General features: G+C 40.3%; 2 protein-coding genes across 2 annotated transcripts; both read left to right on the forward strand.

Moving 5' to 3' along the window:
- Positions 1-3,469: 3,469 nt before the first annotated feature.
- Positions 3,470-47,170, forward strand: TDP1 (tyrosyl-DNA phosphodiesterase 1). The gene is made up of 15 exons (XM_057413407.1): positions 3,470-4,028; positions 5,487-5,530; positions 6,190-6,245; positions 7,239-7,335; positions 9,411-9,445; positions 10,145-10,237; positions 11,789-11,959; positions 13,153-13,231; positions 14,641-14,823; positions 15,506-15,554; positions 18,859-18,925; positions 24,245-24,352; positions 25,853-25,955; positions 35,579-35,693; positions 46,702-47,170. Exons 1-15 carry the CDS (start codon positions 3,488-3,490, stop codon positions 46,773-46,775), a joined length of 1,815 nt encoding a protein of 604 aa, XP_057269390.1. The 5' UTR covers positions 3,470-3,487; the 3' UTR covers positions 46,776-47,170.
- A 6,864-nt stretch (positions 47,171-54,034) lies between these two features.
- On the forward strand, positions 54,035-117,372 carry KCNK13 (potassium two pore domain channel subfamily K member 13). The gene is made up of 2 exons (XM_057413418.1): positions 54,035-54,938; positions 115,851-117,372. The coding sequence occupies exons 1-2, from the start codon at positions 54,602-54,604 to the stop codon at positions 116,741-116,743; spliced, it is 1,230 nt and encodes a 409-aa protein (XP_057269401.1). The 5' UTR covers positions 54,035-54,601; the 3' UTR covers positions 116,744-117,372.
- The last annotated feature ends 26,807 nt before the right edge of the window (positions 117,373-144,179 follow it).

A 144,179-nucleotide genomic window follows, 5' to 3' on the forward strand; every position in this document is an offset into this window, starting at 1 on the left:
GTACTCCTACTGGAAGAAACATTCAGGGAATTTAACAGAACAGCTGTTTTTTTTTTTTTTCATGAAGGTAAAAATAGGAGAAGATAGATAAGGGGAAGCTGAGCATTTTTCAGATTCATAATTCAGCAGTTAAGACTCATTTCAGAAGTCTAAATTATTTTTAGACCTGGTGCCAGTTCATTGAGAAAATGTTTACTCACAGCTGAAGTGGATCAGAGATGACTACTTTCACATTTTAATAAAACATTTCTGTGGCTTTTACTTTAAATGATCATAGACAAAATTTTGTTTATGACCTTGTTAAGACTATTTTCCTAAAATAAGGATTTAAGTAAAAAAAAGGAAATAAAAAAGGTAGTCATAAGTGGTCTTTGGGGAAGGAGATTGCTCAAACTGGAGAAGATGAATAATAATTTTGATGCTAAATATACTTTTTAGTAAGTTGGTCAAGCTTGTAAGCTTGTGTTGACATGCCATGAGAAAGTCAAACTCGGATCGAGCTGTATTTACTCTGAAATCTTTCATGTTCTTCATACTCCATCACTTGGAGTACTAGAGTAGAAATGCAACTTCCAGAATTACATGAAGCCATACAATTTATTCTGTATATTCTTGTGAGTATGCAACATATTATTTCTCTCAACAAACCCTTCTTTTGTTAAGCTTTTCATACAGCTATAAATTTTTATTAGAGAATTAAAGACTAAAAATGCCCAACTGTTACTTGAAACCAAAAATGCCTAAATTTTTGAGAACAAATGTTTAATATTAGAACATGCAGTCGTTTCAAATCTCCTGACACCACTGAGTAAATAAATGGCATGTACCACTAACAGAAACCAAGAACTGATCAATAACAAGCTCAGTCACTTATTTCGTATTATCTTGTATAAAATACATTATGAAATACATCACATATGAAATACAATGCATCCTTCTGCTCATCACAGCAAAGGTAGGGGTTTGATTACTTTCTTTTGAAATAAATAACTCCAGGAATCTGCAGTTATTTCTGTTTGCCAAACCTACAGTAATCCACTCCAATTAGTGTGGATCAGTCAGTACACAGAGTCCATGACAGTAAGACATCTATATAAGCTGGATCTTGAGAACATAAATGAAAAAATGTGTACACCTTTAAGTGTTTATAACCAAAAATTACTACAATACCTTTCAAGTACTCTCTGATTAAACAGCCTTTGTTATCTTTGTCACATGCTTGAAAAACCTACAGAGTTGCATTAAAAAACAGTAAATTCAACCAAATGTTGTTTTACTTTGAATAACTGTACATTTACTTTGAATAATTGAAAAACTAAAACAGGCACTTGCTGAATAAACCATACTAGTTAAAAAAAAAAACCTACTGAAGATTAGTTGCATCTCTGTCAGAACTCTGTACATCTACTCTGTTGTAGTACCTGAATATAGTCTGAGTCCATTTAATTTTAATTTTTAAATGTTTAAGTTAAAATAAAATTTTCCTACTTCTACATTTTATGCTTATTATGAGAAAGCTTTTTGCAGACTTAGAATATATGGTACAGATTTCTAAAACAAAATTTACTTTAAATTTGTTTCTGCAAGGCATGTTTAATTCTCAGTTAAGTCTCTACATAGACAGGACCCGTGAGACTGGAATGTAAACACAGTCAGAAGCCATTAAATTTTCTGAAGTACTACTAGAAAACAAAGTGTTTCTAGAGTCTGTATTAGACAAGAGATTATGCGCATACAAAACGTTCCTAAAAGGTTTTCCCACAGAAAACCTTCAGCAACGGTTGTAATAAAACATTTAATCTTGTAGTCCCAAAGACTTTATCTACAGATTGTTTCAGGAAGAAGCATTAAGAGCAACTTTGCAAAAGGAACTAATACAATTCCACAAAAAAGCGTAAATTTCATGGATGTGTTCTTTGGCGTAGCTTGCCCATTTTATTGCATACTGATATAAGACATTATTTGTTAACTGCAGTCACGGGGTTGTAATAAATTATAGTAATGAGAAGCAAATGCTAAAACAGTTAATTTTGGTGGGTAGAGCAAGCTTTGATGCACTTCATGTTCTTGCTTGGATTAATTTTACACCTGTTTTCCTCCCACTTCCTTCTTGAGGTCACCACACAGTTATCTCATTAGCGGGACACTTCAGACACAGTAATTAACACCGAGCTGAATGACCAATTATGCAGATACTGCACCTGCCCTAAACTAATATTACGGTCAAATATCAATTTATTAGATTAATTCAGGTCACTAACAGATGACTGTTTTGCCGGCATAGCAGCATTGAGAAAGATACCACAACCGTCTGAGCGACACCCGACACCCGCTGACCCGTGGACGACCGGAAGAGCCCTTCAGGCCCCACGGGGCGGACCCGCCGCCCCTCAGGCCCCTCACCGGCTCCGCTACGGTAAGCGGAGGGGCGCCGCAGTCCTCCTCCGGCTCTGATCGCAGTCGCGGCCGCGTCAAACCCCGCGCTGCCTAGCAACCCGTGCGCCGCCGCTAACTCCCACGCTCAGCGCGGGCGGCGATTGGCTAAAATCGAACGCGCGCCATTGGCTCGGGAGAAGGAGAGGGGTGGGGCTCCGCGGGGTGAAGGCGGGACTCGGCCTCTTCATATCCTTTCCGGGTTTGGAGCGGGCTGTAGGCGGCTCGGGTAGGAGGTGAGGTGGGGACCGCCCGGTGGTGTGGGCAGGGCCGAGCACTGGCGGTTCAGCCGAGCCTCGGGGCTCGCCACGTCCCTGCTGCGGGGCGGAAGCGGCCCTTGGTGCTGTGGCTAGAGCGCTGGCTCGCTTTCCCTCAAGCGAGTGGCGGCCGCCGGCGGGTAGGGCGGTGTCAGCTGCTGGTCTCGCTGCTCTTCTTGACTGCAGGTTCTGACTTTGTGGGGCGATGTTGAGGCCGATGAGAGCAGTGGTGCCGTCCATACGGCTCTCGGCATTCGGGGAGACGGTGCTCGGGCCGCTTACGCCTTCGGAGCAAGGGAGAGGCGCGGCGGAGGGCCTTGTGGGGGGCTGCGGGCCCAGACTGCTGTCCCGCAGGGGTAGCTGGAAAGAGCGACCCTAACTCGGGCTCTTGTGCCTCTTCAGCAGAGCGCGCTGGACCGCCCGCCCCCTCCCCCCCGTCCCGAGCGTTAGGGTCGGTGTGAGAAATACCTGCATCGTGCAAATTGCTCTTTCGACTTTCGAAATGCTTTCCTGTACGTGCCCCTTTCCAGCCCGTTTTCCGTATGCGGGTTTCTGCATTAGCTGCTTCCCACTTGATGAGTGCTTCCACTGCACATGTTTCTTTGTTTCCTGTGCGCAAGTAAGGAACAAATAAACCTTGTACACTGTAAGTTTACCGAGTCAGAAGTTACATGGAGATTCTGCCATATACAAAAAGCACAGTTCCTCAGTAATAAGTGAAACAGACCTGAGCATAGCAAAACCACACAATTTTTGTTTGATGGTGGTGTTGTTTTTTTTTTTTAATCCCTAGGAACATGCTTCAGGAAGGTGCACATGGAAAATGGACAGTATCTAGCAGTGATGAAAGTCCTGAGGAAAATTCTGACAGTGAAAAGCCATCTACATCTTCAGTATTGGATGCTGCACATGACACAAGTGTGCCACAGTATCCATGCTCTGAAGCAAGAAAAGCTGCTCAAAAGAGAAAAACTTCTCCCCTGAAGTTCAGTGATAAAAGGTTTTCTGCAGAAGCACCTCCAGCAGGAAAACAGAGAACTAGCCAAGAAGGCTCAGGCTGGTGTCTTTCTAGTAGTGATGAAGAGCCTGAAGATCAGGAAAAGCATGCCCACAAAGAAACAGTGAAAGAAGAAAAAACTGATGCACCAAAACATCCTCTGAAACTTTGCAAAGATGATGAACTCTCAGAGAATCAGAAAGCAGAGGAGTATTATGAAGCACCCAGTGAAACCCAAGATACCTGGGATTTGTTGAATGGAGGGAACCCTTTCAGGTTTTTTCTCACTAAAGTCAGAGGAATTCATCAGAGTTATAATTCTGGAGCCCTGCATATAAAAGGTGAACAAATGAATTCTACAGAAGTGGGCTTTTGGGAGACTTGTTTGCAAGCAAATGTTTTTTTTACTTTAAGGGTATTTTTAAATGCATATATTCCTTGGTGTGGCTGAGGCTCCGTATCCTTAATGTCCAAGTTACAGAAATTGGTTGTTATCTTTGCCTTTCTTTTAGAAGTAGTGTATAAAGCATTAATTTGCTTATGCTGATTTTGTTGTAACTTCTGAGTTGCACTGCACAAATCTAATATGCATTTACTCAAGGCAAATAATATGGTGCTGCTTATTGCTGCTTTCCCTGTGAGCTACTCCGGGAAAAACTGCTTGCCTTTGTGGGTCTAAAAGGGGTGGTTTTCTTCGATGCCTAACTGTTGTCCCTGGGGAGTTGTTTGCACTTGCCTTCAAGCTGCTTAAGGGTTTGGACTTAGTAATTTACTATTACTTGATGCCAAAAAAAGTAGTATTTCAGAAGTCCTGCCCTTGTGACACATGGGACCATTTCAATTCAATTAGGAGTGTAAGTCATGATGGAGTGAAGTCTTTGGTGTACAATACTGATGTTTCCGGAATGCTGTGCAGTTGTAGCTTGATGTAAGGGGCAGCAGCTCTGTGCACCTGTAAACATCCCCTCATTCAGAAATGAAATGCCATACATCACAAGACAGAATCAGAAACAGGCATTCATAAGAGATTTATGCGCAGAAATACAGTAAAATGAGGCAGAAAAATTTTCTAGGCCTTTGAAGGACAATGACTGAATGAAGACCTGTACAATTAGGTTGTAGCTTTTCCTCAAGATCATGTGCTCCCTATGAAGATTGATTGATTGCATCCTGATGTCAGAGATCTCGGTTGCTTTGCTGCTGTATGTCTATCTGCTTTGGGAATATATTGTGGCTTTGTTTAACCTGCAAAACCAGATTTCTGTAGATGCAGGGCATGAAGTAGTTTGTCCCATAAGGTGTTTGTAGGTGATGTTTTCAAGTTGCTGCTGTGCTTCAGTTGTTGAGGTTATAAATCCTCAGTCAGATTAGTTTTGTGTTACTATGGGTGAGCTAAAGGTACACATGTCCTACAATCAGTCTGCAACAAGTAAGTCTTTAAGCATTAACTGTGCTGTTACTGCTTTTATGCACTTCAAGCCATCTCTGTAGGGAAGAGAATAGTTTGATGTTCCTTTCTCCATATGATCTTGGTCTTTCTCCTAATGAGTTTTTAAAGTTTGTTTCATACTTTTGAGAGGGTTAATGCTTTTTATAAACAGAAAACCATAAAGGTTTTCACAGGAGAATCAGTGACTTGAATATTCCGAGCAATAAACTTAATTGTGAATGTCTCTGTTAAGACTTCACCTAGTCTTTCAACAATCTGGCACTTGTGGTAGTTTGCAAAACTGTTCAAAATGCAAAATGTTTACTTGAACCTTTTCATTTACTGAATTGTATTTTGATATTTTTAATAGATATCTTGTCTCCTCTTTTTGGGACTCTGGTTTCTTCTGCTCAGGTGAGTTTACTGATTGCCAGATTGATTTCACTAGCTGATTTCACTTTTTTGACAATAAGCTTGATAATCCATGTTTGTGCTTTGTAGTTATTAGCAAGGAACCTCATTTAAAATAGAGAGGAAATTCTGTGTTTTCAACTGTACAACAGTTTATTGAAATACAAAAATCATCCCATGCTCTGCACAGAATTCAGACAATTGTAAGAGTGCTTTCTCTCCAGATTTTGGGGAATGTGCAACTGAAAATGTGTATTTATGTGCAGGTGAATGTTTTTTTTGTTTGTTTGTTTGGGCTTTTTTTTTGTTTTTTTTTAAAACCTTGCAATCTAGGAATATTTTTGTTATTTTATAGCAGGTTTTGCTATCATTCATGAAATAAGCACATGGCAAAGGGATGGTTCTTGAGCCAAAGCTTTTGCATTATGTGCGACTTTTTTTCTCTGCATGCTAAATTTTATGAACACTAATACTTAAATTCATTCTTTAATTGAGATATGGAAGAAAGCATGGGAAATTAAAATGATTTTAGAACATGCTGTGAATGATGTAAGTGGTATTGACTGACTTTTAAGTAGGGAGGTTTTTTGCTATAGTTAATTGTTCTGACAAACTATGCTTTTTCTTTGTAATGAATCTGTTTTCTTTTCCTTGTGAACAAGTTTAACTACTGCATAGATGTGGCCTGGCTTGTGAGACAGTATCCGCAGGAATTCAGGTATGTTTATTTTATGAAGATGAAATGATAATTTCCAAAACATTCTGTTAATGTAGTATGTTCATCATAAGTGAATGATAAATACTAGTTTGCAGTTGCAAATTGTGTATGTGTAGACTCTTTGTTTTCCTTGTGTGCTTATTTCATGGTCACAGTTCTCTAATAGGTTTCTTGCCTTTTTTCAAGCTGTTAAATGGTCAGAGTTCACTGTGGCTGGCTTCTGATTTTTAATTAACACTTAGGAGGCCTTATTGTGGGCTACAGTGTCAGTGCTGTAGATTACCTATAAAGACAGAACAAGCAGCTTTTTGCTATACGCTTTACTGAGCCAAGAGCAAGGTAATGCAAGAGAAGGGAGAGAATGTAGAAGGAGCACAAGAAAGCTATGCAGAAGTGATCAGGATGATGTCATGGGCAGGTATGGTTGGAGTTCCCAGATATTGGTCATGAAAGCAATTATGTTTGCTTTCTGACACTTGGAACCTGCCGCAGATGAAGTGAGTGTATGACATACGGTTTTCTCTCTTTTACTCGCATTTTACTAGAAATGCGGTAGAACCGGACTATTAGGAAGTGAACATGGCAGAAGAGACTTAGCCCCCTTCTTTTCCCTCCCATTCTTCCCATTTTCTCTGTAAGGTAACAGTGATTAAATTGTTCTAGTTACACATTGTGTATATTGGTATTTCCAAGAGTTTTATTTGCCTGTTTCCAGTTACACACATGACGGTTTTTTTTGTCATCCCGTCCACTCACCAAGTTTTCTAGTGTCTTTCTCTTAGAGGTTCTATTGTAGTTACTGCTTCTTGAGTTAATAAAGCACATAGGTGTTTGTGTTTTTTTTTTGGGGGGGGTGTTTTGTTTTGTTTTTGTTTTTGTTTTTTTTTTCTTCCGGCTGTGCTATCAGATTTAGAGGCCAGAAGTCATAGCTACATGGAGTGGTTTAGGCTGCTTACTAATTGACAAGTTAACAGTAATCTCCTTTTATTTAAGGAAGAAGCCATTATTGATAGTTCATGGTGAAAAGAGAGAATCTAAAGCTGAATTGCTTGCACAAGCACGCCCTTATGAGAACATCAGCTTTTGTCAGGTAATTAACAGTAGTATTGTCCTTTCATTGAAATTAAGCCTTCTATTGCACTTAAAATCTTGTAATGGATGAAGAGGCACACACCTTATATGGGAAATCAAGAACTTATTGTTATGCTTTAAGGAGTATACTTACTAGGACCATAGGAGCATGGTAGCTATGTTTCTGGTGTTATATGATTATGGTAGACTGTCACCCACAGAAGGCTTACACAGAACAGCTGCCTACAGAAATGTTATGGAGCTCACAGAAGAGCTGCAATCATTCTTCACTAACATGTTACACTCAAATTCTTGTAATCTCTGAAAAGGAAGCACTTTTTGTATGAAGTGTGGAAATTACTCCTAGTGTTACTGTAATCTTAAATCTCATCAAAGAACTATTATTGTCCAAATGTCATTCACAAAAGAAATGCTATTACAAGTAATTTCTTTAATGCTGTTAAAATTGCTATCAGCACACTTCCTGGCATGTAGCACTTTCTCTGATATTATGCTTACACTTTTGCTGTCCCCGAGTCATGAAGTTACTAGCTGTGGCCTCGAGGAGGGTTGTGGTTATGGCTTCTTGGCAGCAGTTCAGGATTTTGTTGTGTGAAGTATATTATTGATTATGAGGATGTCTTATTCTTTGTTCATAAGGAGAATGATCTTGGGATTTTCTTCCTTCCTTCTCAGGCAGTCTTGTAACTAAGCTTCCTAATGATCACTGTATTGATGCTGAACATAGTGAGTTTTCAAGGCCAGGATTTCTGGGCTGCTGTGTGCTATACTAGTCAGGTGTTTGCGCTAAGTTGTGGAGTAGCAATGATTTTGGATTAAGATTTCAAATGTGTGAACAATAAATTCATGTTTTTGCATATAACGTTTCCTTTTCACACAACAAGAATTTGAATGTGGTATGTCCCATATGATAAGCTTATCAGTGTATTTAGTAGCAAGTAGCAGGGAAAAATGGTGTTTGTGATGGTTTTCTTATCTGAGTATACTGCTTCAGATTCTTCTGGTAGTCTACATGCATTCCGTTATGTTGGTAACCCAATATGTAAGTATTTTACTCTTATCCTCCACACTCACACTAAGAATAATGGTGGAGCCATTACTGGCTAAAAGTACCTTCTTAACACCTGTAATTCATGTTTCATTCTTTACCTGGAAATTGTGCTGATTAAAAAATAAAAATAAAAAAATAGCCTGGTTTGGGGTTTTTTTGCAATGTTAGCCATTAAGCTGCTTGTAACAGTCATCTGTGCTTTTGAGTTGCAGGATAGTTGAGATTGGAAGGGAAGTTGGAGGTCAACTAGTCCAACTCTTCTGCTCAAGCAGGGTCACATAGATCCAGTTATCCAGGACAATGTCCAGATATGCTTTGAATATCCATAAGGATGGAGACTCAATAACCTCTCTGGGCAACCCACGGGAGTGACCAGTCACACCCTCACAGTAAAAGTGTATCTTGATGTTTAGAGGTGATCTCCTGTGTTTATGCCTGTTGTCTGTGGTCCCGTCACTGGGCACCACTGAAAAGAATCTGGCTCCCTCTTCTTTGTACCTTCCCTTTGGGTATTTATACCATTAAGGTACTTACACTTTCTGCAGTGTGGCCATGTTTTTTCTTTAGTGGAGCGTCCAGAGATTGGACCCAGTACTGCATGTGTGACCTCACCAATGCTGAAGAAAGAAGCAGGATCACCTTCCTTGAACTGCTGATAATGCTCCTAATGCAGCCCAGGACTTTGTTAGTCATCTTGGAGGCAAGGGCATATTGCTGAAGTTCCTGCTGGACACTATGTTGAACAGGAACCAGCAAAGCTGACTGTAAACATACTGCTTGTAAGAGACCAGAAATTCTGCTAGAGCAGTTCCAATAGAGTTGCATTGCCATTTAAAGACTTAGCCTCTAGAAATCAGAGTATATTTAAAGGTGTTAAGGGGAACAATAATGTATTTTGTGATCTGTCCACTAGAGAGCAGTGAAATGAAATAAAATGAAGCAGCACCTCTCCTTCTTTAACATTCTTGCATATAGGAATGCACAATAGGAATTTACAATGATCAGCTTTTTTATTTTTATAGGCCAAACTGGATATTGCATTTGGAACTCACCACACGTAAGTAACAGACAAGATGCAGAAATCATCCACTTCTAAAGATGACCACTGAGTTGGTACATGCAATTATTGTCACTGGACTAATAACTAATATCTTAATCTATCTTCCTATCCTATAAATACTTTATTACTGTTTATAAACATAAACTTATTCTGAAGGCCTAATACATATTCATGAAACTTTAAAATAGTATCTTTCATGTCCTCAGTGTATCTATTCCGTTTATGTGCAATTTATTTTCAAGCCATAAAACTGAGGCTCATAGAAATTTCAGAGTTTATGGTGGATAAACAGCTTCTTTTGCCGTCCCAGTGGTTAGTTATGTACATACTTTAAAGTAGAAGTTGGGAGTTTGAGAAAAGAATTAGGTTTTAATAAAATCAGCTGTAAGCGAGGGCCTTTTAGTCTTTATTTTTTTTTAACTTTCTGCAAAGGAATAAGTTTATCTGAAGAACACAGCAAATACAGAAAGTGTTCTGCAAGTGTTCATCTTTTGCTTTGGGAAACCAGTTGCATGAGATGTTAAGCCGTACTGTGGATAGTCTGCCTGCCATATGAGCTTGGCATGCACATGGATTGAAGTTTGAGTGTTTGCACTGTGTTTTGAAAATAATTATCTTGGAGCATTTTCATGAATTGTTAATTTCTCTGACTCTGTATACTTAAGATAGACAGTTTCCTGTATTTTTTCTTCAAAGGAAAATGATGTTGTTGTTGTATGAGGAAGGTCTTCGAGTTGTGATACATACATCTAATCTTATTGCTGACGACTGGCATCAGAAAACTCAGGGGTAAGCAACGATTTCTGACAGGTGTATGCTTACTTTAACAGTTTCTGTAGGTATCTGCTGCTGGAGATGGGACACCAGGTCAGATGATCCTAGTGCTACAAGTTTTATACTCCTAAAATAGAGCTATCCTCCAAAAAGAAAAATAAAATCAGACTCAGAATGGTGGTAGTTCTCTGAGCCTGAACTCTCCTTGCTTTCTACTGTAAACAAAATTGTCCTGACCAGCCTGCTACCTGATTTAAGATCTTTTATTATGCAGTGCTGTCTCTTTATGAACACAGCTGCCTAGCTGTAAACTATTATTTATCCAAATCTGAAGCAGCTATTTAAAAATTACCTTAATACTGCAAGAATAATGTGAGTGTACAGATGTCTGCTGTGACTGTATCCAGAATGTAACCTGTTAAATGGTGGGCACCACTGGTTCCTGTTCATATAGTATACTTTCTTCGGAAGGAATTTTCTTCCTGTTTTTATTTGGTAGAAGCTTTTAAACTTAGCAGCCAGCTTGGGATATAGTTTTGCTTAGACCACAAAAATAGGACCAAGTGACATGTTGATATAATGCCCATCAAACTCTTTTCTTGGCTGTTTTTACAGAGACTATTTTTTTGTTAATCTTCGCAGTAACTCGGGGTATAAGATTACTCCATTAAACTAACTGAAAATAGCTTTTCAGAAGTTACTGTTGCCTTGACATCCATTTTTACTGCCATTAAATGTAGCAAAGTTTTGAGGCTTGTTACTTGTCTGCAGCAAGCTCTCATAGGAGTTTGAGTGGCAAAATTATAACCACTGATTTTTTTTGTCTTTAAATCTTTTACTTAGGGATGCCTTTAGTGTCTTTCAGTTGTTAGCTTTTCAGAAAGCCAAGCAGGCATGAAAAAAATCTATTTGGATGCTTAACAAGTTGTCCTACTTGTCAAACATGAAAACGTTTTTCCTTTTAGCTTTCGCACACCGCCTGTTAATACACAGGCGGTATTACCAATATGATGGCTCACTGGCTTCTCTGTTTTACAGGCTTCTGAATTACAAAGGATAGTGTCAACACATTGTAAAGTTGGCAATGTGGAACCTTTGGTTTCCATGGCCTCAATAATGTGTGACTGGAAAGGACTGCTATATGCTTTCCCCTCTGTATTTTACCGATTTATCCCACCTGATTTTACTGAGATGGGATCTTTTTGAGAGGCAGGTTATCACTGTGGGCTACTCTTCAAGCTATGCAGAACTTGCAGTGTTTTAATCATGTAGAAAATCTTGGTGAAAGGACTACTGGTTGGTAAATCTAAGCCTGAGCTTTTTATCAGTGGTGACAGCTGTAATTCTATGCATGGATAAATGTGTTGAGATTGTTGATTTTATTTGAAAGTATTAGTTTTATGGTATTGAGTGTAGGACTTGACGACTCTAAAGGCAAGTTCATTTATAGTTACTATCGTAATAGATCTCTCTAGTATTCATTTAGGACCTTCAAATATGCTTTAATGACCCTACTAAAACTGTGTGTTAGTGTGGTATCCTTTGTTTTTGTGGGTTTGTTTTTAGAATATGGTTAAGCCCTTTATATCCAAGGCTACCTCAGGGAACAAGTGGTTCTGCTGGTGAATCTGAAACTAATTTTAAATCTGACCTAATAAGTTACTTGATGGCTTACAATTCTCCTACGCTCAAGGAATGGATAGATCTGATTCAAGAACATGATTTATCAGAGACAAGGTATGTTAGCTTATGCTTCTAATAACTTGCATGCTTTTTTTAACAGCTTACCCTGTTTCAGACTTAAATGTTCAAACATGATCTAATATTGAAAGCTTTTTGTAGCTATGTCATGCAGATTATGTTGAATTGCTGCACTCATTTTCTAAGCATACATTTTGAAGGAATAAAAAGAGGTGTCTCAGCAAGGTAGCTGAAAGTACACACACACACACAAACACATATATAACTTTGGCTGTTACAGGCATGAATTGTCTGGTAGGCAATGTTATGTTTAATAATATACTTTGTCCTGAAACAGTCTTCTTAGTATCACATTGCCTGTATTACTTGTAAATTAAGCATCCTTAATTATTTTCTCTAATAGATAAATCTTGCATTTCTACAGAAATGTTGTATTTACTTCAGAAAGTGTAAATCTTCTTGGTTGTTTAATAGCAGTTTTATAAGCTGGCAAAAATTAGTTGGAAAAAAAATGTTCATAAACTGTGGTGGAAAAAGACTGACACCTGATCTAGTTTAATACAGTAAAAAAGTGCTTTTTTTTTCTTGATATGGAGTCTTACAAGATAGGAGGGGGTAAAAAAGCATATACCCTATAGTTGGGTGAGCTAACAGCCTGAGCTGCTGTTCTTATTCATGCTGTCACTGCATGAGCTTGCACAGGTTGACTGAGCCCTAGCTGATGTGAGTTTATATATGGGTAGGGAAGTGTCACTTACTGGGTTAAAGATCAGTTCCTTGCCATATAGAATATGCAGGGGACATAATTTGTGGATAGAGCTGATGAGATGCAGTAAGGAAAGCTTCTTAAAGCATCTGTGTTTTTGTGACTCTGCAGGTCTATCCTCTGTTTTCAGGGCCAAGTCAAGCAGGTTACTAAAGCATTATTAGGAAGGCAGTTTAAAAAGCTGTACTTTGCATCTGAACTATTAGGTGCCCAAATGAAAACTTGTACCCAAATATGCCGATTTGGATGTAGCAATAGATTGGCTGTAACAAATCCACTTTTTGTTATACTGTAAATCTTAAGTGTGAAAGACTAAATATTTCTGGTTGTCTGTGTATATTCAGCATTGTTGATATGTTTCACTTGAATACCTTAAGCACTTTACAAATCAGAATACTCCAGAACTGCAAATAACCTGGTGTTGTGGTGTTTTGGGTTTGTTTTTTTTTCTTTTTGTTTCTAGAGTATATCTGCTTGGTTCTACCCCTGGACGATATCAAGGTAGTGACAAAGAAAAGTGGGGTCATCTTAGGCTGAGAAAGGTACCAAAACTGTAACCTGTTTTGCTAATATTTTAACTGTAAATGCAATTTTGGAGAGCGTTCTATAGTTCCTTCCAATTTTTCCAGCTATGATCATTTACAGTTTAAGTGAGCATTAACATAAGCTTACAACTTATGATGGTGTAGACTTTCCACATAATATTCCTGGGCAGTATTACCATGGTCAGCTTGTGGTCTGAATTGTCCTGTGCTTGTAGATATCTTAGGAGTCACCATCACTCAGATGACTTCCTACCTGCTCTTGGTGTTTCTAACAAATGTGACACTATCAAAATCCAGTCTTCTGTGGCTGGGAACCAAATATAGCTGCCTTCAAAGGCACTTGCAGAAGAAAGATACGTTGATATAAACTTGCCTGCACATAGGAAAAAGGCTTATTTCCTTTACTTTAATATTAAGGACTATTACAGTTCCTTCTTCCCTAATGACCTGGCAAAAAGCCATCAAATTAAAAGCCAGTTTGCACATGTCATCAATTCAGTCAGGTTTTAAGTTTTGTTCTATGGTTCTAAGTTGGGGCTTGTTTGATCATGACAGCAGGCCTGCTGATAACAGATGGGGTACACCTGTCTCAGATGGGAGAAAAAAGATCTCTGCACAGGAGTGAGCAGGGCTCATTGAAAGAGCTTAAACTAGATTTGAAATGGGGAAGAGAGAAAACCAGGCTGGCTAAACCTGGGGAGAGCATGCCAACATATTTTTGCCTAGTAAGACTGAAAACAAAATGAAACAGAAAAAGCTTGTAAAGGCAAATGTTTCTGAGATAAAAAGATTATTTGAGTGACAATGCAGATGGACCTGGTAATGCTACACTGATGACTGAAGCCATTTAATTATGTGCTCTCTCTAGAGGGGGGCAGGAAAGGTAAATCTGATATGTGTCTATATCCATCTGGTTTTAATATGACTTTAAATTATGTTCACAGCTAACAAACTCCTCTAAAAGCATTATTTCAATTTTCTCTTAAATTGTTCTTTTTTCCCTTCTTGATGCAGGCTTCTATTGTAGCTGGGGCTTTAGGATATGAGAGGAATTTTATGGCCAGCAGCCACCAATTATAAAAGGGTTGTTTAATTTATTGTGGCTTCTAAAGCTGATGTTTGTTTTTAGGAAGAGCTGCTAGCATTCTTTTTAGCCATCATTTAATGGCTGGCTTTGGTGCCTTTTGGATAAAACTTCTGATGTTTGATCTTTTCTTGAAGGAAGGTTTATTTGGACAGCCTGACTTTTTATTGCAAAGTTAAAATGATAGTGTGAATGTTAATCTCTGTCAGGAGTGAATTATCGATGATTTAATAGAGGATTAAATAACAAGTGATATTAAACCACTAATTAAAGTATTCTTTGCCTGTTGAAGCTTTAACAATGTTTTAATTTCCATCATTAGCTTTTGAAAGAGCATGCTTTGTCAATACCAGCACAGGAATCCTGGCCTGTTGTTGGACAGTTCTCAAGCATTGGTTCAATGGGAGCTGATGGGTCCAAATGGCTATGCTCAGAGTTCCAGGAGAGTCTGGTGGCTGCAGGCAGAAGTGTGATGAGTCTTAAATGTGATGTTCCAGTTCATTTGGTATGTCTTTTAGATGCTAGTGACCTTTATTTAACATTTGTTCATTTGTTGTTTAAGTCTTAGTTACTGGTTTTCTTTTAACTTTTGGAAGACATTAATGTAGTTTTCATCCTGAAATTGTAAGGATGCCACTTGTAGTATAAAATATACTGTATTTTCCATCTGCGTGACATTAGAGCATATATAATCAAAATTATACTCTAATTACATAGATTATCTGAGTTTTGTAGATGCAGCTGTTTCTGCTACTAAGACGTAACCGAACCCTGAGGGATTAATACCTAATCCAAATTATTTTCTAACCTGTTTATTTGGTTATTAACACAGTTCAGAGGAGGAGCAAGAGCTTGTTAAATCAAGGAGAAAATATTGTCAAACATTTGAGCTATGAGTCTAAAATCTCAAAATAACGTTGCCCACTGTGGAAGGGGTTGAAGCAAGACTGAGTCTTGCTAGCTAATTTTGGTAAGCTCTGCAAGAGAGTTAAAATATTAAAGACTTCTTGTTATTGGTACACAACTAGTTTTAAGTTGCAATGTAATTTTATTCGTTCCGGAAAATAAAGCTTATAAGGTTTTGGTCTCAGGTTTTCTTTTAAGGTGGTTTTTGTTTGAAAACTGGCAGCTTGTGTATTTAGAGCTGTGTTATTAAAGCTGCTTTTTTTCCTTTCTCCTCCATGAAGGTTTATCCTACTGTGAACAATGTGAGGCAAAGTCTGGAAGGCTATCCTGGTGAGCAAGTGGTCATAACGTTCTGCAAAATCATTTCTCTGATGTTGAATGAACCTGAAGTTCTCAGCAAAATGACAGCTTGGTGGAATAGATAGCAGTAGAATCTTTTTCTTAGTCTTAATGGGGCTCTGACTCCAGCTCTCTTATTTTGATTGAATTGAAAAAGCTTTGTGGGCATCGATACATAAGGTTTGCTGTACAGCCATGTTCATATGTCATTGTATAGAAAAAAGAGCTCATTGTCAGTGTTCTAACTACAGTCATACTTCTGTTTTGACAAAGTTCAGGTTTGAGTGTGCCATATTCTCCTTGTCTCTTCTTTGCAGTTTCATCCTACACATCAGATGCAGTGGAAAATAAGATGTTTCTCTAGTGTTAGTCACTTTGTTAATATTGTAACATGCCTTTGTTCTGTTCAGTCTTCCCATGTTTGTGCTCATGAAGTCAATATTTTGTATAGAAAGCATAGCCCCAGCCAACCTGAAGGAGGAGAGCAGCTGTAGTATTCTGGTGCAGTGAAGCTTGCCATTTCTCAAAAGCAAGCACTTACATGGGTTACACCCATGTATAATAAGGGAGCTGTCTGATACCAGTCATAGAATCTTAGAATGGTTAGGGTTGAAAGGGACCTTAAAGGTCAGAAAGTTTCAACCCTCTTCCACTAGACCAGGTTGCTCAAAGCCCTGTCCAACCTGGCCTTGAAAAATTCCAGGGATATGGCAGCTACAACTTCTCTGGGCAATCTGTTTCAGTGTGTCACCATTCTCACAGTAAAGAATTTCTTCCTAATATCTAATCTAAATCTACCGTCTTTCAGACATTCCCCCTTATCCTGTCCCTACGTATTGTTGGTAAAGTCTCTCTTCAGCTTTCTTGGAGACCCCCTTTAGGTGCTGGAAGGCTGCTTTAAGGTTCAGCCTGGAGAGGAGAAGGTTTGGGAGACAAGCCCAACTCTCAGCCTTTCCTCATAGGAGAGGTGCTCCAGCCTTCTGATCATCTTTGTGGTCTTCCTCTGGATTTGTTCCAACAGTTCCACATCCTTCTTATGTTGGGGGCCCCAGAGCTGAACATAGTACTGCAGGTGGGGTCTCACCAGAGCAGAGTTGAGGGGGAGAATCGCCTCCCTTGACCTACTGGTCACACTCCTTTTGATGCAGTCCAGGATACAGTTGGCTTTCTGGGCTGCAAGTGCACACTGCTGGCTCATATTGAGCTTCTTGTCAGTCAATGTCAGTAAGTCCCTCTCCTCAGGGCAGCTCTGAATCCATTTGCCACCCAACCTGTATCTGTGCTTGGGATTGCCCTGACCCAGGTGCAGGACCTCTGTTTAGCACTGGTGAGACTGCATCTGGAGTCCAGTTGCTGGCTTCCCAGTACAAGACAGACTAGAACATACTGAGTCAAGCAAAAGGCCACAAAGATAAGGAATTGGAACATTTGTCACACAAGAATAGGCTGAGAGCACTGGATAGTTCCTCAGCCTGGCAAAGAGAACTTTACCTTATCAAGAGACCTTATCAATGGGTATAAGTACCTGATAGGAGGATGCACAAAGTGAAAGAACAAGAGGTAACGGACACAAACTGAGATACAGGAGATTCCAGTGTACCTTTACAACAGAAACGTTTTCCAATGTTTAAATGGAACAGGTTGTTCAGAGTTTGTAACATCTCTTCTTGGAAATACTCAAAACCTGCCAGGACATTGAGCAATGTGCTCAGTTCAGCCCTGCTTTGGGCAGGGAGTTATTCTGTATGATCTCTGTTGGTTGCTTTCAACTTCAGCAATTCAGTCATTCTTTGGCATTGTTGAATCCATACATGTGTTGCTGTTCCAAGTTGGATACCTATGCTCCTGTGTAGTATGGAGTACCTGTTGAACTCTTCTAACAGCTGGTGTAATTTGAACACCCTGAAAAGCAATGCTTTAAATTCTCTTTCTTCTGAATTGAGCAGTGCTGGGACATAGCTAGAAACTGCAGTCAGTGAGTTTTTAGGTATCTATGGTTCACACAAGTGAGTGTCTTTTGAAATACTGGTTGTCTATACTATCTCTTTAGCAAAGATGATAACTCTTGAAAGTCAGAGAAGCAATCTGCATAATGGCTCCTTAATTTTGTTTCTTTCATATTGTGGAATAACTTGGTGAATTACCTAATTCTGTATTAGTGCAAATGAACAGCTTCATAGACACCTGCAGGTAATGAATTCCTGAGAGTAGTAAAGCTTTCGTAACAGGTCCTTATGGTGTCTTCTAGGACAGATTGAATGCAGTAGGTTTTGCGTTTGGTTTGTTTCTAATACAGAACACTAATATTCAGTGTAATCAAGATTGCTGATTCTTCTTTGTTAAATCCATTTCAAGAAATCACTACCTGCATTAGCAAGAGACCAAATCAATACAAATACAATTGCATTAGAAGTTCTTGCTTTTTAAAATAATGTTGTTTGGTAGTCTTTTTCTGAGAGTTGCTTGTTTTATTCCCTCCAGCTTGTATGGTTAATTATTCTAATCTGTTTAGATCAAGTTGTATTATAAAAAATTACCCATAAATGTCTATCTTAGAATCATAGAATAGTTAGGGTTGGAAAGGACCTTAAGATCATCTAGTTCTAACCCCCCTGCCATGGGCAGGGACACCTCACACTAAACCATCTCACCCAAGGCTTTGTCCAACCTGGTCTTGAACACTGCCAGGGATGGAGCATTCACAACCTCCCTGGGCACCCCATTCCAGTGCCTCACCACCCTAACAGGAAAGAATTTCCTCCTTATATCCAATCTAAATTTCCCCTGTTTAAGTTTTAACCCGTTAACTTTTTAACTGTCACTACAGTCTGTAATGAAGAGTCCCTCCCCAGCATCCCTATAGGCCCCCTCAGATACTGGAAGGCTGCTGTGAGGTCTCCACGCAGCCTTCTCTTCTCCAGGCTGAGCAGCCCCAGCTTTCTCAGCCTGTCTTCATACAGGAGGTGCTCCAGTCCCCTGATCATCCTCATGGCCCTTCTCTGGACTTCTTCTAAGAGGACTCAGTTCTATAGCGTGTGTAGTTTCTTTTCTTCCTAGTGTAAATCTGCTACTTAAGTGTTTAGAAACTTGGTAAATTATGGGCTTGAGGAAAAAACCCAAACAGAAAAAACCCCAAACCCAAACAACTATATACCATTTTATACTACTGGAATATTGGAACCATTTTCTGAAAGTAGGTCATGAGGATAGTACAGATAGCTTACTCCCCAAGATTCTTGCTGCTTTTAGAATGTCTTTCAGAAAATAAATGTACGTGTTCTATTTTTTCCTGAAGCTGGTGGCTCACTTCCATACAGTATACAGACGGCACAGAAACAGCTGTGGTTGCATTCCTATTTTCAGTAAGTAGAACTCAATTCTTTGTTGGTTGTTTTGTTTATTTATTGTGTTTTCTTCTTAGACTGTATGTTTAAACTTAGGATGCTGTAGTGTTCAGGTGTTAAAAGCAAATTAAGGGGAACTTGTCAGAAACACTGTATTCTTAAACTTTTTAAAATAAAAGCCTTTGCTCCTGATCTGCTGGGCTTATCTTCAAAATGTGCTACCTACCTGTTAAAAATGATATGGGATACTGTTGCTAATGGAGGAGGGCACTACCAGATTTTGGATTCTGTAAACTTCCTTTTAAGCTTTCTGTCTCTGAACTGGAATAATGTTACTCTTCTCCTCTTTCTCTCATTTTTAATTTACAGTTTTATTTCACTTTCCCACTTGTGCTGTGGTATTGACAGGATTTTAGCTGGGACACAATAGGGCTAGGAAGGCTTTTTTGAGTGCAGCAGTCCTGCTGCAAAAATTGTTACTTGTGGTAATATCTGTTGTTAAAGGTGCCTGATGTTTTATATTAAGAACTTCTATTTTCCCGTGCTGCTAATTTTGCCAAATTCCATGTTAGATTTCTCCCTCAGGCTGAAGCTTTAAAAACTTAGGCGTGTTTTAAGAACAATGGGAAAAGTTGTTTTGCACAGATTAAAAAAATAAATAAATCTGGTAACATCTTATAAGACTGCAGCTTCCCCTCCTTTTCACCAGAAACTTTTTAACTCTTCCAGGTGGAAGCTGTTCTGGTAAGATACTTTAACCCTTACATATGTAAGTGTGTGAAGTTGTACGTGTGTGTGTATATATATTCAGAGGGCTGAGAATACAGTGGCTAGTTGCAAAGAGCTTCCTCCATTCTGGAGTGAACAGGATTACTGCTATGAGCCTTGCTGGTTGATGTCCAAGGAATAGAACTGGAACAGAAAGCATGTGAGGCTTTGTTTCTTCTGCCTTTGCAGTGTGCTCTCTGAGCATATTTAGCAAGGGAAGAAAGCTATAGGCACCTTTTGAGGTTGTTCAGTCATGATTCAGAAAGTGAGATCATACAACTGGGGTGCTTGTGCAGTTTTAATTCAGTTTCTATAAGCATATATATTGTGAGAATATTATTGGAAGAAAAATACTTTTTTTCTTTAGTGCACAGAATGTTACTTGATAATGACCTTAGCCATTAATTTATTCCTTTTCAGTGAGAAAATGCTCACATACCTGTCTCATTGGGTATACTGTGGTCCTGCTCTGGTGGCAAAAGGGCTGTTTCAAATTCATCTGGCAATTTGCTTGCCAATGAGAATTGCCCCTGCATAATTCCTCTGTAGTGACCTCCCAGATGCATATGCTTACCCTGCGGTAATACAAGACACTCTTCCTTGAGGAGGCCTGCATGTAAACTATTACCGTAGAGCAGACAATCTTATCTGTGGTAACCCAAGAGACACAGAAATGATTGGTCCTGTTTCAATAGATTAAATATATGATAAGATCTTCTAAAGACTTGCCATAATGCAAAGCTTTGGGCAGTAGAGGGATTAGAGGAATTTGTCTTTACCTTGCTGGAAAACAATACAAAACCAACAAGAAACCAAGGATCCTACGAGAGTTGAAGGGAGAGAAATACTTCTATACTTGGAGTAAAGGAGAAGGAATAGCTCTGTTTTACAAGTAGTGAGAGATTTTAATGGGGTTGTAAATGGTGTCTTATAGTCTCATCTAAAGAAGTAGAACCTCTTCCCTAGGCATACAATTTTTATGTCTGTAGTCTGCTTTTCTATATTTTCTGCCAGTTGAGTGTATTTAACCTGAAATGGTGCTCTGAATTGTAATTTCTCAAAAGAATAAGGCAACTGAACTAAAACTTAATACTGATTTCACTTTTCTAATCTTTACAAAGAATTACTAGACTGATTTGTCAGATTAGCTGCTGTGTAAATGGTGCAATTTGCTCAGTTTTCTCTCTGGTAGGGTTGCTGTGTTTTTCTTTTCAGCATTCGGTATTACTGATTGATAAGGAGAGATTTGCAATGCTCAATGATTCCTATTAGTTGCTGCTTTTGAAACAGTTGACCAGTTTTAACAGTACATAAAACGTTGTATTTTAATTTATTTTAATTGGTTGGCTTTTAAAACCATATGCCTTATGTTTGCGCAGTTGCCTTGTCATATTTCTAGTTTCAAAGAATTGAAGTTGGTTTGAGAAGAGTTTTTGATTTGCTGTTGACAAGTCCATAATCATAGTTTTGTCAGAGCTTTGTGTTCTTCAGGCCTGTAGAGTTTTGAAGAATGTCTTTCTTCTCAGAAGAACTACAGTGTTCCCCTAACATCATAAATGAGATCATCATAAATGACTTGCTGTTCTTTTATAGTCAAGAGTAATGGTGTTGCATTTGTGCAAGGAATATCAGGCACTGGTGGCAAGACATACTTGCTGTATGTCTTTCAGCTAAATGGACTGTGATTGCAGTGTATTCTCCTTTTCAAACTCAGAAATTCATCACAGAGTAAAATATTTGTCAGACACTTAAAACCATATGTTTGGAATTTTGCAAGTGGTTAATAACATAAAAGCAACAATTTGTAAGCATTCACATTTGTAGTGCCGTGCAAGTGAGTGCAACATGTTTTCTATATTGCACAAGATACCTTATTCATGGTAGAGAACACTTCCTCTACCCTTCAAAAAATGCAATTGGAAAAATGAAGGGATGGAAGGGGCAAAAGCTGTTGTATTGTAAGTGTTAGAAAGGAGATTACCTCATTGCACCTAATCATCGCATTAGAGGCTACATAATTAAAAAGAATAAAAGCTACTGATTGGAATGCCACAGAAGACTGGGAGTAGCAGCAAATTACTGCTAAAGTATCAGAATTAGTGATTTAAAGTCAAAACTAAGCTCTGTGAGTGATAAGGAGTTCTATTCCTAGGAGTGTAAAAGTGTAAAAATAAATAAAAAGAAAAACAACAAAAAGGCTTTCAAGTTTACTGTTCAAATTCTGGTAATATGCCTTTTCCTCGCCCCACACTTGAACTCTTAGTTTACATGATACCATGACCTCTAACTGGCAAAAAAGTAACTACTTCAAGATGTGATTCTGCTCTGTAGAATTTCTCAAAGCTAGTTTCATGTAACTTACCGTATTTATCTCTGAGACTGAATATGCCTGAAGTTTACTGCAAGGTGAGATCAGTCCTGTTTACATCCTCTGCTGGCTGCGTTCTGATGACAAGTTTACAGTTTAAGATGTGTTAAGCCAATTTGATGACAAGTATCCTGAAATTGCTTTATTGGCATATGCTTTCATCTTTGCTATGTAAAGCAACTGCTCTTGTATTTTACTTGAGGCTTTTTTGTGATCTGTTTTTGCTTTTTTATTATCTAAAATATACCAAATTCCATGGTGAGGCTGAAATTTAGCTGTATTAAGAATAGATTAAATGAGATATTGTACCCATCTGAAACCACTTCCAATTCTTTTGGCTTGTCACTCAATTATGCAGTTTGGAGGTAAGCGCGCTTTTAGGTTGAAGAGAAAACATTTATTGAACACTTGTTTGCTAATAGTGCTTTTACCAAAATAATCTGAGTTTTTCTGTAAGATATTTACAATTTTTAGAAGAGACAACCCTAAAGCAACAAAAATCAACCAAGCAAAAAAACCCAGAACACATCCAAAAAACTAATCCTGATCAGAGAACATAAGCACTCTTCCCTTTTTGTCCTTACATATTTATGCTGTCCTACTAAAGAAAATACAGACAAAATGTATGTTTCCTTTTCTAATTTTAACTTTCTGGAATACCAGTTTCAGTCACTTGTAATTGAAACTAACTGCCATTAGAGTACTGTGATTAGTAAATGGAAGAAAAACAGTAGTAATGTTGCTAAAACACAGTTTGTCATTGAGTAAGGCAGTGAGATCTAAAGAAAATCAGTGTTCAATTCCCAATTCTACTGTTTTCCTGGTTTTCATTCTTGTAATGTGACTGGAGTTACCTAATTATTTTTGTGCCTTAAATTTATGTTTTCCTAAACTGTCAGTTGTGAGATAAAGCTGTTAACAAGAGTCATTGACTCTGTATAGCCTTGCAGTCTTTCAGTATGGAAAGTGTAGAGATCTTTAGGGAAACACAAGTTTGGTTAGCTGTTTCTATATCATACATATCTTGGTCTAGTCTTCAGAAACAGATTTCAGTGTGGCTTGCATCAACATCTAATGATGTCTAGTTTGTTCCACATGCACATACAGTGTTTCAACTCTTGCCCTTCAGGAATACAGGACCAGTTCTCAGAAGCAGTTTTCCTTCCTTCATCACAGTATAGGGATGTTCAAGTAGGTCTTGACGCCTGAACTGGAAAACCTCTTGACTTAACTCATGTGAAAGTTAGTCCTGAAAGTCAGCTGAGGTAAATAATTCCAGCCCTTCCACTTCAGTCTTCTCAGGCTTTTAAATGAACCCACTGAAGTTTACTTAAGAAGCTTTTCAAAGCTGATTGATTCTTTATTTGCCTTTTATAAGAGAATGCTAAATTAGGGAAGTAAGATTGTGGCAACCAAAATCAGAGCCTATTATGTTCCATACTGAGGAAAGAAAAGTGTATGAAAATGTGTATTTAGAAGCCTTCTTCCTGATTGTGAGTGAAGACTAAGCTGAGAATGGAAAGTGCTTCTAAATACCATGATTATATATATTCAATTATGTGCGTGTATTTGATGCTTGGTTACAGTTCTGTAACACTGATGCTGAATTACGGCAGAAATGGCTTGTTGTTTTAAACTAGTTTTTATATATACACATGGATATGACCTCTACTGTACTAAGCCCTCCAGCCTCTTTGTGGCTTAGAGGCACAGAAAACGGAAGAGAAGAGGGGTAGTGTCAAGAATCTGTCAGTTGCTCCCTTCCTCTAATTCATGTATAATAAACTGTAATAAGATTGGGGAATTTTGTAAGGTTTAATTTGGTGTCAAGTTCCTTTGCCTTAAAGGCATGATAGTCTTCAAACAAAGAAATACTGGCTGGAAGTTTGGACTTGGTTCCTTGAGTGCTAGCTGGAGTGGAGGAACAGAAAAACTTGTTAGGAGAGCCTAATATACCGAGGAGAATTATCTGTCTGATTTCTTTGTAAAGAAAGGAAATCCTGCCCTTCTGACTACTAGTAAGGTTGGATTTCAGGATTAAAAATTCAGTTAGTGTTTTCAGCCTTTCTGTAAGGGAAATGACTATTAAGTGTGACAAGTATAGTGTAGTATTACTGAGAATATGGCACTGTAGTATGGCAAGTATTTTTTTAGTCCTCAAAATAAAACTGTATATGAAAAGAACTCCTTTTCTTTTCTAGCAAATGGTCAGCTGAAGTCTCAGGTCGAAGTCATGCTATGCCTCACATTAAGACATACATGAGATCCTCTCCTGACTTCCAGAAGATTGCATGGTTCTTAGTTACAAGGTAAATGATTAACAGTACACTCTCACTTAATCACATATAAGGTTCTTGTTAATTGTAGGCCTGGGTGAGTTACTGCCATAATCCTTACAATACTGTAAGTAGTGATAGGAATTTTTGTCTGTATTTAATGTTTCTTCATTGCATTGCCCTTTTGGGTGCTGCAGGTTGCAATGATTGTGTTATGGAACTGTTTGCAATCACACTATAATCTTACCTGAGCTTTAACTGCCAATTTCAGGCTTCAGCATGAGCTGAAGTGATAAGTATTTTTAAACCTTGAGTTAAGTTTTTTTTAACATGCTGTACATGAATGTGCAGGTTTGTAAAAATAGGTACAGATTAAGCTGAAGTTTATCCTTATGCTGCCTTATCGTTGCAAAGCATGTAGATACCTAGCGTTTGGAATCTGCCCTTTTGTCAGATTGAGCTGTTCTAGCTTGAAGTCTAGCTTTGTATTTCTATTGTTTGGTTCTTAAAGAAGCCGAAAGAGAGAGCAGAAATTTCTTGACATGAGGGGAGACTGTCTTATTGTGAATGAAAAATACACATATGTTTCAGTTTTGCCAAAACTGATTTTTGTGCAACTCTATATATTACAGATTTTGATCTTTATATCCTTACTTGTATATGCTCGGTCATTTTAATCTTTTTTTCCTCTTTATATTCTGTCTAACTTTCATCACTCACTGATATTGCTACCTGTCATAGCAATAGTGATTAAGGTGCTTTTTAAAGGATTTAAGTTATTGAAATGTGATGCTGAATCCCTCTAATACAGAAATTCATGGTTGGTTTTTTTTTCCCCATGTTTCTTATTCCACAATTTGGTACTATAAAAAAAGCATCCAGGATATCAGTTAAAATGTAATGTTTAAGCTTTTGCATTTTGACGTGGAAGTAGATTTTGACAACAGAATTGCATTTATTGTTTGACTCCCAACTTGTTCTACTTCACAGCAGATTACTGAGGAAGGATTAACTACAACATGGCTCTGAAAGCACACTGAAATAAAAATACCTGTCTGATAAATACTTCATAAATATATCAAAGAAAAAAATGCCAGGAATGAAAGATACTGTTTAACACTTGCAAAAATATTAATGTATTGTAATGTAACTAGTCATAATTGAGCTGACCTTTAATCTTCCTAAGTCATCAAACTGTAGCTATTTACCAATACCAAGTTTCTTTCACCAAGTTCCTTTCTGAAGAAAGAAGATGGCGAGACCATTCAGGAGGCTGAATTAGTTTTGTAGATCTGTATGACACAAGTAGGATTGTATAATTATCCACATGTTTTGTACAAGTATGCTTCTGCTGCTCCCACTGTGCTGTAAAAATAGCAATAAGGAATAACACCCAAATTACTTTCTATGGAAGAGACTCTTCTGGTAGAAGTGAAGTTCTCTTGTTAGAAGTGTATTGCTACAGCTGTGGTACATGAGCATTTTCTGCTGTGAAGATTATGCCTTACTGAAAGGCTTTCTTTCTCTTTGCAGTGCCAATCTATCTAAAGCAGCTTGGGGAGCTCTGGAGAAAAATGGCACCCAACTGATGATCCGTTCTTACGAACTCGGAGTCCTATTCTTGCCTTCAGCATTTGTAAGTTCATAGTTCAAGTACAAATCCTGGGATATACTGAGAATCTGCAAATATTGGTGCATGCTAATGTGACTAAATCTACTTACCAGGTTCTGTGTTTCCATGTTAGAAAGCTAATAGCAAGTGGAGTTGCACAGTGTAAAGGAGAAAGAGTCTGTTTTCCTACACAGCAAGAATGGATTTAGTGTTGCTGTGACTTTTGTTATGTTCCTGAAAGGCAGTAATAATTTAAATTGTAATATATACTAAAAGCTGGTGGAAAGGATGATCCAGTCTCTTTTGTGCTTCTTAAAACTCAGTTGCGAGTGCATATTCACATTGAAGTGATGTGTGCGAGTTGTAACTTGAAAAACAATTCCTAATGGTACACTGATTGATGTTCTTCTTTCCCCAAAATTCATTTGCAAAGCAATGTCTGTCTCAAAACTTTCTGCTTTGAGGACGACTTTCTAATGCCTCTGGTAAAATCTCTGATGCAAATCCAAGAACACCTTCATAACAGGTTGTTCAAAAGCTGAAGGATTGTATCTTCTAAACCTAATGTGATGACATTCTCAGTCTGTAGAAGACAGGTTTGACCCAAAATAACTTCCAGTGTGTGGAGGAGACATAAAACCTTTTTGTTATAACTAAGGTCCATCTACCTTGTAGTCTAGTCTTAGTGCAGTTGTAGCAGATGCCATGGGGATTAGCACAGTAAACAGTGTGCATGTGATCTCTTTAATGTATGTTCCCTATGATTTTTAAGGCTTTCCAAACAATGATGGTTAGTAGCCACAACTTGGATTGTTCTCTTTAACACATCAAGTTCCTTGTTGAGCTACTCCTTCTGGTTTTTAGCCCTCTACAGATCCTGTGGTAGTGACTCCCATGATTTAATTGTGCAGTGTATTTAAGAAAAAAAGCTTCCCTTTAAGATTATTTTGTCTTTTTTAGATTTACTGCCTGATAGTGGGGAGATGCAGACTTCTTGTTCCTTTTTTTTGATTCTGCCTTCTTTCTGGTGAACCTGCTAGTAAAGAAATGTTATCAAGAGTAGTTAATCTGTGATCAGATTTCTGGTGAACCTGCTAGTAAAGAAATGTTATCAAGAGTAGTTAATCTGTGATCAGAAACCATTTGAACTGTCCTGTGTGAAAATTCTTATTTTTAAGAGGAGAAATTGCAAGTTTATCTGAAAAAACATTTATATACTAAAAGTCCATAGAAATATTTTTCTGATGAAGAATACACCTTTCCTAGATAATGTTTACAAGTGTTCACATAATGTCTTGTAATTTCTGTTGATAATGTACAAATGAATATTTACTAATATTATAACACTGTAAAAATGTTTACTATAACTGTATAATTGTAGTCTCCTAAGATTGCAATATTAAGACTGGTTTCTGGTTGTAACTAAAGAACCCCCTTATCTCACTTGTAGTAATGTGGTTTCTAATACTGTGAACCTTAGAGACAATCTCAGTTACTGTTCTCCAGCATGGTTTATGTAGAAGAAGACTTAGCAAAAATACATTGGTCAGACTGAAACAAGAAAACATCCTATGACTTCCTATGGTAGGATGTGTTGGTTTTGGTATCACTGCACTCTAAACAAAAAAAACCCCACCAACATTATTTGTGTAAATAACTAATAATACCAGAATAATGAAGTGTTGGGCAAAAGAACTGTGCAAACAGATTTAACTTTTAACAGCAATTGACCTCAAGGAACAAAACAGTGTTCTAAGAAGTTGGCTGCTGTTATTTCCAGATGCTGCCAAGTGACAAATTTACATATGGGACTGGTATGATTACACGTAGTGAATGAAGCTCTTCATATGAACATAACTGATCACCAGATTGCATAGTCATTTTACGTAATTTGAATATTCCTGTTCTGGCTCTGGTTTTCCATGCATTGTTTTGGAAAATATGCTTCAAAAAGGTAGAATATCAAGAATAACTGAGTTAGTCTTTTTGCCAAGAGTGGTCATACCTGTTTCAGATCTGAGCAATATGCAAGATTTTCACTTAAACCCGAAACAACCTACAAACGACCACCCCCTACCATGACAGCAGCCTGTCCAAGGCTGCTCTCACTCCCTGCTTGTACTGGCACTGGCACTCAGAGGATTCCTTGTGCTTTAAACCAGCTAACATAATGATGCCTGAATTCTTTTCCAATATTGGGTACGTGCACAGCTGCTTTCTCTACAAATTGAAATCAACAGGTATTTTATAGCTGTATCTCCTGCAGAACTTGAATCTCAACAGGAGGGTACTGACTAGCTGCAGGGCTTAAAGAAGTTCTGTATAGCCCTTCATCCAAATGAGACATGGCTCAAGACATGTTGTTGATTCTTTTTGCCTCACTCTTCACTGGCAAAGGCTCTGACCACACCACCCAAGTCTTGGAAGGCAGATGCAGGGACTGTGAGAATGAAGACCTTGGGCCCACTGTAGGAGATGATCTGGTTTGAGACCATCTTAGGAACCTGAACATGCACAAGTCCATGGGACCTAATGAAATCCATCCGTGGGTCCTGAAGGAGCCGGCAAATATAAGTTGCTAAGCCACTGGCCATCATATTTGAGAAATCATGGCAGTCAGGTGAAGTTCCCGATGACTGGAAAAAGGGAAATATAACCCCCATTTTCAAGAAGGGGAAAATGGATGACCCGGGAATTACAGACCAGTCAGTCTCACCTCTGTGCCTGGCAAAATCTTGGAGCAGATTCTCCTGGAAGGCATGCTAAGGCACATGAAAAACAACAAGGTGCTTGGTGACAGCCAGCATGGCTTCACTAAGGGGAAATCCTGCCTGACCAATTTGGTGGCCTTCCATGATGGGGCTACGGAACTGATGGACAGGGGCAAAGCAGTTGATGTCATCTACCTGGACTTGTGCAAAGCGTTAGAGACTGTCCCACACAACATCCTTGTGTCTAAATTGGAGAGACATCAATTTGATGGATGAACCACTCGGTGGATAAAGAACTGGCTGGATGGCTGCACACAAAGAGTTGTGGTCAATGGCTCAATGTCCAGCTGGAGACCAGTAACGAGTGGTGTCCCTCAGGGATAGGTGTTGGGACCGGTGTTGTTCAACATCTTTGTCACTGACATGGACAGTGGGATTGAGTGCGCCCTCAGCAAGTTTGCTGATGACACCAAGCTGTGTGGTTCAGTTGATACGCTGGAGGGAAGGAATGCCATCCAGAGGGACCTCGACAACTTTTGTTGGTTCAGTGTAGCTTTAACATACTATCCGGCAGATTAATCTTAGGTGAAGATAATGATGAACTAGGAACAGACTGACAGTTGTAGAAAATAGATTTTCTAAAGTATGCTGTGTTTGGCTGTTTTTGTTTGCAATTAGAAATATACAGAATACAAAGTAAATGAAGTACTTTGAGATGTGACTGAGTGTTCTTCGGCCTCGAGAGACTCGGTATGTTCCAGCTATTAGAATGCCAATATAATACTGCCAATTTCTGATAGTTCTGTTTCTTCAAACTGTTTCATGCAGCTTGATCTCAAAGCTAATGACACTTATTCTGGTAGACTTTAAGACTTAGCTTTGTGGAATCACAGAACAGTTTAGGTTGGAGAAGACCTTAAAGGTCATAGTCCAACCAAAAAAAGATTCCTGGCAGCAGTGCATTTTGAACCCATGCTCACAAAGAAACTAAAGCCTTAATCCAGTGCCTTAGACCACTTGGCCGCAGTACCTTGGTGGATTTGGATAGCACACACTTAATATTCCCAGTCAAAAACTCCACGAAGTCTGCGGTTTGTGCCTTCTATTTTCTGCTGAATACAAATTTGGAAGTGGATCATTCCTCACTTGCCATCTGTTGACTGCAAATTTTCATCTGGTTTTTAAAATGCTTCCAGAACTTACTCTTTGAGGTTTGGTCTAGGCCTCTCAGGCTCTCAGAAATATGTTGAATGGTTGTTCTCAATGTAGCAGCAGCTGTTATCACTTACAGTTTTAGTGTCTAGGGAAAAATCAGCTGATGCTGACATTAGATCACATGCTTCTCTTGATTAAAAAGTGTTTGTAAAAGAAGATTGTGTCCTGTGTTTGAACTGCATTTCCCTTTCTATCTCCATTTCTATTTCTCACCTCCTACATTTTTACTCTCACTTGTGTTCAGCTTGCTCTTTCAGCTGCTGGGGTTTCCTTTCCAGAGGCTGAACTAAATTACATCTTTAAGATGTAAAATGTTGAGAGTGCCCTGTCATCTAACAGTATGGAGTTCTGGGAAGCATGCTGCATTTTTTTTTTACTTTTTTTTTTTAATGAACTGTCTAATGGAAACCTTTTAAAATAGTTCCTTCTCACAGCTGCTGTGTCTGATAAGGTTCTAAGAGAAACTGAGCTTGTAAAATGATAATTTGTGGAATAGTTAAATTTTCTGAAAGGTCCGTTGAAGAATATGGTACCAGCCAGTCAGCTTTTGGAAATAAAAAGAGAAATATAGTAGTTGCTCTTAAACTGAGAACTTACCCTTGACTGCCAACTAAGTGCTATCAGATGATACAATTATATCTAGATAATCGGTCACAATTAACACAGTGTTGCAGAATCTGAAATACTATATGGTGAATATTCGGTGGTAATGAGTAATATTTTCTTTTATAGTTGCCTGTGGGGATGAGTGAGCTGCATCTGCATCAGAGAGCAGCTAGCCATTATGTGTGTGTGTGGTCATCAGAACTGAACTGCTTATATTTTTGCTGAGTTCAAACAACTGAACCAAGCACCTTAGGCCATAGCTCAACTTAGACCAGAACCAAAATCAAGTAGGTTAAGCTGTTTGACTGTAACATTAACTTCCAGAGTAATGTACCACTTTCTTGTTTGGTTTATCTAGTTTCAGATGAAGTTTTCTATTCTGTATGAAATGGAGTGGGTGTGGGGAAATAAATACAATATAGGTAAACCAAGATTTTATATGTGGACTTTAGGATGTTAAGCCTTGCTTTTAGTGTTCACTGAACTGCTGCAGAGTTTTCAAAGTCCAGTGGTAAAGACTCCCAGAGGCACATTTTTCCAAGCCGAGGAACTTTGGATTTTGTCCTGGTTTCAGCTGGGACAGATGTAATTTTCTTCCTAGTATCTGGTGCGGTGCTGTGTTCTGGCTTTAGTCTGAGAACAATGCTAACACACCAATGTGTTATTTGTTGCTCAGAAGTGCTTACCCTGGTCAAGGACTTTTCAGTCTCTCATGCTCTGCCAGGGAGGAGGTGCACAGGGAGCTGGGAGGGAGCAGAGACAGGAAACCTGACCCAAATTAACCAAAGGGGTATTCCATACCACAGCACATCATGCCCAATATATAAACCTGGTGGGAGTTACCCTGAAGGCCCAGATCGCTGCACAGGTTGGGCTCACTATTGATTGGTAGGTGGTGAGCAAGTGTATTGTGTGCTCCTTTTTTTGTCATTAGGATTTCTTCCTATTTTTTATTATTGCTATATTTTACTTTAATTATTAAACTGTTCTTAACCCACAGGTTTTACCTCTTCGCAATTCTGTCCATGACACCAGTGGGCAGAGAGGGGGAAGAATGAGTGAGTGGTTGTGTGGTATTTGGTTGTGGGTTGACAAGTTTAGGAACCTCAATTTGTCACTTCTTTTGGCTACTTGCAAAGAAATGTTCTCATACAGTTGAGTAAAGCTTTGTTTTGAATAAATGCACCTCAATACTGAGGATTTCATTGTATATTCTCCTGGCCAGAGGAGCATGGTTACTGTAAAGTTTGTGTGCATCCTTAATTCTTTCCTGCCAAAACTAGTAATTTTTTTTAAATAGTTTTGTTGGGCTAAAAATGGCTTTGGGCTAGAAAATAGACCTAAAAATAATTTGTTGGGTTTTTTTTTTTCTGTTTACTGGCATGGGAAAGGATAGTCTCATAATCATCTGCTGGAATAATAGCTGTGTCCTGCTTCAAAATACTGTACTGATATCAATGTGACTTCCCACTTGAGTAGAATGTCTTGGGGTTTTTGTTTGTTTTTTGTTTGTTTGTTTTTTTCAATAATCTGCAGTCTGGCTTGGATTTGGGGGGGGGGGGGGGAGCTGGGAAGTAGGATTTTAAAAGCTGTTCTCCTTTTCCGTTCACCCTCCCAATGCCTGCATGGTGCTAATGTACTATAAAGTTGCATAAGTCCAAATGAAAAAATGCTTTTCCAACTGAGAAATGTATTTCAACCCTTCAAAATGCTTTGCTGTAAGTTTCAGTCAAAGAACAAAATACAGTTACAGAGGGGAAAAAAGAATAGAATATGGCTGAGGAAAATTTACAAGGCAGACAGAATTTTTTCAGGCAAGATCCTGCTGGTTTCTTTTTTGGAAACAGCAATGAGAGTTGCCAGCATCCAGGAAACGCTTAAAACAGACAAAATGTGTGACTTATTACAATTTCTGTGTGAAGACAGACACGTGAGAGTTATTTTTAAAAGCACGTGAATCTCCTCAGAGAGCCTTGTTAAAAAATGTATTCAATAACCTAGATTCTTACTCCACAGCATTTTGAGGAAAACATTTCCCAAATAGAAGATCTCTACAGGTTAGAGTCTGACAGACAAATAAAACAACTTTAGGATCAATTGTTGGAGTCTAGTGGGATTGAAAGATGGCATCAGAGAAGAAAGAAAACTCTCAGAAGAGAGGAAAATGTAATGGGTGACTACTGAGGAGGAGCAAGGAAGAGGAAGGCTAAGGTGTAGAACAAGAAAAAGAAGCAAAATACCTGAGAGGAAACACTGAAGTAATAACAGGGCACAGAGGGTAGAAGAAATGCAGCAGAAACAAAAATATTACTGGGTTGAAAATAAGATGGGTAACAGGAAAGAAAATGAGATTAAAAATGTCCTATAAGTGATGCTGTTTTCTTTCATGTTGTGTGAAAAGCACCCCCTGCTATGAATTGGAATGGAATACATGTGGCATAGTTCTTGATACTGGATTTAAACTGAGATTTCTATGTATGTACATAGAGGCCTATGTAGGAGGTGTTCTGCCCTGATTTGATAGCTATGGTTACACAGATTTTAAACTCGGATGATGCTGGGCAACAGGTGTGTAACTTGGCTGCTCTTGATCAGGCATGCATATGAAATTCATTGTAAAATAGGAACCAACTCGGTACAGCAGAGAAGCCTTCTCTGCCATTCCATGTTTCTCCCATAGCTGTGTGTAGAAGACAAGAGAAGCTTACAGGTGCTTGAGGCAACCAAGCCTCATACAAGCCATTTTAGTTTGCAATTTAAATGTCACCTTACTTAAGAGTAATGTAGGGCTGCATGCCACCTGGACTAAAACCTGCCTGTTGTGAGTTGTTTGCATTTGTTTTGAACATACTGCTTGCTACTTAAAGGCTAAGCTCTACAAAAGGCTGTAGCCTGGTTTTAATGAGGTTATATGAAAGTTCCACTGACCTTAATGATGTAAGGAAGAGAAATTCATTTTCATTCACATAGACCTTCAGCATGACCTTGTTTTCCCTGTTATTTTATTTGAAAGGCAGTGGCTCTTATGCAATCCCTGAAATAATACATGTTGTTTCTTACTTCACAGCTAGCAATTTCCTGTTACCTTGGGTTAGGGGACAACAAAAGCATCTATATTCTAGAGGAGTTTGTTAAATTCCCTTTCTGTTTTTTTTCTTCCTCCCTTTTCTCTGTTACTATGATTCTTGGAATATCAAAGAAAAAGGCATAAGGCTGCTTTCCATCCAGTGGTTTGTGTGGTCATATGAATGCCTGCTTCCTCTAATTTAAAATGCTAACATTTGATGAAGTAAAACTTCAGCCAAAAAGAACTTGTAGTATTGTAAAAGTATTGTATATAGATGAGACTATCAGTTCAGCCAGCATGTATGTTTGAATAATATGGGACTGTTTAGTGGTAGTTAAAACAGTAATCCAGTAGAACTTGGACTCATGACTCCTACAACTTGGATAATATGTACATTAATGTTTGGACATGAGCCAGCAGCGTGAGCTCGCAGCCTAGAATGCCAACTGTATGCTGGGCTGCCTCAAAAGGAGTGTGACCAGCAGGTCAAGGGAGGTGATTCTGCCCCTGTACTCTGCTCTTGTGAGACCCCACTTGGAGTACTACATACAGCTCTGGGGCCCCCAACGTCAGAACAACATGGACATGTTGGAGTGGCTCCAGAAGGCCATAAGAAGATGATCAGAGGGCTGGAGCACCTCTCCTTTGAGAGGCTGAAAGTGCTGGGTTGGTTCAGCCTGGAGAAGACTTGTAGACATCTTTTTAGTACCTGAAGATGGCCTCCAAGAATGCTGGAGAGGGACCTTTACAAGGGCATGTAGTCAGAGGACAAGGGGGAATTTTTTTAAACTAAAAGAGGATAGATTCAGACAGATTAAGGAAGAAATTATCTACTATGAGGGTGGTGAAATACTGGAACATGTTATCCATTGAGTACACTTGGAACATTCAAGGCCAGGTTGGTGAGGGCTCTGAGCACCCTGATCTCGTTGAAGATTTCCCTGCTCATTGTGGAGGGTTGGACTATAGATGACCCTTAAAGGTCTTTTCCCACCCAAACTATTCCAGGATTTTCTTAGGAAGAAAAATACAGTTCTTAGAATTTCTAATTATTTCTAATAATTTCTAATTATTTCTAATGTCTTAGAAATAATTAATAAAAGATTGACAGCCTTTAAGTTTATAATCTGTTCTAATCAAATTATACTTGATTGACCATAGGCTATTGGAAATCTCAGTATTAGAGATTTGCTTTTGTGTAACTCATTATAATTTATGAATGGGATCCAGCTTGGAAAAATGATGAAGCAATATCATCTACTGAAGTTACTTGAATCGCTTGAAATCTGTCTGCTCTTGTATTGTATTCTAGCTTTTTTTTTGTAGTCCTTAATCTTGTTTGAAATCCACTGTTGTTCTAATGTGAATATAGTCTTTGAAACTTTTATGCAAGCAGTTACAAATCTTCATTAAAGTCTTTTAGCATATATGGCTAGTGTTTTCAAAGACATCTGAAAAGCACAGGTTGGAAGACTTGTTTCTGTATCAGAAGTTGATTTTTAAAAATTCAGTTCATGAAGCACACTGAACTTCTAATATGGTCTGGTTGAAGCTAAACAGCAAAGAGAAAATTTTAAAAGCTTTTCTCTTTAGTTAAATGCCAGAGGTGTTTTGTTTAATAATTAAAATTTTATTCCAATGTCTGTAAGCATTTATGCAAAAGCAGCAACATCTTGTATTGACATACGCTGCCCATATGGCAGCCTGTCACAAAGACCTTACTCAATTTAGGTAGAATTGTTTACACAAGCAAGGCCACAAGCGTGTTTACCTAGTGAATGTGGAAAAAGATTGGTATACATGTAATGGACTGAGAAGGTAGAGCATATCCATTGTGGACCCAAGCCAGTGAATGTTAAAGAGGAGAGCCTGAAATAGTAGTAATAAGAGAAGCTGAGTTGTTTAGGAAGTATCTAATCTCAATAATGGAGGAAAAATACTTTGTTTATTAAAATAACTCATTGAGAAAGACTCTGTTGTGGATTAGGTTTGTCTTTTCCCCCCAGAGATACTAAGTCTTTCTTCTGTATGCTTCCCTTCCTTCATAGGGATTGGACAAAGGTTGCTTTCATGTGAAAGGAAAAATGCTTTCAGAAAGTGATAATCCAGCAACATACTTTCCTGTACCTTTTGACCTCCCACCAGAGCAGTATGGAAGCAAAGGTAAGGTGTGACTTCAGAAGGAAAGTTGGTGTATTAGATACAAAGCAAACTAATTTGAGTAACTCTGAGTCATTGGAATACTGCTATGTTCTGAAGCTTTAACATTTTTGTGGCATGACTGCATTTAAGGTTATATCAGTCCCACTTTCTGCTTGTGATTTCAAAAAAAGGAACTATGCAGTCTTTTTGTGCTGTTTTTTCATTATCACTTAAGTTTTGGATCAACAAACTAAATACTACCTTTTCATTCTTTTTCTGAAATTCTTTTATACATTAGGAAAATAGATATTCTTTATGGAATTGTAATGTTTTTCTGCAGAACTCACGGGAGAAGGAGTGTTAAAAGAGGCCTGTTTGGAAGAGAGCAGGTGTTAGGAAAAAAGCTAGTCCTTTGGAAGTGGGGTGAAAAAGAAATACTGTAGAGCAAATGTGAAAGAATTGCTGTAAATTAGAAGATGGAAAAGTTGCTTTTGCTCCATTCTGTATTTCATAGTTTAAGACTTCATTAGCTTGAAGATTTACGTTGAAATCCTCCTGGAGGGGCAAAAGGGTTATGTTTCATAACACTTGAAAAGACTTATACAATCTCAACCTCCTCAGCTCCCGAGACTCTCTAGAACATGCAAATCAGGAAAGGGCTAAGTAAGTGCTGCTGTGGGGTGATGATGGCCCCAAAGCCTAAAAATACATTGAGGATAACGGTATTGATGCACAACCTGCATTATTTTGGGTTTTATATTTTTGTTCTTTAATGCAAAAAGATTGTGACAAACTTTTTTTGAGAAGCCATGATCTGAAAAAAGGTATCATCTACAGTAGACCCTGAAATAATGGGTAGTAATAAGGAGCTCAGGAAAGACAGTGTTTATAGCAACTCAGATCTTTGAACAAACACATAATGCAGGGTGAAAAAAATATTTAAAAGCTAAGAAGTAAATAGACTTAAGAGTTTTATATAGTAAATAAAAATAAAAATGCATCATTTCAGAGTGACTGAAGTCTCTGAGCAGGATCAGAGCCTGCGAGCATGATGCTTCCTCTAGTTGAAGTAAGAATGCTTTGGCAGCATCCTCTTGATGGGGTGGCCTGTAGTAAGCAGCAACCATGAGGTTTTCTTTGTCGGCTTGACCTCTTATTTTTTTCACTAGTGATCTCCCAGCCTGTTTATTGCTGTTTTTCAAACACACCTCTGTGCAGCCAATGCACTTTTTTTTCTTTTTTTTGCATTGGGGGGACCCCCCCCTTTCTTCCTTGCCTGTCCCTTCTGAACAGTTTATAACCAGTGATTGCAGCTCTCCAGTGATCTGATTCTGCGGTATCAATTAGATCACAGCTTTTCAGCTGCACAGTGGCTTCCAGCTCCTGTTTGTTACCCAAGCTGTGTGTGTCGGTGTAGAAGCATATAGCTGTACTGTCATTTTTTAAGAGGTACAAGCCCTAATTCTTCTGCAGCATTTCACAAGTGTTTCCCTGTTGGTTCCTAATGCATCAGCAAAAAGGCTCTTGCCTCGCTTGATCAGATGAATCCCATCAGCTCCCAGCAAACCTGGTTTCTCACAGATCGATCCATGATCATAGAAGCCAAAACCTTGAGTATGGCACCAGCTACACAGCCAAGTGTTCACCTGTTCAGTAGAAGGCATGCTACTTTTGTAACTTCCAAAGATGATTTTTCTGCTTTAAGATCTTACTACTTAAAAGAATTCTTAATTTGCATTTTGGTTTTCTGAAGAAAAAATACTGGCTAATGTAGAAGTTACTAATGCAGTCTATTATACTGGTTTAGTGTAAACCATGCTGGCCGTTTAAGTACTGTGAATGTTGTTTGGGGAGTGGTGGCAGTTGTGCTGGGTTACTAGCTAACTGAAGGGGTAAAATACGCTACAGCTGCCTGTTGTGCTCTGGGACAGGCATGCTAGCTAATGATTAACTAATGCTCAAACTGATGGGTTTTGAAAGTTTTTTTCTAAAAGGTCATACTTAAATTTTTTGGAAATTTTGAAACAAAAGATTCAAAATCGGAATCCATGTGTTACATATAATGTCATCCCCATGCAAGAATGTAGTTGTATAATTAACGTTGTTGTTTTAATTCCTGCATTTACCCTAATGAGTCAGTGAGTTTTATGCATATTTCAACAAAGTGTAAAGATTTTTTTTCCAAATCCTTTTTTTCTCTTTTTTTGCATGGAAAGCTTATTGCTGTAGAGAACTTATTTGTCTGTAGTTCAGCTTTTGGGTCTCATATTTCTCCCATCATATGAACAGATGACAGGATTCAAGTTGTCTAGACTTTGGCAATGGAAGCAAAATCAACTATCTGTGCCTTTTCACATCTCTTTCCTGAATATTCTGTTTCAGTTGCTCAGCATCCTGGTGGAAAAGATGTTTAAAGAATTCTCATGTTATGGGATGGACTCATAAAATAATCTGTCCCTAACAATACACTTATCAATTCTCAAAGTCTCTGGAGACTGGTATAAATAGATTTGTTTTAATAGAAGCAAAAATGGAAGTAATTATTTTTTCCCTAAAGAAACCATATTGACTGATCCTTATAACTGAAGGAGAAAAGGCTCTGGGGGATTTTCCATGAACTCAGGTTCTCTAACCCTGGGAAAACAAAGTACACATCCCTTTCAGTTAATCAGAAAAAATCTATTAGGAGCAGGAGGGAGGATAAGTGGGTGGAATAGTGAACAGATAGTCCGGAGCAGGGCCATACATTTGCCGTGTAAAGTTCTAAGTAGAAGATAGGTATACTGAAATACATTGTTTTTTCTTGTACTTGTGCAACATCTAATCTTGGATCAGAGATACTCAATGTTACAGAATTATATTATTATCCAATGTAACAAAGTGAAAGAAAAACAGTTCCTCAGTTTGTGGAAATTAGTTGCAGAAATTCTTTGTCATTCTGTCACAATGGCTTTCTGTCATATTAATTGGCGTTTATTAGGTGGGACTAGACTTCCAGTGTAAAAACTGTTACAGTGAAGTAAATACATCTTGAAAAGCAATAAAATACATGTCAGGACATATAGTGATAAACTTGTCAGTAATGATGTAAATAATCTCCCTGGTTTCAGCCATCATAGTTTGCGAGGTTGATCCACAGTCTTTTAAAGTCCATTAAGTTCAATAATAATAAAGTAATTTGATCCCTATCAGATGTCACTGATAGGCAATTATGATATATCATCTCTGTGATACGTATTTGGAATTTTCCTGTTGTTTTCATTTAGCTTTCAGCTGTGTTTCAGACTTGCACAAAACCACATTTTACAATACATGGACAGGTAAATTCCATCTAGTTGTGCCAGAGTTATTTGAGCTTTCTGAAGGGAACAGAATAAAATTTAACTGGGTCTCAAATCATAGCTGGTAACAGCATGGCCACATAAAGTTGAGATGAGTTTGTAATGTTTCTCCTTTAAGAGAAATATTTTCACATTGAATAGCTAATTTTAACTACAAAGGATGATAAAAAAAGCCACCAAGAAACCACACTATAATGCTTGAAAAAATACTTTTGTACCTAAAAATTGTCAGAAAATAATGATAGTGATTAATTAGCTTGATGAATCAGTGAATCTATGGTTTTACATGTATTGTAAACCATACTATTGTTGTGTTGTAGTAAGTGCCAGGATTTTGGGCTACTTCTCCTGTTTTGTGCTTATTTAGGGAGATCTCAGCAGGTGAAACGTTTCTGTAACTTTTGTCTGCGTTGTTATTCTGCGAGTTTTCAGATATTTTAATCTCATGCAGTTATTGCAGAACTCTCCTACAGTGCTACTGAAAAGGAGTGAGCTAAAAATACATTTGTCATCAGTCCTTTGAGTTGTGACTGGGTTATAAGACAGGAATTTATATAAGCTTTTTCTGAGCTCTCAGTTCAAAATGCTGTGGAACTGCTTAAACCCTCTGGAAGAAAACCCCATAAAGTAGGAGGGTAAGTAATTTCTGTTAAAAAAAAGTTACTTCTCATTCAGTTTCCTCTTCAGTGTACATATTTATATCAAGGAAAGAAACTGGCTGTGTTCATTTGACTAATACTCTACAGAAAATATGTATATACAAGAAAATAAGACAGGTTCCAGCTCAGTTCAGCTTAAAGTTAGAATGAAACTACATATTACCCTCTATGTATGCCAGTTATATAAATTACATTAGTCTTTGGTTATTTTGCTCTTTGTTAAAGATTTCTTTCCTGAGCCATTCTCACAATTTGTAAGAGTGTATTAAAAATGTATTTCATTATTTTCCAGTGGAAAATCAGTTTCACCCTTGATAACTGGCGACCAAAGCTGTCAAATCTCATGCTATGAGAGTGTTGAATGGTGGTGGGCAGATGAGATGGAAATTTACTCTAATACATGTTGAAGCATTGTCCACTTAGCAATACATTAGTTCTCTGGCTGAAGTTTTCAACCTCTGACAGCTGTGATTTCATTTTTCTTAAGAATGCACAAAAGGATCTGTAACATGTCTCACAGGAACAGCGCTCTCCCTTGTGAGAGGCCATGCCCATTGTTCAATATTCCATTGCCACACTTATATGAAAAAGTGTATTGACCTTTTCTTTGTATCTTGAGATATTCAGTGCTTGATACTTTATCTAGTTTTCAATGAGTGGGAATTGGGAGTGTGGCAAAATTTCATGTGACAAATGTGTAGTGATTTCAGGAAAAAAGTAGCCCTCCATCTAGTTTATTACACATAAACTGCTGTTGTGTTGAACAGAAACAAGAAATACTTCATGGCATGTTTGCCTCCAGCTCTGGTAGGTTTAGATATTTGTGTGTATCCTGTTATTTAAACAATGGGGACAATTTTCATATATCTTGCCTTGTACTAGTGACAGATTTCCTAAAGGAAAGAGATCAGTGTTTTGTCCAGTAAGCTAGAGGAATCCTTTCTTGCTCTGAGCTCCCTCACAAGAGCTGGTGATGGTCATATAAGCTCTGGGAAAATGTCACTGTACATGATCTCTATCTTTCTCCTACCTTTATTTTTTTCTTTTGTCCAGAGTTCTAGAATTGTCTTTTATTTACTTCAAGTAAATTGTCATTTATTTACTTCACCAAGTAAATAAAATATTTTTTAAAAGAAATTAAGAAGGATGACTTCTGGGGAAATCATATACATTTTTCAATAGCCTCCTTTTTTCCAATTAGTATTGCATAGCTACATGTCACCTGTATACTCTCTAGAGTTTGAAAGAACTTGACTGGCAGCATCCTATATGAATTTATAGAGAACTTCAAGTCCTTTCAGTATGCTTAATATGGTAGAGATGTAAGGTAATGTCCTTTCTTTTGAGATGACAACTGCAAGCTCGTCCTGTTTTTAGCACAAGTGATACTAATACATTGAATAGAAAATATTTCATTTACTTAACACTCAAAATAATGGTAAATATAAATCTGAGTATGTTTAGAAGTTTTGAGCAGCAAGTATACATTGTCATTGTAGCTCATATACTGAGGCAGGTCAGGAGCAGGGGTTGGAACTGATCTCAGTCTGTGTTGGCATATGTTTCCTTCTTAGGTGGAACCAAAACGTCATTACTGCCATGTAAACCTGCAGTTTGACATTGAAGCTCTCTTAAGACAGCTTGACATCACATGCTTCCTCAAGTAGCCTTCCAGAGTCCAAGTGTAACATTTGAGTACTCAGCAAAACCTGGTTTTCTTAAGGCTTTTCATAATGATGATGAAGAAATTAACACATATGAGAGGAAAAGAAAAAAAGAAAATGTTAGTCTCACTATTTAGTTTGACTGCTTCTAAGTATTGTTTTGATAGGGTTACAGACTTGAAGACCAAAAGGAGACACTAGATTGTCTGATCTGATTTGCCAGGTGTTACTGGCCAATTTCTTTGAGCTCAGATCTTGTCTTTGGCTAAGAGGGATCTTGCAAAATACGCTTCAGATCATTAATTGAGAGCATCATCATGAGATGGCAAATTTGCTGGAGGGTCAATATTTTGCTTCAATGGTTGGTTAACCCAGGCATTTAAAAAAGCCCTTTATTTCAGTTATTTTTTTTCAGGGTAGATGTATGATACCTAGTCTAGTTGTTGAACTTCCATGTGATTTGATCTGTCTTGTGCAGAGTGCAAGATTTGCAGTTGAAGTCTGAGGAAATGCAACAGTATGTCATCCTAGCAGATCAGAGTTAAAATTGCTCAGAGAATTTTACCTGGTCAGTTTTCCTTTAGACTGTTTCTTCCCACCTGCTTTAAATTACCAGTGCAAAACAGTTTTCTTATTCATGATATGCAGAGCTTGCTCCTTTCTCTTGCTGCAGGGAATAACATGCACATTTTACATCTGGCAGTTTTAAAATAAAGATTAAGATCATTCCCACTCTGAAGTGACAAAGGACCTCATTAATTTTTAGCAGGTAACAATTGTTGTGTGCAACATGTATGTTATTAACTCTTTGCAAATTTGAGCAATTGCAGTTGAATTGCAAAAGCCTATTTGTGGGCAACAGATGTATCTTCAGGGCAAAACACTTGAAGAATTAAAAAAAAAAAATAAACTGCCTGGTAGCTAATAGTACTACTTAATATCTTGACAGATAAACTATGTAGATACAACAATCTTCTGGAATCCTCTGTTGCTAACCAACAGATCCAGGCTATCATAACAAACAAAAAAAATAATCCAACTATAGGAAAGATGAATGTATTGATGATACTAAGAGAAAAGAACCCTATAGACCAGTAAAATTATCAGAGCTCTTTTGAAGAAAACTGGAAAATTATCCAGTCTGGTATTTGGGAAACATGCACACAACAGTCAACCTTCCTTTGCAAGGTATCTCTATAAACATTTCTTTGTGCCTTTGATAATACTCAGATTTTTATTTCCCGCTAGAATCTTTCAGATGAGTACAACTATTTTGTTGTATGAAATCATCTTCTCGTTGAGCTCCATTGTCACATTTCAGTTGCAATTATCTCTCTTACCAATACAAGTTGACGTGCTCTTCTCATGAAAGTACTCATTTGTAGTGCTTAGGGACTGATTGCCCTGTCACTTTTGTTTAACCCTATTGAGAAGTTTCTTACAATAGATGTACATTGCACAAAGAGATACGACCCCCGGGTGGTTTTGTACCTTTGTGTGGGAAAAAGTACAAGTTGCTTGCTGTATTTGAGGAATATCACTTAATTTATGATTTGGCTATTACACAGTTCACTGACTAAGCAAATCATCTGCTGTATGGGAGGAACTTAAAAATTCAGTATGTAAGTACATCAGGGGCTTTTTTTAGAACAATTTGGGAAAGGCCTCAGAAAAGGGTGAGAGACTTTTTCTCATTGAGAAAGCAAGTCCTGCTTTTAAACAGGTTTTGTTTTGTTTTCTTTTTTTTTTTTCCTAACAAGTGATCATTGTCCTGGCCTTCAGGAATTATTACCTTGTCTGTGTATATTGTTACGGATCCCACACCTCTGCCCCACCTGTCTTTCCCCGTTCTTGAAATCTTTCAGGTATAAGTTTTGCATTGAGAGGTGTTCCATCTCAACAAGGTGAGTTCCTTTGTAAATGCTGTGCTCATCTAAAGGGAGGGGAGAAAAGAGACTGGAGTATAGTGTGCACTTTCAGCAAATGCTGAAAGGGAGAACTTTCCAGCCTCCCACAGCAGGGAGTAAGTGTTAGAATGTATATGTGGAGTGACTTGAAGAACTCTGGTTATTTATTACTTCAAAGCTAAATTCTTCAATTGGAAGACTCCTAAAATATTGTGAAAGATGACGTAAGAATTCAGTTTCTGCGTTTAGAAATCAACCAGGAATAGCTGTGATCCAGATCTCCACTCAGGTGCAGAAGACACTTGTATTTTCACTGTAGGAAGAGAATCGCAAAGATCCTTAATTGTATTTTATACTTCACTGTTCAATTGCATGTTCCTGTAATTCACAGACTTTTCTAGTTTTGGCTGTACACACTGTACTGCCATCTGTCATATTTATGAGAACATGAAGTTTTGAGATGGCTTTCTGATGTGTTCCTGACCTACACATTTGGAAAGTACTGTTGTTAAAATTTGCAGAACAACCTTGTTCCACTGTCAGTTCATGATTTCTTATTCCATAACTTGATCTCAAAATGTGGGGGACTGTTTGAGTGATTGATCAGGTGTACCTGAAATAACTTGTTCTCCAGGGCGCCTCTATCTTTACATGAAATGTGATGGTCTGCTCAGTTGTGAGAGAATCTTCAAAAGTCTGCCTGACTGAAACAGCACTTTGAGATTTCAGATAATCTTAAAGTGTCAGTGGGGTAGGAATGGCCCCGTTCATTTGACTAGTGCTGAAGTTCTGCTGCTTCTGAGTGAGGCAAGAAGGAAGCAGTGGTACTAGGTCACTAATTTTGTATCAACTGCAGCTTACTGGAATTAGTGTTATCAGAAATGATGAACTGAACTTGAAATGTGTGGAAGTTAGGTACATTGAGCACACTTAAAAAATGTATGTAATGGGGCTGTAAATAGGGAACAGTTAACCTCTACTCCCCCTCTTCCCTCGCCCCCAGAAGATAAGTGTTTAACCTTCAAAAGCCTGGCAATCATTTTAGTGTGCAGCAGTAAGTTGCTATGGTCTTACAGTATTTGTACACAGGCACTGTCTTTCTCTTGCTGATATAGCTCCTATTAAAAATGATAATTTTAAATTTGATCTGACAGTTTAAAAATACCTGAATTACATGTTTCAGTAATAGTTTTGCATGTGGCTTATTAAAATAGTATCAGGTGTTCTATAAATCCAACAGCATCCCATTAATAAAACAAAGATCCAACTACATTAATAGCTACCTTAAGAATATTTTATTAAGATAGACACAATAAAAAAAGAACTAAATTAGGTACTGAAGCCTCTCAGAGTGCTTTAAGGGGTAACTGAAATAATTTCTGTACATCTAAGTCTTTCTCTTCCTTTATGTTTTCCTGAATGAAACAGAGTAACTGCAGATGGTAGTGAAGATGAATAGGTCCAAGCTGCATAGTAGGCTCCAAGTGACAGATTCCAATGCTTGAGTGGGACTGGATTTATTCTGATGTTGTGGTTTAGAGGTCAATGATAAAAAATGAATGTATGCTTGGAAACCTTAATGCTTTTTGCAGTACCCATTCTTATAACTATTCATGTTTACTATGTGGTAAGGTAGTCACTGAAAAGGCAAAAGGCACATGTGACTCTCAAGCACGAGACTGATAGAAGCAGTTTAGGGAAATAATGATGCTACCTTTTTGGTTTGGTTTTAAGGTATGACTCAAAGTCTAGATGTTCCGCAGTTGATTCAGAAACCTGCAGACACTTTCTGGCAGTGTACTGATTTAAGTGCTGTAGTTTCTTCTGGTTTCCAGTACCTTTTATTTTTTTGTGCTTGAAAGTCACCTATCCCCTGTAACTAAAAACTAGCCAACTACTTCTTCCACTCAGAAGCTATATAATGATTTTAAATTAGGGGAAGATGTGGCTGTTTGCTTTTATTGTGCTCTTATAATAACATAATATGAAAGATTGCTATTTGTTGCACAGACTATTCTTTCTCTGGTGATCACATACCTGTGACTTGTAATGTCCCTGTCACTCGTCTTATTAAACTCCCCTTTTTCAAGACAAACACATTCAATTTTCTGATAATTTAAAGCATTTTCCTATTACTTTCTTACTACTGTAAACAGACACTTCTGTAAAACATTTGCATAGCTGGGATATGTTTGATTGCAGCATATGGAGCTACATTGCTAGTATTAAATGAACTCTAGTAGCAGGTAAATAGAAAGTACATGCTGGGAATGCACTCTCTGCCCCATGTTTAATTGATGCGGTACTTGCCAGTTCTGCAGTTTATACATGCCTTCATTACTGCTTCTGTCACTTTCTTATTCTCCTCTTCTTGCTACAGTAATTCTCACTTCACATATTGTAAGACCTGGCATTGGATCTTGTAAACTTAAAATTGGACAACAGTAATCATGATAAATAGCTTATCCAAAATTTGAACTGACAAGCATATCAAATCTTCTTTAGCAAGTGTACATAGTGTATTATGTAGATGAGTAGCTTGGTTTTTATAAACTACATCCGTCACCCTCAGTACACTTCAGTTTAATTGTATGCATTGTACAGATTGAGGTCACTGTCTTCCTTCAAGGCTCATTTTGTAGGTGGAAAAAAGAAGCAGGCAGGATTTATATAAACTTCCTGTTTGAGAAAAGTCACTGAAAGGATTGAAGGATTTTAATCTGTATTTCAGTAAGAGTAGCCTGAGAGAAATGGAGTAATAGCTAGGCTTCATACACCAGGGGCTTCCGCAATGTGTCTGCGGTTGGAGGAAAAGCCTCAAGCAGGTTGCGGGGCTAGCAGTTGGTTCCTGCTGTGTTGTCTTTTCTCCTTCCCAAGAGTAGGAACAGCTTCTGTATTCTAAGACATGGAGGGGAAGAACTGTCTGCTGCAAACCTGTTGCTCATCTAAAGATGAAACAATTTGAAGAAATGAGGTCTGAACTTGAACATTTCAGAGGTCAGGCAGAGTCAGTCTTGGATACTGAATTCTTACTGTCTTTGTGAAAAATACTGCTACAGTACTGCACTGGCTGATAATTCCATTGGGTTAAAAGATGTGCCTATGGCCCAAAGCAAATGTGGCTGCATGACTGTTCTTGTGTGCTCTCTGAAGTACAATTTCTTTTGTATTTTTAAATGTAAATTTATTTTACAGCTGGTATGAAGTATGTTGGGTTTTAATAATAATATTCAAAATAATAGCTGGGGGGGAAACCAAAGCCTTTTGAAAACTCTAAATCTTATCATTTAAAAAAGTAGCTGGATACAAAATGTCCAGTAAACTTAAATGGCTCATGGGGTTATGTGAAAATCGGTGGGAATTTTCACCTTTCTCCAAACAAAGGGGAGGAAGAGGTTCAAAATTTTACATTTAATAACTGAATTTGTCATGAGCCTGTTTCTGGTTTTGGTTTACAGATCAACCATGGATTTGGAATATTCCTTACACTGATGCCCCGGATACACATGGAAATATGTGGGTTCCGTCATGAATGTTTCCAGTGTCCTGTGATGTTTCACTTATTGACCCTGAGCCTGCCATGCTACTTGCAAGACTACTTATTTCTGGGATTTCGGCTATGATGTCTGTTGTAATGGCTAATTTGTAGTTGAAAGAAATATTAAAATGTTGATAATGGGAGATTCGTGGAGGATCTATAAACATATGATTATAAATGAACTTGCATTTTTTATTACTTTTTTATGTTTTTTCCTTACTATGGTTCTTATATGCTTTTCAAGATTAAAACAAGTTTAGACTGTTCTCAGAGACTGCGTTTTTTAGCTGTACAGAACTTAAAATTTACTGTTCTTGAGACTGTTGGCCCCAGTAGCTGGAATAGACGTTGTTGTATGTGAAGTTTAAATAAAGTCAGTCTTGTTTATATATCGTTTGTTCCATCTTCTGTGTACATTACAAATTGGATTGAGAGTTTTCATTGCAATTATAACTGCTAATGCAAGCTGTAATACTTGGTGGTTTGGCTTCTTCCAGTATTTGGCTTTTTGCCAGTTATTTCCTAATCCTTTGGGGGGTTTTGCCCCATTGAATATAAGTACTGTCCAGAATACTAAATTGAAGTGGGATGGGCTTGGGTGCTGAAGAGCACTCTTAAATAGTGCTGTGGAATGTGTGAACAGCTGGTCCTGCAGCCTGGAAATCTTGTAGTGTGCTTCATTCAGAATTCCCTCTGCATCCCAGATAACCGTTACTGGGTAGCTGTTCCTGTGCTACCTCATTCATTTTGCAGTGTCATTCCCCAAGATGGTTTGTTTGGAGTACACTGAGAGGGCACTATTTCCTAATATCTAATCCTGATTCATTCAAAAGTTATTAATATCTAATCCTGATTCATTCAAATGTTACTGTAGAAAAGGTGTGTGTTTAGGAAATTGTCCTGGCATCTACTTAGCAAAGAGAAATTTTCTTTTGTTTTCCTACAGTGTCGCAGGCCACTCCATAGGGAAGCTATGAAGTACTGCTTCTTTTCCATCTTTCATATCCTTTCCCTTTTGTTCTGCCCTCTCTAGTTACATTCAAGTTCTCTGGTGCAGTTATCAGGTGATTTTTCAGGCCAAAAGATTACGGATTTGACCTATTTTTGGGGGGAAACCACTGTACAGTCTCTTATTCAAAGAGTAAATAGGGTTAGGTAGTGGAATAGACCTGCCTGTAACAGAGGAATTTTACTCACTTCACAGCAAAGGAACCTAGGTGTTTAGGTTGTTCATTTCTTAGCTCGTGGCAATTTCAAGGCCTGGTAATCATTATTGCTTTATCTGTTTCTGAGAACTTTGCAAATAATACGAGCCAAATACAGGTCAGAGTGTGACTGGGATGTCCATGGAACAGATAGAAAGATTGCTTTCCTCTTTCACCCTCAGTTCTGTATGCAGTCTTTACTGTTCATGCTGCATCCAGAAACTGTTTGGTCCTGTCCCTGGTAAGCCTGGGAAAACAGAGGTCAGGGAAGGTAACATGAAAATGGAGCGATATGCTGTAAAAACTGAAAGAACAACTTAATAGCCATTGTCATACTTTCTTTGCAAAAGAGTGTTAATGTGATTATTTCTTTGAGAGTTACAGAACTTCTAAGTAGGAAGGTGTCTTCATATGAGGAAAGCTTTAAGAGTTCTAGAAGGTGGGCTAAGAATTAATGGACGTTTATCCTTAATTTGTGAAGACTGTAATTTATTAATGTTACATATATGAGTATTCCTATTTTTGTCATAGAGTGGTTTCACCAGCTCTGAGGCTTTCCTGGTTAAATTCCAGATGGATTTTTTTTTTTGTTTTGTTTCCAGGCACCTGGCATGATTTAACTTTAGCTCTCAAGGGCTCAGGTTAATGCAGTGTCAGAACATCCTTCCAAAGCCTGTTGGTGGGAACAGATAAACCAGGTAATCAGTTACGCTAGGAAAGTTCAGGAAACATTTCCAGTGCAGAGCTGTGACCCTGTGCAGAGCTGTGACCCACAGCAGCTGGGACTGTGGTTTGAGCATGGAAGTGCTTGTGCTTCTGAAAAGGTTAAATCTCCTGCCAGGGCAGCATAACATTGTGCAGTTTCTTACTGGAGTCACATAGTAAAGCAACAATCTGATTTTGGCTTGTTCAGGACTGTGATATGGTGATGTATCTGGAGTTTTTTCACCATACTTGAGATTAAATCCAACATCACAGAAGGTAAGAAGGCGTAAGAAGTAGCATGTGCTTTTTTCTGTGCTGGGTGTGCAAACATGCAACTGTATCATTCTCATTTGGCAGTTTCCCTAAACAAGTCCATGTGCTTTTTTTTCAGCAATTAGCAGTATGTTAATTCCTTGTGCTTTCTTCTGCGTAGGCTTTCTGTGGTTTTGATATTTCAGCCTGTCTTCCATAAACAAATATGAACACAGTAACAGAAATAACACCACAAAAAAAAAGTAAATTAAAATTAATAAAGACAGATGGGATACCAAGAACTGAATATTGAAATCACTAAATTAATGTAATACATAGATGTGCACTGTGACATATATTGCCTATTTGGTGTATGTATTTGAAAAAAAGCTAGAATAGAGATGTAATGTTCATTATAATGCTAGATGCTACCTAATCCCACAGATATTTTTACTAACATCAATAAAATTGCTGACATTTTACAGCTGTGGAATTAGTCACTGTGACGTGAGAATTTTAGCTGAACACTGACAGTAGTCACACTACTCCTTCTCTCTTATCTCTGTGTTTCTTTTAATCTCAGCAACTGTAACTGGAATTCTGAAGGGCAAGAGAAAGAAACAGCAAAAAGTACTGGAGGCTGAAAGGAGCTGTGTTAAGTTCAGAGAAGTAAGTTCATATGCTAATCTAGTCTTCATGGGCTCGACTTTTTTTTCTTTTTGTAATATGCTGGCTTTTCTGCTTATCCATTTATCAAAATGTTATCTCTACTCAGATGGATTCCCAGTTACTGCTTTCTAAATGTTGCTAGAGTGCTTTCAAGCTGTGATGTTGTTGTATTAACTAGAGTAAAAAGTTAATCCTTTAGTTGAAAGTGTTTTCCAATGCTTAGAATGGAGGACTGTGAGGGGGCTCCTGGATTCTTTTTCTGACTCTATTCTGACTTTACACACAGATTCATGTGTCTCTTACTCCCTTAGCAAGCAGACCACTGCACTACACAGGTCTATTGCCAATAAGCATGAATAAACAAAAAACTTTACTCTGAACTGTAGCTGGTTGTTGAGCAGTTTGGAAAATTAAGCTACCAACCCAGTGGTGATTTTCTTACCTGTTGAAATGCTGGAAGATAGATGGCATGCAAATGCAAAGAGGCATCTAGAAGTGGAAGTTGTTCTAGAGGAGTCTCCTCTGGGACTTTTAAGAGATATCTATCTCTGCCTCACTTGCCCAACTGTAAATTTTAATTTGCAAATATCTTCAAATAAAAATACCCCTATAGAGTATTAAGTATAAATTAAATATTGTCTTCTGTAGGAAGACTGGAATACAATTGTGTTTATCAGCTGCACTTTAGTAACTGCTGTGAAAGAGATGGAAAAACTTTTCACATTTCTTGTCCCTGAAAATCGCTACTATAAAGGCAGGTTCAGTTGTCTTCACTGCTAAGTGTCTTCTGTGTTGTGAAGAATGAGTACACTAGATAAAGGCAAGAAGCAACATTACAGCTGAACATGATCCAGCTTGTGCCCAGGCAGCCAAGAAGGCCGATAGCATCCTGACCTGTATCAGTAATAGTGTGGTCAGCAGGGCCAGAGAAATGATTGTCCCCCTCTGCTTGGCAGTGATGAGGCTGCACCTCAAATACTGTGTTCAGTTCTGGGAGAGATATTGAGGTGCTGGAGTGGGTCCAGAGAAGGGCAATGAGGCTGGTGAAGTATCTGGAGAAAAAGTTTTAGGAGGAATTGCTGAGGGAACTGGGGTTGTTTGGTCTGGAGAAGGCTCAGGGGGACTTTACTGCTCTCTACAACTACTTGAAAGGAGGTTGTAGTGAGGTGGGGTTGTTGGTCTCTCCTCCCACATAACAAGTGATAGGACAAGAGGAAACAGCCTCAAGTTGTGCCACAGCTTTAGATTGGAGATGAGGAAAAATTTCTTCACAGAAATGGTTGTCAAGCATTGGAACAGGCTGCCCAAGGAAGTGGTGGGGTCACCATCCCTGGAGGTATTTAAAAGACATGTAGCTGTGGTGCTTATGGACATGGTTTAGTGGTGGACTTGGCAGTGCTAGGTTAACGGTTGGACTCAGTTATCTTTGAGGTCTTTCCCAACCTAAACCATTCTACGATTCTCTGATTTTTTTTTTATTTTTTTTTTCACATTCAGTAGGACTCTGCTAGAGATGCAATCTGTTTGAAACTCTTAGCAAAGCAACAGGGACATTGTTGGCCTACTCTCAATGTCCCAAGTGTCACTTGTTCATGAAGTTCCAGGATATTTTATTTTTATTTTTTCCATATAAGTTTGTTAACATCCAGTTTAAGTTCCAGAAGGAATTTGTTCAGCATCAAAGGTAGCAGAAGGCCGGTTTCTTTGCTCCTTTAGCAAGATATTTCATTATGTATAAAACTTGCTCAAGAGTAAATTGCAGCTCTCCCACAGCTTCTCTAAAGATAAGCGGTTAAGTTATCTTCCAAAGGAGATGCTTAATTAAAAAGGACTGACCCTGTCAATGAGAGTAACTAGATCTCTATGTGAGTCTTCCACAGTAATTTGCAGATGCATTAACAATAGTCCTGTTCTGACTAGGTACTTGTTGGTAATCACTACTGTGGTATTCAGTGACTGTAGCTTTCTTAATTACAGGGTTATCATCAAACATTATCAACAGAACTAGACATTGATTTTTGGTTTGGGTTTTTTTTTCCTATTATTTACAATTGTGCTAAGCCTCACCACCACCAATTTTTTTTTCACTAAATACCTGCACACGTAGACAGTAGGGAGCTGTGTGCTTGTGCTGCTAAGGAGTAGGGCAAACATAGCAGGTTTCCTGACGATGCCACAAGTGCATGTGCTGAGGCAATGCATTCAGTGTTTCAGCTTACTAGATGTTAACTTCTATTTGGGGTTAATTTAAATGTTAGCAACATGTTTAGACATTGGGTTTTTTTTAACTAAAACTAAAAGATAAATTGGGGTTTTATTCCCTATGCCAGTGAACACACCCATTTCTTTATTCCATCATGCTTAAATGCTCCAGATGGGTGACTGTATCATTATACTTTTTGCGTTTTCCGAGCTATCCACCCAACAGCAATGGGAATAGTGATCTTTTTTACAAGTACAGTATCCTTTCAAATAAGTACTTTAATTAAAACAGGGGAAGTAAAGGAAGAAAAGGAGCTTAAAACAATAAAAGGTGACACACCTCTGATATTTGTCATCCATCTTCTCATTTTCTACTTCAGGATTCCAGTTAGTATCAACTTACATTTGCTCTACCCCTAAATAGGGAGCATGATGCTTTCTAAAGAGATTAAATCACTGCAGTGCCTTTATAGTGTTTTAGTTTGGTGAAGATCAGATTTGACAAATTAAGGGAACTTGCAGTTTTTAATGCCCAAGGACAGTGGTTTAGTTCATTGTCTTTCAACACCATGCTGGATGTTCTTAGTAATGCTTCCTCTATGACCAAGACCATATTGGTCTTGCCTATATGGTTTTGCCATAACTATTCCTGCCTAACAAAACAATATGTAAATAATAGGAGGAACTCAATATCGTAGAATAATTTTTCCATGGATAATTCTCTGGGTAATGTGATTGTTCTTAGTGTTCCTTTGGGAAACCGCATTGATGCCATGTCTGCAAGAAGTAAAAGGCTCCTGATGCCACTGTGCTGATCCAAGCCAGCCAAGAACAACAGCTTTGATGGATGGAGACTTGAGTGTGGACTGAGGATGTTCAGTCAGTTCTGTTGCCTGTGCTGGCTGGGAGAGCACCAATTTAGATCTATCTTTCTGACTGGCAAAGCAGGGAAATGTAGGTTGTTTTTTTTTTCCCCTCTAGTAGGAACTATCAATAATTTTAAAGATACACCAGAATTTTTTTGTTGAAGCATGTGGTTACCTTTACCAGTTGGAACAGAGTCTGGTTACTTTGACTGGCATCTCCTCTTCCTCTTATTTTGGCTGCTCAGTGTCTTCCAGCACTGCTACTATTTTTAATTGCCATATGTCAGTCTGTGCTGGAGGCTAATGAAGACAGAATAAAATTCTTCAACGTGATGTGTTATATATCACCTACGAGTAACAACAAATAGAAAAAGCAGAGAGGAAGCATGAGTCCCATTCATCCTTGGCTATAGATTTACTGTGCAATGTGAGAAAAGGACTTGGTTTTTCTCTGTGCCTGCTGCCCAAGTAGATATTTGCCACACTGTGGGTGATCCTCTCTCAAATATGGGCACAGACCTGTCCACAGTCCCCTCCCAGGGCTTAGGCCAGTAGAGGTACCTCAGGCTGTGAGACCATCAGTGACTCTTGCACTGTTATCTGCCGTTAAGGGAGAAATCTAATTACTAAGACCTCAGTGTTCATTGCCATTACATTGTAACTGCAACATAATTAATAGAAAATATATATATATATATAAAAGTAGGTGTTGTAAGAATACCTTATTAACATGTTTTCTCAAATAAAATTTCCTTTCCCTGGAAAGAAAGTGTATATATACCAGTATGTTTTACAGAGGTCAGTTCTAGTCCACAATTATTTTAAAGTAGAATTCAGCACAGTAGTAGTCACCAGATAGTGCCGAGTTCAGCTTTTTCTTTTTATAGCAACAATGCTTTTTCCAGAAGTTTTGGATGGAGAACTCTTTGACCCTGAAAATAGCTCATTTTTAAACCACACTGCAGTCCTAAAGCTGCTTCTCTTCCACACAAAATTTCCCTTAGGCTGCCTGGTGTTGGATGGACATCTAACCACCTGTGGAGAGGGCCGCCAGTAACCAGACGTGTAGAGAAAGCGGTGCCCTCTTTTGGCAAAAGAGAGTAATTTTTCTTGCTTTGGTAGTACTCCGATAGCCGGGGCACACCAACTGTAGGGGTTTCACTCACGGTCTCTGCGAGCGCTCCGTTATCCCGGGCGCACAGCGATCAGATACCCCTGCAGCCCCAGCCAGCAGGAAGGTCGCAGGCGCTGAGGGAGGGTGGGAGCCCCGCTGAGAGCTGGAGGCCGCGGGGCAGCCGTGCTCCCTCTGCCCGCCCCGCCAGGTGCCGCCCCGCCCGCTGCACCGGGGAGACCCTAAGGGGCGGTGGCCGCGCTCAGCTGAGGTGAGCGTCCCGTGGGTCCTCGGTGCCATGGCGCGGGCAGCCCAGGACGGGGGTTGAGGTGCTCCAGGGCGGCGGGGCGAGCTGCCGCCGGTCCCGCCTTCGCCCCCACCCCTCGTCAGGCAGGAGGCGTCTGGCGGTGCCTGTCCCTGAGCCGCGTTCCGACGTGCTCGGGGCGGGGGAACAAGGGAGTATGAAACTGGCGGAGACGGGAGCCCGGCGGGGCGTGCGGCGGGATTGAGGGGCCCCGCAGGACGGGACCCGCCGGGCCGGGAGGTTCCCTCGCCCGCAGGATGCGCCGCAGCCCGAAGCCCGTAAGCCGCGGGGCCGTGCCGGGCGCAGCGGGGCAGCGCTCTGCCCCCGGGGCGGAGGTGCCGGCCCGTTCGCGGGAGAGCAGCTCGCCGCCGCCGGGCTCCGCAGCACCCTGAGGTCCGCGGCCCCGCGCACGCCTGGCGGGCGGTGCCGTGATGCCCGGCGGCGGTGGCGGCAGGAGGGCCCCGACGTAGCGTGTCGGCGCGGCAGCCCGGTCCCGCGGGCGGAGGATGGCGTGTCGCGGCGGCTGCTGCTCCAGTGGGGGTCGCCTGAACGCGGACAACGCGCGGTTCCTCCTGCTGGCGGTGCTGATCGTGCTGTACATGCTGTGCGGTGCCGCCGTCTTTTCGGCCATCGAGCTGCCCACGGAGCGGGAGGCCAAGGAGCGCTGGGAGGAGCGGCTGGAGAACTTCACCCGGCGCCACAACCTGAGCCGCGCCGAGCTCCGGCACTTCCTTCGGGAGTACGAGGAAGCCAGTGTGGCCGGCATCCGCGTCGATGACATCCGGCCCCGGTGGGATTTCACCGGAGCCTTCTACTTCGTGGGCACCGTCGTCTCCACTATCGGTGAGTGGCGGGACTTGCCGGCGGCCGCGGGAGGGCCAGGGATGCGCATCCCCGTCCCCTCCTCCCCAGCTCCCCGGGCGCACAGCGGGCTTCGCGCCGGTGCCGGGCACCGTCCAGTCCTGTACCTGCTCGTATTTTCTTTGCTCCTGTCGAAGACACACGGCGGCGGGAAGCCCCAAGCGTGCGGGAAGCGCTCTCCCGTGGGATGCCCCGGTGCGTGCGGGAGCCCGGCTTGCTGCTCGCCTTCGGGCGCCGGACGGGCTGCCCCCGGGAGTTCAGCTCTCCCGCACCGGGGAACTTGGCCTGGGCAAGCAGTGGCGGACTTTGTACACGAACAGTTGCACCTAAAGTCGAAAGCTTTAAACAAACACTGTATGTCTTTAAATTCTTATAATAGGAATCTAAAGTCTTATTATAGCAAGTCTTAGATCTCAAGGTAGGTGGCTTCGTAGGCTGTAGGCCTAGAAGAGACCTTTCTAAGGCTCTAATCTGGTTTAACAAGAACCATAAAATACGTTTTGCTGTGTCCAGATGCAAAGTGTGCAACTTAGAAGGGCTGGATGTCAAACCACTCGGCTTTCTGCTCTTCTGGCTTTCTGAGGCAGAATCAGCAAGTCAGTGGGCGCTGCTTACTTTGTGAATAAACCCGTGTGTATTCAGATTGAAGGAGCCTTTGGAGGAACAGAAACTGCAAGGAGATGATGAGAGTACCGTAAGATGGAAAGAGCACCAGGAAGTGGCACAAGTCGGGGAGCCCGTGGGAGTCAACAGAAGGGCTTGGTTTGGGCAGCTGTGGATGGCTGAAAACCCCTGAGAAGTGGAGCTTGCTTTAGTTAACGACAGGCAGCCTTATGTGCATTTGCCAGTGTGACAAACGGGGTCACTAAATCTTAGTAATGGTATTGCCAGTTCTCATCAGTCTGCCTCCACAGGTGAAATGCACATTGAGGAATGATTGTTTAATTATCAATTACTTCAGGAAACCTCCATGAACACTTGTTAACCCCTTGTCCCTGAAGATGAGCTTTGAGATGTCTTGCTTAATGTGCCACATGTCAAAGTTTGTGCTGTTCTGCAGTTTCTACAGTACCTGACACTTCCCAGGTGTCAACCTCTTCCTGCTACTGAGTTTCTTAAGTCTGGAGTTAATTTTGTGGTGAAAGATGTCACTGGGCTAGTTTTGTATTTCCTCGGGGCATCAAGCTTTGGGTGTTTTGTGTCCTTAGACCTCAAGTCTGTAAGACCCAAGAGCTATGCTTAAATGTTCTGCTGAACTGGTAATTTACAGTAACATAACATCATTAAGCCCGTTTTTGTGAACTGCTGTAGTTTGTTTGTATTGTAACACTTCCCTTAAGGTGTGCTTTTCTTGTATGATCAAAACACAGTGTTGATGCTAACCATTGCTACAGCCATGAAATAGTAAAGACTTCTCTGAAGTCCACCTGGCCACCTCTGTTTCTAGGGGAGGTCACTTATATGCGACTCTTCTTTTCCCTGATAGATGTTTGTCCAAACTGGTATTTTGAACCTGCGCTCCTGGAGATTCCACAACTTCCACAAAGAATGCAGCCTTCTGTGTTAGTATCCTCACCAGAAATAAAGGCTTTCCTGATATCTTCTTTACTGCAGTTCAGTAACTTGCATTATTTTTGTTTTACCATACTTCATACCCAGAGAATGGTTTCTTAGGTACTCGGAGATCATTGTCATGTGTCCCTTCAGTCTATTCTAAATTCAGAAAGCCAAACTGTTGTACCCTGCCTTGTTGTGATGCAGTTACTTCTTGCATGATTAACTGGTGCCAGTAGTTCTTATCATTGATGTTTATCTTGTGTGAGATAGTTAAGCAGAGAAGGGTATCTGTGGTCTTACTAACTCAGCTGTTCCTGTCTTGCCAATTTCTGTTGCCCACAATTTAGAGCTCCATTGCTGTTTGTGCTGAAAATGTCCTCAAGATGCCTTTTTCCTTCAGGCTGTCTATGGTCTGTAGACTCTGGTGGTTTACATCTAGTCCCTTCTTTTGACCTAGTGCTGACCTGTTTTCTCTGCCTTATCAACAGTGTCATTTTCTCTGTGTTTTATCAATTGCATCATTCTTTCTTATTCCTGTCAGTGGCATTGCACTTCTTTGGTTTTATCAACAGCATCACTCTTTCTTACTCTTTTCGGTGTCATTGCTGCTTTGTGAGGCAAATTGTGCATTTCAGCCCTTTATTTTAGCTTGGGCTATGGACTGGGCTCTCCAGACGTGCACAAGACTGTTCTCTGGCCAGATGCCCTCAGCTGTGCCCCGCAGCAGCATTCTTCTGCAGGCTCTGCAGCCACACACCATATTGGGGTCCTAGTAATAGGCTTTGTTTATGCATCTCAAATCAGTATTTCTGCTCTCAGCCCTTTCCAAATGGTCCACATCTCCCGTTTCCCTGTACAGTGCCCTAAAATTAATGTATTACCCCAGTTGTGACCTCAAGGGGTTGTTTCTTCTGCACTTCTGCTACCTATATCCCAATGTACCTAGGTGGCTATATACATTTCTACACCTAAATAAAAAGTGATGCCTTCAGTTAAAGGCACTTTTCCAGGAATAGGTGCTTTTATGGCATGTTCCTAATATCAGCTAATCTTCTACATGCAGTACTATGTGATGGTATAGAAAGTTATTTAGCAGGTAAATTGTGAAAGCAGTCACCTTTTATTTCATTTGTGAACTTTTTTTTTCTTTTTTGTGTAGTGGAAATAATTTTGCTGCTCCATCAGAGTAAAAGAAATACTGTCATATTTTTGACTTTCAGAGGAAAGAAGGGAGTTTTGCAGTATCTAAGGGAATAATATTGCCTTTTTAATTAAAGACTCACATAAAAGTTTTGTCACATAGATACGGGGACCATGATACTAGTGCACTGGGTCAGAAGGTCAAAACTAAATGTAACCAGCCTATTTTCATTTGTCAAGAAAATACAAAGCTAAACAGAGCTGAGGGAATAAAATTTAATTTTTTTTTTCTCAGTTCAGCAGTTTAGAATTTGTTCCATAAAGGCTTTATTCCTGTCAGTGCTCAGCCTATAGAAGGCACATGAAAATTAGGAGTTATGTAGTGTGATACAGCACTAAGGTTACCTATACAGTAAGTGAAAGCATTAGAAATGTAAGAAGGTTACCGCAGATACCGGCCCAATTGGGAGACTGTCTAGACTAGCCAGGAGGTGATCCCAAGGAAGAAGATGGGGTTGAAGCCCCTCCATCGTATGGAGACAGGTGTCCAATTGTGTAGTGTAGTAGTATGTAGTACTGTCTCAGGATGCAGAAGATCAGAGCAACTTCTTTCTCAGCAAGGACTTGAAGCCCCATATCTCAGCATAGTGCCCTGACCACTGGTCCGGGGAATAATTTTTAGATGGGACTCAGTGTTTTGTGTTGAAACTCACCCACTTTGCATAAACTAATAAAATATTCTGCAGACCAGAAACCCAAAATCAAGCTCCCAGTCTGCGCTTCAGTGAATGCTTGTGTGGTCTGTCCAGGGGTTTACAGCATTTGGTAGGCTCTGGGTGTTCAGCATTAGGCTGCAAGGTCCCAGTCAGCAGCAGGTGCTCTGACATCTAAGAACATCTGTGGTGCCTTGGGACAGCAGTGCCTCCAACAGGTAGGGAGCTGCTGCCCAGGAGTTTGAAAATCTACACATTGGATCACTGCTCATCTTTCCTGACAGACACCTGGGCACCCTCAGTTCCACTGGAAATAAGTGAACACTATTACCCTTGAGCCATACAGAGGGTTTGCATACTGGGATATTTGCAGCATCTAGATCCTCCTCTGCTCTTTGAAACCATTGGAAAAAACTGTTACTGGCTTAAGTTGCACCAAATGAGTTTATCAATGTATTAAGATACTCTTATCTCATGTACAGTTGTTTTACTTTAAATAACTTAAGAAAATTGAAGGGACTCTATTCCCTTTTTCTTCACCAAAAGAAAAACCAAACCAAAAACACCTGTGCGCACCCCAGCCCATATTATGTTCCTGATTAAAACCTGTTTATTTTAACTGTAAATGGAATAAAATGTATCTCATCATATAGGCATAGCCTGAAGCAGCTCCTCACCTGATGTATGATGTGGGTGCCCTTTTCAGAGGAAGGAAGTTGAACAAGGACTCTTGAGATTGTCTTGTCCAACCCCCACGCTCCAGGCAGGGTCAGCTAAAGCCACGTCCTGTCGGGGTTTGGATATCTCCATGGACGGAGACTCCATAGCACTCACAGGGCACCCTGTGCTTGTGTTTGATCATCTTCACAGTAAAAGACGATTTATGTTTTCCTCCTGTTCTAATGGAGTTTCCTGTATTTCAGTTTGTGCCTGTTGCCTGCTGCCTTTTCTGTGTGAACTGTTTATAAGCAGTGAGGTGAAGGAGGAAATATCATCCTCCTAAAAAAAAGAGGTACATTTTTTTGAGAAATTGTCCAAATTTGCATCCTTCCTTTCTGCAAGAAGCTGCAGCATGTTGGGCTGGAGGTATAAAGTGTTGATGCAAGGTGGGAAAAACAGATTTGTCCACCAGTGCATTACCTGAGGACCAAGAAGTAAAATTTCCTGGAGCAAAGGGCGAGATCTTTATGGCAGAGTGACGAGCACCTACACAGCATAGTATCCCTTGTACACAAGGTGTAGAAGGAGTCACAGCATCTTCGTTAAGCAGCTTAGAGAGGGTTGATTGATGGGAGTGTCATTTCCTAATGGGGAGATCTGCATGGGGTGCAGATCATGAGCCACAGTGTCCGTGTACAGAAGTCTGTGGACTGAAGGAGGGAGTGCTTGCTGATCAATGTCAGAGAAAGTGCCCGCTTTGTCATTTTCACCTGTGTAAGTGCTGTACCTACTACTGAGTGGAGTTACAGCTGTGCAGAAAACCCAGGCATGTGTGTGGGATAATGCCCAGGAACCCACCTAATTATTAAAAGCAGAGAGCTGGGTTACTGCTTGTAGCCTTGTCTCTACCGTACGCAGAGTGAACAAAGGGTGGCAACTGCAATGAGAGCCCCACCTAGGGCCAAGAGCCAAGCTTACTCCTGGTGTCATCGAGACCAGAGGATTCACCATTACCTAACTGTACCATGCCTGAGCTATTTAAACCTTTACAGCACAAGGTGAGTTGCTTTCCCAGCTAACATTTTTATACCTCAAATATTGTTTATGCTGCAAGCAGCCCTAATGATTCAAAATGACCTGCTTTAGCCACTGAGCCATAACCAGGGCTCCATAGTCCCAGGTGAGACAATTAGATAAGATCATCAGAGCTAGCGTTTTCTTTTTCATGGATTCATTCAGCTTCTGGGTTTTTCTAATCATAGATTTTATTCTTCTCTTTTTTCTGTTTTGGTGAGCCAACACTTCAAGAAAGCTGTATGTATGTGGCAAGTGCATCTTACCATTTAGAAGGAAGCAATACAAGTCAGTGCTTTTAGTTATGTTTCTAGTTGTATCCCATGTTCATTAATGAAGTGTCTCATCTCTTTGCTTTACTTTACCCAGCCCAACAGTGAGAACAGAACTATTCTTTGACCTGGAGAGGCTAAGCTTGTTTTTATGCCCACAAAGTGTATTGTCGTTCTTGTCCTTGAATGTCAGTTGCCTCATTGTGAACTTCAGAAGACACCATCAGACCCTGAATTGTGTCCCAAATGCAACCCTCTGTACATTTTGTTTTAAAGAGAACCCTTCTTCCCTTGAAAATAGTGGCATGCAGCTGTGCAATAAAAGCAATTATTAAGATTCTGCCACAAGAAGGGGACTTCGAGTTTCAGTTCCCTGCTTTGACCACAGCTGTCCCATTTTGGCTGTTCTTGATGAAAGCTACATTTAGTGGAGAGCAGTGTTTATCTAATTTATAGTTTTATGGATCCTTTACTGATTCCAAGATACTTTTCACTAAGGCTGCTCTTGGTGATGGACACATTCCTATGAAGAGCATCTTGTTCAGCTTGGGGGCACCCTTCTGAGGTGCCTGCCTTCTTCCTGGTATGATGTACAGAACCAGACCATGCAATGACTAGATTACGTTCCCAAAGCCACTAAGCCTCTTGAGCCCTTTCCTGGATATAAAGTACTTTTTGTCATCTTGTCATGCTCAGCAGAAGCACAAAGGTTGCACCAGACTGTTTGGATTCTCTTTCAGACAAATGATTAGAAATAAAACATTTAGTTCCAGCCTGCTCTGTTGAAAGTAACTTCCTGATGGTTTGCCTCTTCTATTGTAGAGTGGCCAGAAAGATAGGAATATCCCAACTATCAGTGCAGGTCATGACTGCTTGAGTTAGTGTGACATACATGCTCTTCCCCTGAATATATCATGTCCTGCAGTCTCTGCTTTGACAAGCAAACATACTCCTCTTGTACCGTGAAAAGGTGTAATACAGGTTACTGAATGTTATGTCTGCTGTCCTTTGCTTTTGGCATACTTTAGAAGTTATAATTAGTTTCCACAATGACAGAATATTCAGGGATCTCATAGTTTCAGTGCAGAAAACTAGGGATTCTGATGAGCAGGAATAGTATACAAGAAACAGCTTTTTAAAAATGTCACTGCAATAGTTAATGTATCAACAACTGTATGGTGATAATTTAAAAGTGAGAAAAGTGCCTGGCTGAGTTACACTGAATAAAGAGATGAAAATTAGAAGGGAAGATTTTGCTTTGAAATATCTCACAGATACACAAGAAACAAACAAAAAAAAATGTTACACTGATTGCTTTGGAGGTTGTTTTTTTTTCGGAAGGTATTGAAACAATACTGCTGGCCTTCATTGCATGAACAGAGCAAACAGGATTTGTTATTTTTCCAAATAATGTAGAGTTTGCATTAGGAGCGCTGAAAAGAGGATTTGAATTAAAAATAAAAACTATCTTGCTCAATAGATGTTTTGAAAGTGGAGCCATGAAAGAAAGAGGAAGAACAAGGCTTGTCACATGAAAACAAGAGGAAACAGCAGCCAGAAACAGTGAAACTGGAGGCAGCGAAGAACAAGGAGGTTTACCTGACATGCAGGGAGCTGGCAGTGGAAAAAAAAAGGGGGGAAGAATGTTTTCTCTCTCGTTTTGATACTTCATGAAGAAAGTTTTGTCTAATGTAATATAAAAGAATCCTTCATTAGTTACCAGTTATCTTAAAAAATGCATTGGAATATTCCTGCATTGATAGCCCTGAGATCCTGGAAGGTGTGTGGGCTGGGAAGAGTGCTTCAGAAAAGGCATCTCTAGAGCAAAAGGCTCTTCACTTTTTATTTTCATCCTTTCTCCCGCTCCCCTGCTCTGTTCTGTGTTTGACAGTAAGGGGTGCTTAGGTTGATGTTTTAGGGAAGTTACAGGTAAACTGAGGCAATTTACTTGCTTTACAGAGACTACCAAGTAGTTTTCAACTCACTTAACTTGTAGTCACTACCAGCCTAGGACTGCAGCTGTTAATAAACTAGAACATTCCCCACCTTTTGAAAGACTTGAATGTTTCACTACATTTTTACTGAAAGCTTACTGTAATATATGACAGATCCATATAAAGGAAAAATGTAGGGGAAAATGTGAGAAGGAGAATGGTGGGTTATGACAGGATGGCCACTAGTCTCTGCCATACACACAACAAAGTAGAAATGTTCAAACAAAGCAAACCATGTAACAGAAAGGAAGTATAAAATTAAAACAACCTGGAAATCCTTTAACTAGCAAGATCTAAAAATGTACAGGTGTGGTAGTCTAGCATGTTCTCCCTTGGACACTGGTTAAAACACAAGGTTAAACCACATGGTTTTAACCTGTCAGGTCAGGGGAGAGGCCAGGTCAGTTCTCCTATGTAAATTTTCTTACATCTATTAGTGCCAAAGTCTTCAAATGGTCTTCAAGTCCTCCAATTTTACAGAAAATATCTAAAATGGGTCAGAAGAATTAGTATGTCCTAGTGTGTCTGTCCCTCTTCCCTGATGGGAAAAAAAACACTGAGGTGCCAAGTGCAAAGGTAGATATTTATACTATTGGTCTTGAAATTTAAGTGAAATAAATCCCACCCTAGCAATCTAAAGATGAGCACCCAGACAGCAGCGCAACCAAACCAGCACACCACTGTTTGCAACGCTGACCATAACTTCTCTGCCACGGATTCTCTGCCTCTTAAATGAGATCAGTAAGTAGTTAAACACACTTTAAAGTCTGTAGAGGAAATAATTTTGTCAGATGCACCCTCTCAGGAAGATTTGGATTAGGGTTTTTTTTTTGTGAGGAGCTAGCAAGATTCTCCAGGGCATGACCTGATTGTAATAGGGGATTTATCTGTGTACAGTTGTGTGTGCTGAGAGATGAGCACAAGTTCTCTAGCAAGTTTTTGAAACTTAAAAACCACTTAAGAGGAAATCTGTCTGGATTTGGCTCTAGCCTAGTTTCATTGGAAGAGTAGAAGGCAACTTTTATGACCACAGAGTGGTCGAGTTAATTAATTCTGTAGAGGAGGAGGAAGAACAGAAAACCAGGGGATTTCAAGAGCAGAACTTAGAGATCTGCAGTGGGCAATCTCAGAGGAACCAAAACCAAAGGAAAAATGAGTTAAAATGGCAGGCTAGCAGTTTCTCAGACAAAATACACAAATAATGCTGGCTCAAGTGATCCAAATGTAGAAGGAGGACAGGAATTGTAATGGAAGATGAACATGTCTACATTTTTAGATCTATTAATTTCAGTCACAAGAAGGGAGCATATAGAAAATGAAACCAGTGAAGACAAAAGGAGTATTATGGAAATACAAGAACTGAATAAAAAGCCCACCCTCTCAAAACATGGTGCTATTAGCAAGGGATATCAATGGTGATGAGAAGGATGTAAGAAAAATATCAGTCTGCTCTATAGAAAAGAGGAAGAACTCTCAACAAATGACTCCAAGAAGTCTGAAATGTTTTAATGCATCAGTCTCCTGAAAAGGTCAATGCTGGACTGATGTGTGGTACAATTAACACCTGTGATAAAGAATGGGTTGGAATCCCTAGTCTGTCAGATCTTTTAAAATCATGTAAGCCAACTCAACTGCATTCTAGAATATTCAAAGAATTACTGTATCAATAAGGAACCCTTTGGCAACTCATGGAAGGGGCTGAACTTTCAAGCATTTATGATGGCAAGTATTTTGAAAGTCTTTTAAAAAGGTATGATTACAGGAAGGAATTAAAAAAGAAAATTATGGCCCAAACAGCCTTAATTCACGGAAAATCACTAGAGTGGGTAATCAGATCAACTACTTGTAAACATCAAAGTGGAAATGAGGAGTCGAGTAATCATAACATGAAATTATCGAAAGTAGATCTTGTCAAATTTAGTCTATCTTGTATGGCAGGATAACCAGCCCTGTGTATAAGAAATAAGCAATTGATATCAGATATCTTGATCTATTTTTTAAATCACATTGAGATGTATGAGGAAGATTTCAGCATAATATTTCTATATACTGTACTGGGAAGCATTGTCTGGAATGCAGTTTTCAGATTTAGGCTGCTTCATTTGTAGAAATAGGGTCTAGAAGGAAATGATTGGTATGATCAGACATCTAGAAAGCAGAACTTACATAAAAATTGAAAGAAATCAAGGAACTTGCACAGCTGAGAGAAGGGAATTAGTGAGGGAGAGCACTGAATCAGGAAAAACTGAACACTGCTGTCTAAGTGCATGGTAGCTAGGACATCTGTTAAAGGGCTTAAATTGCGACAAAGTAGATTCAGGTTATACATGAGGAAAAGTTTCCTAACACTAAGTACAGTGAATCAGTTGTACAGCCTCCTTAGGAATGCTGTAGAGACTTCATCACCAGAGCCCCTGGCACCCAGAACAACCAAACACCCCACATGAATGATGCTGTAATTCCATCAATGGGCAGTGAATGGATGAGATGACCTTTTTATGCCTCTACCAGAGCTTTTCCCCTCAGGTTCTATGATAATAGGTATCCATTAATGGCTTTAAACCTAAAGAGGGTAGCTTGAGGTTAAAGATTAAGAAAAAAATTCTTCACTGTGTGAGGGTGCTGAGGCCCTAGCACAGGTTTCCCAGAGAAGCTGTGGCTGCTTCAAGGCCAGGTTGGACGAGGCTTTGAGCAACTTGGTCCAGTGGAAGGTGTCCCTGCCCGTGGCAGGGATTTGGATCTAGGTGATCTTTAAAGTTTCTTCCAGCACAAACTGTTTCATGATTCTATAGCGATTATCCCTTGTTATCCCCCAGAAAAAAAAAACAAACCAAAAAACCCAATGGTGTTCAGCACACTGCATATAGAATCTTGTTCTTTGGCAATTTTTCACATGTATTTTTAGGGTGCAGATAAAAAAAGTGTTGTGAAAAATTTACATGGAACTTCCTAGGTTCATTTTTTTTAAACCTTCAGGAAATCAAAGGAACACTTTGATATTAGGATGAAGCAGGCTTTAACATGTGCTATTATGTTACCCTGCTTAGTATACATCTAAATTTAAATAAACTTTAAAACAGCCTAAAATAGAACTGATCATGGACTGAGAAGCACTTAATTAAAGTGAAACCAGAGATAACGATATCTTTACTGCAGTTGAAATGAAAAAAAATTCTGAATAGGAGAAGATTTGACAAAATCCGGTTCTTTACTTTGATGAACTTGGTCCTATAAGGAGCTAAGTACTTTGCTACACGTCTCTGTGTTGGCAGCTGTAATTAATTGTACCGTCTCCTGCTAGTGTTAGATATACTGGTATGACTTGGAGACAAAGAGCATGAAAAAAGTACTGTTGCCCATATTCAACAGATTAAGATTTAGGGCAATTTAGTTCCATTAAACTGAGCAGAGGATATTCTCTACTGCCCTTGTCATCTCGGTGTTGAAGGGGGAGACCTGGCAAAATAAACCATTGCTCCCTTCGGGGCTTTACACTTGCATTGTTTTCCTGAGGGAACCAAGGGATGTTGGGAAGTGAAGGAAGGGTGGCTAGGCATGCCCAGCCCTTGCCTTCATATGCAGGTGGGACATAGCTGGGGGCACTGCTGTGGGATCCCGCTTCACGAACACAGACAGATGGTAGTATCTGAAGTTGTTGGAAAGCCTAAATGATTTGAACGTACAAATCCTATATTCAGAAGTGGCTTAACACAATTAAATTTTCTAAATTTTTCTAAGTCCATATACTCCCAAGCCAAGGCACTTTTTGCACAAAATACTGATAAAAATGGAACATAGTCCTTGAGGTGGCCTGCAGCAAGGACCTTTGCAGGATGTCTGTGTGTTCAAATGAAATATTGTGAGTTCCGTGGGTGAGCACTGAAAGGAGCATTGCTGGACTGCCCAGCCTCTGTCCCAGTCTCTTGACACTGCAACCATCTGCAGATAAGAAAGCAGATCAGCAAATGCAACATGCTCCCTGTCAAAGACCGAGTATGTGAATTCCAGGCCAAGGAAAGCTCTCGTGGATACTGGGAAAGCTCCAGGTGGGTCAACTGAAGAATGAGTCCATTCTCCCAGTGGCAACTCTCCAGCCTGCTCACCTTGTGAAAAGGCCTCCCTGCTAAAATGCTACTACTTCTGACTATTTCTTACCTCTGAGGCATCTGTAATTTTCCTAAGGCATCTATAATTGTCCAGGCTGGAAGTTTCCTGAGGCTGAGCTGGAGACTAATTCTGTATATTGGAGCATAATGCAAATGCAGGTGTTTTGACTGGAATGGTGACACGTAAAGTACTTCGTTTTCCTATTTCCTGGAGGGAAAATTACAGTTTTTAATTGAAAGCAAAAGCCTAATCGGGGCTGAGGACACCAGGTATGCCATAAAGTGGGAGAAGCTGGAGGAAAGAAAACCACCAATTTAAATAAATTACTTGCTGGTTATGGGAGCAGTCTTACTTTATCCAGTGGGTGAATTCTAGGAATAAAGAGGGTCTAAGTATACTGAATAGTGAGATTTTTGTTTGGGATTTTGTTCGTTGTTTTTTGTTTGTTTGAAGAGACTATATTGACTTACGTGATTTAAAATTAGTCAGTTAAAACATTTATATTATAGCTGTTGATAGAAGACAATTAGTTTGACTTGAATTAGCCCACATATAAAAAAAAGGGAAAATTGTGGTAAATAAATTATACATGCGGGGGGGGGGGGGGGGGGGGGGAAGGGTTGCAAACTTAATCTCAGTATTAGCTGACTGTCTTAACTGAGTTTTAGACAGTTTATTCAAGATAGAAAACACCAAAAAGAAAGGCTGTGATTACTATTTACATTTACTGGTATGGATAGTAGTGTTTCTTTAGTGGAATTTTTTCAGCGGCTAAAGTGAAGTGTTGCTCAGGTGATAGATGCACCAACAATCACTATGTCAGTGATTTTTTTCTGCACTTTCAGTGCAGTAAAAAATACTTCAAAGCAGACTTGTTTCAGTATCAAAAATGACCAAAAATGCTTTTATACATGAATAATAATATTTGAAATATTATTTTATAATTTATATTGCCAAGAAAACTGTTTAGCATTATAATATTGGGATTTTTGTAGCATTCATGTGGCTTAAGTTTTCCATTGAGCTCACATTGCCACTCCTGAGGGAAGAATACAGCCTGTGGAAGTGTTTCGCCCTTTGTGACTTGAGAAGATTCAATATATCAGAAGGTGGTGTTGATTGCAAATGTAGCCTAGACTTTTTGCAAACCTCAAAACAATTTTGAATTTGAGGTGGTTTTGTTCTCAGAGTATGAATGTTAATAAGACCCTAAATGTTATTCTATTCATACAGAAGAAATGACTATTTCAAGTGTGACACTTTTTAATAGAAGGCAGTTCTGCTGAAAAATTGGATAGTCTTCAGTTATTAGAAAGCTAAAAAAGTGGAAAGTATATATTGCTTCAGTGTAAAACTAATATTGTACAAAGGCAAAACAAGTAGCAAAACATTGAATTTAAATGTACCAAAGATGCAGACTAAAAAGGTTTTCTATTTTAAGCATGTGCATGTATCCATTTTGTACTTTTCTGTAACACTTTTGTAGTAGTTAGTCATAACTTCACAGCAACAGCTGTCCAGCCTTCTCACTAAAATAGAAAACAGACTGTTCCTTGTGTACATCTGTGCTTGTGGTTCTTGTATTCATGACAGCAGTGTAGCCTGTACAGGCAGCTGGGCTTTGCTGATCCTGTCTGGTAGAGGATAATGCTTACTAAAAAGGCATGATACTGAGTTCCATGTTCCTATGCACACACTTAAAGTTACTTATATAGCCAAGTTCAAAAATCTTAAAGCTAGTTAGAGCAAAACCAGCATGTTCCACGAATTGCTGTGAAAATAAAGAAATGTTACAGTCCAGTTAGAAGGAGTTTGGGGTTTTTTCTCCTGAAATTATTTCCATAAAAATATAAATAGGATAGTGCTGTTAGGGTAGAACCTGTTCTTTAAATGCAGCCTTTCTTTCGTATTGCAGATTTGTTCTTTCTTTTTATTCCTTCCTTTTGTATTCTACCTGCATCACATCTCTTTTCTGTTCCCTTTGCTCTGTGCACTGGCACTGTGGTGCTGTTTACTATAAGAAAAATACTTTGTAGTGACCAGTTTCTCTCTTTTTTCTAAGAAGGAGTTAATTTTGTTGTACAGGCTGCCCTTCTTCTTTTGGTCTTTTGCATATAATGCTTTAAGTAGGATTTCTTTTGTCTGCCCAAAGAATTAGAGTCTGCATTGGCCATCTCAGGCTGCAGTATTCCTAGTTCATCAAGTAAGCAGGTGCAAGCTTGGTTTGTGGCTTTATGAGAAAGTTCTTAAGACTTGGGTGACATGGTTTAGTGTGAGGTGTCCCTGCCCATGGCAGGGGGGTTGGAACTAGATGATCTTAAGGTCCTTTCCAACTCAAACCATTCTATGATTCTAAGACTGTCTGTCCTATGTGCTCCAGGGAGCAGTACTGGCCATTCCTTCCTCGGAAGTGCTACTTCACCATAAATTCAAATATCCGTGTGCTGAAAGAGACACTGCCTTACAGATAAGCCGTAAACCAAAGCTTATCATTAGAACTGTCCTGGCATCCTCTGTAAGACTTTAGCCTTGCCCGTGTTTTAATTTGGATGTGCCTGATAAAGGTAGATAAAAGGCATTCTCCCCATATTTTCAGCTGGACACTGTATTCTGACTGTTCTCTGATACCTCATGGGCTTTTGTTTGCTATTATGTTACAGCCTTGTTTCATGGCAGGGCTGCTATAGTTCAGTGATGGTGACAAGACACCCCTATATAATCTTAAAAAAAAGAAATCATTTTGGAAGGAAATGTGTTCCAGAAGTTATTAGTGTTGAAGTGTTGCAAAGAAATAAAACATTGCTTTTGAGCACTCTCATTTACTCTTGGGGGCCATTAGTGATAACTTCAAGGTTCCCACATTTATTCCTCCCAATTTCTTTGTCTGGAATCTGAAAGAGCAGAGGAATAGGAGTTAGCATGTAACAGGCTTGTCAGAACTAGATACTAAATATTTTGTAATTTATGCAGCAAGCACTGGGTTACTGCTCTGCAAATTATCCTTTTATAAGGAGAAATGCTCTTGTTAGCAATGTTTTTTCTTTGTCGCTCCTCCAGAATGAATTATTTCCTTCTTCAAGAGCTGATTGAGGAGGGTATTGGGAAAAGAAATTAACTGCATGAGGTTTTATTGTAGAAACTTTGGAACTGTTTTCCTGACAGGTTTAAAGGTGAGCATGTAAATAACAAGGTGGGGGAGTTTGCAATCAGTTTAAAAGCCATTTTTTTGTAGTGTACAGATAGAAATTGCTAAGCGGTTTGCCACTCAAATCAAGGACAAAATACTGATTTTTGAAATAACATATTTGGTCTATATGTCATATCTTGGAGAGGCTGATGCACTGAAGGGCATATAATTTTAAGATTAAACTTTTATTTTACCATCATCTAAGGGATTAAATCAAATGTTTTATACAACCTGTCTGCACAGCCTTCTAACCCTAAAGAAAACATTGACATGACTCAAAATACACTCAGAACAGATCTGCTGTTTACCAGGTGATTTACAGTCATGTTTCAGAGCAGACTTGCACTTTAAAAGTCAAATTTTGCTTCCACTGAATAATTGTGGGATATCATCCATTAGTGCTAGTTTATGTATTTGCTTTTCTTAAAGTTCTTTCCCATTGCCTCTGAGGCTTACTAAACTAAATACCCTGTAGGAAAAGAAGATGTAAATCCTACTTTTACTCTTCTGACCATCAGCTGGGTATCACTGTTCTTTTTAAGGCAGGCACCTGGGCAGCAAGCAGGCAGAAATGAGGAGGAGGTGGCCAGCAGAAGTGATCAAGGCAACTGCAGAGAAAAAGCAGCTCCCTGTAAAGGGCCAGTGGGCAGTCAGGTGTTTAGGCTGAGGATCACAGGCTTAGGGACCCTGCTGAGCCTCAGCAGCCATAATCATTACCCTTTACTCAAACTGAAGTGATCCAGCTGTCTTTTAGTGCCACTGAGTATTATCCAGGGTAAAAGCCACAGATATTCCAGACATTTTGAAGATGTAGATCTGGCTAAAGAAGGTGTTGAGTATAGGCACTTGCCTTTCAACAATGAAGCTATGCTCCCAAAACTTTTGGCTTGAATGTTCTGGGACTGCTTTAACGAGTCCTAAGATAGATTTTGTCCCTTATGCATGATAATTGTGGTATCACAGAGGTGCTTGTTCCTACAACATTTCGTTTCTTGAAGTAGTGCTCTTCAGCTATGCTTTTTGTTGGCTTTTTTTTTGGGGGGGGTTGTGATTTTTTTTTGTTGGCTTTTGTTTGGTTTTGGGTTTTTTTGTTTGTTGATTTGGTTTGGTTTGTTTTTTTATTGTTGGTTTGGGTTTGTTTATTGTTGGTTTGGGTTTGGTGTTTTTTTTTTCCTTAGAGCAATGCATTATATCAGCGGCACTTTCAATTACAAACAGATCATTTTTCCATGATAGAACATGTTGCACAAGAAGGAAGTAATAGCGAGTAGCCCAAATCTAGCAGGAAAATGGGCAGCTCAGAAGCACGCAGAAATACCAGTTCAGTTTCTGATGTGTTTATTTGCTGCTAGAGCTGGGAGATAACAACAGTCTCATACCTAGAATTGCCTCCCCAGCAGATTGGCAAATGTTTGCAATCCCAACAAAATCACCTCAACTCCTGACACGATGAGTAATTAAAAAAACATAAAATGTGTGAAACACACTTAAGCATTAGCTTGAGATATCTTAGCGCTAACAGGGAATCAACACCTGATCAGCATGGAGAGAAGTCAAAGCAAGAAGTATGGGTGAGAAGAAGCACTGCTCTGACTTCCATAAGCACTTCCCAGCACTTGCTCCTGGTGCAGGCCAGTGGTCCAAGGTAGGTGACTAAACTGAGTTAAAATAGCTGTGGAAGAAAGAAATAAATGTAAAGGGACATGAATTTATAGGAAAACAATAAGTATCCAATGTCGTGGGAGACTCATCTGAAACACTAAAATCACATAATTTGTTTACCTTTCATCTTAAACCACCATCTTGATTGCAAATGCAGTTCCCTTTTCTTTCCCCATGCTTTTAACTGTTATCTTAGCTGTTAACTGGAGCTGTGCCCAAATTATATAACCGGAAAAACTAAACTCTCATGCCTTGATTGGTGCCTGTGATTTGCAAGAAGGAAGATGTTCTCAGCAAAGCACACTACGTAGAAGTGTTTATCTAATCCCAACTGCTGTAAGAGTCTCCTGAAAGTAGGGATGTGGGATCTGTCTTACCGGCCCGCAGTATCCAGCCCACTATTCCTCCGCTGCCAGGGGGTTATGCCTCTTGTAGCTGAGGGAGGACTTGTTTTCAGTAAAATTATTTTCTTCTTCATTCTTCCATTCTGTTCTGCAGGTTTTATTTTCCATGTAATGCCAAGTGGGCCCTGGCCCTATATTGTGCTGCAGTGCCAAAATCATGCAGTACAGATAACCAACCAGCTATGAAGAGACAGGTGTTAAGTGGACAATCTCCTGACTCCATCTGAATTTCTTCTAACCTGGAATAATAAGTATTCCTCGTTATCTGAGCTCTTGTAAATACAAACATCTGGTCATCATTTAATCTACCCTTTAACGGTAAATTAGGCTGCATAATCCAGAATTACAGACCAAGTTATAAAATGAAAATGTGATTAGCAGAAATATTTACAAAACAGATGCTCAGCTTTATTAAGAAAGGACCTAGCTAGTCACTGGTAATTGCCTGCTAAGCCCTCGAACTGTGGAACTGTCCCAGGACACAGTTTTAGTGCTCAATTAGAGTGTGAGAGGACAGTTTGCAACAGGAGCGTGTTGGTGATTTAGGGGAAGCAGTAACCTGTTAGAGCTAGTTCAGGTTCAAGATACCATTTGCACAGACACTCCAAATGTTTGTACAGATCAAACAGAAAAAGCCGTCTGCAGGAACACTTCCCCCTCTTCTCCCCCCCATTTTTCAAAGCAACATGGAGAAGCCAGATACTCAATGTCAGGGATTCTGGACCCTGCCAAGGACTCCACTCGCTGAACCTAAAAAGGAGAGTGGTTTCTGGAAAATTTCTGGTACTGGGACAGTTGGGGACCTTTTCCCAGAATAAAGGTAGCTTCTCCCCATGCAGAAGGGAGCCTGAGGAGCCACCAGTACAGCTAGGCTGTCATAAACCTCTGGCTCTGCGACAGGTTGATTTGGGGTTACAAGATACTTGTCACAGGACAACCCACAGAGTGGGGCTGTCTCTCAGCCACATGCAAGGAGACCAGGGCTCTTTAGTAGACCACTAAGGAAGATAGCTTCTCATTGTCAGCATCCTGTTTCTGTTTTGGGAAAAATAGTCAAAACCAAAATGTTTCTGTGAACCACTTGTGTTTGATGCTTTGTTACTTCCCCTGAAAAATGTTTTGTTAGAAAATTCCTGGTTAATTCCACTATGCAGAAACAATTAGGATGTAAGTAATTTTCTTTCTTTGTTCCCTTATTGTTTTTCATTTTTAAAAAGATATTCTATTTTTAAAATGAGAAATGAATCAAGCATCTGGCAACATGGACTTTTCTTCCCGTCAAGTAACTATTACGGGACTTGGTAAGAAGTCCGTTTGTTCTGCCCAGGGAAGCTCATCTCTGGTGGCCAACAGAATTTTTCTTGAATCCAGGGAAAACAAACTTTTTTGTTCCATAGAGGATGTCAGAAACCTCTGCCTTAACCACATGGCCAAATTCTAATTCTCTTGGGCAAAAAACCTTGACAGTGCTGGTGGATGTGAACGTAAGAAAGTGAAGTTGGCCTTCCCTATCTTTCCTAAGACTTTTCCTCTTGTAGGTCTCTGACTCAGAAATGGATAGATCAGTGGTAAAACAGATTTAGCCCTGCAGAGATGTGTGTAGCTCCGTTTCATGGCTTTGATGAGGCTTTGCCCATAGCAAAACATCAGAATCCTAATGTATTTTAAGCCTTTTGTAGACTTTGCTTGGAACAAGCATCCTGAGAGACATGAGTTATGCAGACATTTCAGCTCTTCATACTTAATTGCCACTTAATTCAAATGTTAAAATGGAATAATTTTACTGATTAGTGCTCCCAGCAGCAGTAAGGCAGAAAACGTTAAGGTTACATCGTTGTATTAACATGCAAGAAAGGGAACTTAAATGGGTATGGCAAACTTTAACAAGATGCTTTGTGTTAGATGTAAATGTAATTGGATGTCATCTTCTCATTAATTAAGAGCTGATCAAAAGACCTACCGATAGAAGCAAAAACCTTAACCACGTCAGGTACAATTTTTAAGTACTTAGAATAACAGCCATTTCAAAAGAATGGGCAAAGACTTTTGTAACATAAAGTCTGATTTTCTAGCAATGTGCTGTCTTTAGCACTTGCCCTTTCAGAGGATATCCATGAAAGTAAATCTACGCAAGATCACAGAAAACTAAGCAAAGTGAAAGAAAAACATACTCAGCAGAGTAAATGCATAATTCAGCACTGCACAGTAAGATGGATAAGACCCTGAAATACCATGAATTGGTTAGGTTTTGTTTTCTAAAATCATTAATTCAGTTTTGGTCAAATAGAAGCAGTAAAAGTGGGGTTTTTAATTTCACAAATTAATTTCTTAAATGGAGAATGCAGTGTTTACTAGTCCACTCAGAGGAGTATGTCTGTCTCAGAGCCTCTCTGGGTCTTGTTTTTTGTTTCAGGGCTCGGTAAAGCTGTGGGGTCTGATGACAGCAGAAGTCCAACAGACACTGCTATGAATGGTTTCATTTGGACACTTTTTCCATTTTATATAAAATCTTTTTAGTCAACCACAGACTTTGCACCTGATCCTCACCTGCACTTTCTTTCCTGTCTGCTTTTTCATTTGTTCCTGACCATTACCTTGCCCCTGATGACAACATAGGCATGACTGAGGCTTCCAGGCTGTGTTGGCCTGGATCTTTGGTTTTCTGAGGAGTGCTGTTCCAGGACAGAGCTCTGGAGAAACCCATAGGGACCTTTACCTGAGCCAGCTGTCTGGTGTGATAAACTAAGGGGCTGACAGGGACAGTTTTTACAGGAGCAAAGTCCTCTGAAGAATCTTGTTATAGGGCAGGGATGAATCATAGAATCATGGAATAGTTAGGGTTGGAAGGACCTTAAGATCCTCTAGTTCCAACCCCTCTGCCATGGGCAGGGACACCTCACACTAAACCATGTCACCAAAGGCTCTCTGCAACCTGGCCTTGAACACTGCCAGGGATGGAGCATTCACAACCTCCCTGGGCAACCCATTCCAGTGCCTCACCACCCTTACAGTAAAGAACTTCCTCCTTATATCCAATCTAAACTTCTCATGTCCCAGTTTTACCCCATTACCCCTTGTCCTGTTGCTACAGACCCTAATGAAGAGTCCCTCCCCAGCATCCCTATAGGCCCCCTTCAGATAGTGGAAGGCTGCTATGAGGTCTCCATGCAGCCTTCTCTTCTCCAGGCTGAACAGCCCCAACTTTCTCAGCCTATCTTCATATAGGAGGTGCTCCAGTCCCCTGATCATCCTCATGACCCTCCTCTGGACTTGTTCCAACAGTTCCGTGTCCTTTTTATGTTGAGGACACCAGAACTGCACGCAATACTCCAGGTGAGGTCTCACAAGAGCAGAGTAGAGGGGCAGGATCACTTCCTTTGACCTGCTGGTCACGCTTCTTTTGATGCAGCCCAGGATACGATTGGCTTTCTGGGCTATGGGCGCACATGAAAGACCCCTTAACAGCATTCATAAGTGGTGACAATCAGTGTCAGGGCTTTGCTGTATTGATAACATAAAAAAGTAGAGGTGACACAGTGTCGTGGTTTAAACCCAGTCAGGCAACTCGTTCACTCACTTCCCCCCCTTTCTTGCCCTCCCCCTGCTCCCGGAGGGACGGAGAGGAGAATCAAAAAGAATGCAACTCCCACAGGTTGAGATAAGAACAGTTTAGTAACTAAGGTATAACACACATCACTACTGCTACCACCAATGATAATAATGATAAAGGAAATAACAAGGGAAGAGAATACAACACCTCACCACCAGCCAACCGATAACTCACCCCCCAAGCCCGACCAAGCTCCGACCGATACCTCCTCCAACCCTGCAGTCTCCCAGCCCTTCCGGCTAACTCCCAGTTACATCCTGGGCATGACGTGCTGTGGTATGGAATACCTCTTTGGTCAGTTTGGGTCAGGTGTCCTGTCTCTGCTTCCTCCTGGCTTCCCCTCCTCCCTGGCAGAGCATGAGGCTCACAAAGTCCTTGGCCAAACCAAAACATCGCTATCAGCTCTGTTCCCAGGCTGAAAGTCAAAACACAGCACTGCATCAGCTACCAAGAAGGGGAAAAATGACTGCTTCTGCTGAACCCAGGACACACAGTCATTCTTCTCTGGCAGATCTATGTCCAGGCTCCATTTGTTCTGCTGTTACAGCTGGCACCATGACCCAGATTCCCTAAGAAGGCACAGAAAAGATTCCGTTCCAGCCTCGTGTTTAAATTGGTGGTTTAAACACTACTCCAGGGAATCAGAACAATGCTTGAAACCTCCCTGTGACAAATGTAAGTCAAGAGATACAAAGAGTTTGGACATCTCTTTTCATGATTCGTGGAATGCAAGGTTTGGATAGTCAGGTGGAGTTGCTGTAGAGTACAGGTACTTCAAATACTTTGTGGAGGAACAGTGAAGCTGGAAGAATTTTGTAAGATATCTGGCAAGGGAAAAGTCTGAATAGCATGTTTGAATTTCTGTGTTGAAAATGTGCCTAAAATAGATGATGCTGTAGACAGTGTCTGAAATACAAAACAGATTTATGCAGATGCTTCATCTTGCACATCCTCAGTAATCACCCTGAAGTAATAAAACTACTTTCTTATTCTGTGCAAATAGTACCTATAAACAGGTCTCTGCAGAAATGAGTTTTAAATGTTCCTTCTGCAGTTATACATGAAACATATAACTAGTGTAGTAGAAATTGGTTTTTTGCTTTTTTTTTTTTCTTCTTTTTCTCCATCTATTTCTTCACAGGACAGTGAAGTGTAGCTAATTTTCTTCATACTGGCATTTTTTAGCAAGGTGAAATGGAAGAACAAGTGGTCTTCTTGTAAAATCACAATCTCAGAAGGACAAAAATGCAGCTATTTTTTAGATTGATTTGATTTCAAGGTTTTAGTATCCATTCACTTTTAAAATTCTTTTTTAAATTATTATGACAACTATACATAGGCTTGATCCTCTGATGTGTGAAGTAAAAGAATAAACCAAATACTTGCTACTGAATAATGCTCCTGCTGTTGATCTGAGGACTGCAGAATCTGCCAAAACTTCCCATGGCAGCACCATGGGAACCTCTGGAAACATCAAAAGGTTCAGTGATTACTGTCAAAACATGCACAAATTAGCTATAAAAAACAACAACCCTTCAGCATTCTAGAGATTATTATCTCCTTTGAAACTTTCTGGACTGTAGTTGGTACCACTTTAGTTTAACTAAATTAAGAGCACTTTGTTGGAAAAACAGTCATTGTCCCCTTTGACATAACATAATGAACCATGGCAATAACAGTTTGACGGTTATTAGTCAACTGTATGCAGGAAGTGTTAAGCCTAAACTGTGTGGTGTTCTGCCCTTAAATCACAAGGTCTCTGCACAAGATGCCGCACTGTCAAGGGCTTCCCTGACATGCCGCCAGGAGCCTGGCTGCCCGGGCCATCATGCCTATGAGCTGTGCTAATCTGCAAGTGCAGGGCTGTAATATTAGCTTAGGCTTGGGTAGAAACTACTTTTTCCAGTTTAGCAGCTTTAGAAATGAAGATTTCTAATCTTAAGAATGTTTCCATGCAGAAGTTGCAGAGAAGGCTGCCCAGGCTATTGGGACACCTCTGTGTAAATCTATGTTTGGCACATGTCACGGCACAGAAAACCTGCATTCATTTACACACCTGCACACAAACAAGTGAAGTAATAATAGAAATATAGAAATGACCTAAACTCACAAGGTTTTCCTCAAAATTATCAGTGTTTTATATGGGATTTTGCTGTTTTCAGGAAGCATATTTTCATGTAGAAACTGTTTATACCACGTAGCTGACTTCTGTGTTTAGTAGGCAGTTCAAATGCAGGAGTAATGTTCCTGTATTGAACACCAAAACATGTTTATCTGGTCAAAGTCATTAGGAGGCCAGTGATGAATATGAAGTCCACCTAGAAGGATTGAGTTTAGACATGATTTTGGAGATTGTTCTAGCTGTACCGGGTGTACTCACACATCTGGTAATAACCTCAGGAAACAAAGCTGAGGTTTCTGGAAACGTGGTTTCACCTGAACTGTGAATATGTAACATCCTAACTGGTCTAGGTGTTTGTGAGGATGTATTGAAACTTAATTAAGATTGCATCAATTCTGTCTGTTTTGGTTTTAGTTTAACATTTTACTTCATCTTAGTTTCCTTTTATTTCTTCTTTTATTCCATCAGCCAACCCACTCTACAGTAACTGCAAAGTGTCTTCTGATCCTTTTAATTTCACAGAAGTCAGCATGTGCTATTTCTTAGTAAGAGCTACATTGCTAAATACTGAGTAATGTGTATATGCAACTGCTTTCAAAAAAAAATGTAGTTTTTTCAGACTGCTCTTGTTTTAGAACAACATGAATTAGCATCTCTTCCTTTACCCAGACTCTTATTGTCAGAAAATCTGTAGGATCACAATTTTCTTGGAGGCTTCTAGCCCTGTTTCAGATTTGACAATAGCTCCAAAATTACTTAAGCATAGTATGACTGACAGATAATCAGAGAGAAGGGCAGGCGGGCACATCAGCTCCATTTTATGGTAGAGCCCAACTAAAACTGTACATACGCTTATTTGGTTTTAGTTGCCATCACTACTGGACTTTTCTATGCCAAGCTTTTCTTTAGATTTCTAAAAGCTTTTTGCTTGAAAACATATGAGTAGGTTTAATTGCTTTGTCATTAATTCCTGGGTAGGCGTAGTAAGAATGTTTTTGCATTTACATGTTTTATGTGTACATACATAGGTTCAGCAGATGTATAAGGGGTTTCTCATAGCAGAATTAGGCAGGGAAACAAGGAGTTCTAGATCTTTACAAAATAACATCATCTTTGCCTAAAAATCTTTTGCTTTGTAAAGAATCTCTAAATAAACTAGTATGTAAAGGATGAGCAGGAAGGATACAGACTGGATGTTCACACACACTTGCATTAAAACTTGAGCAACTTCCAAGCAGCAAATGAAAATGGTTAAGATAAAACTGAAATCTTTTATAAAAATGAGTAAGGCAAAACTTTACTTTCATCTTTCAGACGCTATCATCTGACATCGTTATTGTCACCTCCACTTTTTTTTTCTGCTGAAAAATTCCACTGTGATAGGGGCCTATGAAAAACCTTGCTGGGTAAAAATGCCACAGCCATGTGTTTTTCCCCCATCAAATCCAGTGAATCATCTTTGATTCTTACACATTGCTCATGATCATATTTAATGAAAATCAAGAGCACGATGGATCTTCCTCAGCAGCCGTAAGAAAAGAGTTAGTGGAGAAAGCAGCCTTTGCGTCAGCTGAGGAAAATTTGGGGGGGGGGGGGGGAGATTTTCACTCTTTCATCCCCCAGTATAATCCTGGGGCTTGTAAATTATCAGCGCTCTCAATACCCAGTATGTAAAGTCCTGAACGAATAATCAGTCTTGAAATATAAAGAAGGGAAACCATTCACTGATTCACCCAGGTATTTGTAACTTTAAAATTATGGAACTATCTTTTAGACCAACATATAGTGCTAGCTAGAGAGAATAGTATTGCAGGCATAGGCAAGAAAGTCTGTTGTCCTTAAAATGTTTGTTAGTTGCTAGGAAAGTATCACTGCTAATGCAGTCCTGTACCCATGGCAATAAGAGTTTATGAAGCTGAGTTTGCAGCTCACACATTCTTCTGGTTTCTATATTGAAATGTAAATGATCCTAAGACTTCTGTTCTCACTTCAGGATCCATATAGCAGTGAAATTAGTAGCTCTGCCATTAGGAAAACAACAGTGATTGCGTATTTCACAATGCCAATGTTCTTGCTTAGCACACTCGGATATGAAACTCACTGTTAATGGTGATTGCAGTTCCTCACTGATAGAGGCAGTGTCACTGATTGCTGGGAACTGAATGTACATTGAGCCACAAGTCTACTGCCTTAGATTACAGCCTGACAGTAATTATCTAAAGTCCAGGAAGCCCTGAATTTGGAAATTCAGCAACACTTCTGCTTCTTGGTAGTCAGCTCATAATAGGGAAGGAAGAAAGGAAATAGTATCACAGATTTGCACCTACACAAGCTTGGATTACATATTTTTTCTTTATTCCAAACACTATCTTCCAAACTGGATATATTCCTTGAGAAGTGGTGCTTTGTTCTTCAAAATAAATGTGTAATCTGGAACGAATATTTTTAAGGAATGGATAATTTCAGGTTTTCTTGGTGATGCATCAGTTGTTTTAGTTGTAATGATTTGTATTTAATCCTGGAATATCATAAGATTGGCTCAGTGCTTTGGAATGGGAAATGTGCCAAGAAATCAGCAAGTTACACCTGCCAGGTAGTGCTCAAAGGCATGACTTGACTGAGATCTTTACGATACTGCGAACAGTGTCATCTTGCAAAGGTGCCTCCCTTGACAAGGTATTTTAAGTGGAAAATTAGAATAAAATTGTCCTTTTGGACTTCATGGACTTGGTTATCTCAGTTTAAGAGACCAGACCCTGAAATTAGTTTTCACAGTTGAACAAATGCGGCAGCCAAGATGTTGCTGTCAGTTTGTTACAGATGGTTTTGAACACTAAAATTGAAGTGGACTATGCCATGATCTGAGTTTCAGATACCCAGAGTTCCCATTTATATATATAAAGTCAGGGATGGTTTGCAAGGTACTGAAATTAGTTAACTCTGAAGTGGTGTTTTCCTGCAGATCTTTCTGTCTTTCCAAATTTAATCTCATCCTGTGGTGATATTTGGGGCTTCCCTTTCTCAGAGTGAAGTGATCAGTGCCTCGGCATATGAGAAGATGGGAGTATGGTTAGGAGTGCAGGACTTCCCCAAGCTTTTTAGATGCTGTGGGAGCTTTACATCCCCACCTCCACAGAAACCATGCATGAGCAGAAGAAATACTGGTTTAATGTCCCAGAATGAGGAGAAGTGTTTGTTGCCTTGTGGCCTTACATAAGCACTGCTCATCTTTCCTTGCAGGAATAATTCAAAATAGAAGCAAAACCAGAGGCAGACTGACTTCATTGAAAGAACATGTCTTGTTTGCCTAAAAATAGATTTCTTTGCAAAGAACTAAGGCACATGTATATATATTGGTATCACATAGAGAAGTTGTGCTGGTGCCACTCAAAATAAAGATTTTCTGATGTCTTTCTCTTCCCGTATGTCAGCTGAACAGCATAGTTAAATTCTGCAAGAAAAACTTGTACTTGCTGTCACAGATACCACGCTACACCATACTTTGCGTTGCTACCTTATTTAAAGCTTACCAGGTTATGCCTTCATTAATAAGAGTATATATGTATTTGGTGTTATTTCAATAGGAAGTTTTTGTCAATTGTATGACATAAAAAGGAGAGCATGTCATATGGTTCCAGCTCAGAAATTGCTGGTTTTGTTAGCTGGACAAACCATAGAGATCTTGCATGCTGCACCATAAAATCTGTACCCACCTATGTGAGCAGGAAGAGGAAAGAAATTGAATTTGTTCCATGCAGTAATATCATTGCAAAGGAAGGGCTAGATTAGCTCATATTTTGTGGTCCGACATGCAGCTGAATAAATCTGAGTTTATTATTAAAACAATCATTCAATTATAAATTATGACAGAGCCAAAATATTCGATAATTCCATCCTTTGGTTAATACCACCAAAACTTTCAATGCAGAATTTGGCTAGCATGGGACCCCACAGGGTTAATTAAACTGAGGAGAAGAAAATTCCACTGTCAGTGGGAGGCAAAGATGAGTATGCAAAAGAAGATGCCATAGAAATTTAAGCAGACATGACAGGGTGTTTTGCTAGAACTGAAAACCAGGAACCATTCTCACAGTGATTTGGCGTTTTTTTTTTTGTGTATGTGTGTGTGTGTCCCATATCTCTGCTCTGCTAAAAGTGGAGATAGTAGTTGTCTTTATGGTCTTGATGTGGCCCACCATCACCACAGTACTGTAGTGGCTGGCTAAACTGGGGGAGTTGTGTTAGTGTCCTGGAGGAAACAGGACAGCAGTGGCTGAAATGCACACAGAGCAGTGATTCCTGCTCATGGGCTCCACAATGGGGCAAGACCTGAGCATACCCGAGGTGTTACTCCAAGTGGTCAGAGATTGTCAGAGAATGTATTTTATGAATCAGCAAATATGTATTATATTATCTTATATCATATTATATTATATTACATTGTTATATATATAATGCAAATACAAAGAAAAAATGCTTACAAACTTTTAAGATATATGTGTATATATATTATAAGAGATATATAAGATTCGTATCTAAAGTATTTTTTCTATAGAAATAAGTTTCTTCTAAGAAAAAAAATGCTGTGTTTTTTTTCATGAACAATGAATCTCGTGTAGGAAGAAGAAAGAACAGGTCCAAGACTCATACAGATGAGGTGGGCATGTTAGGTGACAATTCTTCTAGTTAACTTTTTTTCTTTTCCATTTGCTTTCTGTGAATAATTGTCTTTTGCTTCTCTGAACTTTTTTTCTTTTTTCCTCTGGAAATTCGTGCCTGGTCACACTTCAGTATTTTTAATGCCAGACAATTCCAATTTTTTACCATTTCAAGAAAAAATAGGTTTACTGATGCGTGTTGCCAGTTTCTAGTCCACTGTAATTACAAAATCAGTGAAAAAGGCAGGCTGAAGTTTGGATCCCTGCATCTACAGGGACTACATTTACAGCCAGAATCTTTCCTCTATGAGCTGGACATTTTCTTCCTTCCTTCCTTTTTATAATGTGGAATACAGAACAGCAGAAATACACTTCAGGCTAATTATATATATATACATACATGCTGATATACTGACAGTAGATAGAAAAGAAAGAAAATTATTAGTGTTTTCTCTAAGCTGAGAAAATTTGAGTAGAAAGGAAATGAGGGGCAAAACCATGAAAGCCAGTGTATGAGGGATGGCCTGGGTGAATTAATTTCTTTCCATGGCACTCTTCAGTGGAAAAACAGGCATCATCATTTTAGCATAAATTATGATACTGTCTCACATGGCTGTTACACACATCCTGCATAAACATGGTCTAGATCAAATTACTGTAAAGTGAGTATAAACTGATTGAAAAGCTCTGTTCAGACAGAAGGCACCACTGTGCGTGTGTTTAGATATATCAGTCAGGGGGTGCTCCTGTGGCAGGGAAATCTGGTCCCAGTGTAATTATGCAGTATTTTTGCTGGGAGTATTTCTGTGAAAAAGGAGATAATTTACTTATCTGTCTCAGCTGTCATAATGGTGGGAGGGGTGCAAGCCTTTCAAACGGCACGGTGGAAACTCCAGTTGGAGGAAAGGTCTGCAAAGAATGAGGTGAAAACGAATACATGGGGATACAAAATCCTGCACTGGAGAATGGCCGAGTATGCAAGCAGACAACGTCATGTAGGAATTCTTTAGGAACAACACCCAGGTGTTACAGAGGATCACAACCTGAACATGAGAGGATATCTTGCTGGAAAAAGGAGGAAAGTCTCCCTCTGTAGCATATCAGCAAGTATTGCTTGTAATACGCGCAGTGCAAGTGCTGCCATCTATTAGGAACCTGTTTGAAATTACTGGAGTACTCCTCAGTTCTGGGCACTGCACCCTGAGAAGGAACTGAAACCAAGTTGGAGGGAGTCCAGAGGAGATGGTTGAGAATGATCAGAGCCTTAAAATATTGTCTTTTAGCAAAACCTGAAGATTTAAATTGTGCTGAAGAAAGTGGAAAGAAAAAGGATAAGAATCTTCCATGAAGGGAACCTGAAAAGACAGAGGGAGCATTCTGCTCTTTGTGCAGTGAGCAGGGAAAGATGCTAGGGGGACTAAGATTCAGGATAGATGTTAGCAGAAATGTATTTCAGTGCCTTTTGGATCTTCCTAAGCAATTAGACAACCTTACTTAGCCTTGCTGTGGGTGGAGTAATAGATGAGGTGACTTCTGGCATTTATTCATATTTAAATTGCAGTAGTGCATAGAGTTCTCATACCCACTTTGTGCAAGTGTGTGGTACAGTGCAACCCCCGTCTCTGGTGATTTATATAATGTGAAAATCAACAGGATTTGTATTTAAAGAAATATCCTCTTGTTCTTGGGTTACAAAACATAAGCAAGAATGCTTCACTTTTTGTACACCATCAAGAGTCCTTCTGAATTTTTGTCATAGTGTATCTTCTCTTCATATTTAACTGCCAGAGCCTTTTCAATCTCTCTTCATTCAGCAGTTTTCCTGTGTTTTCAACATTATTGTTATAGCCCTGAATCCTCTTTCTCCTACACTGAGAGAAGTGCACAGCCCACAAACTAATAATCACAATGAGATCACACCAGAGATGTGGACCAGAGCTTTGCAGTGCTGCACGCTCTGACCTCCAACTCCAGCAATTTACATAGGTGCTTAACTTTAGTTATATATATAGTACCATCGCCTATACTATATTTTAGCTTAATCTGATCTCCTGTTCTCTGTGTTCTAACATTTGTTAGCTATTTTGATTGTTCCTCAACTGTGTGTCTTTTTAATCATAAAATAATTTAGTGTGGCAAATCAGCATCTCTTTTTATTGTGGAAGGCTGTGTCCTCCTTTGTCATTCCTTCCAGAGACATGTATTTGACTAGTTTTAGACAGCTTCATATTAGACTAATTTAGTTCATCAACCATTTTATTTGTTTAGTTAGTTTAGTTTATGGCTCTTCTTCCGTATATATGTTCCTATTTTGTTTCCACAGTCTGATGGTGTTTTCTGTTTCTTCAGGGGGATTCTTTGCTGAATTACTTCCTTGGCAAAATTTAAGGCCCAGTTGTGGTCTCCTTGGCTGAGGATGAAATCAGGAGGAGACCCAGTATATGCATGCAGTTTTAGATAGGATCAGATCCACGTGCTGTGTTGAAGCTGTCACAAAAGCCTCAGAGCTGAGACCCATGTGTGAGGACATGGGCTGGCAGTGTTCTTCCACAAGGGAAAAGCCAGAGGTGGATGTAGAAATTATGTGTATATGAAAAAGGGTTTAAGTAGCTCTGGTATGGTTTGTTCTTACAGAACTGAGAGGATAACTGCATGAGGACTTACAGGACTGCATAAATCCTGCCTTAAGTAACAGGAATGCTTTCACACTTGCCATAGTAACAGCAAAATTGTTAGTGGTAAAATTAACATAGCCTGTGTATATTTTGTATTATGGCCATTTTAGCACTTGGTATGCCTTTTAACTGCCTACAACCAGAGTATATAATGAAATCAAAAAGGCTACAGTCTATTAAAGTGGCCGTCGGTAGTGGTTGTAGTGCATACATGTGAATGGTGGTTTAAAATCAAGGCTTGGAAATAAAGTTTTAATGTAGAGCCTGTCTCCATCAGAGGAAAACTGAAAAAATGCTATTTAATCTGAAACACAGGACACCTTGAGAGATAAATTTCCTTCTAACTGTACATTTTACCATTGAGGATTTTGGAGAGTTACTAAAAGCTTTAACAGCATGCACCTACATGCAGACTTCTCTCCTAAGTGCTTGTTAGAGCAGCCCTGACTTAATTCTGCTAATAGATCATTGTTGAGAGCATGGAACTTCAGTGGAAATTGAGCTGTAGAGCGAATGATGATATTAGGCTACAGACAGCATGAGTTTCCTAATACATTCATGCGATTGTTGTAGGTATGGATATATCACACATTTCAGTAATTTTGACAGAACTGTGAGCAATCTAAGTGACTCTTATGGACTTTTAAAAAAGAAACCCTCCCTTTTCTGAGAAAGTGTTCCAGCAAGTATTTTCCTTAAAAAACAGCCCAACAGTTTCCTTTTGAAGTCACAAACATTAAAAGCAGTAATAGCATGTCCTCATGATAAACGCTTTAGTGGCAAGGAAAATACAGTTGCAAGTCAGGTTATGTATTTCTATTTTTCCTCTAGAAACCAGAAAACTCAGTTATTGCTTAGCCAATTCATTGTGTTTTGTGGAGATGGTGAGGAGCTAGAGGTTGGGAAGAAATTCTTCAGTATGAGGGTGGTGAAGCTCTGGCACAGATTGCCCGAAGAAGTGGTAAATGCTCCTTCCCTGGCAGTGTTCAAGGTCAGGCTGGATGGGCTTTTGAGCAACATGGTCTAGTGAAAGGTGTCCCTGCCCATGGCAGGGGGTTGGATCTAGATGATCTTTAAGGTCCTTTCCAACCCAAACCATTCTATGATTCTGTGAAATATATCCTCCTTACTCTGCAGATGTCTGCAGTCAGGGCCTCTGCCTAGAGCATCTCTTACCCTCCATTATTTCGGTAGCAGGGTAGTGTCAGCTCTCACTGCCTCTAGCACTGAGCCTGTCTAGAAAACCCTCAAGTCAGTGCCTCTTGAAGCCTTGTAGAAACTCTTGCAGGTATCAGTGGACTGCACAGGGGTTGGCAGTGGAGCAAACAGGTCCATCTGCCACTGTCCTTGTCCATGGCAAGGCAGAGGAGAGGCAAAGAATGCCATAGGGTGGGCACTGCTCTGGGGCAGCTCCTCCCTGGAACCAGTTGCCCAACACATATGACCAAAGCAGAGAAGGCTTTTGGGGCCGCAGTACTTACCCACAACTTCATCTGGGTAAACACACAGAGCTTTCTGGACATTTTTTATTCAATTCTTTTTTTTTTCTAATTTGAGCAAAGTTAGGGAGTATAAAGGAAAGCCACACAAATTTCCAGGAGGTGAGGACTGATGTGAGAGGATTAAAAAAGGCAAATATTAGTTGCATGGTAAGAGACACTTACATAGAGCCTGTTAATATTTGATAGTACAGGATAAACTGGTGACAATCTTTAAATACTTGAAAATGTAAACATATGGGAGGAGTGTTTTTACTTAGCATGAGAAAGAGTATGATTAATACTAATGGGATAAAATTAAGAAAAACGTTTAATATCAGGGGAAATTTTATTAACTGTTAACTGACAAATTGTGGTTTTGAATCAGCAGTGGTCTAGAAGATGCTTGCTGTTTAGTGTTCTAACTACTTCGATCTGTTGTGTTAAAGGCAAATAAAAGTCTTGTAAATCTTTTCTTACTATTTCCTTCCAAGTTTGCAACTGTGCCAAGCTGAGCAAGGGCATAAACTATGATTGCAAATGCTGAGGGAAATGATAGGCTCAGTCACAAGTAGAAGAGGCACATATAAACATCTCTTCTGTAAGATGTGGTTCTTGCGCAGGAAAAGGTTTTCAAGCATTTTTGAGTCAATGAGGAATATTTTGTTAGAAGTTATGCAGCTCCTACTACATGATATATTTAGCAAATTTAAGAACTTTGGTGGGTTAGAAGTCTTGATTTAATAAGAATCCTGCTTTAAAATTGGGAATACCAGATAGATAATTTTAATAGAAAAGCTGCACCCAACAAGCAGCTTTCCGAAGACTCTATTTTTCAGATATGTGCTTAAAACCCAGACAAACCATAAAAGTAATGTAGCTGAAATACTAATGCAGCTTATTACTCAGTGAGGCTATTAAAATTATTTGGGGTTTTTGATGTCTGCCTGTGCCCGCCCCGCCCCCCCCCCCCATTTTTGTCATCCCCATCATATAACTTTTTTTCTTCTTTTTTTTTTTTTTTTTGCTAGGTACTGAGTCATTTGTGCAAAGTTTTATATCTGTTGTTTACAGCACAGTTATATGTCACTGAATTTGCTATCTTGGTGTCTGGCTCATCGTTGTATTTCCCCAGTGTAAACAGATCTTTCGTAATGGAGTTACAAAAGCATAAGAAAGGAGTAATGTAGCACTAGACCAAACTGGCTAGTGTAACATTTTCCTCTGTGAATATCTGTGCATGGTTAGTGACAATATACAGAGATAGAGATAATTTTTCAGCTGTTATTTTTTTAGCAAGCCGTGTCCATGGTTATGTTTTTGGGTCTAAACTGCTAACTGACATAGACAGGAGGAGACTTTCCATGACCAATTTGTCTTAGTCAATCAGCAGCAGCCCTTCTCTTTCTGAAGACTAGTGATCTGGCTATTTTTAGAGGTAGGATATGCTATGTTGGACCCTCAGACACCATAATGCTGTATCTGTATTCCTCAGGAAACCAAAGAGCAGCACAAGGGTGGTGAAGCAAATGCAACTTTAAAAACATGCTCTCGCCTTTATTTAATACCATTTACAATATTTTCCAGCTTGTGACCCAGGTCAGGGCTCACACTAAGCATATTGCTTCATACTGTGTAACAGGCAGAATATTTGAACATCAGTGCCTGGGTTTATTAAAACCACAGATGTAATTAAGTGATGCTGACATAGAGAGGCACACAAGGGTGAGGGAGGTCACTGAAACTGACCTCCAAACCTGGATAGGTGGAAACCTTAACTGTGCTGTAGGGTTAACATGCTGCCTTGTCAGGGAGGCTGGAAATGTGGGAATATCACAGTATAGGGACCAGAAGGATATGAGGTAGTTGCAGTTCATTCTTTTTGCCACAGCAACAGTGTACTGAAGCTTTAGCAATGGAAGTGTACATGGTGTCAAATACAGAATAACTTATCCATGGGAAGTCAGTTAGAAGTCAGCTGTGTACTACAATGAGATACCTTATGCCAGTGTGGTTAATCTGTTAGATTATTTGTTTCATTTAATACTTGAAAATGTTTTCCCAATAAGCATTCATTTTGAAATTGTGAGACAGCTGCTTAGTCAAGGAATTAGTGCTGTAAGTTGTTTAAAGAAATGGGAGTCAAAATCTTTTAGCATCTATTTGAGATTTTGCCACTAACTGATAGACAGACTTTGCCTCCCCTGTGTCTCAGTTTAGGCATCTGCTGAATTAGGCAAAAATGGTTAATTATCTAAGGCAACTGCAGTGGGATTCAGTTTAATCACATACATAATGGAATGTAATATTTGAGTTTATGAAAAGTACAAATAAAAGCAGTGTTAAAGCCTTGCTAATTACCATTTTCACTAGCTGCTTCAGTTTTCAAGGCAATGCTTTGCCATTGATTTCATCCAAGCAAAGATTTTATTCCAAGTGCAGGGGGTTTGGTACATTTAACCCAATGGAACAGTTCCTTTAGCTTACCCCATACAGTTTTACAATTACAAATAAACATTTTGTAAATACTGTGCCTATTGCTTCACCTGGTTTGAGAGTAGGTAATGTCAGAGTGCTGACAGGCATTTGTTATGACAGACTCTCTTTAATATCCTGCTTCACTGCTTGGGTTTTTTCACTTTATCTGTTGGGTTTGATTTTTTCAATACTGAGGTGTATCAGTAAACTATTCTCCAAGTTTCTGTCCCTTGGTCAAGTCTATGCTTTGTCTTTCTTGCTTCAAACTACATGCAAAGAATAGGGAGAGAAGGTAAAGTTTTAGGAAAGAGTCATGGGAATAGTAGAATTTCACAAGACCTGTTTTTTTAAGGAAAGTCTTGACTTGATTCTAATTTATGAAAAAGGAGGGGGTGTGATGCTTTTGTGACTGCATAAGGAACAGAAAACTGACTTTAGAGATAGCCAATCTAACCGATTAGTTTGTATGGTTTGGCCAGCTCAGGCTTCAATGTTTCACTTTATTGAAGTTAAGGCGGAATTTGTCTATGAACATTTAGTTAAAGATTCTTTCATTCAGAATTTATGAAGGATTTTTTTGCCTGTTGAAGGCTTAATTACCTTCCCAGGTCAAGAATAATTGCCAGCAAGAATATTGATGTAACTGAAAGTAAACAGCTATGCATTATTTTTCTTAAGCTAAATAATAATATTGCTTTAAACATAATCTTCCTTCTTACATAATATGTTCCCTTTCAGACATGAACAGTTTTTCCTCTTTTTATTTACGATGCTTTCTGAACTTCATGCGATCCATGGGAAAAAAAAGTGACTCCTCCCATATTTCTCAGCATTCTAGGCATCAAAATAGATGAAAAGATGCTCTGTGGAAGGTGTTTGTCTCCAAGGAGAGTCAAAGTTATAGAAAGAAAGTTAATTTAGCATTTTCTTCTAGCCTTTACTTACCATTCCATATGCTGATGAACACATTGTGGCAGCATGGTGGTTATTTAATGGAAATATTTTTATATCATCATCTTTCTGTTGCATTTGCAGCCAAAATATTATGGCATTGTATATTGCTGCCCGAGAATCTGCCCAGATATAAAAGTAGAACTCATAACTGTTTTCACTAACTGCAAAATAACTGAAAACCCCTCAGAAGGACCACAGATGACAAGTGCTGAAATGCTTTGCTGTTGGTGGTTTTCTCACTTTCAGTAGTCTATGACCATGTTGTTAAAACTGTAGAAGGCAAAGAAATGCTTGACTTTTGAGTTGGTTTTGATTCGAATTGTAGAGATAAAATTAATCTCTGGGAGAACCAGTTGTGATTTTATGAGGATCAACTTAAACCATTTTTATTTTAAAACAGCACAGAGCATCAGATTTCTGTACCATCCATCGTGACTTAAAGTGCAGTAGGAAATCATCAGTGGGATTGGATGGCCATCCACTGGTTTATTCATCTGTCTTTCAAAGATATACCCGTGCACTTCAATTTGTTATGTCTTCGAGTCAGTAACTTCCCACCATAGCAAACTAAGCAAACATGTAAGGTTTTGAAAGCAGTGACAATATTTTCATTCATTCACCTTTTGGTGAGAAACTCAAGGGGAAGTCTGTGTGCTTGAGACTTGGCCTCACTGCATACATTGCACGCTCACTTATCTGCATGTGCCATCAACAACTGCTTTTCTTTTTAAAAGAGTTGAAGTTTCTGTTTCCTGTCACCACTTCACTTTTTTCAAGGCATAAGCCCCACACCATCTGTGCACATTTCATTGCAAGGCTCTAATTGCTATGTGTCAAGCTAAAAGGAAGCATCTTTTCATAGCAGTTCAGTATTGCTCATTGATATTCAGTGGTATTTGTCCTGGGAGGCAGGGAAAAAATCATGGCAGAAAAAGAGAAGTTTTAGGGTGTGAGAATAAGATCCAAAGTGTCCATTGCCCATAGAGCCATAGAGATCTACTCAACTTTCCATCAAGAGTGAATACGGCAGTTTCCTGCATCTTGTTACTTTAAATTGGCAAGACCCAGGTTGTATTCATGGAATTCTTCACTTGCTCTACAGTGGGAAATGTTAGAAATTACTTCTTAATTGTTGGTGTTAACAGTTACATCATACCAAGTTTGCTAATACACAGTGCTGCTTCTGTGGATGTGCATGTGCTGTGCATCTGCTTTAAAGTGAAGTGTTGCCCTGTTCTTCATTTTGTGTATAAAGCTGTAAGTATCTCTTGCTATGTTACAGTTAGTTTCTGTGCACATAAATAGCAGGGAAGAGAAGCCTGGTATCCTGAGAAAGCAAGATTGTTCATTTCTTGCAGACTATGCCTCTATCAAATGTGAGAAGACAAAAAAATGAGCAGAAAAGCTGAAGGTTGTCTTCAGGTGGAATCACACCTAATTAGAAGATGTCTCAGGTTTTTCCATGAAGTGCTAGCAGACTTCTTGCTGTACCTGTGTAATGATGCTATAAAATAATTGGAGATCTGAAGATGTGACAGTTCCTGATACAATTTAGTTCAATTTATTAAAGTTGGGCTTGGATAAAATCATCGTTCATTGAAAAAAAATGGCAATGAAATATAAACTGGCAATGGCTATTTCACTGTGACTTCCCCATGGAGCTTTCTTCTGTCCTTTGGGAAATAGAAGACTAAGATAAAATTAAAAAGCTGCTTGCAACTTTCAGGCAAAGTTCTTATATATCTTTGCAATTGATTGCTTGCCTTAGAAACAAATGCCATAATGTGTGAAACTCAAAGCTGTGTGTGAATAATACTTGGCTGAATGAGATCACAGCAGACTTCAGTTTCATTAGGGTCTGTGTTTAAAGGTGAGTAATTTGCCATATTTGCAAAAAAAAAAAAAGGTTGATTTAGACAAACTACCTTCATATAAAATGGATGGAGTCCAATCTGGACAAGTGTGTCTTGAAGGAGCCTACCTGTGTAATGTCCTGGTTCAGCATCCTCCTCCCAGACCTCCATCAGCAAAGCACCTAAGGAAAAGTACAAGTGGCAAGCAATGTAATACTTTATCTTGGATCTTGGAAGAGAAAGGCAACAGCAACAGGTTGGAATATTGAATTAAGAAAAAGCAATTACTTGATTGTCCAGTGCAGTATTGCACTTCTGGCTCCCTGCCAGTATCCAAGGGTGAGACAGGTAGCAGGGGAAGGCAAAGTGGAGGATCCAGAGGAAAAACAGTTCTGTTTTGGATTTCCAGCAGTAGCATTGACATGCCTGGTATCTTGCTTTCACAGTGCTACCTGGCTCAGTGCTAAACAGTCATGGGAAAGTTACGAAAGCTGAGGCATTGTGGCATGCATGGAGTTGTCTGTTTTGGACTCCTAAATGCAACTGCAAAGCAACTGGAGGTGAAAGTCAGCTTCCAAGCTGAGGTGTATAATAGCTGTTTCTGCTACTTTCTGTGCTAATAGAAAGAACAAACGTTCTTCAATGGAAAGTTGCAAAGAAGGTTACCTGCTGCTTTTATGGACAGCTAAACTGCTCAGATTAGTCTGGCTTGTAAAAATGCCAGTCAGACACACTGCAAGTGCCTTTAGGGAAGCTAACCATGAATTTCCCTAATGGTTCCAAAATAAAATAAAAAAATTATATGCCTAGATGTGAGGAAGGTAGTAAATCGATCATGACTGACAGCTCTCCCTCCGCAGATGTCAGCTCCTCCTCATCTTGCATGGGAGGAGAGAAGACAGCAGAGGAAGGTGCAGAGCTGACTGCTTTGCTAAGTCTCTGCAGCTCTCCATCTGTTTCCCGTCCTCAGAGGAGCAGGCACTTCTGCACCCTCATTTTAGGAAGCATGGAACTCACATCTGTTGCCAAGAGTGGTAACTTCTAGCCCATTGATGCATTGGCTGTGATTTTTTCCAGTTGCTGGCAGTCTGCTTGAGTTGCCATTTTATCAGCATTTATACCCGCTCTGAGAGCTGTTCCTGCTGGGCTATTCTTTATACTGCATCCCCCTGGCTTTCTTTGCCTCTGCCTACGTTCTCCTATACACAGTTGCTCATAGCAACACCCATTTGAGAAGGCCCCTGGTGCTCCCTCTCCAGTCCTCTGGAGGGGAGCTCTGCCAGCCCAGCAGCAGCACTGGAAGAGCTCAGCTCTCCCCTGGTGAGCAGGGACAGAAGGAAACATACCTTCAGAAAACAAGTTTCCAGGAATAAGAGGACAGCATATCCAAAACTAAAAGCATTTGATGAGTCACTTGCTAGGAGCTGGTCTGGTGGAAACACCACATCCTTAATGTTGCATATCTTTCTTCAGAGTCAGTGCTGCACCCTGTAGCCCTAAACCCTATAGCCACAACAAGCCCCCAGAACCACCTCTGCTTTCCCACCTACCTGCTTCTTGTGGGGTATGTAATTAGCTGGATCAAGGAACTCATCTGGTTAAAAATACTCTGACAAAAGAGTTATTTTTAATCTCTTCTCTGAATCACTATACGGGTACAGACAATTGCACTGGCATGACAAGAAAGCCAACACCATGGTTAAGTGGGCAAGAGGCGCTTCTGCTGCCACTGCCACTAGTTATCAAATTTCAGTGTACATTTTTTGTGTCAGCATAGCTGATAACTTCTGCTGGCAAATACATAACAAACAGCAAAAGGGGCTAAAAGTGAAAGTCATCATGCAACTGGGAGAGTGATTGAGCAATTAAATGAAAAAGCAGAAGCTGTGATTTAGTATTGTTTCTTCTCTTCATTCTCAGTAACCTTTCAGAAACTACATACCGGCAGTCCTGCAGAAGTTCACTCGCCATTGCTGGTCATGCCTGACAGGGTTGATTACAAGGACACTCGGAGTATGAAATAAATGATACAGAAATCATCTCAAACACCGTATTACCATAGTTTGGAAGGGAGTTGCTTTTATCAGTAAGTTGTAAAACATTGTAAGTTATCACCTCATTAAATAAGTTTTGTTTGTATTATTTAATATTTTTATAATCTGCGTAACCAATATGTCGTCACTAGTTGGCAACATTTCAGATTCAAATAAATCTATACAGAAAGCATTTCTAAAGGTAATGCTTCATTCCTCAGATGGAATTGGGTATTTTGAAGTAGTGAATGTTGGGTTTTTACAAGCAGCCAAAAAGTATTTACTAAAAGAGTAGGCAGGTAACAACCCAGTTTCCAGGCTGGGAGGTTTCCACTGTAACCACCAGCACAAACACACTTAAAAAGAAAAGTGTTTCAGACAAGGAGTTCCAGTGGTAGGCAGCAATGGTGGCAGGTCACCAAACAGTTTGAAACCATGAGTGGAATTCTAGATGTTTCTCTAAGCTACTCGGTACTTAGGTCTGAAAGACAGAAGACTTTCTGAAGAACCCATGTTCTTCAAAACATTTCAAGACACATATACCGTAGATTTTAAACAGAAAGAGGACATTTTTAATTACTTCTGAAGAAATTGGCTCAAAGCTTTTGCCTTACCAATCATAGAAACAAAATTAAGCTTAACATCTAGGATACAGAAGCATTTTCTGATCCACAGCAGCATTTGCTAAGAAACATTTTGTTGGTGTTTGAAGATTTTTAACATAAAATTTCTCAAACACTTGTCACATATGTACTGACATTTCTGTGGATATTTTCTGAGAGCATGGAAGGGGTCTGTAAGGACAGTTTGTCCTGTCTGTAATCCATTTTCAAAGGCAGATCATTTGAGACTTTTTCCTATAATCACAGGCGGCTTTGCAAGGGATGCGAACACATGCTTACTGATAACTATTCATAGAATCATAGAATACTTAGGGGTGGAAAGGACCTTAAGATCATCTAGTTCCAACCCCTCCCCCTCCCATAGGCAGGGGCACCTCACACTAAACCATACCACACAAGGCTCTCTGCAACCTGACCTTGAACACTGCCAGGGATGGAGCATTCAGAACCTCCCTGGGCAACCCATTCCAGTGCCTCACCACCCTTACAGGAAAGAACTTCTTCCTTATATATAATATAAACTTCCCCTTTTTAAGTTTTAACCTGTTACCCCTTGTCCTATCACTACAGTCCCTAATGAAGAGTCCCTCCCCAGCACCCCTATAGCCCTCCTTCAGATACTGGAAGGCTGCTATGAGGTCTCCATGCAGCCTTCTCTTCTCCAGGCTGAACAGCCCCAACTTTCTCAGCCTGTCTTCATATGGGAGATGCTTCAGTCCCCTGATCATCCTCGTGGCCCTTCTCTGGACTTGTTCCAACAGTTCCAAGTCCTTTGTATGAGGACACCAGAACTGCACACAATACTCCAGGTGAGGTCTCACGAGAGCAGAGTAGAGGGGCAGGATCACCTCCTTCGACCTGCTGGTCACGCTTCTTTTGATGCAGCCCAGGATACGGTTGGCTTTCTGGGCTGCAAGCGCACACTGTTGGCTGATGTTCATTTTCTCATCAACCAACACCCCCAAGTCCTTCTCCGCAGGCCTGCTCTGAATCTCTTCTCTGCCCAACCTGTAGCCGTGCCTGGGATTGCTCCAACCCAGGTGTAGGACCTTGCACTTGGCATGGTTAAACTTCATGAGGTTGGCATCAGCCCACCTCACAAGCGTGTCAAGGTCCCTCTGGATGACATTCCTTCCCTCCAGCGTATCAACCGAACCACACAGCTTGGCGTCATTGGCAAACTTGCTGAGGGCGCACTCAATCCCACTGTCCATGTCAGCAATGAAGATGTTGAACAAGACCGGTCCCAACACCGATCCCTGAGGGACACCACTCGTTATTGGTCTCCAGCCGGACATTGAGCCATTGACCACAACTCTTTGCATGCAGCCATCCAGCCAGTTCTCTATCCACCGAGTGGTCCATCCATCAAATTGATGTCTCTTCAATTTAGAGACAAGGATGTCGTGTGGGACAGTGTCGAACGCTTTACACAAGTTCAGGTAGATGACATCAACTGCTCTACCCCTGTCCATCAGTTCTGTAGCCCCATCATAGAAGGCCACCAAATTGGTCAGGCAGGATTTCCCCTTAGTGAAGCCATGCTGGCTGTCCCCAAGCACCTTGTTGTTTTTCATGTGCCTTAGCATGCCTTCCAGGAGAATCTGCTCCAAGATTTTGCCAGGCACAGAGGTGAGACTGACTGGTCTGTAATTCCCCGGGTCATCCATTTTCCCCTTCTTGAAAATGGGGGTTATATTTCCCTTTTTCCAGTCATCGGGAACTTCACCTGACTGCCATGATTTTTCAAATATGATGGACAGTGGCTTAGCAACTCCCTTCACCAGCTCCTTCAGGACCCACGGATGGATTTCTTCAGGTCCCATGGACTTGTGTACGTTCAGGTTCTTAAGATGGTCTCGAACCAGATCCCCTCCTACAGCGGGCCCAAGGTCTTCATTCTCACAGTCCCTGTGTCTGCCTTCCAAGACTTGGGTGGTTTGGTCAGAGCCTTTGCCAGTGAAGACTGAGGCAAAGAAGTCATTCAGAACCTCAGCCTTCTCCAAATCCTGTGTAGCCAGTTCTCCTGATAGCTTCCGGAGAGGGCCCACATTGTCCCTAGTCTGTTTTTTATTCACTATGTACCTATAGAATCCCTTCCTGTTATCCTTAACATCCCTAGCCCAGTTTAATTCTAACTGGGCCTTATCTTTCCTAACCTGGTCCCTAGCTTCCCAGACAACATCCCTGTATTCTTCGCAGGCCCTGTCCTTGCTTCCACCTTTTATGAGCCTCTTATTTCCTTTGAATGAGTGATATCTTAAGCAACATATTCAGACCTGAATACATCTTTAAAGATTATAAAACAATTCTTGTTTCTGACTGAAGAATTAGCCAAAAAAAAAGACAGGGATTAAAATGTTCCAGCTGAGAAGAAAAGACCATTTGAAAGTGCTGCTTTGTTACTTTGGGCGATCCCATAGATACAACAGTTGTGGAAAGCCTTTCAATTATGCATTATTATACATATGAAAGAAAACCCCAGAGATTATAAGGTTAGATTTCAATCCTTTGATGCTTTTTACATAGTCAGTTATTAGCTGATAGTTTACTATTATTTGTTGATTTTATTCATTGGGATTATCTAATGTCTTCAGTAAAAATGAATACAGATTTTAACTGTTTCTATACATAATCAAGTAACAACCACTTGTAGAGGCTTTTTTTCATATCCTACTGCACTGCCTCCCCATCTAAAGAATAAATAATAAATACATTACCAGACTTCATGCAAACTCTTACAGCAAACTCCTTTGCATCTGTAAGTAAACACAGCCCTGACATGATCATCATTCAGAAAAGAGTAGAACAGACAAATATCTCCATTTGCTGTAGCAAAGTTGATGCAGTGCACTACGATTTTAAAACCCAAACACTCCACATCCTAAAAATGGAGACCTATTTCAAAGTAAAGGCTGGGCACATCCTCCCCATCCCTGCCTGGAACCAGTGTGTTTTGTGGGAGTATTCAGTGCCTCCTTTCAATGTTACAGCTCTTTGAGTGTGACAACCATGTAAAAAACAGCATCTCCAAAACAGCCAAGGATGTAGTGTGTCACTTTGCCCAATCCTTTTTGACCAACATGAAGGATCTGAGCTAACAGGATGGTGACACCCCATTTTTTTCTGAATCTTTAAGATGTCATAACTGCCATTAAGGAAAGTCTAAGAGGATTCCTGGGCAAAAGAAGGAGCTTCCTGGATAAAAGAAAACCCTTTAGCACCCATGTGGTTTTGGTTTTGCGCTGTGACTCTAAGAAGTGTGCCAATTCCGAACAGGTTGTGGGCCAGTTTCTTGTGTGTCAGACTAGCATCAAGTGCAAGTAGGTAATTTTCCTCCCTAATATCACAGAGGCTGATCAGTAATCCTGTTTAGTGTTATTTTTATTCCTGGGAATTGCACAAATTGCATGGTTTTAAAAGGAACATTGGCATTGCTTTTCTGAAATTATCTGTGGCCTCTACTGCTCATGCAAAAACTGATGCTTAACTCCAACATCAGTACTTCACCGAACAGTGTTCTGTCGGTTTATTTTATGAATATATCTGGTGGCACAGACCAGCAGAGGTGGGCAATAGCAAACAGGATTTCAGAAATAATTAAAACTGACTGCCAAAGTGAAAAAAATAGTTTCTGAAATACATGAGCAACAACCAAGTCTTTTTCAAGACAAGTTTACTAATGACATAGAAGTGAAACATAATGTGATTTCCAGTCAGCTCAACTGCTCAGTTTAGTGAAGCTCTAACCAAATGTGGTAAACTAAATTTAGTTTAGTAGGCTGCACCCTGCTTTTGGGAAGAAGGTGAAGGTATTGCTAGGCCTTGCTCACTGATCAATACTGCATGCATTATAGGGTAATGACATACAGATGTACAAGCAGCTGGGCCAGTTCCCAGTGGTACAGTTCTTGAGGTATTTCTCTAAGCTAAGTGTCAGGGTTTTTGACACTTACGTCTTCAGTAGAAATTCTGCTAAAACACCTTCAGCTTTAAACATTGTGCTGCCAGTTGTGAAGCTTGCAAGTCAATGTTGAAAAGATCCTGACACTCAAAACCACAATATGAGGTCAGAAGATGCAAGGAAGAGAGCACGAAGCAACTGTAACATGCATATGAAAAAGCTGCCACTGCTAGCCAACACTTATCTGAATGTATTCAGATCTTCCACCTGATGACACCTTGCCATCACTGTTGCATGGTGATTAACAGATCTTATGCAAAAGGCAATCTCTTTGGAGTGGCAGGGTGTCTTAATGTCATTGGATTCATCCATCAATGTACATTCACAGAGATGGATAGGATATAGCTTGCTGTTCACTCATCAGGACAACTTCATTCCTCTTTCCCTGAAAAAACTATTATATAGTCTGTTAATGACTATTCTAGAATGTGTATACTGTTCCAGAATAATCATTAAATATAAACCACCTTTTCCTTATAGACAGCATTGGATGCTTTTTTTCCTAGCCTCAACCAGAAAGATTTATCATTTGAGTATACTTAAAGCTTGTTATTCCAGTTGATGAGGCACTGGAACAGGCTGGTGAGATACTGTGGAATAGGTTGCCCAAAGAAATTGTGAATGCTTCATCCATGAATGCTCAATTCCTGGAACTGTTCAAAGCCAAGTTAGATGGGGCTTTGAGCAACCTGGTCTAGTGGAAGGTGTCCCGGCCCATGGCGTGGGGGTTAAAACTAAATGATCTTAAGGTCCTTTCCAACTCTAACCATTTTATGATTCTATGAGTCCATGTTTTTTAAAAATATATATATTATAAAGCCATAAACATGTCAAGGTTATCTAAAAACATGTTTTAGAAGCCCAGACATGCATCTAGTAAAGAATGTAGTTGTTATGTTTCTAAGTAAAACAGTGCTCTTGGGACTGCAAACCAGCTGGCGGCTGGTTTTAGTTTTTGTCAGTTTTGCTTTAAGCACCTCTAAGGAAACATTCATTGTAGCATTTCTTAAAGCAAAGTTTTATTCAAAGTGAAATTTTAAAATCACATCTTTACAATATAAAATAATATATAGATACTGAGCAAAAAGTATTTTAGCCAATTTTTGCTTTCTAGGAGGCCAGAGAGAGGGAGGCAGTGGGTGCTTTTGGTCACATCCAGTGTGCGTGGTACAGATTTTCAGGTGATCCTAGAGATTCTGGAAGGCAGCAACACTCAGCACACAGCAAAATATGGCAACAGTAGTTCAACCATAGTTTTCATTAAAGTGTCAGCCCTCCAGGAGCTCTAATAGTCTCAGTGAAGCTGAGTGCACTGAATAATTACTAACCAGGTTTTGGTCTACAGCTCCCTTCTGTCATTTCATGAAATATTTTTGTACTGGACCAGTGTCCTGGGTTCAGCAGTAGCAGTCATTTTTCTCCTCCTTGGTAGCTGGTGCAGTGCAGTGTTTTGACTTTCGGCCTGGGAACAGAGCTGATAGCGATGTTTTGGTTTGGCCAAGGACTTTGTGAGCCTCATGCTCTGCCAGGGAGGAGGGGAAGCCAGGAGGAAGCAGAGACAGGACACCTGACCCAAACTGACCAAAGAGCTATTCCATACCACAGCACGTCATGCCCAGGATGTAACTGGGAGTTAGCCAGAAGGGCTGGGAGACTGCAGGGTTGGAGGAGGTGTGGGTCGGTGCTTGGTCAGGCTGGGGGGGGTGAGTTATCAGTTGGCTGGTGGTGAGGTGTTGTATTCTCTTCCCTTGTTATTTCCTTTATCATTTATTATCACTGGTGGTAGCAGTAGTGATTTGTGTTATACCTTAGTTACTAAACTGTTCTATCTCAACCCATGGGAGTTGCATTCTTTTCGATTCTCCTCTCCGTCCCTCCAGGAGTAGGGGGAGGGAAAGAAGGGGGGGAGTGAGTGAACGAGTTACTGCCTGGTTTTAAACCACGACAACCAGCTAATTTGGTCATTCATCATTTCAATATAAGTACGTACTCAAATCATGCTACACTCCTAAAGCAGCCTGGTGTGTCTTGGTTTGTGGTTCTTTTTCTCCTATTTTGCGCTTGCAGGAGGTTGGCAGTTATTCTGCCTATTCTCTTGACCAGGTTTAATTTTTCCCTGTTGACATCATTCTGCAATGTATATATTGAGAATTTTTTGAAAACACAGCAACACAAAAGCTTAATCTTTTCCCATTCATTTAAAATGCTACTTTGGAGACTGTAGTGTATTTTTCTATCTGTTAAGAAAGTTGCTGTGACCTCGAAACCATTCATTTCTTCAGGTCCTGTCGGGGTGAAAAAAAATTTCTATGTAGCTCACAAGTCTTGTTTGCAGAAGAAAATGAGCCTCCAATGGAAGTCTGGTAAATTCTCTCTGTATAACTACTTCACTGACAGGCTTTTTATTTTAAAAGAGATTCCTTTATGACACAGGCATTTGGACCCATTTTTCAGCATGTTCATTATATGCAGTATCAAAGCACCATTTTCTTTTCATGTATGGCAACCTGATTTGGACATAGCTTTCAGGAAGCCATTATAGAGAAAGACTGCCCGGTGACCTTTTAGTGCAGAAAGGTCTTGATAAATGGCCTCAAAACTTTCAGATTTGTTTTCATAGTTAGCCACAGCACTGGTCACTCAGAGTCCTGAGAAATCCTATTATTTAATAATGTGTTTCTTTTCCAGATTAAAAAGTGCTGATCAGGTGGGGAGTAAGCCTTGTAAATGATGGGGTTAGAAGCATTTAAACCTGTTGTCAGTACAGGTGACATCTTCAGTATTTCTAGAAAGAGCCAGGACTTTACTTTGTCATTTTGTCAAGGGTTTTAAAATGAACCAAGCATATTGTCTTTGGAGTTATCCATGCTTTCTTCTTCCCCTGGCAGAATACATTATGAATGTATTTAAATAGGTGATGCTTCAGTTCCTGGGGTAAACATATGTAGTAAAAACATCCTCAGCTTCACCATTTTCATGAGCAGAATATGAAAAATAATTTTTCTTAAATGTAGTTATTTAACTTATCAGCAATAACAGTATCAAGTAAACAGTGAGACATCTGTGAAAAAGGTATTTACAAAGCAGGGTGTTGTACACAAGCTGCCAACAGCCAAACTTCTCTACTTCCAGGCTTAACAGCTTCAAGAAGACTGGGAAAAGCTGTCTTCCAAAATAATCTGAAATCTCTAGTAGTATTCTTGTGATAAATTTCTCTGTGCTTTTAAAAATGTCTTTACTTCATTTAACACCAATGTTTGAAATGATGGGCCTTTGTTCAGTGACTGTTTCTTGGCACCAAGGCTAGGACATAGCCCAAGGTTAGATCTTTCAGACATCAGTAGAGTCTGTATGTTGCACTCCAGAGTCCATGCAATCTCTTTAAAGTTCAGCCGGGCATTTCTCCCAAAAGTTTTTACTCTTATATTTTTCAGCCATATGATTTCAACTCAGTGATTGTCATCTCTTCAAGTAATCTCTTGGAGAAGAACTCATTTCTGAATTCCAGGAGGCATCTCCTTTGCTGGGCCAGATACCTGTGGGCAGAGGGGAGAGCCCCACTGAAATGGCTTATTTTTCCAACAGCAGTGAAGTACTTGCTCACAAACAGAAGCCTTTAATTCATTTAACGAACTTGCAGAGAGAAACCTCAGAAAGTAGAGAGAAAGCAAATAAAAGAGTTTCTGTGGGTCTCAAAGGTGTTTAGGCATTCAACTTTTAATCAAAAGTGTTTCAGAAACAGTTTCACCTCTTCTGAAAGGATTCACTTCATTTTTATCTTTGCATGTATGAACGTTTCCTTTCCAGACATCATGGAAGTATAATAGATATCTGCCTGAAAAACCTGTCATCCCATCTATCCTCTAGATGTTTTCCTGTCCTACTGGACAGCTGCTCTGCATGGCAGGCCCTGCTTCAAGCAGGGCAGATGAACTGGCCAGTCTCACCTCAGCCATCTTCTGATTTTGGGATGTGCTCAGTACATCACTTGTCCAGTTGTATTAGAAAATGACCAGTATTGTAGCTTTTGACCACTCTGTAACAATTTGTTATCATGTCGTTCAATTCTAACCTTCTCTGCATGCTTGTGGTGTTCTTGTTTGTGTGGATAAGGCAGCTGATACAGAGATTTTGAGTATGCTTGATGCAAAAGAGAGCAGGATTGGTCATCATCCAGATAGGTAAGAAGAGAATCAATCCTTGCAGTAAGTATTGTGTTGTGATTTTTTTAATATTTGTAATGGCACAATACTCTGCCAGCAAGCCAAAGTTGCTATGGAGGATTTGAAGATTTGGAGTAGTGGAGTGTGAACCTCCCTATCCTATTTTACATATTGATCCTTTATTACATAACTGTTTGGATTTGTGAAATCGCATGAGCAGGCTTAGTCACTGGACATGGGCTTGTCTTAGACGTATGCCACTAGACCTGTCATTAAAAGAGCATCTCTGACTTCACAAAAACAGACATCTGCATTACAGGTAAGACATCCATGAGCTGGGGACTTAGCAAGTCCTTGCCTTTTGAAAAAGCCAGACATTTCATAAACAAAGCTACACACCTTGTCATCATGTGGATAGAAGCCAGCACATTGTTTTGACAATGGCTTACTCTTTACACAAAAATTCATTGTGCTCTCTGTTTCCGTCAAACTTGATTTTGTTGTTGTTGTTGTTTTTCTTTCTTCTCTATGGTGTCCTAAGTTTGTCTTGACATTTTTTGCACCTGTAACGCAAACGGCAGTAACACTTTTGTCAGTGATGTGTTCTTTGTAGTAGCTCATGAGCAACACGGTCTAGTGAAAGAGGACACTGCTCATATCAAGGGGACTGGACAAGATGATATTTAAAGGTCCCTTCCAACCCAAACTATTCCGTGATTCTATGATTACTTCACAAATTCAGGTTTTATTTCCAAATGTCCATCCGTCAGCCCTCCCAGCATAAGCTTTTGCTTTCAAACTGTCAAAAAGTGTGAGAGCTCTCCTTTAACCCCTTCATAACTCCCAGCTTTTGAGACACAGATTAATGGATAAGAAATTTGAAGGTGATAAAACAGGTGTTCAAGTTCATTATTGCAAGCACTCACGGAACTGTCTGTTCTCCATCACCACTTCTGCAGTGATATTTACTGACATCTCTGATGTTTGCTGTAAGCATTGTCTGCCAGTTTTTATCATTTTAATCACAGTATTAATATTTGCTTCTGCTTCTATAAAGACTGTTTCAAAAACCTCGCTACATACCATACCAACAGCTTTTTCTATGCAATGTATGCTCATGGCCCTTGCTTTACATTTGCAGTTCCTGCAGCACCTGCTTGGGAACTGTGAAATTTTTGTCTTTATTCTTAGCATTTTAGGGCTGTCTGTTAGCCTCCAAGGAACTGTGTTTGTGCTGCCTTTTATGCTGTACTCCTTTGATCTGTCCTTCAGTCTGATGTACCCAAGCAAAAGGCTAACCTAATTTTCTGGTGAGGTTTCCCACAGTAGTGAGATAGCAGTGCTGAGGCCCTTGCCATGTGGTGGTTCTGGTAGTGATGGCTTCCAACCTTCCTCTCTGCAACCAAAATAAGGCATGAAATTGGTTAGGAAAAGGTAATCACACACAAACACACATGCACACATTACACACATACACATGATACACACATGCACACATTACACACATGCACACGTTATATGTTCCGTCATGGTACCAAAACCCAGTTTTCCTTATCTGTGTCTAGCTTCCTTACAGCCTGTAATGCTGCTCTTCCTTGAGCTTAACACAGCTGAGATCTTACTGCTTTAGTTGAACCGTAAGTGACGCATAAAATTGCTCTGATTGTGTTGGTATTTAAAGCCAGGGAATAGCTTTCATTCTAAAGAAACCCCTTCACTAAAATGCTGCTAACAGAATTTCCCCAGGATCATGGTACCAAGAGGATTCAGACAGACATGACATTTTCTCACTTACCTTTTTCCACTAGAAGAAATGGAAAAACGTGCCTTGCTTCCCATAGATTTACCCCTAATGAGAAGAAACCCTAGAGTTTTGCTCCAGAGGGAGGCTGTACATGCCAAGAATTAAATTCACAATAAGCAAATCTAAATCAACCTTTGACAACTCTTAAAACAGAGGCAGATTTATACTGCCTAAAAGGAAAATTTCAGTGTAGATGAACCTATAGCTTAATCAGTACACAACATTATGTTCCTGTTCCTTAATGGCTGAAGTTATTATGTTTACACAGACTGACTGACTGAAAGCAAACCCTTAAACAGTGTTAATTACATTCACAATTCAGACCAGGTATTATCTTGCCAAGATGATTTATGGCTTGAAGTTACTGCTTATTGTTAGTAAGGTAGACTATTCAACAGAAAGAAAGGTTTATCTAGGTGTATGTGTGTGTATTCATCATATACACACATGCTTATATGATACAGATATAATTAGATACATTTGTCAGTTTTGCATGTATATGAATACATGCTCTTATGTATGTGCTCTTAAGTGCCTTCTGCTGTAAGGAACTGAGACAAATATTTTTAAATCCCTTGTTTCAGTCATACTTCAAGATCTTTAGGTCTGGTTTTGATTCTTCACACATCACAAACACTTCACATATACAGAGTATATGCAAAATATACCTGCCTTCTGAACATACTCTTCTGGGATCAGTAAAAGAAGGCCAGTATTTTAAAGCATTTTTTCCTATAAATGTCTTTACAGAGACTCTTTTTTGGTGCTAAACATTAACCAGACATAGAGCGCAACTTAGACTGTTACTGTGTTTCTCAGTCACCTTAAATTTAAAAGTATATGACTTTGGCTTTAAACTGAAAATATTTCTCTTGTGATTAAAATTTTGATTTATTTTTATGGTGGTTGTTTTAACAGGAATGGAGCTGGTGATGCTACTCATTATTTTACTGTATTGCATAGAATGCCTCCTCAGCCATGGCATTTTTTTAACTGTGGAAAGGATTAGTTCATTCTACCATATTTCCTCATTGTTCCTGTGATAAATTTGTCTGTATCTTGGAGTTTATGATATTGCAGTGATTATAATTTAGGGAAAACCAGCTAGTGTTTAGCAATCTGCTGACACACAGGGGGTGCCTGACACTTTGCTGTGGTTGAACTTGTGTCACACCTATTTATAGCAGTTTTGCCAACCTCTGGGAGGCATGTGGTGCCCACCCTGGGGAAAGGGGTGATGTGTTGGGTTAGTGGCAGGGTCAGATGAGTCTTCAGGTTTTGCTGCGGTTCGGCTGGATGGATAGGTACACACTCCCCTAAAGACACAGGCTGGGCATCCCTCCAGCACGTAGCAATCTTATTATTTTTAACAAGAAAAATACTACTGCTTTAGCATCCTTCTTTTACATAGGCAACAAATAGACCTTTATTTTTTTTATTGTAAAATGTAGGGCTTCCATTTCTCCCAAAAGAAATAGCAAAAAGCTGGTTCCAAATAGACTCGGACAGTGGCCTCTAGGACTGCAGCCTCTGCCAGAGACCTGAGACAGGGGAACAGGAGCACTAACATCTTCACTTGTTAAATTGTAGTTGATGCTACCTGTCCACAGAACCAACAGCTGTCGTTATTATCAGCTGCTAAGCACACTTTGGCACAGGGTTTCAGATATTGTCTTTGGGCCAAGTTTACACCCATCAAAGCTGGGCTTGGTGTCACCATCTGAGTATTTCTATGGAAGAGAGAGGTGAAAGCAGCACATTTGCAAATGGCCACAGGGACTGAACCTTACTGACTTCCCAGGGGCTGGGAAGTGTTAGTATAGATGTAATCAAGCACTCAACTACTCCCGCAGCTCCAGCAGAGCTACTGATGTTAGTCTGCCTTTTAGAGCCAGCCAAACTGTTGATGGATGTCTTTGATGGGTGTTCCGGCTAGACTAGATGTGGTGTTGCACCCATATATAGGTACCTCTTCATATGACATATTAAAATTGATATTTAATCAAATATTAAATGCAAATGCTTTAATAACATTCAAATTATTTCATTAGATAAATGTTTCTATCTTTTAAGGCTAAATAAAACCTACACAAACCTTTAAATGACTGTTCAACAAGCCACAAAAAGGTTTGAAAATAATAATATCTTTTCAAAACTGAGTGTTTGAGCCCTGTTCTTCCCTATAGTAACACAAAAGGTGTACAAATTTACAAATTTATCTAGGGGTGGTGAAAAGACACTGAGCATAGCACCTCAGGCTTCAAAAACTACAAAAAAATTATAAAGGGAAAGCAGAAGGTAGGTGTAAAATATTTATACATGGAATTTATGATCGTACAGGGGCTGTAACAAGTCTGCATAAGTTTCTTACACAAAACCTGGAATGAACCTTAAATAAAATATAACCTTAACTGTATAAAGCAGAATGGCAAGGTTTCCATAAATTATACTATGTGAAAACTTACAGTAATGAAAATTACAGATTTTCTCCCCCAAAGGGTCATGTATTATTTAAGGACTACACAGACATTGTAACAGAGGTATCAACAAAGCTATAAAGATGTCTATTAAAATTGAATTTTTGTTATATTTTTCATCCAAAGTTTTTAAAGTCTTTTAGATTTCTTAACATTGGAAACTTTTTTTAAGTTAGGTTTCTGTTCAAGGCAGAAGATGCAGTTTGTATATGTGAAATGAGAGAAAGGCAGTGACAGGTACCCAGCTCTCCAGACAGGTTTAACAGTTATTCACTGAGAGCTGCACTTCGCTGTGTTAAATACAGACATAGCTTCACATATACCAACACAAAACCAGCTTTTCTTACACTCTCCAAACCACAGCCTAAGATTTTGTTTTTTCCACTCTCAAATTCCTATTCACGTGCTGAGCATGACACTAGCATACATCCATGTTGCAAGACTGCATTTACAGAAGGCTCTTGACAGAGGCAAAGAAATGTTATGTCTCCCTGACATAACATCTCCCTGATGGCACAGAATGAGCACAGGACTTGTGCAGCCCTTGAAGCAGTATGTCCCTCTTGTCCTTTGACTTTATTGAAACAGCAGCAAGAGTCCTGTCTGCCAGTTTGATGACTCCCCAAACAAATTAGAGAGGGAAAAGAAATCTCAACATATATGAGAAAGTGTAAGTTGTACCTGGGTAACTATATTGGTACATCAAAACATCTGATATCATTAGTTCATTAGTTTCAACATCAGTATTGCCCTTTAGGAATGGACTTAACCATGACAGGAGATCTGCAGGAGGTTACATCTTTCTCAGCCTGAGCATGACACTCCAGGTGCAGACGTGCACAGAAGGAAGCAAGCAGCAGCATCACTCAAGGCAGGGTCCCAGATCACCAAGCAGCCAGTCACTCAGCATAGCTGTGTATCTGCTGATACAACTCTGCTCTAATAGCCCTGGAGGCATTTCCAGCTTTGTTTTTTCTTCCCAGAGTGCTTGGGATGCCTGGGCAGGAGATACAGAGCTCGTTCAGGCAAGCACATCTGGGAACAGAAGAGCATGTAGCACAAGCAATGGTAATAGCCATACATCCCGCCCTTCCTGGGCAGGCTGAGTGTACTCCACGGAAGTTTCTCCACCACATAGCCATGTGCACAAGAAAATAGCATTACCAATGAAATGAATGCTACAACACATCAGGCTGTCCCAAATAAAATATTATTGTGTCAAATAATTGTTGCAGTAAAGGAGAGTTTCAGTACATGGCTAGCTCATTCTCCCCTCCTTTTCAGAGAGAAGGTCAAGATGTTGAATGGTTGTGACAGCACGTATGGAGGTATGTCTCACCAGCAGCCACACAAATACTCAAATGCTGAGTTTCCACTGGTGGGAACTCAGAGATGTGTACATGCATGTGTGTTTGTGTGTGATTTTCTGCATACACTTAGCAAAATGAACCCCACTAGACATTATTTTTAATATCAGAAATCAGACCTAAGTCCAAGTTTACTGCTGTCAGGTACCTGAGACAATACTGTGCCTGCTTCCATGGATGTGTCTTCTCGCACAGAGTTCCACAGAAATATGTCTTTTTCTTCTCTTCCTGGGACAAAGGACTTAATGTCTTCGTTCCTTTCCAGAGCAGAACTCAATTACAAGCTTGCTGACACAAGAGTGTCATAAGGGGAGTGATGTGGAATCATGTGAGAGCGCTTTAGCTACTCCTAGAAGAGTTCCTATGGGTGACAATTACTCCAGCAGAACTAAGAGTTTTGCTAGGACTACTTATTCTGCTCAGACAGCACCTGAGTAGGCAATTATGGCAGAAGTGGATTTTAGCAAATTATTAGTGTCTGCAAACTGTAGGAACAGTGCGCAGTACAGGACATTTTCTCAGTAAAGTCTTTCAATTACTCAGTTCTTTGAAGTCTCTTAGAGATGTTTCTTCTGCCTCTCCTTAGAAGCACAAAATATCCTTACATTGATAGTTCAGTGCAGAATGTGTCTCAGGGAAAGCAGGTCAGCATCTTTGCAGGTGTCTAAAACTGTGTATATTCCTTTTTCCTAATGAGCATTTTCTTGATAATCTTTCACTGTAGTTCAAAGTCTTGGTCTTATTTAGCTTGGTTCACACCTGGCATGATCCTCAATCATTTACTGGTGACTGTTCCACTAGTGAAATTCATCATTTCCCCAGTGAGTCATAACCGAAGTAGAGCTGATTGATAGAGAAAAACAAGGAAAAGAGTTAATCAAGTAAATAGAAAATGCGTTAGGAATGCAGACACAACATCACAGATAAAGAGCTCTGACCGTAGGCTAAACTGGAGAGCTCTTTCATGATGACATTTATATTTCTAACATATGATTCATTATTGTTGCTACAGTGTTCCCCCCTCATTTTACCCACTTCCTCTTTGTGGGAAGGGCAGGAGCAGTGAGCTGCACACATTGAAAAGGAAATGAAACCTCTCAGAAGACAGATGTATTTTGCAGAACAATAGAAAGACCCAGTATCATGATCAAAAATTAACTGTAAAATCTGTATGTCTGTCCTAGTCTTCCTACACACATTATATTTGGTGCCCCAGCCTTCATTCGTGAGGAATTAGGATTGATGAACTGTTTCTCATACTCTTTCATGGTGTCAAGCATACCAGGAAATGAAAACTGAAGGTTTAATTAATGTAACCTGTGAATGTCAGGACATCCAGAATCCAGAAGAACATGCCAAACCATGTGTCAACAGGCAGAGGGAGATGAGTGAGAGTAGTGATCCAGCATGGATCTATATTATTTGAAACATTGCAGTTGGGAGCACTGGAGTATTTTACAAAAGAAAAGATGAAATGACCTAATATTGACCTGGATTCCCTGAATGTGTGTGTTGTATGTGTGACATGCCAGGGGGTGGGTGGCCCCAGTCCCCTGGGCTGTTCTCCTTGGCTGTGTCTGGGGAACGCGATGTGATGGGGTTAGAGGACACAGGCAGAGCAAGAACGTCTCTGTGGGACTGCTGTACAGCCTTGTGGTCCTGGAGGTCCGGCTTTTGGAGCCTGGTGCTTGCTTTAATTCAGCTTTTCCAGATTTTCAGAGGTTGATTAATATAAGTATTGAGGAGAGAAAATAGAGAACCTAGGGTTTCATGTAGAGTAGATTAATCATAGAAAATTGATGCCTGTTTCCTCTTGTTAGATTTCAGCATAACCATGTTCCTATTAGATTGAGATAAATTACTCACTTAATGTTGTTTAATATTTACCTTCTATCAGAGGATTCTGCTTTAGAACATCCTGTTGGACCTCAGTCATTCTTATCAAACTGACTACTGATAAGAATTACAGCTGCTTGCTTTTCTTTGGTTATACCCAGGACTTGCTTTGGGAATCATGAAGCATGATTATGTTATCCTATTGATGTGTTTGCACTTTTTCATTTCTCTTTTGTATAAGTAACCTGTAAACTCCTGGAATGTGGATCCAGAGGTGGATTTCAGAGCACTTTTCAGTAACGACCTTCATAATGTAAGGTTTGCTGCCAAGACAAAATCTACAAAATTGTTTTGTGTAGGAGGTATGCAGTGCTATCGAAAACTTCCAGTGACTCAGAGTTTAAATTCCTTCCAACTTCTGGAAATGTAGCTCTGCTACAGAGAAATTCAGAATTAGTAGGAATACTCAGCAAACAAATATGAATTCTTGCATAAGCAGTATATGAAGAAAATCAGAGCACGACAGTTGAAGAAGAATTGAAGTTTCAAGGAATGTGGTTGCTCAGTTCAGCTGAGTATTAGGAAAGACAGGACCAGTTTATAGTAGTCAGTAGATCATCGGGCACAGGCAAATCAGTATCTTACTGATTTTGGAGTAGAAATCTGAAATTTTTACGAAGAAGGTGTTCTTCATTGCTGGCCTGGTAAAGTTAGGATTTGTCGTGCACATCTATCAATGGTGCTAATATAGTGTCATATCTGCAGACGTACCCAATAAATCAACTGAAACACTTTTTGGTACCTTAAAAACATTCCATTTTGCTGACTCAGAAAGATCTGTTCCCACTTGATTAACTATAACCTCAGTTTCTACTTGAAATAACTCTTTTCTAGAAATGTCACCCAACTTGTAAAGTTCACTACATTTCACCAGCATTCCCTCATATTCTAAATAAACTCAGTAGCATTTTCCCTGCTGTTGTTTCCTGGTTTTGTTTCTTCACACAAGAAGCAATTTTATATTAATCTCCACCTGTCAGCCACTGCTTTTATTTCCTCTTTTCTATGATTTCATAATTTCATTTTATATTTGCTTCCCAGTCTGCAGCTTAACTTCTTGCTCTTGCACTGTTAGGCTGTATGGATCAGACTGATGTTCTAATTGTGCACTAAGTCATTTGCCTTCTATATACTTCACTGTTGGTTTCACCTCTATTTCTCATATTTCAGTAATCTCTTTCAAACTGTCAGGACTGAGTTTTTGCACGCAGGACTTATAAAAGAACTCAAAATGAAACTGCTGCTTAACCAAGTGTAGCTTATAACCTTAAGTCAGTTTTGGTGCAGGGAGAAGAAAAGATAGCAAGTATAGCAACAATTTGTAGAAAAAGCTGCAAAGATGTTCCTGGGAACCATAGGCCAGTAAGTCTGTCTTCCATAGAGGCACATAGGGATGTGTAAACAAGAATATAACTAGTGAGGAGCATCAAAAATGTGGTACAGCCTTTGCAGAGGGAAGTCAGCTCTCACAAAACCAGCAGTGTACCTGGACATACAAAAAGCTTCTTCACAAACCTATTCATCAAAGCCTCTAAAGAAATAATTTGACTATTAGTGAAATATTGCATTCTACTTCAAGATAATGAAGCTGTTAAAACTCTGAGTTTTCAATTATTTTTTTCCATTCTTTTAATTTCAAACTGATTTTTTTTTAACAAAAGGTGATCGATATTTTGAAATTAAAAGTTTTGTCATAAAAATGCCAAAAGAAAAGATTTAATTTCATTTCAGTTGTTTCAGCCTTTTACAGTTTTGCCCTCCTTCATCTCTTGGCTGAAACAATTCACCAAATTTATTTGGATTTATGAATATGTCAAACACCTCAGGATTCCATCTGGAAAAATATGTACTTACTGTCAAACAAGTCTTAGTCTATAATACAGTATCTCAAAATAATCCCAGGTGTAACACAGTGATGGTTAAAGTTAACCAGGCATAGTGTGGCCCAGTACATGGAAATAAGAGGCATTTTAAGAACTGAAATTATTTCTGGGACTAAAAGTTTATAGCTCAATTTTGACAAATTGTCTTTAAAAGAAAATATTTGTTGAATTAATATCTTCTTTCAGGTTTTCTGTTTCAGTGCTTCTGTGGAAATGTTAGTATTGATTGCTACATGCTGAGATTTGTAAATAGAAAAATGAATGCAAAATTACATTTACTCCAGGAAGTAAAAAGAGTGCCCCTCCTGAAGAGGAGGAGCTCACAAGGGACAGTCACATTTAGAGGCTCGCTGCCTCTCTGGGTCAGTGTTCTGCACCTTTTGGGTTTATAGTTCACCCTGCATTTCCCATCATGCCTATTTGGATGCCTTTGTAAAGTGTTTTTTTACCCACACAACTGAGCTCAGAGACAGAATCCAAGTGACTAAACAAATGAACCTGAGGAGCTCAGGCTCTGGCCATCAAATCAGCAGCAGGTTCCCCAGAGGGGCCTGTAAGAAACAACTCCAAGGTGTAATGTCATATGGGAGGTGTGACCCTTAACTGCATTTCTCTTGCCAGGGCATTTCCCTGTGCTGTGAGAGATACATGCCAGTCCCTGGCACTGTTCACCCTATGCCAGAGGCTCCCCACTGTCCATCTCTGCCCAGCATCCACTTCTTCAATGAACAAAGTGGTCCAGGGATGGGGCAGCCCCGACCTCCTCCATGCCAGCTGCTTTGGGCAGATCCCATCAGCTGCAGAGGGGTTCCTCTTGTCCATTGGTCTTTATGTGTCTGTCCTCAGGGTGGAGGTCATGGCTTGCATGTAAGCCATCCGGCACAGAAAATAAGCATCAAAACTGGGATCAGGTCATGGAGCAGAAGGGGAAGGTAGAAAATGAACGGAAATACTTGTGTGCCAAGGGGAACGATGGCACAAAGAACATTTTGTCTATGTGGTTTGTGTCTTACCATGCTGTTCCCCACAGCACAGAGCTGCAGTCCAGCTCTCTCTAGCACAGAAATTTGATGAGGAGGCTGGCGTCATGCAGGTCCTCTGAACACTGAGGTTTAACCATGGATGCAGGCAGAGATGCAGCACTTCTCAAGAGCCTGTGTCTGAGGCTGTCTGGGGCTGTTGATCAGAGAGGGTTGTGCCCAGGGCTGAAGGCAAGGGCTGCCACTTAACCATGTGAGGCAGAACCAGTGTTAGGGAGGAATTTGTGCTGACAGGTTGCCAGTGAAGGGAATATGAGTGCAGTTCAGCACTGTTGGAAACATGGTCTCTTCGCACGGGAGTTGTCTGTCTTCCAAGCACAAGCTTATCACACTAAATAACATTTCCTTTATTTCCCAGAGCTTAATGGCTTTATTTCATAATTTGCATCTCACAATTTCAAAGAGAAGGAAGCAAATCACAGAATCACAGAATCCTAAGGGTTGGAAGGTACCTCCAAAGATCATCTAGTCCAACCCTCCTGCAAGAGCAGGGTAACCTAGAGTACATCACACAGGAACTTGTCCAGGCAGGCCTTGAATATCTCCAACGTAGGAGACTCCACAACCCCCCTGGGCAGCCTGTTCCAGTGATCTGTCACTCTCACAGTAAAGAAATTTTTCCTGATGTTCACATGGAACCTCCTGTGCTCCAGTTTACACCCATTGCCCCTTGTCCTATCACTGGACATCACTGAAAAAAACCTAGCTCCATCATCCTGACACTCACCCTTTACATATTTGTAAACATTGATGAGGTCACCCCTCAGTCTCCTCTTCTCCAAGCTAAGGAGTCCCAGCTCCCTCAGCCTCTCCTCATAGGAGAGATGTTCCATTCCCTTAATCATCTTTGTAGCTCTGCGCTGGACTCTCTCCAGCAGGTCCCTGTCCTTCTTGAACTGTGGGGCCCAGAACTGGACACAATATTCCAGATGCGGCCTCACCAAGACAGAGTAGAGGGGGAGGAGAACCTCTCTTGACCTACTAACCACACCCTTTCTAACACACCCTAGGATGCCATTGGCCTTCTTGGCCACAAGGGCACATTGCTGGCTCATGGTCACCCTCCTATCCACCAGGACCCCCGGGTCTCTTTCCCCTTCACTACTGTCCAGCAGGTCAGCCCCCAACCTGTACTGGTACATGGGGTTGTTCTTCCCCAGATGCAAGACTCTACACTTGCCCTTGTTGAATTTCATCAAGTTCCTCTCCGCCCAACTCTCCAGCCTGTCCAGGTCTCGCTGAATGGCAACACAGCCCTCTGGTGTGTCAGCCACTCCTCCCAGTTTAGTATCATCAGCAAACTTGCTGAGGGTACATTCAGTTCCCTCATCCAGGTCGTTGATGAAAATATTAAACAGCACTGGTCCCAGCACTGACCCCTGAGGGACTCCACTAGTCACAGACCTCCAGCTAGATTCTGCCCCAGTGACCACAACTCTCTGCCTTCTTCCTTCCAACCAGTTCTTGATCCACCTCACTACCTGATCATCAAGCCCACACTTCCTTAGCTTATCTATGAGGATGCTGTGGGAGACAGTATCAAATGCCTTACTGAAATCAAGAAAAACCACATCTACCATCATCCATCCACCTAGTTACTTGCTCATAGAAGGCTATAAGGTTGGTCAAACATGACTTCCCCTTGGTAAAGCCATGTTGGCTGCTCTTAATGACCCCCTCATCCTTGATACGTCTAGAGATGGTGTCAAGAATAAGTTGTTCCATCACCTTTCCAGGGATGGAGGTAAGGCTGACCGCTCTATAATTACCCGGGTCCTCATTCGTTCACTTCTTATAGACTGCTGTGACATTTGCCATCATCCAATCCTCAGGCACCTCACCTGTTTCCCACGACTTACCAAAGATGATAGAGAGTGGCTCAGCAGTGATGTCCGCCAGTTCCCTCAGTACCCGCAGGTGTATTCCATCTGGACCCATCGATTTATAGATGTCCAGATTACTTAACCAATCCCTAACCCAATCCTCATCTACCAAAGCAAACTCCTCCTTTATCCTGACTCCTTCCGGGGCTATAGGAATCTGGGTCCCCCGGGGAGAGTCTGCAGGAGTAAAGACAGAGGCAAAGAAGGCGTTCAACACCTCTGCCTTCTTTATATCCTCTGTCTCCAGGGCACCCACCTCATTCAGCAGTGGGCCTATACTGCTTCTTGTGTTAGTTTTATTTGCTACGTATATAAATAACTGTGTTTCTTGTCCAACATGATTTTTCTTTTCTCCCAGCAGTATTGTTTTGGCTTAATTGATCAGTTATGTAATCCCTTATTAATCCTAATAAAACAGCAGCAAAGTTTTTATCATGAGTATTGCTCCATATTGCTCAATGATGCTATGGATATGCTTTTTATTCTTTAGCAATATCTTATTAAAGCAAGATTGTCTTATCAAAAGTTTTAACCAAAACAAAACTACTGTTGTAGGCTTTAGCCTAGGCTGTTTATCTTAGCACAGGACACAGAGAAATAGTACAGCTTCAGTTCTGCTGATTTTAAAAAGGGCTGGTAATGGGTGACAGACACCAGTGTCAGATGCTGGGTGCTGGGTGCTCTGCCACCTGCGCTTACAGCAGGGAGCTAAATGAGGCTCAGGAATATTTCACCTAGTGTTACAAAGATTTGGTGGGGACAGACCCCTACAAGGCAAGAGCCACCTTTGGGTCAGACCCACAGTGCAGAGCAGCATCACAGAGAAGTGGGTGCAATAACCCTGAAGCCTGGAAGTGATCCAAGGCACAAAGAGGAATGGAGTGAGCCTAGCAACTAGACCAAAATTCAGACCTACACTAAACTCTTCTTTCCAGTGTGTTTTCTTCTGCTTTTTATTTCATTCTGATTCTGGAGGAAATGTTGGCATTAGTTTCCTTCCCCTTACTGCTGGGACATGGCCAAGCACAAGGGGGCAGCAGCTGGGGAGAGCGTCGGTTTTTTTCCCACGCCTGAGCTGCCAGTTCATCAGTCTTGCATGTGACAAAACTGCCAACGTGATAACTACAGGTCTGTTCTTTTCAACTGTTTGTTTTGTCTTACAGGGTTTGGCATGACCACCCCAGCCACCGTTGGAGGCAAAATTTTTCTGATATTTTACGGCCTTATAGGATGTGCAGGGACCATTTTGTTCTTTAACCTGTTCCTGGAGCGCTTGATCACTGTCATAGCCTACATCATGAAGTCCTGCCATGAAAGACAGCTGAGGAGGAAAGGGGTTCTCCCTCACAACAGCCGGTGGGGCTCAGGGACCTCTGAGGTAGACAGCCTGGCAGGCTGGAAGCCCTCTGTGTACTATGTCATGCTGATTTTATGTGTAGCATCACTCATCATTTCCTGCTGTGCCTCTGCAATGTACACACCGATTGAAGGGTGGAGTTACTTTGACTCACTTTACTTCTGCTTCGTGGCCTTCAGCACCATTGGTTTTGGTGATCTGGTCAGTAGCCAGAACATCAAGTATGAGAGCCAAGGCCTTTACCGCTTTGGCAATTTTGTCTTCATACTCATGGGGGTGTGCTGCATCTATTCCTTATTTAATGTGATCTCTATTGTTATCAAACAGTCCATAAACTGGATATTAAAGAAGTTGGACTGCAGGTGCTGCCACAAATGCCAAAGAAAATTATTCCATTCACGGAGGAATGTGGTAATGCCAGGAAATGTGCGCAGCCGGCGAAACATCTCCATCGAGACTGATGTTGTCAACGAGAGCGACACAGACGGACGCCGGCTGTCAGGGGAGATGATCTCCATGAAAGACTTCCTGGCCTCCAATAAAGTCTCACTGGCCATCATGCAGAAACAGCTGTCAGAAACTGCTAATGGCTATCCGAGGCAAATGAGCTCTAATTCAAAGCAAAATGGATTCTCTGGTGGGGTTGGAGCCCTAGCAATTATGAATAACAGACTGGCAGAGACAAGTGTGGATAGGTAAAATAATAATAGTAGTAACAGTGAAACAGTGGGAATCATTTCAGCAAGTATAGAAACAATGTGAACCACGCAGAAACAGCTAGGGAGATGGTGTCACGAGAGGGTGGGATGGATGTGAATTGCATACCTTCTGTTGGAAGACCTTTGACACTTTTTGGGGGCTGTCACTTAATGTCTTTGCTCTTTGAATTGTACCAGTCTCAGCCTTCCTTCTTCCCCTTCCTTCTGTTCCTCAAGCAGGTCACTGCACAAGAAATTTGATTTAGCCTTCAGATCAATTTTCCCTACCTGTTCTCCTCCATTTATGTGAAATACAGATTTCAGAATAAGAAATCTGTGATGTGGGAAGAAATCAAGTGTGTCTACTGAACACATTCTTAATTCAAATACTGTTCTGAGCTCATAAGTATGTCCTCTTGTCATAACTGTTTTCTGAAAGTAGCTTATCAGAGACCCAAAGAGGAATCAGTCTTTCTCTATGATATTGCAGATCCAATTTAATGGAAATTAAGACGAAAGTTCCTGGGACTATTGTGGATCTATTGTGATGTGAATGAGAAGAGAATTTGGCCTTTATAATTTAATTTAGTCTTCCCTTTAAAAGGATACTGTCAAAAGTGATAGAAAAAAAAATCATGTTTTGCAAATGGAGAAAACAAAAGCAGGCTGAATTTTTATTCTAAGATACTTTTCCTTCTAGAATTGAATCCCTGTGGTTTTCTATTTCAGAATTAACAAATTAAATTGAAAACTGCCATACTGATGAGTTGTATCAATTAATCCACAATAACAGAGACTTTTCCAAATTTCTGCTCATATTTTGCTCAATTGTGACTGAAGCAATTGAGCATCAGCATTATGTAATGTGCAATTAGATTGCCATGCCAACATCCAATGTATTACTGTAAATGACTGTGATCACAAAATCAATTCATCAGTGTCCTTTTTACCTTTCATGTAATTCTGTCATTCTTCACCTGTTTTTCTGCCTTCTGGTGATGATAATGACAGGGTCTTGACTAGGGAAATAGAAAATGTTTAACTCCTCATTTTTCTCAATGAAGTGTTCTGAGTGTCTGTTACGACTTGAAAGAAGACTTCAATGAGAAGAAAAGGGAGAAGAATATAAAAACAGGAAGAAAAGAGGTGGTCTTTAATGACAGTGAAATCATCCTTCGTATTAGGTAACTGAACAAAAAATAAGGTATAAAGTTACCATAAAGTCTAGCAAGAATTTAAGGAAGACTGGGCTGAATTTCTGATTCTCCTTTAACCATGAAGTGCATTAAAGCTAAACCATGTAGGAGAGTGTAAATAAGGAGAATTGGTCACAAAGGACCTCATACAATTCCCCTGAAAAGAACAGTACATGCATCAGGACTGTTTTCCCACAGCTATAAAGCCTTGCAGAATACTACAGTTCTGGGGAATTTAAAACATGGTTGCACAGTTCTTAATTTGTCTCATATGGAGCAATGCAGATAGCCTCTTCAGTTTAATTTGATTAGGAATTCATATAATATCCTTTTTCTTTATCCTGGCCAATTGTTATTTTATTTAGGTTCATAATACTGTAGAAAAACATTTTAATACTTATTTTAAGCAATATTTGGATTTGAAAACAAAACCAAACCTCTTGGAATCCTTTTATATTGTAAAGAAAAAACAGATATTAAACAAATGTACTTAACTATTGAAAAGAATTGCAAGCTGTTTTGACATATTACAGCTAAACTGTCCTGATTAAAAGCCAAATGCTGCTGTCATTAGTTAGAAGGAGATCTTCGAGCTGAAGCCATTACTCCAGATTCTGATATCAACTCAGCTGTGCAGCAATGGAATACCTCTAATGGTACCCCTTCACATTTTCATCCATGTAAAATCTGAATTGGCTTCCAAAGCCTAACTTTGCTGAGAAATGCAGTCTGACTTGTTTGTTGGTTTTTGTTGGTTTCTTTGGGGGGGGTTATGTATTAGCAAAAATTGCCACTGAATTATTTTAGGTGATATTACAGTACCCAAGATCTATTCATTGTTACAATAATTTTTTTTTCTCCCAAGACCTTCTTTGTTTCAACCTCACTCAATAAAAATTCTTGGATATAAAAAGAGAAAAGTACTGCTCTGAAGCCTTCTTTCCAAATTGCAATGTCTATGTTCACTGCCTGTAACCCTAAGATCTCATGTTACAGAAGTATTTCTCATGCTGCCAACTAGCAGAAATAGTTTAGGACTTGACCCTTTGCTTAATCAGGGCTTTCATTCTGGGCATAACAGCCACAGTCTTGAAAAGTGCAGCTTATTTCTCCATTTATGCCAGTTAAAGTTGCAAACATCAGTTTGCTCAGAACTGAAGACAGATGTTACTCAAGACTCCTCCGTTTTCCCGATGATTGAGGCAATGCTCATTACCATCTCAGACAAATAAACAGAACATGCAAGCTTCTTTTGTTTATTTATTATATAGTTCTATGTCATTGTTAATGAAGGACCTGGCTTCCATGAAGGGTTTTCACTCAAATCCTTCCATATCTTATTAGCTTTCAAAATCTTATTCTGGAAGTCTAAACACAGAGGAATATTCATAGCAAAAAGTTGGGAAAGCAAATCAAGGAAGATAAAAACAAATTAAATTGATGGAAATAGATAAAACCTGACAATATGTGGGCAATTCAACAGAGATTATTTAGCTTTTAGAATATGACACATCCTAGTAGCAGGTAGAGCAGGTAGCTAAGATGGTCTTCAGATGATTTCAGCTGCTCCTTCAACATGAAATAGTTATGTTGCTCCTTTCCGTTCTTTGCGATGCCAAGCCTCAGTTACCCAACATCACAGAAGAATCTTCATCAGCTATTTTCAATAGATCTGAAAATATCTATAGTTATGAGAGCAAGGGACTAATACGTAACCCTGATCAAACAGATTGGGCAACGCTGTATGAGTTCTTTGGTGAGTCAACCCTGCCAGCTGTAAGGCTCTCTGAAGTGATTCTGTGGTCTGATTTCATGTCCACAGAAGGTAAAGAGGGAATAAGTGCACTAATTTTGTGTAATAATCTCTATTGAGATGAGAATTGCCATTCCAGAGATGAAGGACCAGTACATTCTGTGACTGTGTCATCTTGTGTCATGATGTCATCCTGCTCCCCAAAGGTCTGACTTTGTCATTGAGTTCCCTCTCTAGTACCACGCTGAACATTGAATGAGGCAGCTTTACCTAGGAGACCAGTAGAATTCTTAAGGAATATTTGGAGATAAATAAGACTTTTAAGATCAGAAAGGGAAATACCTGACTGCAGTCCAATAGTACTTCTAAAGTTGTTTCCAGTAAAGGCATTGGATAGGGAAATCCCAAAAAGTTCAGTTCATAATGTAGCATCAGGTTATTAAAGTTGTAAAATGTGTGGAGATATAAACAGACGTGCCCAAAAAAAAGCGAAATTTAGCATAGGAGTGAAAAATGGCCATCCTGTGTGAAAAATAAGTTAAAACAAAAATACAGGCATTTCTTGAATTACTTTTTAAAGCAGTGCTGAGGAACTAAAGGAAATAGTGTCAAATAGCCAGGGATCTATTTTCAAAGCTGTGTAAATTTTAATGCCATATTGCTTAGCACTAAAATATCAATGAACAAGACAGAAACCTGCTTTTGAAAATGCTGTTTCCCTGTTGCCTGCTATGAAATTGCATGATGGCTAATGAGACAAGGGTGTAGGGGCTTTAATATAGAAATGTTTTGGGGGAAACCTTGAATGTACTGAGGCTCTGAAGCTGCCCTTAACAGGTCAGGAGTACCACTAAAATCAGTAGGTTAGATGCAGGTTGCAGCCTGGCAGACTGAAACTGAAAGTCCTTAATGAAATAATCTCCTGGAAGTTGGGCTTATAGTTATGCCTTAATAATATCATTACTGTACAATATAATTATTGCACATCGAAAGGAAATACTTAGTGCTAACCAAAATACAATCAAATAAGTAAAGGTAGCTCTTAGGTTTCTCTGGCTAGTCTTAGGTTTTGTAACATTTGTATATCAGATGTTTTGCTGGGTCTGTAGGCATCAAAGGAGTTAGTTACATCAATTGCTCTCCATGAAGGACTGGTCCTCTGTTTACAACGAATAGGCTTTTCAAAGGCATCTGATTCCTGCTGAAAGTCAATTCACTTCCCACTACACACTGACTTTCAGTAAAAGTCAGGTATCTAATTCCCCTAGGGAATTCCAGAATCACAGCTCTGCATCAGGTTTTGAATCTAAGATGACCTGACAGTGTCCCTGGAAAGTTCAAACTCTTGGAGCAAGGTTTCAGTCGTGTAGCACAGTAAGAGCTGAATTAATTTATTTAAAAGCCTTTTATGGTGAAAGCTTTGCATCAAATGAATAGCACAAGCAATGTTTACAGTTTGCTTGATTTAATGTTGGCGTCTGCCAGTTTTAATTATATTTGATACATTTATAAATTCAGTAACAAAGGTTGGGGTGGGCATCAAAAGCAAACCAGCTCCATTTCTCAGACTGAATTAATCAAGTGAAAGAGGTCAGGTTGGGGAAGGAGCTTTCTAGTTAACATTATATTTGAATAAAGTTCTTCTGGAGGTGGAGGGTATTAAGTTGTTTGGATGACTCCTCTCCAAGGGCTGTGGAAGTCACTGCTATGACTCGCCGATGTCCCTGCTCTGGGAACAGCTCAGTGAGCCTTAGCTGAGAGAAGGGTCAGTATTCCAAACAATACAGTTTGCATCTTTTGTTGTTTTGATTTAGCTTCCTAACATGTGGCTAATATCATAATTTCTTTGACTCTTCAGGAAGCAGTAATTTTGTCCACCTTCATGTACAAGCTGTGGAGAATCGCCCAAGTGTTGTTTTTCCCTAGACAGAAAATACTGCCAAATATACAAGTATAATCTGTCTATTTGAGAACTTTCACAGTATTTTGCTTAATTCAGGAAATAAGAATACAATCCCTTCCCTTTTCTCTATTTTCCAGACATCTCTTGGTAACAATGCCTATACAATACTGTGTGCTGACTGCTTAAAAGGTAACATTTCACCAGGAAAATTAAAGCCATTGCTTATCAAGGTGGACCAACACAGTCCTATTCTTTATTAGACTGAAGAGAAACACTGTGAACACAGAGAATGACACTTCAGGTGCAAGTAGTCAGAAGCTTTTTGATATGGCCCATATTTATAGAGCTGTTTCATGTCAAACCAGAGAAAAACCCTGTCACTGCAGACTTTTGAAAGCATAATACTAACTGAAATAATTTACTCTCGAAGAAGCTTCTCGATGCCATCTAGTCTCCAAACCCTTTTCCAAAGCAGGTCCAGGTTGCTCCTGCACATCTCATCAAAGTGCAAGTATCTGCAATTTGCTGGATGCTGCTTCTTTGGTGTGTTGCACTCTCAGAGTGGGCTGAAGATGATGCTCTCTCTAAATACTGACCACCACCCTGTACCAAGAGGAAGTTACAGCTCTTCATCTTCAGCTATTGCAATGGCCAAGCATTTCACTCTAAGTTAAACACACGTCTTTGTAAATGGCATCTAGGCAGATGCTCTTCTCAGCCTCATACATAGCAGATGTGTGTTTTGATCATTACTGTTGGTACTCTTTCTTATTAGAGATGGCAAGGACTGAAAAGGTCAGTAAGGCTGTCAGCCCTAAGCTGCTAGTCAGGGGTATTATCATAGAATCATAGAATAGTTAGGGTTGGAAAAGAGCTTAAGATCATCTAGTTCAAACCCCCCTGCCATGGGCAGGGACACCTCACACTAAACCATGTCACCCAAGGCTCTCTGCAACCTGACCTTGAACACCACCAGGGATGGAGCATTCATAACCTCCCTGGGCAACCCATTCCAGTGCCTCACCACCCTTACAGGAAAGAATTTCCTCCTTATATCCAATCTAAACTTCCCCTGTTTCAGTTTTAACCCATTACCCCTTGTCCTATCACTACAATCCCTAATGAAGAGTCCCTCCCCAGCATCCTTATAGCCCCCCTTCAGATACTGGAAGGCTGCTATGAGGTCTCCACACAGCCTTCTCTTCTCCAGGCTGAACAGCCCCAACTTTCTCAGCCTATCTTCATACGGGAGGTGCTCCAGTCCCCTGATCATCCTCGTAGCCCTCCTCTGGACTTGTTCCAACAGTTCCATGTCCTTTGTATGAGGACACCAGAACTGCACACAATACTCCAGGCAGGGTCTCATGAGAGCAGAGTAGAGGGGCAGGATCACCTCCTTCGACCTGCTGGTCATGCTCCTTTTGATGCAGCCCAGGATACGGTTGGCTTTCTGGGCTGCGAGTGGACACTGCTGGCTCATGTTCATTTTCTCATCAACCGACACCCCCAAGTCTTTCTCTGCAGGGCTGCTCTGAATCTCTTCTCTGCCCAACCTGTAGCTGTGCCAGGGATTTCTCCAACCCAGGTGTAGGACCTTGCACTTGGCATGGTTAAACTTCAAAAGGCTGGGCTCTGGAACTGATTTTGCTCCACTAAAATCCATGGAGACTTTACTACTGGGCTCTTTATCTGGCATTTTGCAAAAGAATTTATTTCACTTTAAAAAGTAATCCAAAGAAATGTTGACTAGCTTTTTGCTTTGCTTTTACCTCCAGCTGTGCAAATGCTAATTCTACTCATGCAGTACTGCATCCTGCACCAGCTTATTACTCAGGGACCATTATTTTGTCTGAAAAATAATAATTTGCTTGTAAGGAAGATTTACTTGAAATTGAGAGTATCCAGATTATTATCTCTAATAAGTGTTTGGTAGTCACACATTTTTCTCAGCTGGAAAACTCTTGACAGGTATTACATTTTCCCTGAAACTTCCCTCAGTTCTTCAAGGGCAGATTTTGCTTTGTGCTGTCTGTGTCATCTTGTTCTTTCCCTCAACTTTCTTCCCTCAGTCCACACCTACAAGATCTTCTTCCCTCCTTTTTTTCTTTCCATTCATCTTTCTCTCAGTTCATCAAATCTTTTCCTAGTCAAATATACTGTGAGATTTGCCTCTGCTGAACATGGACTCACCATCAAAAAAAGTCTTGTAAAACAAACACCTCTTTATTCAGTAAACATTCAGAGCCATACCTCATCCACTAAATATAATGATAAAGATGTATTTTTATTATTTTTTCGTTCCTACTTCCACTGAGAGGAGCAAGATATTTTTTAGGAAACTGGAATTACAAGTATCACATGCAGGTTCTTGGATGGAAAGCAGCTGAAGTGACTGACACCTTGGCAACTGGAAGGGATATTCTGCCCCTTTTTGTACATTCAGTTGGCCTGCAATTTGCATGGACTCTTTATGTTATCGAATGATGATTTCAGTAGAGACTGTTTAGTTGATTCAGCCTCACAGAGTCAATATTCATTGCTTTTATCTTACTACATTTTTAATAAATAAGTCTGTGCTGCTCAATGACCACATTAACAGTTGGTAGCACTCCAGACTTCTCCACATTAGGGAATCAGTGTTGATTTTAACTTTCTTTTTCTGATAAGGACTAATCTTGGCTGCTATAAAACACAACCATGGCACAGATATTAAAGATTTTTTTCTCATCAGCTTCTCAGCCAGGATTTCACTGGCATTTGAGTGGAATTTCTCGCACTAGTACCAGAAGCAGTAATAAGATGTCCTTCAAGCATTTTTTCCTGATGCCTTATGGAAACACAGTGTGGGATGAGGCTGTACACAGGTGTCTGTGTGCCTCTGCTCTGTTTTAAACACTGGTCAGTTTGAAAAATAAATTGCCAAAGGGGGAGAGGTCTCACACAGAATTGAGTTCCTACACCTCCTGATAAATGTTAGCACTCACCTGAGAAGAACTCTTGAGAGGCAGGCTGGCAACGTGTTAGGTACAAGAAAAGCCACACAAAGCATGGCAGGAGGAAAAGAAAGTGAGACCCATACAGAGTATGATGTTCTGAATGTCCTGTCAGCTGAGAAGGTGTCAAACAGAGCTCACACCTCCTCAGACTACAGCACAGATCCAAAGGCAAAACAGCAAGTGTAGCAATATTTTAGCATTGCAAAAAGAAAACTAAGATCCCTTTAGTCGGCCAGGATTTTGGCTTTTGTTTTTTACTTATAGCTCAATTCCTGCCCTGAGCTCTGTTACCTACTTTAAATGCCCAAGGATTAAAGGCCCTGTGCCTAAACAACTGAAACTACAGAAACATGTTCCCATATTTGCAGAAGATTTGGTCCTTGTGTGATACCAAGAAATAGGGCTGTGCAATAGCAAGAATTAGTATCCACAGTCCACGATGATAAGAAAATGGAGAACTTTGTCATGCTCTTAATGAATTTCCAGTGTTAGGTATTCCACATTCAGTATTCAGATAGTCTCAGATCCTTCCTCTAGCCATACCAAGCCCATTATGATATCCTATTTTCCACATTTTTAATACCCTTGTCTCCTGCATTGTCCCCTGCCTCTGGCCAGTGCATACTAAGCTGACAGTAGCTGGGCAAGCTGCTAACAGACCAGGTAACAGCTTTCCCTGCCCTTCCCTCAAGCACACTTCTCACCTAGGCACTTTATCTTCACAAAATTTGTAGAAATTTGGTATCTTTCATATTTCTACCCCTGCCTTAAATGTGGTTGAAAATAGCCACGAGGTTCAAATGCTTTCAAAGACTCCAAACAGTTTCTTCCCAGCTCACTACCAACAAAAAGCACAAGCAGGAAACTGTAACCATGACACACCTCTAATGCTAACTAGGTATTGTGATGAGGGAAAAGAATCTGCATCTGCCTCAGTCCAGCTGCCAGCACAAGCATGCTAATAACTAATTAGAATCAGGGTATTCCAGGAAAGAATATCAGAATATTTCAGGGCCAGTGGAAAATCTGAACAAAGAATAATATTTCACATTCATAGAGCTAGAGGTAACTCCGAAGCACTCCAGAAGCACTGTGTTATTAGCAGATGTAACACCACAAACCACTTGAGTATATTCTGTTTTAAAGGGAAAACATTAAAGTGTACAAGATGGGTTCTGATTATAGAGGCAAGTAAAAAACCTACTGCCTGTATCTCCAAAGGCAGCTGAATGAACACATCCGCATGTGCAAGTACAGCAGGAGCAAGGCTCACACATCTCACTCGAGTCCCAGCGTGCCCAGCAGAATGATCACTTGCAGAATGAAAGATTCTTCCAGGCAGATAATGTTAAGAAAAAATTGCCCTCTCCTGGGAAACATTAATTTTTATAAAAGTACATGTGAATGTTTTCTCTTTATCAGTTGGCATTAAGAACAAACAAGAATCTATGAGGGTATTAATAGCATGCAACCCATTTATTTTCTTGCCCAAAAAATGGTGTGTAAAGTTATTTAAAAATCAAGATGCTGATATTTTTCTATTCAATGAAAGATACCAATGTTATCATATGTGCTTGGATTAATATTTTTCAGGTAGCTCTGTCCAAAATGACTGCTTGCTTAACACTACAAACCAGCAGGCACTGGGAAACACCTTGGGGTTTTTTTCCAAACACCATTTCAGAGTGTGTAAGGGCAGGATGAGCGGCACTGCTGCAAGGCACAGAAACTTACAGCCGGTGGTCTGGGGTGAAAGCGCTTTGCAGCGCAACACAGAAGTGTTTGTACTAGTCAAAAGGCTGCTGTATGAGCAGAGATTTCAAGCCATTCAAGCGAGAGGGTTTTTGTTGCTTCTGCGGTATGTCAGGGTCGCAGCCTGGCCTCCATAGCAGCCCGCAAAGCAGGGAGCAGCTCTCAGCCCCACACGCAGGCCCTGCACCTCCCCTCACAGCCGCCAGGCGTTTTAGGAAGGCACCAGGCAGTCCCCTGACACTCAGGACGAAAGCCGGTCCCGCAGGGAAGCAGGGTGCCTTGGCCTGTCCCGCACAGGGCTGCCCTCAGCAGGGAGGGCTGGGGAGAAAACCAAGCTTGGAGGCACCGTGACAGACCCCTGACCGGGACTTGCCAAGGGTGAGGTGAGTCTGGATGAGACCCTGCTGAGGGGAACCGGGGTCAGACACAGCCCCGGGATGGGTGTGCAGGGCTGTGGGATAGGAACGGACCGAGGCCAGGCCAGGCCAGGGCAGGGCAGGGCTGTGAGGAGCTGGAGGCTGGCGCTGCAGCAGGTTGCTGTGCAGGATGAGAGAGGCAGGTCAGGGCTGGTAAGGCCCTCTGTGCCCTGCCTCACATGCGGTTTGCCCTGGTGATGGTGAGAGCCCCAGCACAAGTGGCCAGGGCTGCCCCTAGGCATGGGTCTCCCAGCTGGCAGAGCCAAAAACATGTTACCGTAAGCAGGTATTTCTCAAGGAGCAGCGAGAGCATGGTGAGGTTTGTGGTTTCCTTCATCCCAGTTTCAGTTCTCCAGAGAAGCCCTACCAGTGATCCCCCTCCAGACCCCACCAACCATTTGCTTGGCACGGCACTGCACAATGAGGCTGCTCCCCCACAGCGCTGCAAGGCCCCACCATGTCCCATGACAGCAGGGACAGTTAGTGCTCACTGCCAAATGAGAGCATGCCAATTAAATGCTCTGTAATTTAATTTGCCCATCATGGACTTGGGCTATTTTGTGTGAGAGTGTCTCTAAGCCAGTCTATTAACATGTTGCACAGGTTGTCAAAACGCTCTCATAGTTTCAGCAAACAACTGATAAACTTGTCCCGTCACTGATACACTTGTCCCGTCTAAAGTGATGTATCAAATCCACGCATACAGCTCCCATGCACGCTGTTTGCCAAAGGGCAGATGTTTCTGTCCACTGAAATTCAATCTCTATAATTAAGATGATTTTTATGTCTTCAGTTGTGTTTTTCAGAAGCTATTCTTGTGGCTGAGTTTGTGCTCACTGTGTGCTTTGATACTCACAAATAACAGTATCAGTGGTGAGTGAGGGGAAAACTCAGTTCCCACATGGGAAGTAAATGATTATGGTGGTTCTCAGAGCATAATGTGGGGTTTGTGTTTTACAGATTCCTGAAGGCTTCTCCTCCTGCTTTGCTTGGTATAAGATTACAAATGCTGCAGGAAAATGCACTGGCTTTGTGTCAGTGGAGGACAAATACTGAGACTGAAATCCCTGTTGGAAAAAAGTTATCAGACCTGATTTTTGTTCTTCTAAAGAGCAGACTCCTATATCCTAGATTAGTGTCTCAGTCACAGGGTCATGGACTGCTTTCTTTGAGTTGTATCTGTCTTAGAAAAATATTGCTACAGGCCTGAGAAGTTCTCCAATTTGTAAGTGACAGAAAATTCAAATCGTTTCAAAGGAGAATTAGACTAAACTAGAAAAGGTCTGCAAGGATGCTTCCAGGTACTTACCTATTTGAAAACTAACGTCTGTGATCACTGTTGAAGCTGAGTCTACATGATGGAATACGAGTTCTCCCTAGTATGTCCCACAGTTCACATTACCCTTTCCTCCAAACCAGTCTTTTACTGGAGGTTAGCTGGAGAGCAGCTCAGTTCACCTCCTTCACTTGTGCCACCACTTGCTTTTGAAGGAAACCAGGAGGTATGTGCAGGTCTAAAGCCCAGTTTCGGGATGTATCACTGATGCATGGCTAGGGAAAGCTGGGGGACCAGACCATAGGTTGTGGAAGGTCTCAGTCCTGTAGCCTCTGCTCAGCATGTTTCACACTTTCATTTTTTTTAGCTTCCTAACACAGTTATACAGAGGAAAGGCAATAACTAATGTCACAGCAGAGGCATTGCTATGCTGCCTTTTTGGGGTTTTTTTGGACTAAGAGATTTTTTTCCTGAGGCTTATCATAGGCTTATTTGGTTATTGATGTTGCTAGCTTTGAGTACATGATACTAGTTTGTCATGAGCTGACATTACTCTTCCTTCATATCAAGGCCAATGAGACTAGAGGAGCTTCTGTGAAGCTACAGATATTGAAGATTTCTGCTCTGCTCCTTCACTCTTTTGTGAGTACATTCAAATCCCAAGGCTAGAATCCTGCCTTCCAGACACTGGATCTTCATCAATAACACTGAAATTTAAAGTTGGAATTGAAAGCCTGTCCAAAAGATTAGATCTTCAGACAAGGCCAGTGCACTAGCATGACAATGGAAGATAATAGAAAAAGATATGCAATGGGGTTTGTACTCTTTATTTGTTTGCATTCTAACTTGGCTTCTTTTAGTGAGTAACCCTTTTTGTTGTTCTTGGGTCTTTTTCAGGCTTTGAGTTGTAAGAAGCTCAGTTTTCAGATGAAATAACCACAAGTTCTGCCATTTTTTCCCAATTAAAGTTTACTTTTGATGTTTACTGGGTGATTCGTTTCTCTTAGTGCTTATTAGTATAGTCCTAATGGAGTAGTGAGACAGCTTTTGGATTTTATTTTTTCATTTAATTTGGATGTTTTCCGCTTTGTCTGGTTACTCTAATCCTGTCTGGAAGCCTTATTCTTACTCTAAGGGGTAGACAAGTAGATTAACTTTTGAGAATGCAGTTGTGTTTACCAATACCAAGAACAGCTGAGGGAAGACCTGTCCTTTCTGCCAAGTTTCACAGACCTTCCTGCTACACTTGTCCTCTTTTTCACTTTTAAGACTCCCACAGTTTACTGATTACTTCTTGTTACTTCCCGACTAACTCACAGGTTTTCATAGCATGCCACTCCCACTGTGATAGTTTAAACCCACTTGTTGCTGATGAAAATAAATGTAAGTGCCCTCATTTACCTCTCGACCATTTTGATCTGAATGTCAGAAGCTGTGCTCAAAGAAAGTCTGCATATGCAGATTGAAAGAAATCCCTGGACACTCATGGAAATTTGCTACTTAGTAGGCTGGCAGTTTCCTCTGCATTTATGGCACTCCCTCTTCCCCATGCATGTAACAGATGTAACACCCTTATGAATTAATTATCTGATACATAGGACTAGAATGAGTTTCCATGTCTTCCTGGACTGCAGTCTTCTGCTTCTAAATTAAAATGTTTGATTGAAAAGGAGATGATTGAAGGTTCCATTTCTTCCTGATTATTACACCAGGGTTCTTGTAGCCTGATTAAATGGAATTTGTAATGGCACAGATGACCTCAAAAAGAAGAAAGAATCATGTCTCTCCATTCTTTATTTGCAGAAAATACAGAATACTTAAATCTGTTTTCTCCACATACAGATACAGGAAAAAATTGTATTAAGTCATGTGATTTTATCTCAGGTCTTTTGCCTTAGACAGAAGTTTAGTATTTTTCTTTGGAGTTGCCAGTTTTATAGGTGAGCCTATCTATGCAGTTTTGGAGCACACATCTTTACAAGTCTTTAAGCACACAGTTCAAAACCATGGATTTTTTTTTCTTGCCCTCCAAGAGGAAATAACTGTAAAAGCAACAATACTGAGGAGATCTGGAGTATGTTCAGATAATAAGTTTCAGGCATGACTTCAGTAGAGAAAACAGCAGAGTAAAGATCAGGCAGTCTGGATTTTACTGTGAGCTGAAAACCAGAGCACAAAGTGCCTAGGGATTCTGCCCATGCAGTTGCTGTATGTACAGGCAATCTGCTAATAAGTTTAAGGGTTGTGTTTTCATTGCCACTGTTGTTCAGATAGGTAATTTAAAAAATAACAGTTGATTATAATAAAAACATCAGCTTATTTCTAGAAGTTAAAGTTGCTTGAATTTATGCAACTAAGATTCCTACAGAAAATAATCCAGTTTAGCTTGAATTAATTCTTCCAAAGTTTCTCCTTTATTTTGCATATGTTTCCATTATCTGTGTGCTTTTTGGAGAAGGGCTGCCAAATGTTAAGAGAATGATAGTACCAAACAGATTAAACAGCAGCACTACATAAGGTAGTGCTTTTTTTCATATTGTATCTGTAGCAGTCCAGGAAATGAGGCTGAACTAAGCTGATAGCCCGGTCTCTGCAAGAGAAACAGTTGAGATGATACATCCCAGAAGCATATTCATCTAAACTGCCTTTGAAAATTGCATGATTTCTCTCTTGCACGTGTGTGTGTGCCTCATATTATCTCTGAACAAGTCTTAATATGTTCACCTTGCATAATCCTTTTTCACACATTTACTGTTTTTACTTCTGTGTAGCTCTCCTCCCAACTTGCAGAATTGTTTGCCCCTTAATGACTTAGTTACAGACAAGTTTAAGGGTACAAGTACTTAAAAATACTTGATTTACCATTCCACCTCCTGGAGATAAAAGTAACAGAAGTATCTGTAGTAGAAAAAGGGGTGACAACTTCATTTAACTGTAAGCTTTTTAACAACTCCATGTCCACCTAGCACTTGTTGGTTATCAACATACAGCATGTCATGGTCATCTGAAATTTCTCAGTTACAGTGGACAAAACTCTGATCATCCTACTTCAAAAGCACTTACCTTTTGTTCAAGCAATAGGAGTTAACTTTGCTCCAGCTTTAGCAATATAGCATTAAGTCAAGTAACTCCACTTGCAGCAAAAATGTATAGCAAGCCAATTACACTTTCCAATATTAAAATAATACCTATGTCTGTCCATTAAATATCACCTACTGTATTTGCACAATAATCCTCAAAGCAGCACTACTTTATGGACATATTTTGAAATAGCTTTGATCTATAATAGCTCTAATATCGTGAGAATGTGTCACAAAGCTGCAATGTAATTTGTACATATTCTGGTTCTTGTCAGGTTGGTTTAGACACCTTACTAGCACTTACTTCAGTAAAGCACCACAGTGCAGGTGCTTCTCTGGCGTATTTAAGACATTTCTCTTTTGCTGTCACTAGTGGTTATCTTGATGAATCTCTTCAGAGAACACTGGTTTCTGGACCACTTTACCTCACTTCTCTCAGGGAGGAGAATTAAATTTAACCATGTGAAGTAATGAGTAACATCCGTACTTGGATAAAGCGTTTTGCATTTACATCATAATTATTGGTGTTTTTCTGGAGTGACCTGTGCTCATATTTTATAGGGAATCATTCAAGCCAAGAAACTGAGAGAGAAATTTAATTCAAATCCTGTTCTAGCAGGCATACTGAACATGGGCTACGGGTAGGGACACTAGACAAGGGTTTGGATGTTGGATTGTGGAGAGGGAAAAGGAAAATCCTTCTAAGACATTAAATGCAAAGGTTATGTCTGCAAGGATCAAAAATCAAAACAGCCAAATGGTTCTGTGCTGCTAATGCACACTATTGCCTATGCTAATGCATCTCTTCTGAATGTGAAACAAGTGAAATTTAAAACTGTGTTTATTAATGAAGCATTTTGAAGCCACTAGGCTATAGAAATTATTTTTTCCCCCCAGCATCCTGGAATGTCTTTGCTTATCAAAGACCCTGCAATTTCTGCTCACCAAGCACAGCAGCTAACATCTCTCACATCTCTTCCTGACAAGACTCAGAAATCTCATCAATCTCAAGTGGCTCAACTGAGTCTATAGAAAAAGACCCAATTGTACTTTCAGCCTTCAGGGAGCAGCTTTGCTTTGACAATTACAAAATGGGGCCCATAAGGGGAGGGAGGTAATTCCATTTCTTACTAAATCACTCATTTGTGTTTTCTGCTCATCAGATAAACACTTCAGAAGGAAGCTTGTTTCCCTTTTCCTCTTGCTTATGGATGTCCATTAACTATCTGGATTCTTCAAATACGTATCCTTACAGAGGGAGCTGAGGTATGGTGGTGAGTGCTACACTGCCTATGGTCAACACAGGTTACTCAGAACTGCAAGTTTGAAGATCTCTTTTCCTGAATAATGGTATTTCTTCTATGATGTCTCTTGGAAACACTTTTTTTTCCAACTAACTGTGGTGAAACAGTAGCAGTTATCTTCTTCAGTCCCATATTGCTTCAATGGATAAATGTGCCATCTCCTTCCCTCCTTCAAGTGCTCTACACTTGTGCCAACATTTCATAATAGATGGGGAAACACTTCTGCAACACTTAGATGTAGTGAGACATTTCTGATCTGAGGATTATGCAAAACGAAACAAGCCTTCCCTAGCCTGGCCAACTACAGACAAAGTCTGCAACAACCCTTTAGTGCAGCTCTGTTACCACTATGCAACTTCCAATCCTTTCTCTGTCCCTCCCTGTATGAACTAGGATGTTGCTATGCCAGACTTAAATGTCATGTGTCCATCAGTAAGTTGTATTGCACTGCCCTCATTTGTCATATGCAGCCTTCAGACCCACCAGTTTCATTGCCCATTTGGACATTTCTGCAGCTGTGTTTGTGCTCTCCATTGGGGTAGGAATGCTCTTCCTGAATCACCTTTTGCTCAGAGCCAACTCCTGGTATCACAGTGATCTACCCCTTGGTACTTCACTTTTTTCCTTAATTATCTTTGCAGATAATGGGAGTTTAACAGAACAGTACACTGACAAGAAAAAAAAAATAACCATTTTAATTGTTTCAGCCATAAAATTGAAGGGTTGGCCAAAAGGTCACAACTGAGAAATGAAAAAACCCTCTCTTATGGCTAGCCTTGATAGTGATCTTATAGTTCCTATGGTTGCACTATATGCTTAGCTTGAAAGAGATCTAGCTTCAACTGTACCTGTACCTATGTGTTCAAGCTGGTTTCTTCCTTCTCCTAAGGAGCATCCTGCTCACAGTCCAGTTCTTTTACATAGACACTTATTTCCACATAATAGTCTGAAAACCTGATGTTTCACCTGGTAGCTTACCTAAGAGGCCAATTTATTGCACTGTGGCTGTTTAAATATTCCATACAAATATTAATATGTAACACAGCTGCAATAAAAGAGAAGGAAAAGAAGACCTACCCCAGAGCAGCTAGTCATCTGGTAAGTAGACTGTGCTCCAACAGGCAGGATATTTCAGGCCTCTGATTTTTCAGAACCACCACTTCTTTCTGAATTGTTCTTCAGCTAGTTATTGAAAGTTTAAAAAAAGCTCATCTGCATTTTGTCTGTGCTTTGTATTTTCTTTCATTCCCTGCTCACCTGATGGGATCATGCTTAAAGGGCTGCAGGTCACCGATTCTAACGTCTGCTACCAGTTCTGCCATTGCACTCACTGTAGTGACTCCCTTCCCCATCAGTAGAGTCATAGAATATTTTGGGTTGGAAAGGGCCTTAAGATCATATAGTTCCAACCCCACTGCCATGGGCAGGGATGCCTCACACTAGAATATTTTGCCCAAGGTGCTATCCAACCTGGCCAGTCCAGTGAGTTTGAGTAACAATTTCAGTATAAACATTGTGGCATGCCCTAAATGCAAGAGGTAATATCAAATTTTTCTGGCAGACTTGTACAGTTAGTGCTGGTGCCTGTCATAGCTTTGCTTCTGCTGTTACTCAGTTAAGCTGTATAAAGGCATCCTGGGCATAATGATGCCATCCAATTCCAACATATGTGTGTCAGGCTTCAAAATCTGTTGTCATGCCAGTCTCTCATTTAAAGTAATACCTTTCCGAATCAGTACTTTAAAGAATGTCAAGACTTGTTTAGGGAAAATGTTATCACAATGTAATAATTTTGTTTTGCTGTACCTAAATTCCAATGTCTTTCCCTGATGTTCAGTTAAACAATTTCTATTATAAAGGTAATGAATTTAAAGTTAAGAGATGGTAGGGAGCATCCTGAAGGAAGAACTTCAAAACCATAAATCTTCCAACTCCTTGTGCCATTCCACACACCCACCCCTCCATCCACCCCTAAAAGAAAAAAATAATTCCCAGAATAAACAACTAGGAATTTCATTTATCTTTACTGGGAGGGAAGAACCTGGATCAGATTAATGGTGTATTCAAGTCTGTGTCTGGCAGCAGCCAGTGCAAGGTGCCTTAAAGAAGAGTGACTGAATTCTGTTAATGGATAGCTATGAAATTATATGCTTATCTTAATGTCTTTCCCTTAGAATGTAGTTTATGCTCAGAAACAGTACAGTTTATTTTGCTTAGAAAATCAGCATGTCTAATTTTGAATGGTCCTGTTCAGATGGATGTTACTGTCTTACTTTGTTCTGTGTAAAAGAAGTCATGGATTGAAGTTTCATGGGTTGAGTGTAACATTTTAAATATCTACACAAAGTGCATAAGGGAAAAGCAGTGGAGAGTAAGGCCAGTGCTACTAAAACTATGTTTCTGTGGAAAAGGTTCTTGATCAAATCTCTCCAAGACCTTAAGCACTGAACCATCTTCACCATTTTTAGCACCTTACTGTCATCATACAATATTCTAGTTGTCCCAGAAGAGTCTCACTGATTTGCCTATTGTTGTGGTTTAAACCCAGTCAGGTAATTCGTTCACTCACTTCCCCCCCTTTCGTGCCCTCCCCCTGCTCCCGGAGGGACGGAGAGGAGAATCGAAAAGAATGCAACCCCCACGGGTTGAGATAAGAACAGTTTAGTAACTAAGGTATAACACAGATCACTACTGCTACCACCAATGATAATAATGATAAAGGAAATAACAAGGGAAGAGAATACAACACCTCAGCACCAGCTGACCAATAACTCGCCCCCCAGCCCGACCAAGCACCGACCGATACCTCCTCCAACCCTGCCGTCCCTCAGCCCTTCCGGCTAACTCCCAGTTACATCCTGGGCATGACGTGCTGTGGTATGGAATAGCTCTTTGGTCAGTTTGGGTCAGGTGTCCTGTCTCTGCTTCCTCCTGGCTTCCCCTCCTCCCTGGCAGAGCATGAGGCTCACAAAGTCCTTGGCCAAACCAAAACATCGCTATCAGCTCTGTTCCCAGGCTGAAAGTCAAAACACAGCACTGCACCAGCTACCAAGAAGGAGAAAAATGACTGCTACTGCTGAACCCAGGACATTATCCACCCCTTATTCCATACATTCACGTCATGCTCAGATCCCACATTTTCAATATACCATCACTCGTATCTAAGTGCATGGACCAGTCCCTATAAAGCTGCTGTGTCCATCTGGTCCATGATGCCAGGCTCCATCTCTTGTAACAGTCTTCCAGAGCAGGAGAGACTGTGTGCAGTGTTCACACTCGTGAATAACCTGGGCAATAGTGTCCATTGCTAAGTCCACCCCTCGATCATGAGCCCATCTCTATGTTGCATCTCTGCTCTGATGGCCTGAAGTGCCATGGGCCCACCAGGCTTAAAATAATTCACTGTCCCCTTCAGCAGTTTCTGCAGCTTGTTGCTGGGAACTCCATACAGCTGCCTTCCATCTCCGATGCTTCCAAAGCACTGGAGGGGCCCAGTGGACTAGATACTCACCCATACTGTCACACACACCCTGCCACTCATGACTGTCTAGCCTTGGGGAAAATCTCTTGGTCCCCCTGCATCGTCGTCTAACCCCAGACAAGACCCAAATCTGACTCTGCTTAACTTCTGAGATCAGACAAAATGGTGGTGGGTAGAACACAGCCTGTGTGTGTGCCAACATGCTGATCCCCATCACAACCAGCAGGCAGGTCCCAAGGATACCCAAAGGCCATTCAAAACCTTCAGAGCTCTCAAACGATGCTGCTGTACTCGTCACTGGGGCTGGTGTAGCTGCTGTGCTTGCCGGCGCTCCCACCACCAGCTTCTCTTTTCCTGAGTCCAGCTCTTCCTCCTCTGCCTTGCTGGGAACTGCTGCGTGGTCTCCTGCATCCTCCTGGGGCTCGGCGGGCGGCTTCCGGGGAATGCTCTCGGCCGTCGCAGGGCTGGGCTCGGCCGCGGGGCTCGGCGGCTCAGCCGCGGGGCTCGGCTCCTCCGCCGCCTTCTCCCGCTGCTCGGCAGCCGCCTCCTTCTGCTCCTCGACCGCCCCGACCTCCTCCACCGGCAGCCGTCCCCTCGCGGCCTCCGGCCCCGCTCCCGCCGCCGCTTGGCCCCTGGGGCCGCTCTCCCGGGCCGGTTCGGCTGCCGCCGGCTCCCGGGGCCGCTCCCCCTCGGCTCCCCGCAGCCTCACGAAGACGGAGGCGAGGACGAGGGCCAGGACGGTGAAGAGCAGCCGGACGGCCAGGTACAAGTCCACGGCCACGTCCGTCCCGCCCTGCTGCTGGAGCCCGCCCGTATTACAAGCCATTGCCATAAAGCACAGTGAGACAAGAACCTTAGCCCAGGCCCCACACTTGATAAACACTAACACAGCGAATACCGGCTCTAAGTAAGTTACAACATTCTGAAGCTGTGAGATCAACAAGAACAACTCTGAGAGCCAATAAATCAGCATTGTGACGAATGACTATTAATCCAGTCAAATCTGTCGTTATCTCAACCCCTCGTGCCCCACGTTGGGCGCCAAAAAGAACTGTCGTCGTTTAAACCCAGTCAGGTAATTCGTTCACTCACTTCCCCCCCTTTCGTGCCCTCCCCCTGCTCCCGGAGGGACGGAGAGGAGAATCGAAAAGAATGCAACTCCCACGGGTTGAGATAAGAACAGTTTAGTAACTAAGGTATAACACAGATCACTACTGCTACCACCAATGATAATAATGATAAAGGAAATAACAAGGGAAGAGAATACAACACCTCAGCACCAGCCGACCAATAACTCGCCCCCCTCAGCCCGACCAAGCACCGACCGATACCTCCTCCAACCCTGCCGTCCCTCAGCCCTTCCAGCTAACTCCCAGTTACATCCTGGGCATGACGTGCTGTGGTATGGAATAGCTCTTTGGTCAGTTTGGGTCAGGTGTCCTGTCTCTGCTTCCTCCCGGCTTCCCCTCCTCCCTGGCAGAGCATGAGGCTCACAAAGTCCTTGGCCAAACCAAAACATCGCTATCAGTTCTGTTCCCAGGCCGAAAGTCAAAACACTGCACTGCACCAGCTACCAAGAAGGAGAAACATGACTGCTACTGCTGAACCCAGGACACCTATTTCCCCATCTTTTTGAGTTCATAGGAAAACACATTTTTCAGTTCTAATAAATGATTTTCTATTACACCTGTGTAAATACCTGGATGCCTTTCAGCTATAGCTTTGCAAAGTTGGTGGCAAAGTACTCATTATTGTTATGAGGCAAGATAACATAATACAACTTCAATAAGGTGATAGCAGCAGCAGTAAAAAACCTAGAGATGTTTTATGGTCTTCTGATAAAGCATCCTTCATATGAAAAACTACCTATGTTTTATGAACTTTACATTATTAATAATTTCATTTTAAGCTGACTGTACTGTGGATTTCAGTTATTGCTTTCTGATTTCTCGTAGTACAATAGATGCACATTCTTCATCCAAAAGATAGTTTTATTGCTTTGAAAGAGTCATTTCTGCATGTTCCCATTCTGCCCTAGCTCTGGTCACTTAGAGCTAGCAGGCAACCCTAAAATTGACAGTATGCTTGTCATGAAAGTACTAGATTCAGGTATGAGGGGAAGCAGCAATATAGTGAGGTATGTAATCTTGTAAGTGACTAGGGAAAGCTGAAAATTGATTTTGATGGTTTTACATTTCCCCCGGTTTGGTTTCTTGGTGGCAGTTCCACCACAGTGCTTGAGGAGGGAAATAAGCATCCTCTTTTATGTGTGTGAACAGGACCTTCAGCACACTGATCCCAGGGTCACAGGCAGTCTGAGGCTACTGGGACTTGAACCTGCAAAATGTTCAGCTCAAAATCTCTTTACATTACAAAGCTGTATGGCAAAGCCATACATCAAGTAGCAGTAGGACATTACCCTACACATAGGGAAGGTGTGCAGGTGGTCCATTCAAAGGGATGTGTGGATATTGCTTCCTGGAGGAAGCAATATGTAGCCTGCTACAGAACAAAAGCCAATGATGTCGTTTTGTCCTCCCCAGTGTTAGCTGGAGTACTAAAGAACCAAGCTGAGCACTGTCAAGTACATAAATGTGTACACACATACACACTGTACAGATGATTTGGGGCTGAAAGGCTGCACTACAGCGTGCGACACTCCACGGCAGCACAGTACTACTTTGGAAATAGTGCCTAGCACAGACGCTCGCAGTGTTGGTGTGCTTCAGTCAGTCTGCCATCAGGACTTGGTTTCAAGCAAGTTTGGCTCTTTCTTAAAAAGTTCTTGGTGAAAATATTTGTAGTTCAATACTGCATTATTCATTCTATGCTATAAAGTTGTAGCACAGAATAAATAGTGTTACATGTTACTGCTCTAACTACACACACAATTCCAGGTTTTGCTCATGGGCAATGAAATTGGCAGATGAGTAATGTTAACTCAAACAAGGAGAATTTAAATATGTGTGACAGTCCCTGGGAAAGACTATCACTGTTACATATTTACCCTGAGCCCCAGCAGCTGTAATAGTCATTGCTTACCACTTCAGCTACCATGCAGGAAGGAGGAGGTTTTGGCACTTCTTCATTAAAATTTAATCCCATGTTTGCTGTGTGTCATAGGTTTACTGTAGCAAAATGATGAGTGAAAAGTGCTAATGAGCATCATTTGTGTTACAGGCTGTTACGCTGGACTGCTACTCTAATGGTGCATCAGGAGTTCCCAAACTGCCTTTGCTATGTACCATCACAGATGGGAGCTCTGCAGTGGAGGGCAAGCTATGTAACACTGTAAAGGGTTCTGCACATTATTAATGTTACATACACGGCTCCTTGTGCAGTACAAATTTGGCACTCCAAACTGTACTAGGATACTGTTAGATAATCTCATCTAATTTAAAGCTATCTGGCTAAATTCCAAATCCCTAAGTTTAAGGAATTTAGTTACATAAAATAGTAGCTAGGTTTTTGAAACTGGAGGGAGGAAAATCAGGTTGCAAATTTGTTCCATTTAATCAATAAGCTGCTGTGAGGCTTTGCAATCACTGATCTCACCTAATCATTCATCTAATTACCGTAAGCACTCCTGACATCTGATGCACACATTTGAGTGTATTCAGGGAAAAGTATAAGATAAGAGTCTTAGAATTATTTCTGCAATGCAGGTCTGTCCTGTTTGAGCAGCAGCTACTTTTACTCTCAACAAGACAGAAAGCCTCATGGTGCCATTTCCAGAGAATGGGGTGAGGGAAGCACAGTCTGACCCCTCTCAATGCCTTTGCCTTCAGCCCCTGGCTGGTTCTGCCATGCACTATTCAGAAACACCCCATGGCATCTGCAGCAGTCATCCCAGAAAAGGCAGTATTAACTGTGACCTTTTTGCTGTGAAAATGTGGAAATACACCAAGCCCCTTTTCCAGAATTTTGACAGTGAACCGTATCTCCGACCCAGTTTTCAGTCAGTTCTGTTTCACCTTCAAGCAGTCTCATCTGGCCCACACTTCTCTGGATTGCTTTTGAAAATATTGCGGAAAGATGGCATCAAAGCTTTTCAGAGATGTGTGGTCTCCACCTCTTCTACCTCAGCTAGAAGGTCCCCTCTTGTAGAAAGGAATTACACTGATTTGCCATACCCACACAGATCTGCTTGAACTGGGGAGCAGGCTTGTGCTTTATCAGTACTTATAGGCAGTTTGGATGTTTATCTGCAGAGAAGGGACCCTGACCGGGCTATTGAACGCTTCCAAAACTCATATAAGATAAAAAATTGTACCCTAATGCACCCGAATAAGCAGAGAAAATTGCAATCAGATAGCACAGAATTTCTAACAGTTCCGTGCTTTGCTTATCAGCTTCAGCAGTTGTTCAGTCAGGTATCTTTAAAAGGCACTTGCATTAGACATTCTTGTTTAAAAGATACTCCAAGGCACAAAAAGTAGGAAAATTTTCTTAGAATTTTCAGTGTGACACCCCTTCTGTGATTTTTTGTAATTTGTCTGAAGAAAATTAGAAGGTATGTTCTCTTCTCCAAGTTCTTCACAGGCTGCCTAATAAAAATTATTGCAAATTACATTCTCTGAACACAGTATTAGCCCAGACTTTCCTATTTACAAGTAAACCACAGTCCAGAGAGGTGAAGATTACATTAATTCTATGTGCTCTGTGTGGTTATGAGAAACTCTGGATTTTTGGTGGCTCTGTTCTAGGTCATGTTCTCATTAATGTTTTTATAACTGATGTAGACGCAGGACTCAAATGTACATTAAGTAAGTAAGTAAGTAAGTTTGCTGATGATACCATACTAGAAGGAGCTGTTGACTCCTTCAAGGGTAGAGAAGCCTTACAGAATGATCTGGATAGACTAGAGATCTGGGCAAACACCAACCATGTGAAATTTAGCCGGATTCTGCACTTGGGATGGGGTAATTCTGCTTTTACATAGAAACTGGGGTCAAGAGGCTGGAGAGCAGCCCTGCAAAAAGAGATCTGGGGTTTGGGTTTATGGCAAATAGAATATGTAAACAGTGCACCCTGGCAGCCAAAATGAGGCGGTTGTCCTAGCAGCAGACAACCCATGGAGGAGGTAGGGCAAGAAATATCTTGGCAAGGGCCATGCAACAGGTGAATTGCAGCACTTGGCTCTTCTGGCTTGTGGACCACTGTCCTGTCTGCTCTGCCACTGCCAGCACCTTCCATCTGCCTTGAGCAGGTTGTGACTCAGAAAGACAAAGACAGGAAAGACTTCAGAGAGCCCTGGGGCAACCTTTGTCCAGCTGGAGATGATGCTTACTTTTGATGATTTCCTTTTGCACCTACTAAACGAACTATCCACCCTGCTAGGTGTGAATAAACAGGACAGGTGGTTTTTACACTAGGAAGTATTTTTATCTGAGTTGAAATGCTGTTAATATAAGGAAGACCAGTAAACAGGTCCAGAGGCAGAAAATCACTTCAGTTGTTTGGTGGATGGTTATCCAATAAAATTATTTTTACCTGTGGTAACTTTAATATCCTTGACCTAGGATGTAGAAAAGGGAGAGGGCCAGAAAATGGATTTTCACTTTTTGCTAGCAATTGTCAGGCTTCTCTGGTGGCTGCATGCTTGGATGTAGCTCTGATTGGATTTTGAATAAAACACTATCAAAGGTTGTAGAACAGAAAAAATTGGCTTTTTCCTTCCTTAACTAAAGGTGTTAAGAAATTAATTTATCCAAAATAAAAGTTACTTTCCACTCTATTTCATCAGCCTGCAGAAGTTTAATATTAAATATTAAATTTGGAATGGGTTGCCCAGGGAAGTTGTGAATGCTTCATCCCTGGCGGTGTTCAAGGGCAGGTTGAACAGAGCCTTGGGTGACATGGTTTAGTGTGAGGTGTCCCTGCCCACGGCAGGGGGGCTGGAACTAGATGATCTTAAGGTCCTTTCCAACCCTAACTATTCTATGATTCTATGAAACATGCTTCAAATAGCAATACAAACAGGTTTTAGGCATATTCTACCTATGTACTTTGAAAACGATGAAATTTAAAAAAAAAAAATGCTGGACAAAAGTCAGAGTTAGTGACAAGCAAGTCTTCTGGCACTAGGCAGACAATTGGGGGCCAAATTCTGTAAAACATTTATGCAGGTATTTATCAACTCAGCAGCTATGTACATCAGTGGTCACTTGTGCTATAAACTTCATGGGACTCATAGGACCCACGTCCTGCTATTCAGTCGTCCTACTTTTTTTTTTGTCTTCTGTGACATTGACTCTTGAGGATGAAATGGTGTGCGTTGCCCTGTGAGTAGAAGACAGCCTCATGCCTGAATTCTCAAATGTGTTTGGGCAGGCACAGATGTGAATAGCAGCTTGCAAATTCCCCTCGCCACACACAGCTCTAGCATATTTGTCAGCCTTGTCTTAAAAATTATATTTGGTGGAGTCAGGAAGCAGCCCCAAGTTTGGATCACGGCCTTGCACAGTAAGCCAGGCAATGCTAAACATTCCCAGACAGTGCCTTGGGGGGTATTTGGCAGTATTGATGCTGATGTTCCTGTATGCCTTATAGCTTCTGTACTCTTTCATAGGATGTAGAAGAACTTCACAGAGACTGCCCTTAAACATTGCCCCAGAAGGATGGCACCACCTTTTCCCAAATGTGTGCTGTTTTGACATTGTAATGCTCTTAGTTTATTGGATGAAGTTTCTGCAAGTGGTGTTGGTCAGAGAGTGCTAAGTGTACCACCAGTTTGTAGGCTTGAAGAGGCTGGATGCCACTCAGATCTCGGTTGTTGTCCACATGCCCATAGGCTGTGTATTTACTAGATCTGTTTTATATGTCATCAAGAGCTGGGTAGTAACAGGACATTCATTTTGATAATCTAAATTTTTTATATAGCTATCTAAAACTAGCATTAACTATGCTTTGTGAATCTGCTCTGAAGTCCCTGATTTTATTTTGCAGTTCTTTTTAATGGTCCTGAGGATTTCTAAGGATAACTTTTAAAAATACCCTTATTTGGGAAAATCTCAGTAACTCATTGTGTCTGACAATGTTTGTAACTACTAAAACAACTTCACTGCTCACAGACAATGTGTCATAAATCTTGTATCATAAAAATGTGTCATAATCTAATGTGTCTGCGTTTTGTTTGTGCATTTTAGACTAGTGAAATGATTTTGCCTCTCAACAAGTGTTTGGAGAGTAGACTGCCATCAGGATAATTAGAAATTAACCCCAGGATGTCCCACAACTTGCTCAATGATTTAGTGTTGCTATAAGGAACGCACCATGCATGCTCCTCCTTGCGACTCCCAGCCATACTGTTTTATTACAAGATACCTGACACATCATAACCTTGATACCATGATGAAGAAAATGACACACAAACATCTCTGCCTCTGCTCCATTCTCACTGGTGTCAAGGGCTATCAGTGGCACTAGAGAGTACATAGCCTTCATCATATTACCAATAGGCATGGGCAGGCCCTTCTTCATACTGTGTAAAATGGCTAAGACTGACTGAAACATTTGTGCTGTCAATACAGACAGCTAAACCTCCCAATATCAGCAGCTGGAAGTTGTCAACTGAAAGATGAATCACCCCCTGTAAAATGTGTTGCAGTCTCTTAGGATCTGGGACTAGTCACTCTGCTGATTTTTGAACCGGGGATATGGTACTTGGATGCCTTGGCAATGGGCAACCTGCCATACAAGCAACTGAATCAGCTAAATAAATGGTGAGTCAAAGATTCTCAATAGAGATGAAACATAATGGCTTAAATCAAATTTAACATCCATATACTTCCTGCAGACTGGGGCGGTTGAAGCATGACATAGAAACAGGAATGACTTTGTCGAATTTGGGATGTATCTGAAACAACACAGACTGGACTGTAGGAAGCTAAATTACACGATAGAGGTGAAAGCTGTGTGCTTGGTGAGAAGCAAGTATTACCTTTCTGAGTAAAACCTCTAAACTCTCTTGTTTTGCACAGGCAATTTGTTCTATGACAGTTTGAAAAAGGGGAAGTCTTGTCGTCAGACAAACACACCAGAATGCCCTACACTGGTGACTGCAGTGAGCCATTCCCTTCAGTGAGGTGCTTTGAACAGTACCTCTAACAGGTCACCAGTTTGGTGTCTATGCACCTCCACCTGCCCGCTCAGGCCCTGCCTTGCAGCAGCCCATCTGCTGCTCTGGCAGCACTCTGCAAGGCAGAGCTTCCTTAATGGAACACAGCAGGAGATGGGTTTTCTTTGCCTCCTACTCTTTCCTCACTGTCCTGAGAGGTG

Source organism: Pezoporus wallicus, unplaced genomic scaffold (assembly GCF_028554395.1).
Source record: "Pezoporus wallicus isolate ANWC-B61680 ecotype Strahan unplaced genomic scaffold, APGP_CSIRO_Pwel_v1 contig_3017, whole genome shotgun sequence".
In the NCBI taxonomy this organism is placed as follows: domain Eukaryota; kingdom Metazoa; phylum Chordata; class Aves; order Psittaciformes; family Psittacidae; genus Pezoporus; species Pezoporus wallicus.

Bases quoted from the DNA above. Each gene is read 5' to 3' on its own strand.
- TDP1 (XM_057413407.1), top strand. From the start codon at position 3,488: ATGCTTCAGGAAGGTGCACATGGAAAATGGACAGTATCTAGCAGTGAT. The intron at 13,232-14,640 runs GTACCAAAACTG...TTCCATCATTAG, and splicing joins GTCATCTTAGGCTGAGAAAG to CTTTTGAAAGAGCATGCTTT. The intron at 15,555-18,858 runs GTGAGCAAGTGG...TTTTTCCTGAAG, and splicing joins AAGTCTGGAAGGCTATCCTG to CTGGTGGCTCACTTCCATAC.
- KCNK13 (XM_057413418.1), top strand. From the start codon at position 54,602: ATGGCGTGTCGCGGCGGCTGCTGCTCCAGTGGGGGTCGCCTGAACGCG. The intron at 54,939-115,850 runs GTGAGTGGCGGG...TTTGTCTTACAG, and splicing joins CACCGTCGTCTCCACTATCG to GGTTTGGCATGACCACCCCA.